Below are 108,537 nucleotides of genomic sequence, written 5' to 3' on the forward strand. Positions count from 1 at the left end.
AGCACTTGAGGCAGCGTTTTCTATTACCATCAACAGAACACCAAATACAGGAATTTCTCATGGACGAATGGTGTCGCATCTCTCCAGGAGAGTTCCAGACACTTATAGAATCTATGCCAAGGCACATTGAATCTGTTCTGGTGACTCCTGGTGTCCCACACCCTATTAAGTCACTCTGTGTTGCTCTTTCCTTTATTTTGGCAGTTACCTGTACACGGACACCTTTCTTTTTATGCTCAGTATAACTTTTCAAGTGTATTTTCAAAAGCAGTGCTGTCTTGTGTTACCTTTATGACAAGTAAGCCAAATCAGAACTAAAAAGATATTCTCCTAAACAATCATATTACCATTGGCAGGATTTATGACTGACCTCCAGTAGAGCAGATACGTTTGTGCCATCTTTTTTATTTGTTTTATTGTTCATGAATATTTCACTATTTCATTATTCCTACATTTTCCACTCAACTCCCACCAAATGATGTATGACCCATCCTTCACACTGTTGACTGTGTAATAAAAATCCTATAGCATGCTGTTAGGGCATGCTGAGACCCTCCAGCGCAAGAGACTTTGATCAAGGCCCAGCTTTGGCACGTGTCACCCTGCTGATGAGCACGAAGGAAATGAAAGATGAAACCCCGGCCTTTTGAGCCATCACAACCCATTACTGCAAAAGGCAAGAGCTCAAATCTCTGCCTTTGTCCTGTATGACACAAATGAACAAAAGCAGGTCAGGATGTGGGACCAAAAGCTTGTAAATTGCTACCATTTTGGCTTGATCAAGCTTGCTACAATACTGACAGCGTAGGTAATAACGTCATGAAAAATAATTCGAACAGGGTGCAGACTCAGCATATGGTAAAAAAAAGGTATTACTACACTAACCACAACCATACCTGAAACATTCCCTCACTGATCTCAGAACACTTCGAATGACACCAGTGTTCTAAGATCAGTGTGGGAATGCTGAGTGAAATCTGCTTAAGACCAGCCTACAAGATTAGACTGAGGTTAGTACACAGGAAAGTGTCAAGAAGTAAACAATCTTAGGAACACTATTTAAATGATATTTGTCTTTTTTTAAAAAGCACTTTACACTGTTTTTATAGCAAAGGTGTCTATTCTTTTAGTAGTACTTGCTTTGTCTCATCCACTGTGCTCTCTGAAATTCAGATGAGATTACAGCCACTGTCTCTATACATTCACAGTGTAGTTCTGATGAGGACAAATACATCAGTCTGTACAATCCTGCAGCAAACTTTCAGCCACTGACATAACAAATCAGCATGAAACATGGTATTATGCATACATATAAGTGATACTGAATGCATATTCTTTGCCTAAACAAAGCTCTTCATTATTTTCCACTTTTGCACTCAGTTTCTCCTCACCCATGATTTTCATGTGCACTTTAGCACAGTGGGGTATTGGGTTACTGCATATCAACTATGCTGAGTTCTGTGACTCACGCTGAGTGCGCTTCTAGACCACTGCTAAGGACCAGTGAGGTCAGCGCACAATAAAAATAATCCCGTGGCAGAAAAAATGTCCTGCTACTGTATATGATCCTTTATTCATTTTTACCCAGTGTTTTCTTACAAGGTGTAAAAGGAGATAAAGTGTAATGCTGCAACATTGTTGACACTTTTTTTCCAGCTTTAAAATGGTTCTCCCAGGCTAATCCATTGTACTTTGACTTTGCACAGCACGGGTAAATGGCGCAAATCATACAGTTTATAGTAGGTATTCTTCATACAATGTACTCCAGAAAGGGACACATTCACAATTACTGCTCTGTGAAATCACACTTTAAACCATGAGATATTCTAAGATCACAATAATATTGCTAAATTTGCAAGATTCACGTTGTTTCTACAATTTCTGTCCTGCACATTCCAAACTAGACCATACACTCAAGACATGCATGTGTAACTATATTCTAAACATTTTCAGATCAATTTTAAATGTCTATGTATAACCTCACTATCACTATGTTGCTTTTCTAAAATTACCTGGGTATTTCAGTGCTACCACATGGAATTTATTGGGGGTGAAATTGTACTAATTTTTGATTGTAAATTCAGTTTCATTTTGCTTTATGTTTAGTACGATTGTAATCAAATGGCAAAAACTTAAAGTACGACTTAAAGACATAATCTATTTTATATGAATAGGAATGCATGGATGTGTGGATTTTGTGACTGACTTGATATACTTTTCTGCACCATATAATTGCACAGCAATTAGCGTTTTTACATAATGATTTAATGTTACAGTTTTACTGGACAATTTGTAAAACACTTGTTGGGTTCAATGAAAAATAAGTGCAGGCAGTCTTATGAATCCTCACGAAAGCTCAGTTCCTCTATTTTGAAATGCTACCTACCACCAAATGCAGTAACAGTTTATGGAAAATGTAAAAGGTTCTGTTTGTATTTGATATGTGTTGCATAAGTTTTAGATTAACATTTACATACTTGTTAAAAACTGCAGGGCCAAACCCACTTTACTCAGCCAAAGAGACCATCATGGTGGAAGGGTTGAAGTCATCCTGCTCTAGAGAATCAGGGTTGCCGCCTTCCTCTTGGAGTTTACATAGAAAGGCAACAACCCAGATTCTGTATAGCAGGATGACTTCAGCCCTTCATCCATGATAGTCTCTTTGGCTGAGTAAAGTGGGATTGGCACTGCAACTACAAGTATGTAAATATTAATGTAAAATGTGAACACATCTAGGCTACAGCTCATCCCATCTTAATTGGACACTATTGAATAGCTTCAGCTATTGGATTCTTTTCTATAATTACTTTGAGACTCTTCCTCGCAATTCTTAAGAATCACAGGTTTATCCCCCCCCCCCCCCCCCCCAAAAAAAAAAAAATGGAAACATGAAATACGTATATGAATATTTATTAACTAATTTGGAATTAACTATTGACTGCTTCAGTTATACAGGTTCTGAGGTGTTTCTAGTGGGATATTCCACCAGCTCCAGGTCTGAGAAATGAAGGGCGTAGAAATCTACTCTACACTCTGTGCTCCAGAACTTCCCATAAAGGTCCACACAAGTTTATGAAACCACCCCTTAAGCTTATTTTGCTGTGCAAATTGGAATGTTATCTTCTTGGAATATGGGAACAATATTTGCACCATAGGGTACACCTGGTCACATAAAATGGTTATGTATTCCTTGGCTGTAATTCTACCATGCATCCAAATGGCTCCCATGAGATGGCAGCCCATACCATATCAGATCTACCACCACTTTTAACAGTTTGGAGCGGGAAATGTGGGTAGAAGGCTTCCTTTTAGTTTCACCAAATATAAACCTGTCCAGATGTAGGGAAAAAAGAGTAAAATACCATATTACTTCCCTCCACTGCTCAGAGGTCCAGGTTTTATGCTCATTACATCAAGGAACGTGTGGTTGAGCATTGGCCTTGGTTTCCGAAAGGCAGCCCTACCATTCATCTCAGCTTTGTGAAGCTTACGACATACAGTCTTTGTTGAGACTTGAGACCATGGTGATAGAGGTGTATATACAGTTTTGTGGTCATTTTGTGTTTTTTAAACTGTTCAACGCCCATCTATCCCTGCAGGTTTACTTCGCCTTGTGATCACTGTTACTCTTTCTTTTGCAATTTTGCCTTGGTTTGCGTATGCCGTCATGATTTCCAACACCGACATTTAATATGACATTTGCCGTTTCTGCGACTGTCGCACCTCAGGTGTGATTCAGGCAACTATTTGACCTCTTTCAAAATCTGTTAAATCTCTTTTGTTGCTTTAGAAAGTCACATATTAAAGCGTTGGTTTTTAAAACGTCTTATATTGCGGAAACGTATTGGTGGTAGCCTAATTAGTATTGACATTAATATCGGACACACGTGTTGACTCCTTTCAATTGCGGTTATCTTCAAAATTGTATTTGGTGTTCATTTTGTCGGCCCCCTGTATAGGCTACATACAAAAGTGGCACATAATGCTCACAATTCTTCTACTGTCTGGATTGACCCAACAAATTTGAGTGTATTTTGAACACCAGGTGGCGACACGTCGATTTCTAACGAGAGATACATGGCTTCTGCTTGTCAGAGAGGGTTCTTGGAAGTGTGGTGAGGGGAAGAAAGTAGAACAGTTCCCAACTTCGAACAGGATCAGAAGTCTTGAGCTGGTTCATTTACATGCTACTTAGGCTGTCCGAACTCGAAAGAGGTGCACAAAGACGGGACGAGGAACAAAAATCCACCACTGAAAACGTTTCTATCAAAATTTGGACGTGTGCTGCCAGTTTAGTGGATGTAAAGATACCACTTCACGTACTAAGGGTGAATAGATTGAAAGGAATGTATCGTATACGGGCATCAGTAAAACAGCGTCTTCGGAGATGTCAGTTCTGCTTTCTTCGAGTCATCGTGTTATTGCAGGTTGCTCTCGGGATGGATATTGCGACTGGTAAGGAACTACCTTTAAACGTCCAAAACGTCAGTTATTCTATCTGTGATGACTGTGGTTAATTTATATGTTGTATGCTTTCTTTACGTTTTAGCTCAGTTAAAAATCCCATTGTATTAGCTGTTAGATTCCACGATATGTTTATCAAACACAAAAATGCGATACACTGTGAATGTTTGTCATTACATGCAAAATGTACTTTCCCCATAATGCTGCAAATTCAGTGACCTTCTGTAGTGTTCACGTCTGAGTGTTTTCATTTTCGTTCATAAAAATTACATCTGCAAATTCATTTGTTAACTAAGATGCACAAGATGCACATGGTAATGGCTGCCGATTTAAAAGAGCAAAATAGATTAACATTGTAGAAGTTTTTGGAGTCCTTAGCTGATCAAGTTATGTGCTAATAGCATGGGATCTTAGCTGACAGTGTTTCACCGCTATCGCGCCTTTTAACCGAACCAAATTTAAGCCGAGATTTAATTTGCAGCTCCATACAGAGACAATGGGACTCTTTAAAGCGATGATAGAGGGGCTCACCATTTCACCCTTCACAGCTGGAAGTCGATTGTCTAGAATGCTTTATGTGGTACAAAGCAAACAGCATTTGATATCATATTATGATAATATACGAGCCACTTCGCTCTGCAGTGGAAACTTCCGACAGTATACTGTTTATTGGGACAAATTTATTTAAAGGACTAAAAACGGACAAATTGAAATGCCACTTTTCTTAAAAAAAAAAAAAAACAGTTCAACGTGATTTGCAAATTATTTTCAATTATTATGCTGTATTTATATATTTATTAATCCTCGTGGTGACGTAACTATTTGATGTTGCTTAAAATGGTTAAATACGCCGACTGTATTTTAACTTTTTTTTCTATGTGCCTAAATAGATAATCTATTAAGGTGCGGGTCAATATGACCGTATAAATTACTCGGCTGCGTTTTAATTTCACTGCACTGTACATTTTACCTGGGCATGTGACAAATAAAACTTTGAACTTTGAACTTTGATTAACATTCTGACACGCTTTTGTGATGAAATTGCTGTGCATTGTAAGTGGAGTAATTCCACTGAAACGAACAAAATTAAGCGTCACAACTAAGCATGTTAAAGAGAAATTTAGATACACAGCGTGACACGCAGGCCTACAGCTTGTTATCATGCGTTACACATAATATGTTCAGAAGACGGCAGCACGAGATGTACACCTGCACCTTCAGACCAGGTCTAACGTACCCTTGACAACGTGGTCATTGCGTGAGTAAGGGCATGAAGTGAAATACCATTTGTTGCATCCCCGAGGATAGGTAATTAAAAAGGCAACGGACAGCAGAGCTCGGTTTATGGACAGCAGAGCCGTTCCTTACGTGTTTTATATTCTCCTAAACCCGCGCTATGTTGATATTAACTCCTGAAATAATTATTGTTGGTTAAACTGTTTTAACACAATTTAAGTAACGTTTTTTTCCAGAGTATTTTAGATAGTTTACACGTCTCTGAGCACAGATATAATATCAGTGCCGTAAAGAATCTTTTTCAGATGATTTAGGCCTCCACCAACTGATCACTGTGAAATGCAAACAGTCGTTGCCTTCCTTCCATTTAACCTGTGAAAATTTAGAGATGTCCGCAGCCTGGCCTCTCATGTTATAAACAAAAGATGAAAGTAGGTACCTGGATTCTTCCCATATGTCATTGTTTTACTGGACTTGTCTCCACTGAGATCTGCAGTATGATGTGGGCTTATTTTTTACCTTTATTCTTTGCATGGCTTCACATCTTGCTGAATAGATTAACGTTGTTCAGTATCTTTATTAGACATTAGGTATGATTGATTGGACGCTGGTCAGTCCTTTAAATGTAATGCTAGCCTCAGCTATCTGGTCACTGGCCATATAATGCAACTACCATGAAGCCCTTAATTTAATCAAAGGTTACCGGAGCAAAACAAAGCTTCTGCCATCTGTTCCCCAGCAGAGTCATGAATTACACTCTTCGTGTTTGATGTCTGGATACTCTTATAAATACATGATATGAATAATAAATCTATGGCTGAATGTTTTATAAATGCTTGAAATATGATTTTATGATAGTGCTGAAAAGGCAACCCCAAATAATGACTTCATGTTATATGCCTAGGTCTTGGGAAAAAAAGAAGTGGAAACAACATTCTGCCATCTCACAGTCTTTTGGTTTAATAACAGCACAGAGACTATAAATCATTGGGGTGGACCCATTTCAGTGCAGATTTCAACAAGACAGAATGTTGACACTAAAGGCACTTTACCTTGCAAAAAAACCCACCCTAGAGGTCTTGTCTGTTGGAGCCTGTCATACATTTTAGCTGAAACTGAACTCATTCTTACAAAATCCATTCCACAGTTACTCCGGCATTAACCTTTACACCTCTAAAAACCTTTGTAAATATTTAGGAATGTAGCTTTACAGAATTAAAGCCTACATTTTGCAATCTGGACAAATGTGAAGGTACATTATCATAAGCTACTCAGTCAAAAAAACGAAATAATCAAGTCTGTTTTATAGACAGGCCACAACTCTCTTTGAATCATGGCATATAAGTGAATACATAATTAAATAAATAAAATTAATTTTTCCCTTCATGCATGGTTTTGCAGTCTACAGTGCACACAGTGCAGAGATGTATTTGAAATAATCGAGAGCAATGATTTACTTATAAGTGATTTAAGTTTTCTTGCTCAGCATAAATAATTTGCAAAGTTATTTATTGGGTATATAGATTTCCTGTGTAAAAAACTAATCATGGACAGGGAATACTGTTACCTTCAAGCTGCCATTTGTTTGGCATTTAGCCTACGGTTTTTGTTGTTGTTGGTTTTGTTTTGACAGCCGTTCATTGTATTAGTTATTGTATGAAATTAAAAATGCACAAAGGTGATGCTTGATATTTGATACTCACAGTTTGATTTGGAATGCATGTGTGTTTTGTTTTTACAACCATAGATTGTTGTAATCATTGTATGAAACTGGAAATGCATTTAGGTAATGCTTCATGTTTAATACTCTAAGTGAAGGGTGCATTGGAATGCAATGGGATTGAGTTGAATCTGGGTCTTAGGAACAAGGAGTATGTTAAATGTGTAGATGCGTATGGTCTTGAATTAAGCAGCCCAAGTATACTGCTCTCCGTTTGTTTGCTCCATATAATTGTGTGTTAGGCACAAAGCTGTTTCTGATGTGTTTCCCTGTTTTGGGTCTGTTATGTAGCGAATGACAACAGTGAGAGTTGATAACTGTCATTACAGACTTAGAAATGCATTACAGAATGCTGTCTGACATTATCATTACAGTCTGTGAAGTAACTCACAGTTTATTGAGTATCTGTTGCCTTGAGATCCTTGATGTAACCGTCGTAATCTTCGAATCGGGGCTGTGAACCCGGGAGGTCCCTGCTCCAAGCTATGTCTCATAAATGGTCCCTCTTGTCAAGGACTGTGTGGAAGCCTTGCTCCAGAGTATGTCATTTTACCATGTTTGTTTCTTTCATTGCCTGTGAGTGGAACAAGCGGCCTGCAAAATGGTAGTATATCTCACTCATTCACGGACTCAGTGGCAGACTGGGCGAGCAAGCAGCACAGTTAGAACATTTTACCACTAGAGGCAGTAACGGTTGAAAAGGCCAGTAGAGGAGTCACCACCGTTATGAATAGGGCGGCCTGTTCAGAGAAGACCAGCTCAGAAACCTGAATTTTGCAAGGATTAATCCCTGTATCACTTAGAATCTCTTAGATGATGAAGGTAGTGGATTTCCATGTTGCTTTTAGATTCTTCTCTCCAGTGTAAAGTGAGTAATTTACCCACACCTTTGCACATACAGGTTTTTAAAACTCTTTCATTCAAAGCAAAAGCAAAGGGGCATTCACATGTTTAAGGGCTGTGATCATCTAATATTGAATTACGTGATGATTTTAAACCTTGATGATTGTAAACAATGTCCCTTTCTCTTCTAACAACTCCCCATTTTGACAATTTGCCCCCTTTGACAATTTGCCCTCTTTTGTCTATGAAACATACCTCATAGGGAACACTTTTAGCTAGAAAAGGGTCTTCATTTTTTTCCACAGTGAATGAGATTAAGTAAATCTAAACATCATTCCTGTGCTTACTGAGTCTGAGTCCAGGAACATTTGATAAATGTTCTTCACTACAGAATGAAGCCAAGCAGAGAGACCCTTTCCTGTAATTACATTCAACATGAGAAGCCATGCAACAGGGGGAGGAGGAGGCAAGGAGGAAGCTCGTTCTGCAGGGGTGCTGAAGCTAATGATGAAATCAGACACTGTAGAGTGTGGAACACTTTCATCCTCCATTTCATTTCTGTTTGATATAATTCAGCATTTTCACAAGAGTGTGTGTGTGTGTGTGTGAGATGGTAAAAATACGGTTTTCTATGGTAAACACAGGGCAGCAGTGTAGCGCGGTGGTAAGGAGCAGTACTCGTAACTGAAAGGTTGCTGACTCGACTCCCTGCAAGGGCACTACTGTTGTACCATTGGGCAATGTACTTATCCCAGAATTGCCTCAGTAAATATCCAGCTGTATAAATGAGTAACATGTAAAAAATTTGTAACCTCTGTAATTTGATCTGGATAAGAGCATCTGCTAAATGCCAGTAATGTAATGCAGTAATATAATGTAAACAAATATTATAACCATAATATCATAATATCTATGATAAAGTCGCTATATGTATATATAGATAGTGATTTTATCCTAGGTAAGTTATATATATTTTTTTCTACTTACTTAATACACACACACATGTCTATTAAAACAGCACTGAAGAGGTATCTAGCTTGTGAGCAGTTATGCAGTGTGTGAGAAATGAGTGTTTTTGCATTGTTCAGTCCTAGGTTAGCATTTTTCACAGTGTGTAATAGGTGTAGACCTATACTGGAAATGCTTGGTGCCAGCGGAGGTTGTTTGCCAACATTCCTCCAATAATTTCAGTTGATGGTTTCAATCTTCAATAGGAGATGAGATACGAATCATCACACACGTGGGGCTACTTTTGGTTAATTTAGAAACAATAATGTACAATTATGATAAATTATGTCTGCATTTATAATAGTTTGTCGAATATCCTAGAATAACAAAATTGCATTGAGCGGCTAGAATGTCTTTTTTTCCATGGCAACATTTACTTAGTACTAAGAAATCATGCTACATTTCACTTTACAGGAGTCAGGATGAAACATGGCTTTTTAAATTCTGCCGTAAATGTGTCAGTGTAAATCTTTAAAGCCTGTTTGCATTGCATTAAGGACTTAAGAAACCCTATTGCATGGAGATTGGCAAATCTTTCACTGGTCACAATTAGGTCTTTGTAAACTGCCACACTCCCTGAGAGCTAATAAATACCTACCCTTTATGGAGTTTTCAGCCAAAGATTAATATTTATTCAAAGATGAAAATATATGTGTCTTATCAGTCAGCACAGCTTTTAGCAGGTTCTCTCATGGATAAGGAGGCGTTTGTGCAGAAGCCTGCATACATTGAAAGTATCTTTCTTAGACATTATATCTTTAAAATTCTTCCTCCACAACCAACCTTACAAAAATAGTTGTGTGTTGTGTTGATCTGTCAATAGTTTGACCATGGATATGCCATATTTGGAAATGACAGACGAGAGTGTTGTCTTCTGAAGAGAGAATACTATAAAAGAGTCTTTGAAAGGGAGGCTTGGGTTCCTCTTTCTGTGTGTGTGTCTTATAAACTCCACTGATGATATCTCCTTCACCAGCATTCTCCTATACCTGCTCCTGGCTTGCAGTTGCAGTTGGCTGCTTTTATAAGAGGTGATTGGCAGGTTAGGCCTGGCGTTCATTTGCTTCTTTGCTCAGGCGCTTTGAAATGAGGAATGAAATGCATAAAAGGACAAGTCTTTGGGGTTTCCCTCAACTTGAACTCTTTCTGTAAAACTTCAGAGTTTTATTCCTGAAACAGATGTGTTTGGGCCAATCGGTATAAAGCACAGTTTTTCACAGACCTAATTAATTAATTAATTTTATAAGTAGTTAATTAAAATATATGCATTTACTCTTGGTGAAAAAGATCAAAGTCATGAACAAAAATAACTTGTTCAACTTAGAAAGTGAAAAACTAATGACGGTCTTTTTTCATCCAGACTGAATCACTGTACACAAGTACAAAGGCCAAAATGTAATTATTGAACCATTTGCCCTGGACCTCACCTTCAGTGAAATAAAACCATTAGAGATGTTGGTCTGGGCTGAAAGAAGTTTTCTTTAATGGGTACAGCTGACCTCAGCTCTCACCACCCACCATGCTAAATAAAGGAACAGGGATCTGGGTTCTGTCTTGCTATGAATTAGAAACGCTTTAATACAGTGTAACACATTGTTGAGCACTGCCCAAATCTCATTCCAAGGCAGGCTCTGTCATGTGTGTAGCAGGGCTAGCGTCTTTATTTGGTTGAATTCACACAGATTGTGTTCAACATGATTTTGACAAGACCTGACGATGACAAGATATGCCTTAATCTGATGTTCTCTTGAGAACTGTCTCGGGTATTTGATTAATTTTGTCCTCAATTCTTCACCTGACTTCTTGTGGAGGCACTAACTAACCCAACCCCTGCTGAAAGGAATTAGCGCCATTCCCGCTACGAGTGGCTCCAGTGGGAAAAGTGCCTTGCTAACTACCTTCCCCAAACCTGCATTCTAAAGCAAGGCAAGCCTGAATTACAGGAAATTAAATTTTACAGGGATCTAATGATTTGTTTCACACAGTGAAATGCTAACTCAGCATTTCCTTATTACTGCCATCGTTGGGGACCTGGGGGTAGGTGGGGGGATTTGGGGGTTAAAGTCCTTTTTGTCCAGGCTGGCTTCATGAATTTTGGGGGAACTGAGTGGTGCAGAAAGAAAAACTCCTGTGCTCCACAGGACTCTGTGCTGAGTGCACACAGCACATCCTCTAGGCTGGGATGTGCTGCTACATTTGATTGGTGGTAAATCGGCTTTTCTTGGACACTAAGCTGTTTGGGAACGCTCCACCTATCTGGTCTTGTTTATTTAACATACAAAAGTGTGTTTTACTTTCTTGTACTTTATTGGTTGGTAATTACTATCAGTAACCATAGAGACTTTAATCCTGTTGTAGTTTGAGGGCAAGGAATTCTTTGGTCTTTGAAGATTAGTTCTCCTAAAGAGGTTTAGTTTAAGCCCAGTAGTTTAACAAGCGGACCTGTGCTACTGAGCACTGTATGCTGCGACCACAGGTCACGTAAACAGATTGCACAGGCTTACTTTCTTATCTCCATTTCATCCGTGTGCATTGTAAGGTAGCTGGCAGCTTTCTGTGCATCAAAGAGCAGCTGAAGCCATGTCATGCACAATCTGCACTGTCAGCAGTGGTGAGCCAGCATTTCTCATAAGCAGCAGAATTCCTGAGAAGAATATTTAACACATGCGGTTTGTGGACAGGAGATCCATTTTAAAAAGGTGACATTTTGTGTACCTCCAGGAATATTTCTGGAGAATTGTTACAAATTTATGAATTGCTGATGTAACAGCAGTTTATTACTTCCAAAAGCATTTTTAATATTTAATGGCTATGTAGCATTTACTTAAATAAGTGAGCGTCATTCATTGTGGGGCTTTCATTGCCTTTTAAAGTTAGGCTAATAATCTGTGACAAAGGCTGCATGGGGGATAATGCCATCCAGAGAGGCCCTGATCTGTTCACAACTTGCATCGTAGAATCGGCTGTTTGTTTAGGCTGATCCTTTGTCCAATTGTCGCTGTCACTGGCTTACAATCAGGCACGCGGCACTGTTTGCTTTGCCACTCTATTGTGGATGAAACCAAGCAGTACTACTGCTGGTAAAGGCTGGAGGGCTGCTAGCCATTCTGACCCTGGCTGCGAGGCTGTCACCTTGGAGTGAGAACGTGCTGGGCTGCAGTGACATGCTTCTGAGCCTTTAGCTCGCTTATTCTCAGTCTGTCTCACACACAAACACACATACACACAGTCTCCATCTCTGTCCTCTCCCACGCACAGATCAGCACACACTACACATGCGTACACTCTCTTGCTCAATCCCTCTCTCACTCGCTCTCACTGCTCTCTCCCTTTCTCTTTGACTGTGTCTATAGTGCTCAAGCACAGGCAGCACCAGCCAGTCACTGATCCACATCTCACCCTGTGGTGAGGTGGAATGACTGCCCCACCACACTGACCATTATATTCAAAAATATAAGGCTCCATTTCCCTAATTCTTTGTGATCATTAGCCAAGCTCACCGACAACCAGCAACGAGGTCTCTTTCCACTTCTGAGCAGACAGAGGGTTAGCACTGTGGATGCGTGGTGCCAGAGCGGAGGCTGCTGTCGGTGAAAGGCCACACCAGGAAAGGCGTTGCGCACCTCAGAGGGAGGCCACGTCTCAGGACACGGCGGGGGGTGGAGGGGGTTGGGTTTGGAGGGTGCTCCACATGTTGGAGTGCAGAGTTGATTCATTAACCATCAAAACTCTGATTTGTACGTATCTGCTTTCTCTGCACTGCCGGATGTTATGGCAGTGCAGAGTTAAACAGAAAGACTCAGCTTTCTCACCCCGGCTTCGCAGCGCTAGTGCTCATACGGAAGCTAACCCCCTGCTGCGTCCTCCAGCTCCTCGACATCGTCCTGTGGGTGCGCTGTGGCCCAGGTCCGAACTGGAAGCGGCACATGGCACATGAACCGGTGCATAGTTCAGCTAAATACGATCCAGCGTGTATGTGGAGGAAAGTAACAGGGCTCCACTCATGTGGGGAAGCAGGGACCTGAAAAAAGGCGGAATGCCCCTGACCTCAATGGAATCTATTAGAGGAGGGTAAAAATCTGCGGAGTGTTGAGGGGAAAATTAAGTTTGCCCGCTGAAGGAGTTTTTCATATTTCCACTTTAACAGTTATTTCATTTCCTTTTGGATGTTTATCAACACTGGCATGGGTTTTACTTTTTTTTTTTTCTTTTTTGCTTTTTTTTTGTGTTTGGACCCAGACCAGCTTCAAGTTCACTTATTGGTACCGTCAACGTCTGCGCTGCTTTCTGTGAGAGCATCGATTTCAGCGGACAGGAAATGAAACCGCATCGCCAGTCGGAGTGCTAAGTTTCAGGCGCAGTGGAGGCCAGGGGAGGAAAAAAAAATTCTCTCTCTGGTGAATTAATGGATTCTCCTTCAGTGCCTTCGCTGGCCCGTAATACCTTTGCAGTGCACAAGCGTGAAAAGATATATTTGCGTACGGAACCGGAAAAAACATATGGCAAGCCAGCAAAATAAATTGGGAAGATCAACTAGATATACACATTTAGATTTCTGTTCAAAAAAAGTTCTCCGCTGGGCATGCCAGGCAAAGTTCAGATGTTAATCTCTAGCTGAAGTACACAGTGAGGCCAGTTAATGAGCAGGTTCTAAGCACAAGTTTTGCTTTCCTCTCCTACTCACTCTGTCTGTCTGTACATGAGCCATCAGTTGAAAGGCTGAAAAATGGGCTTCTCCCATCTATTTGCCATTGGTTTGTAAATGTCTTTGTTGGCTACTAAAACTACAGTTTTTTTGTATGTGCCATGTACTGTGCATAATTACATTTTTGGTATGTCAGGTGGGAATTTGTTGTAGCATGTGCTACAGTGATTTCAGAGAAACTTGACATTTTAGATTGTTTCTGAAATGTAGTTTTTGTCTGCAAAAACCACATGAAAATATGCTTGCTGTGAAACCATTGCCCTCCTCGCGGAAGACATTCAGGATGATTCATTTCTGACTTATTTCACTCTTAAACTCTGAGCCTACGTTTCTGTAGTCATCCCTTTTATCAAATGCATGTGTATAGTCTGCCATTTTTTACTGCCATCAGTGTTTCGTGTTTACCCGTCTCAGGAGCCAGTTCTCATTAATTAAAGTCACCTAATAACTAGATAAATTCTAAATGTTCCTTGGCCTTATTGGGTCCTAGCCCCTCCTATGTTCTTGCGCTCATTACCAGTGACAAGCTGTTCAGTCACACTGGCCTCTGTTTGCACCCGTGCTTGTCGGTCATTTGGCAAATTTGCTCAAACCGGATTTAGGTGTTTTTGCACACAGGAGCCACGCAAGGCGCATTAACCTCCGAGCTGCCCACGTGCAACCTGTAATGAGGAGCCGAGATGCTGGAAGCACTTTTCTAAACAAGCACGTGTGTCCCCCCGCCTGGCCCACTGTCTCCTCAGTTCGCCGCGCTGCTGACAAACAGCCTGACTCCTGCGCTTTGTTTTCTCTTTAAACAAATTAGCGGGCAATCAGGAGGCAGCTCCTCATGGTTAAAACATGCCCGTACCGCTCCACTCTGCCGACGTCCCACTCCCATTTTCACAGGGGAAATGGAGAGTGAAGTCAGATGCTGCCTGGATCAGAAAGTTGATTGCTGCCCTGTGACTTTAAAGAGTGAAACTTGCTGAAATGAATTACGGTCAGACCCGGCAGTCGCATGAAATAGGGGTACCGCTTGCTGCCCGCACAGATTGAGTCTCAGGACTCAAGATCTGTGGCTTTGAAGGTTATTGTTTTCCATCGTCAACTTAAAGCTGTGATTGTGATCAAATCGTCCTTTGATCCTTAATTGATCTGACAGGCAGCTCTGTGCTTTGTAAAAATTTGGCCCTTTTGCTGGTGGGCTTGTTGTAAAGAAAGAGGCACCAAACAATTGGTTGACAGAGTCCTTGCATGCAGAGGTAACACTGCTGCCCACATGATTTTGTTTAGGGTGGAGTGATATTTTGCAGCCAAAACCGAAAAATATTTTGTGCTGTTCTGAATAATCTGATGGAGATTTTTTTTGTCTTTGCTTGAAAAGGAGAGAGTAGCATTGATGACTTGTCTTAAAGGTGGTCCTGGAAAGAAACCAAGAAGAGAAATTGCCTGGTTGCTTTGTAATGTGAAAGCAATTAGTAGTGGTTTTACTGAGCGCAGAGATTTGCGAAATAATACAGGGAATGTAGGTTGCAGGAGTCGACGCTGGGGCTGGTAATACCCTTACCTTCATCTAATGTAGAAAAACACCAGTGCCTTATGCTGCACATGGGCATGTCGCTTTGAAGTCTTCATTCTGTTTTTCTCCCTTTGAAATATTTAAGTACAAGACTTGTACTGGACTCAGAAGTGACCTCCACCATGTCTTCTACCCTTTCATTTTGAGTCTGAGTCTGGTGTATTTATTTTAAGGAGAAGGCAGGGTTTTTTTTTTTCCAGAACACAGAGGACGGTCAAAGCCCAGGTACTCAGTGTCAGTGTTTGGACACCAGGAGGAGGTTTGTGGCCCCACCACATCTGGAAGTCTGTGGTTTTCTGGTGCCTTGGTCTGAAGCAGGCTGAATGACGGTTAAAATATTCCCAGCTGCGCGTTTCACCTGGGCAAGAGTGCGCTCTGCCTCTGTAATTGATCGTACACTTCTTTCCAGCTGCCGAGCCAAAGAGCTTGTGAGTAAACATCGAGGGCACCAGAGGCAGCCAAAATTCTGTGAATACCGCAGGCTCTATTCTGCTCATTAGACTGGCGAGTGCCATTTTTTTGTTTGTGGTCAGTGTGTGTGTTTCCTCTTTGGGTCTGGCCTACCACGAGCAATAATCCAACGAATAATTTAGAAGGGGACAAAAATAACGACACCAAATAGTTTGGCATGATTATTTAGACAGGAGGTATTGTTCAGAAGGTAAAGTCATTTTCACCTTTTGCCCAGAAATGAGAGCCAAAAACAACCTCTATTGGAGCGCAGAAATTACAAAGATCCATGGGAGGCTGAGGATATTTTTGCTTTAGGAAAATGAGAATTGGTCTTTTTTGAAGGCCCTGGAATCTGAATATTAGTAGCTAGAAGAATGTCAAAAACATGGCAAGGCAAGGTAGCTGCTCAGACAGTCCTCCAGTATTTCTTAGGCTATGCAACAAAAATGAAAGGTTTGGTTGCGGTGTGCTTTTCCACAGTGTTGCCCCTGGGCTCTCCTCCGGTCAGAGAGCTGGAGCCTCGACTTTTTGCTCTGGTAAGCAGTGAAGAGTTTCATTAGAGGTGAAAAGGGGGTTAACATGTGCCACAAAGGGGCGACTGTTGAGTGATGTTGGGCGGGGCCATGCGACCCGACGGAGTGGCAGGACGGCTGCGGAAGCCCTTGGCCCAGACCAAAGGAAGTCCAGTGGAGCATCGTAGCGCCCCACTGTGCTGTTTCTTTTGTGCCTCCCCCTGCTCTCTGCTGTAGAGTCAGGAGCCAGGGCCCAGTCCGCCATGCTGCGGCCCCATGCAGGAGCGGCAGCATCACTCCGAGTCACTAAAATAAGCGTGACAGGCCCCACTCAAGGCTTGTTTTCAGACACTCTCTGCTGCTCCGGCCTGTTTTGACTGGTGGCCTTTCAAAGACAGAGCTTTACTCGTTTTTTTTTTTCTTCAGGACAGGAAATAGGCACCTTAGTCCAAGTTATTTTAAGACCTTTTTGTCTATTAAAGCAAGGATCACGGGAAAGATTTGAGGGGATTTCTGCCTTTCCTCTGTCTTTAGCTATAGGATTTCAGTATTTCACACCAATTGCTGATGAATAAACAGAAACATGCAGTGTGGTTGTGGTTGGCAAAGAGAGCATGTCTCAAACCGCAGAAGGGTTGCATGTCCATCAAATTCATCTGCCAGTACACCCCTTGTACTGTAGGTGTTAAATTGTTGCCTTTGGCATGTTCAAGTATGTTGGAAAACATCTTAAAATATGGAGCAAAAGCACATTAAAACACAATGAATCAAGGTCATGGAATGCCTCAACAAGACTGCACCACTGTGTATAATTGCATGTGTCTTTTATATTATATTGTGTATTAGAATACTGTGAGGGATGTGGTTGCCTAGCTCAGCTTAAATGAATATGTTCACTAAACAGGCAAAAGAGATGAACAGTGTAAGAGTTTTGTGAAAGTGAAAAATTGCTCTGGCTGTTTGTGTTTCTGGCTCACCCTATTCAAAATTACTCTTTTGAACCTCTTACAAGTTGGAACCTATTGCAGCGAAGTGACCGAAAGACTCACACATTTATCTGATTATTTTATTTAACTCTTGGAATTCAAAGTAACAGAGTAATTCTTTCCGTCAAGGCCCTCCAATCAGCAAGATCACTCACCGTCCTATTTTTAGAATCATCCTGGACAAAATAAAACAGTTCTGTGACCATGGTTCAGTAGCGCAGCCTTGACTGATTATTTCCGTGAGATGAAAAGTGCTGCCATTTTAAATAGCAGAATGTGGTTGTTTATTATAACGTTCACTTTCAATAATACATCATTTGTCTAGAGTCGAGCAGTTCCTTTAAGCATTGCAGGAGGAAAATTAGACTCACAGAGGAAGAAAGGGGAGAGAGGGAGTGAGGCGGAGAGACCAATGGTATGCGCTCCATTATATCTGTCTAGCCTCCTCTCTGACATCGCATTAAACAGGCCTGTTGCATCTCCCAAACAAGGAGGATCACAACGCTCCGCTAACACAAGCCTCCGCCGTGAAGCATTAGGCCGGGTGAGGGGAGGGGATCCATCATATTTAGGAAGCGATAAATAAGGGGAGGGGTGCACGGGCCGCTGCATGAGCGCCGTGTCCCGTCCGCGGTGAAGGGGCGGCCTTTTATGAGCCGAGTGCAAAGGGGGCCTGCGGTGGGTCCTGAATAGATGCACCCCATGTTCCCTTTAGTGCAATGTGAATAACTCTTGACCTAACAGAGGCGCTTGATTGGCATAACGACCGGTTGGGGCAGGGGAGGGGACATGAATTGAGGACGGTGGGGATGGAAGTTTGGGGAGGGGCGAATTGAGGGTGGGGGGTGGAGGGGTGGGTGGGGGCGAGTTGGCTCTCGGAGACAAAACTGCCTTGTCCCTGCTCTCGCAGAAGCCCCCCAGCTGTCATCTTGTTTGGGAAGCAGAGGGGCCGCTGCCCCGGTGCCGGCGGGACGTCGGGGGGGAAACATTGTGAAGAGAGCCAGTGTGTGAGAAGAAGCCGGGGCCCCGGCTGAAAGAGGCAGCTCAAGCAGAAAGTCTCAGCAGGGTTAAGTGGAGGCAGGTGTTCAGTGGGGACCCCCGAATCATGTAACACCGTCTCACCATCACCAGCCCCGTCGGTGACATCCGTCAATCACTCCCGGGGTCCGTTTCGCGTCAGGGCCCCATGCACGCTCGCCGACGGCCACATGCTGACGTTTGTTTTCCTCATCCCGGGCATAACCCGTCTCAGTTTATGGTGGAGGTGGGACACTCGCCGGTGTTGGTTTTAACAGATGGGATTCTCTCCCCCCGCCCCCCCCGGCTAGGCTGCTAAATTAATTTAGATCAGAGGCGAGGCACCGGCATGCCTGTCGTGTTCAGAACCAAAGCCGATGACCCCATACTGACAGAAACCAGACGGACCAAAGGGCCTGACTCTGAGCATGTTTCATTGCTACTTCCAGTCACATTCCGTGCGTTGGCATGCGTTTAACTCCATATGGCCCGCCATTGTGTTTGGTAGCTGGGGTTAATCATTGGGGCCGGCGTTGGCCGAGCGGGAACGGACGTCGCTCACAGCCGCTTCAGTGGCCGGCGCGGGTTCGAAGAGTAAGAATAACATTATTCCGCGTTCAAACTGTTTGCGGACGGTTGTTTCGGAGGGCCCCTTTGTAGAGAGACCGCGACTGGCACAAAGGCTGCCTTTGTGCCGTCGCTCTCGCGGGCGACTGCAAGCAGATACGGCTGGAATGCATTCCGAGCGACTACCTCCACTGCCGGCATTTGCATATCTGGTCGTGAGGAACAAAAGCCAGCCGGGCCCCAGCTGATGAGCAGTTCCCAACGAGGTGCTGCGGGTGTCGGAGGCCCTCGGCTCTCACGCTGCAGGGTTCGCGGGCTGATAGCGGTCAGGCCTGAGGGTGGCAGAGCAGTAAAACTCGTCTCCCTCCTGGCTTGCCTCCGAGCCCCCCCCCCCCCCCACCTGCCCGGCAGACAGGCTGAGGAGCTGCACTCGAGACACAGACACAGATAAGAGGCTGCTAGTGAGGACGCTTGCACACACATGCAGCCAGGCAGAGGAGGGCTAATCGTACACTTGTGTGTTCACATGGGTCAGGCTGTACTGATACCGCTGGCAAGAGCTTGTACTGAAACGCAACCAGAATAAAACCAAAGGAAAGAAAAGCGCAGTCAGAGTGGTGAAGACCCGATCAATGTTTGCAATTATAACCAACCAGATGTGCGCACCTTCTGCGAGGTTTGAGCTGAAAAGGTCACAAAAGTGATTCCCTAATGAGTGATCCTTTTCAAGCCTGTATCAAGTAAAATGCTGTGTGCACATGTGGGTGTGTGTATCTGTGTGTGGGTTTATATTTTTATGGAATGTATGTGTGTGGGTGCATATTTTTGTGGGTTTGTATAATGTGTGTATGTATATGTGTGGGTGCATATTTATGTGGATGTGTATAATGTGTGTGTATGTGTGTGGGTGCATTTTTATGTGAGTGTGTATAACGTGTGTGTATGTGTGGGTGCATATTAATGTGGGCTTTTATGATGCATGGCTGTGTATGTGTGTGGGTATGTATGCGCATGGATGATTATGATGTGTGTATCAGCTGCCCATATCACCCAGTTGAATGCGCACAGAGTGGAGAGCAAGGTAGTGACAGAGTAGGAGAGAAGAGGAGGGAGTCCTGAGCTCATCGCTGACCCCCTCGGCCTGGATTCCTCACTGAAATAACACACACCAAGTCCGCAAGAGGTTCAGTTACGGTTTTGTCTTGGTCATGTAATTGGGTATTGGGACTGTTTAATGCTTTGTCCCACTGCATTTCATGAAAGGATAAAAGGAGTCTTGAAAAATATATGTTTCCTGTGAAACTCAGAAGAGTGAATTGTTATTGTGAATTGTTATGTACAGCCCATGGAAATGCTGTTTGCAGTGGTGTGTGTGTGCGTTGTACTACTGGGGATATGTGTGCATTTGTGTACATCATATTGTATCCGTGGCAAGGGAATAGTAAACTAATGTTCTGGAGATTTTGCTTTACTCATCATGTGTCTTTGGAAACACAGTGTACCTATACAAAGTCTTTAGGCTTTCATGCTTTGTATGATATTTATTTTAGAGGCCTCATTTTGATGCACAGTAAATTGCTCAGTCGATGTAGTGTGATTTGAGTCACACAACAGGATTTTAGTGTGTAAGATAGCACCCTTAAACATGGAAGGATCTGTTTTCATTCGCATTGAACTCTGACCTTGTAAGTTGTTCCAAAAAATGACAAAACAAATACTTGGATGACTTTTAGTAAAGCTGCATGTGGCCCCAGTAACATGTGGGATAACAATAATATGGCCAATGTGTGCAAGGGTGAACAGGGATTATGAGGACGAAAATGTGCAGGGGGTGAGGGGGCTGGTGGGTGGGGGTGGGGGCGGGAGCACAGAGTTCAGAGGTCACACTCAGAAATGACTTTTCCATGACTACAGGTATCTGAGCGACTGTAAGCCGAGGATGTGCCCTGCTTGCACTGACGGCCTGCGGATTAGGCCGTTTGGCATTCCCTTGATTAAAACGACCTTCTGTATAAACCGTGGGGCCATAACTAGGCTGGCAGAGGACCTCTTGACTTCACTGTATGAATAAGCTTGCAGGGCTAATTAACCCAGCCCTTTGCACAACCTGGTCTGCAGTGTCTGCACAATGCCCAGGCTTCAGGCCAGCGGGGTTTAAAGAGGAGAAAAGAAAAGGGCTCCCAGTGAAATTGAGGTGCTAATAAACTACTTATCTCCGCCCAGCATCAAGGACAACAGGGGTCGGCAGACTGAATTGCTTTTGTCAGGACTAAATTGCATTTGAGGAACCTGGGGAGTCCTCTGACAGAGCCAGGTTGGGGATTTGTAAAGACAGATCCCAGGGAATTACCTGCAGTCTTGGCTGGGATATGAATTTTTCTTTCCTTCATTCCTCTCTCAAACTGCCCTCTGTACCCAAGTCCTCCTTTATTTTTCTACCTGGGTCTCGCACAGCGTTTTTGGTTGCTTTGGTAAGTGTTTTGCGTACGGCTGCTTAAAGTTTCATCATATGTCTATATATTTATATGTGTGTTACAACTTTTGTTGAAATAGAACCATCCATAGTGCAGTTCAATCCATAGTGCAGCGTATGCTTTTCATGCAGTCGAGCATAGAGCCTGTAGTAACTCATTTTTGACATCTGTCACAAGGTGCACTGTGTTATATTACAGCACTTTGGGAGTGGCTTTACCTGGTGTGCTTGTGGGAAGTCTGTCTCTGAGCCAGCCCAATAAATCGAGTGCTGCATACTGAAGAATACAGTATTGTGAGGTTCTGGGAATATTGCAACCAAATGCTATGAATATCCCTGCCTCTTAGGTTTGGAAAGAACCCTCTCTGGAGGAATTTCAGACCTTTTTCTGGCTTTGCATCCTGTATCCTTCAGTTGCAGGACCAGCAGCCCCAGAGACAAGGCAGCAGGAGTGAGTAGGAGCACCCCTGCCCCAGTGTGAGAGAGACTGCTCTCACTCGGACTTTACACTCTGGCAAAAGTGATAAAAATCTCAACCTTTCCCCCTGTGTAAGGTAGTTTTTATCCAGGCCATGGTGTCTGGCCGGCTGGCCCCTGGGGCTTTGGGGAATGTGTGGTTAGGACTGAGGTGGCTGCTGCAGGGAGCTGGGGGGGTGTTTAGTCATTCACTTCATTGATTTCCCTTAAAATGTGTATGTCAGCAATGATGTGCAAGGGCACTGGGGCTGGTGCACTCTCTGTCTCTCTCTCACTCCCTCTCTCTCTCTCATCTACCTGCCCCATACTCCCGCAGTTTTTCTCTTTTGCCCTCATTCTCGCTTGTTCTCTCCTCTCGCCCCTCACTTTTTTCCTACGTGCCCCCTTCCGTGTCTCCCAGCACACCTCTCTCCCTGCCACCACAGTGTTAAATTAGCGGAGGTTTAGTGGATCTGACAGAAGCTGCATTTCGTCTGGTTTGAGTGTCTAACCAGATTTGGAACAGTCCTTGCTGGCCGGGGCAGATGCTGGAAGCAGTTTGAATGTCAAACAAAAAGGTTCATTGAAGGAATGCCGGCTTCCTGCTGGGCTAATCCAAGTAACAATAATTGAGAAATGTGGAGAGGGGAGAGTGGCCTGCGGTGGCCAGCAGCGTAGTGAAAAGGCTGAGGGAGAGACTGGCCTCGCGGGCCTGGACTCCCACTGCCAGGCCAGACAGAGCCCCGCGCGCCTTTCTCTCCGCTCTCCTTTTTTTCTCATTCCAAAGCCTCTGTTTTTGCTCTCAATGTGCCCACTGTGGCTGTCCCCTCACTCCCACGATCACAGTGTGAAATGTGTGCCTGCCCCTCTTGCCGGAGAGAGCAGGGAGTTATCTAATGTTTGACCTAATGCGCTCTGCCTCTCTCTCCTTCTCCCGCCGCCATTTTTGTCTTTACCTGCTCTGCAAGGAAAGTGAAGGTCTGAGATGAGTTTTTCTTTATTTGGGATCAGTTTCTAGATGCGTTAGCTAGTTGTAGTTTGTTTCGTCCCCCTGCTCTCTTCTGTAAGACAGATGTCTTTAATAAGATGTAGCCTATATTTTCAGAACTGTGTTTTTTTCTTCCACACTTCCAAGCTCCTTCCAGTGCCTTGCACAACTGTTTCCAATGCAGAGTAATGAGCTGGCTGGCATACAATCCCCCAGTAGTTTGTTCTTATCTAATCTGGCTGTAATTTTTCCCAAGACAAAGGCAACCGATGTGATAAGGACGGCATTATTCAGGACTGTATCTCAAAAGCTCTCCATTATTTTAACGACAGTTTCAAAGCGGTTCCCCAAATCTTGTGTCTCCACGCTAGCCTCAGATCTGTCAGCAGAAGAGATTGCATTGTTTGCACCTCCAGCGGGGACTTGAAGTGCAGTGGAATATGAAGTATTTCCTGTCGTACTTCCTGAATGTGCCTCCTGGTCATGATGTCTGGACTAACCTTGAAGCAATTACTAAAAGCCTCAGGGAAATCAATCCTCTGAGATATTTATGCTTATTTTCTAAGACAATACTTGCCTGAATAGGTTAACAAAAATGTAAAAAACAACCAACCTATGCTGTCAACAGAATGTTTTACTCAAACTGTCAACTGAAGACTTGATTATGTATAAAAAGTGATCTGTAAATCTAGGATCTCTGAGATCATCAGATTTCTGTGATTTAAGTTCATTGCTTGTTATCAGATTTTTGCAATTTAAAGTAATTAAAGAAATTTGCAAGAACCATGCAACCTGCAGATTTTAAGATTGACTCTGAGTTGCAGTCAACCATAAGGTTTCCAAGCCAGGTGGCTGATGAGTTTGAAATACAGAATTTAAAGAGTACATTTAGAGACCATGCTGAGAAATGTGGCAACAGTTACCTGAATGAGTGAATTCTGACAAAACCTATGCAAGAAATATGTTTGTCAAAAAAACTGAAATTTTGTAGATTTAGACACGACAGTAATTTTTACTAGGCCGAGCGTGGCTGGGTGTGGCCAGGGACCAAAGACTATGAAAACGTGTGCATATATCTAGAAGCATTTCCTGTTATATGTGCCACGTCTGAAAAACGTAGTGAATGCCATCAAAAGTTATTGATGTATGATTCATGATGGCTGTGAATTATGATCTGTTTCTTACAAACATCTAGATTCTCTGAACAATAAATGTGCAACACTCTTGCCCAATGAAGCAGTGATATGGCACATGAAAAAAAAACATCTGGTGTAATTGGGCGGCGTTGATCAACAAGTCCAACCAGCAGTGTGCATTCATGTGCTGTCCGTGAATGATACATGTGCCAAATGTGAGATGAATGAGTGGCAAAGAAAAGCAATTGCACCCATCTGCAGGGTGAAATTTGAGCAAAATTGGGTGAAGATGTTGAGAATATGCATTAAAGAAAAACAAGAAGAAAGGAGGGCAGAAAGAAGAAAGAAACAGGACCAAGATGTCAGGCCAATTAAAGGCAGAACAATCTGCCAGAAGCTGAGGTCCGAATGCATCCTGAATAACGTCAGACCTCGATCTCTGCATTTCGCTAATTTCAGGTCTGCGGATGCAACATAGCCACAATTTGTGATGGCAAAGATTTTGAGGAGACAAAACCAGAAAAAAAAACAATGACTCCCTGTCAGCTAAAGGTCTGATGTCAGTGTTTCCCAACCAAACCAAGCTCTTAAGTATTTTCAGAAAACATTTTGTTTTCCTGTAAACATTCCGATTTGGATACATTTATGGACAGACATTGCTGGAGTCAAATCAAAAAAGGGATTTTCCCTTGAGGTTTTGGGGAAAAAAAATAGTGAAAGGGAATGTTTCTTCAGTCTTTTTTTCGGTCTATACATTTTTCTTACCCTGATGAACTTGGTAAAGAAAAGAAATGGTTCAGCTAGGATCCAATGGGTAAAAAACAAACAGAACTCTTTAAGGGCATGCTTGGAGATGCGAGGGGGGAAAAAGCCGAAGATCTTAACATTCCACGGTCGGGAGACCTGCTTTTCATTAGAGGACCTTCTGAACTTCTTCCTCCTCTGCTGAGCACAGGATGGCTGCTTTGTATCCCCTCTCCCTGCGCACCGAGGGGCCGAGGCTGATTAGGTAGAGCCCTCGCGATGGGACCGCCGCTTTCCGCTGAGGACAAAGGGGCCTTTGGCGCGCTGACAGGCCCGCAGGTCAGGGGCTTCAGTGTGTGTCATTCAGAAGTCAGCCTGATAAATGCGGGCAGCGAAGTGATGACTTGCAGACAAGGGGCAGGGACCAGACAACTGTGGTATGGAGCACGGCCTTATCTGCTCCTCCATCTCCACTGCTCCTCAAGCCTTCAGCCCGGCTTCGTTTTGTTTACAGAGGAGCTGGCGGTGGGAGGAGGAGGCTTTGCGTATATAGGTCAAAAATCTTTCAGATGTGGTATAAAACAGGCAGTTGATTATGAAGGGAACATTGTCTTCCCCTCTCTCTCCATCTCTCTCTCTCACTCTCTCTCTCTGTCACGCATGCTCTCTCTCTCTCTCTGGCTCTTTCTCTCTCTCTCTCTCTCTCTCTCTCTCTTTCTTTCTCCCCCCCCCCCCCCCCCCCCCCTCCTCATAAACCCGCACGGAAATACTCCAGACATTTGCAGATTTTAATTTGCCAGGAAAAATATTAAGAAGGGCCCCTGTCATGTTCCCCGCCGGGCTGAGGATGCTTGTGTGGATTATTAATATAAGATGGAATGTTGGGCGCTCCGTTTTGACAAGGCTCATCTGAGCCTCAGACACTTCCACAGATGTACAGACAAGCGAGGCTCAGCTGGAGCGGGGCGCAAACTGCGCCGCACCAGTTTCCCTGGAAATGAGTGACTCTTAGAGGGCCTTTTTGTTTCAGTGAAAGGAAAGCAATATTCTTTTAATTAGTTTACGGATTAACAAAATACAGAAAGGGAATCCAGCGTCTCCAAAACTGAGCTCAGACCAGCAGCATAGCTGGCAAGTGTCTAGTGTGAGTCTACACAAAGGAATGAAGAGAGTGTCTTCTGTAAACTGACCTTTGAGCAACATTCATCTGACCCAGGCACATGTCCAGTAATGTTGGCCCATGTTGTCTTATCTTTCTTTTCCACACTTGAGCTACACCCCCGGCGATGGCAGGCGGGCATGTATTTGATATGTTACAACTTCACATTCTGCCTGAGTCACAGGATCTGTCTGTGTGCTTATCCATCCCAGAGAGGTGCTGTGGCAGGCCAGGTTTATTTAACGAATCGTTTAAACCGAGAGTTTTCTTTGTCTGTGATAGCAGCAGTTGTCGCATTGTACTTCTCTGCCAGAATCATGTAGAGCACATTATTTTATGCTGGACCTGTGAGTCAATCTTGGAGGCTACTGATTGATTCCTACCCTGGCAGAGTAGACATTACCAAGGTACTGAACACCAGCTGTTTAGTGGAAAAAGTTGCTTAGCTGTGGATAATGACACCATTAAAAATAATGGAGTGGTATTTAAAAAAAAAAGAAAATTACCCGTTGGTGCTGAAGACATGAATTCAATCGTGTATAGAGCTACCATGTGATACCAATCAAAATAATTTTTCCCTCCATAGCAAAGCTCTATGATTGGTTAAATTTATAGGTCCAAGTGTCATGCAGGCTCACTCTCCCACTGTTCTCAGGTGTATTAATCCCCGGCCAGTGCTCTGATAGCCTGTGTGTCACTCACTGTGGTGACTGTTGCTAACTGCCGCCTATGAGGTCACCTTTGCGTGATGCAAGCATCGGTTTTTATAGATAGAATGAAATTAAGAATTGGTTCTGAACGGATTATAAAGCTGTGAACTGGCTCCAGGTTACTTCAGGGTTTCCATAAGCTGTTCTTTCTCTCGCTCATTAATTCTCCACAAGCCGTTGACTAGCCTTTATTTGTAGTCTTTTCAAGCAAACAGCAAGCTATTAAAAATACTGAAGCCAAGTTCAATGTCAGTTTGACTGGAGTCCTTTCTAAACTTCTCCAGTTTTTTAGGAAATCAGATGGAAGCCTTTTCAGAGTTTTGAATCAGACAAAAGATAGGCTTGCTCCCAGCAGTTTTCATCATTTTAAACCTTGCTGTTGCTGCATATCAAGAAATGTCAGGGCAACTCACAACAATGCCTTAAAGATAGGTATGTGTGTTGAATTTAAGATTGTGCAGACTTCTCATGAAGTTTTAGTATTGTTTACCAGAAATGTGATTCAATTTAGCTGGTCTCTTACAGTTCATAGCAACCTTGTTTTTCCTCATTTTCAAGTCAAATATACTTAGGACAATTTCCCTCAAATACATCACCATTTTTGTGCCATTCAGCATTCAGTGAGGACATGGCAGATCCAGTCAGATCAAATCATTTCTACCTTCTGTCACTATATATCCCACTTAATTATATTTGTACATTATTTGTACATTAGCAAGAATTTCTCAGTTTTCTAGGTTTCAGTCTGACAGAAAAGAATACACCAGGGTTTGATGGGGTAACCAGCCTGGTGCTGTTCCGCCACAACTGGCTGAACAGCTACATGTGCCTCCAGATGGTTAGCATGCGATCTTGAGGGCTGACTCCATAAAGGCATGCAAACGATTCAGTGAATAAGACGACTTAATTTGAGGCATGATCGCCGGTAAATTACAATGTATCCGCACTGTGAGGTCAACAGGATGCAGCCACTTGTGCATGCTTACCCGACATGGTCGGGAGTGTGGAATGGCTCGGCAAAAAGCGGAGCGTGAAGCGGAGGGGAAGTGCGGTTGTCTCCTACAGTAAACTGCGAGGGAATGAACAAAGGGAGGGCCAGCGCACAAACAAAAGCAGTCTGGGCAGTGGGCGGCAGCGATCCCGAGGCCATAGGCTGGCTCCAGCTGTGTGCGTCTGCTGCAGAGGGGAGCTGCAATCCGCGTAGTGACAATGCGATTCTCCTGATCTTTATCAGGTTCTACCAGGGGAGAGCATCACATGGACAAAGGCTCTCATTCTCTCTCTCTCTCTCTCTCTCTCTCTCTCTCTCTCTCTCTCTCTCTCTCTCTCTATCTATCTATCTACCATCAACCGTAGATTCTGACCCTTACCACCAAGTCGACATGATTTCTTAGCCAAAGATTTTCCAGTTTGTCGAGCGCTGCCAGGAAGGCCCGTGAAGGCCAAGCCCGCTTTAATGTCTTTCAGGCTTAGTAATACGATGCAACAACAACAAAAGAAAAACACTGGGAAAAAAAGGCATCATCTGCTTTTGTCTTTTGTTTTGTATTATTAAAAGCTGTGCCTAGTTGTAAGCATTGATTTCGATGTGCGCGCCCCACTGTCTTTGGTCCCCCTCTCCCTAAGCCTCCGTGGCAGAGATTCAAACGGATCGCTTTATTGTGTAAGTGAAACTGTCACAGCGGTCCGTGATAAACACGCTACATGTGGGCTGCACATGATTGTTCTGCAGAGGCCTTCAGATTCGAGTCATAATAGCTTATTATGTTTCTCCTCTCGTCCCTTTTCATTCTACGGGGCTTTGGAGATGTTTTCAAAATACGTGTTATTACCATCGTGTTAATGAAACGCAGGCCATACCATAAGTTGAACCATGAGTTTGCCCTCTTGTGTAATGTGCGGGTGACACCCTTAAATGGGGTGTGCTGTTTCACAGCCTCCGTAGGAGAGGCTGTCTTGAGTGAGCTGCCTAATATTACAAAATATAAATGTCACAATATTTTTGCACATTTGAAGCAGGTGTTTGGAGTGTCTGTCCTCCCTGTTTTGGACGCTTGACACCTCACTATCTGGGATACATTGGTTCTTTTTCTTTCATTTCAGAACCCGTGTTTTAGTAACCAATGGCTCTGCAGTTAGCTTTTGGAGGCTAATGAAACTGTGGCTTGCTCATATGACCTGCACAGAGATACTACACAAAAACATAGCCATGACTATGTGAGCTCCATTGTTCCTGTGCTTTGTAGAATTTACCCCTCTGTTTGAAAGGACTTGGTGTTTATAACATGTTGACCAGCACAGTGGCTTGTTCCCAGCCCAAAGGCGACATGGGCTGGAACCCTAGCACAGGGATGGACTGCAGACATTCAGTCCCAGCATATGTGTGTGTGTGTGTGTGTGTGTGTGTGTGTGTGTGTGTGTGTGAGTGTTAGACTGCTTTATGATTCAGAACTGAGACAGAGCTCTTCCTTCCTAGTCACACCGGGGTCTCATTGCTGAAGCGTTATGTCTATTTTCCAACTCATTCCAGCACGGTGACAAGAGGGTGTAGCAGGATTTCTGTCAACTGAAGTCAAATGCAAACACAAAAAAGGAAGCCAGCTAAAATGCTGAATTGATTTTTTCCCCCCAAGTGTAATGCCTTTAAAAGACAGAGAAAAGCCATGCAATCATATCAAGAGACAGATGCACAGATGTGTATTTCTTTTCAATTACCAGCAACATGTTTTAATTAACCTCCTTTTGGACAGCTCCTCCTCTATTTCTTTTTTAAATCATTCCTGTGCGGGTCAGAGTTGAGATTCCTGCCTTTAGTGGTGTGAAATGTCAGTAACGAGAGCATTAGCATGTGAGCGAGTTACGCACATGGACACAGATCTTTGCTCTGAGACAAGCTTTCTCAGAAACCATTACGGCAGTGACAAATTGATCCTGTTCTAGTGAGAGGACATCAGGACTGTAAATGGAAGCCTAATTTGGCTGAACTAATATCTGTGCGTCACCGTTCAGGGGCCAGCACAGCCATGTGAGATTAATGCTAGGCCATTGGGCGGCCTGGAGGGGAGGGGCATTCCGAAACACTGAGGGAAACTTTTATCGCTTCAAGCAATCTCATTACTGGAGTTGTCGGCACTCATTCTCCCAAAATACTTTCTACTTTTTTTAAAGATCAATGGCCAGTACAGGACCAGTGAATACTTTTCCCAGGCTTATTAAATTATTCATTTCAAAGGGTATGAAAACACATTTTGTTGTTTTTGAGCAGTGTGTAGTGTAGTATTTTTTCAGTGCATTGGTTCAGGTTTGTGGGATCCCACCGAGCCAGGGGAGGAAAAGGAAGAATTGTGGTGGCTGTGGCTGATATTATACTGTTTCAAATGCAAGTCTGAAAATGAAATATTAATTAGTATCAGTGCTCTTCTGCCTGTTTTTCTAACAGCGCTTGTTCTGTTATTTGTATTGTAATTCTATTTGCAATTGCACCTTATCTCATGTTGTTTAATTACGTAGTTGTCAACTGCAGGCCAGAAATGCATAATTACTGCATAATCAGATAAAAAGTGAACAGTTTTCCCATTGTGGTGGCTTTTTCTGCTTAGAGAGCGGAACAAATTCTGCATAGCATGTTAATTAAAAAGCAGGGGTGTCACACAAACCAACAGCCAGCCGTCAGTGCAGCGTCCCGGTGTGATGCGGCTCCACCCTTGAGCTTGTTAGCTGCTTGAGGAGGGCATGCCTCCGAGCTCGCTCCCCATGGTCCCAACTGCGGGCTCTACTTCTGGGACCATCAGCACTCCAAATCTGGGCTGTCTCCATGGCTGCACGGGCTCCATACTGGGTTACCGTTGCTAAGGTAGCAAGGAGATCCTCCACAGGGCTGTTCATTGTGACATCAGTTAAAGGGCCAAGGCCAGCTTATGAGAGCTTCCTTTTGCCCCAGGATGAGTGGATATTATAGGAATGGCTTGAGATTTTATCCCTCTCCAAGCTTTAGCTCAATTTCTGGTGGCGATGTCTGAATTTATGACCTTCTGTGACCTTTGGTAGGCCTTTTGGGGAGAGGTGGCTGATACGGTTTATCGCCACTTTTCTTAGAGAGTACATTACACTTTCTTGGGGAAACGTCTGGCAGCAGTACCATGGATATTTGAAAACTTGAAAAAAGTGCCCGCAGAGAATGTAAGGGTTTTATGTGGTTATTTGTTATGGTTTGGTGAAAATATGATCTTCGCAATCAGTGAATCCTGTTAGAAGTACAAATACAGAAAAGGGGAAAAAGTATGTAATTTAAGCATAGCTGGCTTAAAATACGAAATAACAATTATCAGTTAATTCTATTGCTTTTTCATAGATTATGTTACCTATTGAAATCATTGAAGGCCAGCCAAGCTGTGCACGGAGGCTGTGAGTGCCAAGTGCAATGATCGCAGGAGGAAAAAGGATAGTCACACTGGAGTCTTGGGTATGGTAAACCAGGAACAGAAAATAAAAGGCTCATTCTTGCCTCTCAAAGAGTTTCCTCCATTTCCTCTCCCTTGTATGACCAGTTGGTGTGTGTGCTTTTGCGTGTGTGTGTGTGTGTGTGTGTGTGTGTGTGTGTGTGTGTGTGTGTTACATAGCATGTGTACTGTGTCTGTACATGTTCATAACGTGTGAGTGTGTGTGCATACGTGCATATATATGTGTGTGTGTGTGTGTGTGTGTACGTGTATATGTGTGAGGAAGATAGTGCATGTGTGGTTGTGAGTGTGTATACATGCATGCATGTGAATGTGTATTTCATACTTAATATGTGTGTGTGAGTGTTTGAGTGCGTGCGAGCGTGCGTGCATGTGACCATACGTACACTTGCGTGTCTGATTATGCATACCGGGGGGAATAGACTCTCCCTCAGAGTGAAACTCTCCAGAAGGGGAGAGGGGCTTGCATCTCAATCAGTCCGGCATTTCCTCCCTCCGCACGCCAGGAGGAACACCTGTGTTTTTCTTCTGCAAGGCACCAGGGGGGAGCGATCGCTGGCAACGATGTCACTGCCGCTGCCGCGGAGAGAGAGAGAGGGAGAAAGAGAGAGAGCGTTTGTTAGTTTGTTCTTTCTGTCTCCAAAGAGAAATTTAATTAAGCGACATCTGCATGCAGTCTTTCCAAGAACAAAACATTGTTATAGCTGTACAGTACCGTCAAACCCATAAGCGAACAAGATAAAAGGCAGAGATTCAGGACCCTATTGATTGATTGCCTGTGGTGCAGTTCCCTTCAGAGAGTCTTTTATAAGAACGGCCTTGCTACGTGCTGACGACCACCTGGGCTGTGGGACCACCTGTGGGCAAGGGCTGTGTTCAAATCAGCAACAACCTGCTCCACCTTTAGTTCTGTTGTGGCTTACAAGTGTAAGAATGTTTAAGGAGTATTCACTGGTACAGCCACTGTGGGTGGTGTCATGGAGTAAGGTGCTCCTCTTTACATTACTTTTCATTACATTTACATTCATTTAGCAGATGCTCTTATCCAGAGTGACTTCCAGCACAAAAGAACAGAAGTGTGTCCATCCAAGTTGAATGAGCTACAGTGTCAGACCAGGCTAACAACATTCCCAGACCACTGAGTGTGAGCATAACACTATTCAAACCCTATCACAGGTTAACCTGTGGAACCTTACTTGACAAGGGAAGCCAACTATACTACCATACATCAGGCACTAGATCACTCTTCTCTTACCATTAAGGCACTGATAATATATTGGAACATATATGTGCTGGTGGATTGTGAAATAAACTCTTTCTCGTAGCCGTAAAACATAAGAAGAACAGCAGCTATTAGACATTTCTTAATCTGAAAGGAAGAATAACAATGGCAGCCATCCTAATTGATTCCATATCTCTGGTTGGGAGTGACTGTTTTTCAGATACGTAGACAGAGTGAGTTGAAAGATCGGGGTTGGGCCCCTGGACGCTGTGGTCATGAATCACAGCGTTGATGTGGCCTGTCGCTCACTGGCCGGTTCGAGCCGGTTTGGATAGGAGCAGAGAGATCCTACGATGTCCTTTGAGGTATTGCGGCTCAGCCATCCTCTGAGAACCAGTTTATATGGACACGACTACTATTGTCAGCTTGTCAAACAAATCCAGATTTAAGACTGGGATCAGCACAAATGTTTAATTGTAATAGAGGTTGTTTGTATATTTACAGAATTCACTGAAATGAAATGTTGAAAAGCACATGAGATTGGTACCACATTATGTGGCTAAAGCAACTCTTTTTTCATAAAACAACAAATTTTCAGATTTTGAATCTTTTGATTCTAGTCAACTCGGTACAAAAAGAAGAAGAGAATCTGTCTTGTACCTACAGTAGCCCATCAGCTGTTTACTTACATGAGATAAATAGTCATGACCTTTTCACTGACGAATGACAACTTAAACAAACAAACAAAAAAAGCCCCTGAAATTTGTGTACACATCTGTGGGTTTCCCCTCCTATATTTGCTTGTCTTTCCTCGATCCCACAAAGTAGCCATTAAGGTTTGGCTGTGCTGTGTCTGACACAGAGGGGCTCTGTAGGTGACAAACCTCCTGGGAGGACCTGGGACGGGGGCACCCTTCGAACTCGTTCTTTTTCCCAGTGCCCCATGTCCTCTGTAGGCCTGGTGATACTGTAGGCTTTGACAGCGGGTCGGGGCGGACCGGGGGGCCTCACGGCCTCCTCTTCATTTTCGTATGCGTCTCCTGTGCGGCCACGGGGTCTCTTCATATCAGCACATCTCCCTTAGCTGAGTGGACAGCTGCCAGGGGAAGTATCACCGCCGCCCACCGCTGACTGGCCAGAATTAGAATTATTAATGACACATGTCAAACATTCTGCTCGGAGGGAGAGGGGATGGAGCCTCGTTAGCATGCGAGCGCGGAGAGTGCTGAAATACAGGCGACGTTTGACAAGTGCGCGCCGTGAAACCCGAACCCGAACAGTCAAGTGGCCGCGCGGATCGTGTGTGTGCTTGCAAGGCATCGGCTGTGCACGGCATTCCTCTTCTGTTACTTCACATCCAGGCATCGACATTTCAAATGCTAATAGGCTGTAGCATCGCACAGTTAAACAATTTTCGAAGATATGCGTTCAATTAATCAAACTGGTGTGTTTCTCATTATGATCTGACTGAAGCCGTGTCTGACAAAGCGGCATCAGTGTTCGCCAGAGAATCTATCCTGTTTTCCATCTGTCAGAGCACAGGGTGTTGAGTGTTGGGGGGGTTATGAAGGACAGGGAAAAGAGCAAACTTCCAAATCGGCGTTGCAGTGCGCCGAGTGAATGGCTGGCGTGACTGGAGCTTTTGAGGCGGAGGCAGAAAGAAATCCTTGTGTTTCCTTGAAAGACAGGAAGCTGCTCAAAGTGTCCTGCCCTGAGGAGCTCGTTCTGTGAGGGCAAGTATGTGGCTGTGCGGGTTTTCGAACCTGGAACCCCAGGCATTTAATCACCCTGTGCAGCACAGCGGTCACAGACCACTGGAGGCATCGGCTAATGAGTCCTGAGACCCCAAACTCTAAGGTTAGTGCAAGGCAATTACAGGGCCTGCGGTTGCGCGGAGATCAGACGCTCCCACAGTCAGGTGTCCAGAGTCTGCTGACTGAGCGGGGTGACGCTGCGGTCATGAGCACTCAGAGTGTGTTGGTGAGTCAGAGGGACACTCTGAAGTGTCTTATCAAGGCTCGTGTGGTGTGTCAAGCTTGTTGCTGGCAGGTCAGGTGCTGGGATACAGAGTGCCCAGGGCACGGGAATTAGAGATTAGAAGTCACTGTTGACAAAGCTTGGTCTTTCCTGTAAAACTGTATGGTGCCTCATAAAACTAGTGTACGAGGTCCAGATTGAAAAAAGCAAGCTCTCAGACTACACTGAAGAAAAACCAGCAATTTTAAATAGAACTACAGAGATTTGCAATATGTGTAGAAATATTTCTTCCATTAAAAAGTAATTACAAATGATTATTTTATCTAAAAAGGCACACAATGTTATATAAAACTGAAACATAAGATTTCAGCACTGTATTGACCTTGTATGAGGGTGTCAGCCAAAGCAATTGTAGTAAAAATAATCAATGTGCATTACTGAGTCATAATCATCGCATGCTGCAACCAGACAACGGAACAGTCCCAGATGAGCAGTGATGTAACAGAATAAAAACCCCGTCCCATAAGCATTTGTCTGAAATAAAGCACACTTAATTGACACTAATGGTGGTACATGGTGGTCTTGCTCTGAAGGCTTCTATTTCAGACCTCCCTGTGAGCTAGCTCACATGTGTAATGCTGTAAATGGATATAAGGACATTCGGAGGACCTAAAAGGGAGATTTGCTGGGGTCGGAGAGTTAAGTCAGAGAGGTCCTGCTCCGAGGAGTTGCTGACCTGCACTGGCTGTTAAACATGATCCAGAGTTCCAGCGAGGTGTCATAAGGAGAAGAGCATGATGGGAAAAAAGGAGAAGGGCCCAGGCTGAGTCTGGAGATGTAGGAGAAGAATGTGTGGGAGAGGTAATGGAGGAGGAGCATTTATCAGTCACAGCATATAGACGTAGGAGGGCAAATGGCGTGATAGATGAAGAAAAAAGAAAATAAGAGGGTAAGGTTCAAGAGTCGTGACATGCTAAAATGGAGCAAGAGCAGACGCTGTAGGTGAGAGAGGGATGGGGCAAGCTTGCAGTGTAAACTCTTTCTGTTTTCTCAATTCCCCGGTGTCACTCTTGCTGACCTTGTTTTATGGCCCATGTACAGCCTCTGCTCCCTGCTCTGTGCTGTGTTTTCCTTTTTCGTGTCAGCCTCACTTCAGTCAGGGTGCTTTTAGCCCTCAGAAATATGGCGCATGACCAAAATCGATGGTCTGGCTCGGCCTTTTGGAAAATGCTCCAGGGGAGGCTTCAGTAGCGTTTCTGCGTAGATTGTGCGCAAACAAAGTACAGGCAGAAACAATTTATGAGCACTTTTTCAGGAAACTTGCAAGTGCACTGTGGAATAAGTCATTGCAGTCTAGTAACTTGTGATTTAAATCGACTAGTACCTGAACTTTTAATAATCATCTGCATGAATCATCTGCAAATAAAAACAAGCCTTGATTTAAAAAAAACGTAAGTTGTGTGGACCAGAGTGAGATATGGTAGGAAGAATGGATCTTTGGCACCGTCTGTGTGTCAGATAGAACAGGCCCCTGACAAGTAGGCTGGATGCCTCCAGAGAGCCTGCTCCCTCCATTCATCAAATGCTGCAGAGACCAGAATTCCATCTTATGGCCCCAATTAAAGCCAGCACTCTGCGTGTCACACCAGAGAATCACCAGGCCCCTGTGATCAGGAGTGTAAAACAACCCGCAGGACACTGAGGCTGGAAGGAATCAGGGCCTCTTCCACCAGCCTGTCATAGCCCCCGGGTTCACACTCAGCAGTGCCCAGCCTCTTGCACAAGAGTCCATTTGTCTCTGTAAGAAAAAAACCCACAGCTTTTTTCACCAATCAGTGATTCATCATTGCCTTTTACCTCTTAATTTACCCTCAAATTCAAAAACATTTAATGCCAGATGTTGCAGGTGTCTATGCTAGCAGGGCGTATTGTATGAGCAAGCCTTGTGCATGGCCCATGCACCGTGAGGAGACGTTCACTGTTCCTGGTTTAGCTGTTCCTTGTCAGGAATGTTTCCATAGTAAATAAAACTCGGTCAGGCCCCTGCGGTGCCTTAAATAGCGCTAACGAGCGCTAGCCCTGCTCCTCGCAACTCCATCATCGCCACGCTCTTGAGATCAGGGTGAGCACAGGTCTCGCAGTAAACAGGCAGTTTGAGGGGTTCGAGGCAGGGGTCACGGGTCGAGGGGGTGAGCTGGAGAGGGAAAATAACAAACTGCAGGTAAGAGCAAATGACTAGGACCTTCCCGGGAGTGGCCAGGGGTGTATGGGGGTGGGTGCCGGGGCAGAGGCACAGTTTTTGAAGGAGTCTGCGAGGTGTGAGTACTTCATTGTGGGCAAGTCAAATAAATATGGCTTAGAAATCCAAACAAGAGAGCCTTCAGCTCCCTCTGAATCTTCCCACGGCTACTGCCTTCACAGTGTAGTGACAGGGCTGCAAGGTAACATTTCTGCACTTTTTCATTAAGGAACGTACAAATCAGCCTCAGACACTTGTTCTGACTGCAGATGAAGCCCTGCAGCCCAGACTTATGGTTGAGTCTGAGCCATGTCATCTGCCATCGATTCTATGTTTTGCCAGGGTAGGGTGGGTTATGTTGGCCAGGGTACCCTCGTCACAACCGTCTTGGCACCCTGTGACGTGTCCTGATGCACTGTGGGACTTGTAGTGTAGTGCGAGTGTACCATGCTTTGTCATACTTCCGCCTCTTGTGTGGGTGCAAGGAATGCTAGCGTTGAGGTCAGCGTCATGTAAATCATTGATTTCAAATTTAAGCTGATTAAGGGGGTGTCAATCCAAAAGAAATCAGAAAGGACTGTTCTAAGGCCATGTACATAGAGTGCAAATGGGCCCTTCTGCTGTTGGTAGAAACTAGCGGAAGAGAGAGATGGAAAAAGAAGCAGTACAGTACAGAGGGGAAGGGGGAGGGTATAGCCAAAAGGAGAGGCGAATTAGTCATTCTGAAATATAGGGAGTTGTGCTTTTCATCATTTCTGTCTTGCAGAGAACAACTATCCAAGCCCCAGAGTAAGGGCTGCATTATTGTAAGATTCTGAACTGGCTTCTGAGGGAATTTTGAGACACAAGTAAATTCTGCAATGCTAGAAAAGCTCAATACAGATACAATGTGTTTAACATTACATGTGCAGTGTGCAAAGCAAATACAGATGTGTCAGAGGGTTGCAAATGCTGTGGCCTTCGGTGATCAGAGTATCTTTTTTCATTTTGACATATGTCCACGTCAGTCTGTTGAATGGAGCAACATTGATCAAATCTAAGGAAGTCCCCCATGGCTTTCTACTGAAGGGCAACATGATTGCATCTCCACCATGCTAAGATGTTGCCAGATCATAATTGTCGTTGCTCTTGCTTTAGATGGATAAAGACTTCCAGTTACCCTCCTATATGCTCTTGATCTCTCAATGCATTGTGTAAGTGACCTTGTTATTGTAAAAACCTGCATGAAAAAACAAACAACCTACGGCAGTCTCCGGGACCCATGTCTCTCAGTATCAGCCTCTGATGGAAGTAAAAGGGCAGGAGATAAGGACCGCTGCGCCTGTCTGCAGCAGTTTCCAACATGATGGGACTTGCCTCCCATTCACCTGCTCCCCCACTTCCCGCTGACTGGTAGCACAGAGTCACACGCTGGGTCTCAAAGGGCGTTAGCCGTTGCCGCTAATGAGGGCGCCACGTCTGGTGACTGTGGGACAGGACCTTTGTTAAACCTTTATAGAAGTCTTCCCAGACCCCCGAGCTCCTTTCTCGTGTTCACACGCAGTGTTTGGGAAGGGTGAACTGCTGCTGACCTGCGCAGAGGTGATTAATGTCGCTGGTGCAGTACGAGTTCTCATCCCATGAAAAATCCCCCAAGAGGGGGGGCCGGGAGATGTGTTGTTAGGCTCCAGGCCTGTGTGTGGAGAATGAGTCTTTCAGAGAGAGCATGCAAGAGTATCCACAGTGCAAAGTCTGCCTAGATTCTGACAAAGCCCTCTGCTGCAAAGACTCAGACCTTAAGACACGTATTACATATTTCATTGCAACTTCGTGAGACTGACCAGCGCTCCGTACCAGAAGCTTCCCCCACAGTGCTCCCTGCTGCACTATACAATTACATTGATACAGTTAAAACAATGTAGGACACCTGTTGGCAACACATCAGTGAGCATTAAGATGTGGGATTACACGCTTGCAGGAGATCCAGTATCGTTACGTTTACCACACTCCAGTCACAGAAAGCCGAGGGCCAAGAACGCCATAGCAATCTGATTTTCTCGCCTGTTAATGAAACTGCCTTTAAACAAACGTCATTCTGCATAGCAACGGCATGAATAATTTCATATAATACGTCATTGTGATGGGTCATGAGTAAGTGTCATTATACCTCATGTATGCCCATTTGAATGCTTAAACTGTCATAGGAATGGAATGAATGAAACGGTTAATTAACAGTCCAGTGTAACAGAGGTAATGAATATCTGACAAGGACAGTCCCTTACTGGTGCCCACTTGTCCTTTTCTAATCCGCAGAGTCCCACCACATGCCCCCATGTGCACAGAGCGGCCTCTGTCTAGCTTTCTCTCTCTCTTGCTCTCTCTCGCTTTCACTCATGCACAAACACACATGTGCAAACACACACGCTCATACAGAGCTGCTCACTGACACAGCTTAGGAAATGGGTCAGAGACTTTAACAGACTTCCATACTGCTGGTTTGGGCGTAGCACTGCACCCATCCTGAGCAGTGAAGGCACATCTGCTAATCTACCGGCCCGCTTACCGCCACTGACACCCTTTGAAGAGCCGCAGCCGAGCAGATCCAACAGCAGATATTAGCCAGTTTCGTGTTTCATGTTTTTATGTTCAAATACGCAGAGCGTGTGACTGATTTCATAGTTGCTCTTCTATACATGTTGGTGCAAATTCTGAAGGCATTTATAAACATTTTTTGAAATTTGAAATTCACATAGTGGTCTACAGGAGGGTATCCATTTTAAAGGACGGGCTTGGGAAGACAGCATACACAGCATCACCTGACAAATTGCAGGGAAAATTTGTACCCGGCATGTTTTGTGGAATGCTCCCTGTTTGATCAGGCTGTGTTATCTGACGGTTCCATCAGGCCGTTCTGTCCACAGCCATCCTACAAATTACAGTCGTGCTGTTTTGCGTCATGCCTACCCTTGGTGAGTAATGGGACACAGGGGTGAGCAAACCTCTTCAAGCTCCGGCGCTCCCCCTCCCGACCCTCTGACCCTGGCTGGACGGCAGTGTCCGACTTCAGAGGGGCAGGGGCCGTGCCCCCTGGGGCTATACGGCAGCAGCCCCCAGCCCGGGTCCCCAGTGACTTCTCAGGCCATGAGAGAGACCACAGATGAGGGCTTCAGAGGAGAGAGGAGCAGAAGGGCACTTCAAAGGCCGCAGAAACATCCCTTTGTTGTTCTGCGAGAGCAGCTCTGAGTGACAGGGGCCTTGAGCTGTCTGGGAAGAGGGCAGCTCTCTCTGAAGAAGGAGGCCTCACCCAGACTCTGGCAGACCACCGTGAGCTGCACCCACTGTGAACAAATCAACAGACACAACCGTGAACCAACAGCCAGACAAAAGCAGAGAAAGCCCTATTATATTACAACTATTCTTCACAGAGATCAACAAAGAGCTGTGAATTTCTTATTTATATTGGTTATAGAATGAATACAAAGAGGTCCGTTTATGAAAATAATATCTATTGTTCACTGTCATCAAACGTAAGATCGGGTGTGGCTCTTGATAGCTGTGTGGATTATCGTCAAGTTTATCATAATTCACATATGACCCAGTGTGATTCTTAAGGAAGTTCCCTACCCTTGGTTTGCTGTATGTCAGTGCGGTGTGAAAATATTGTCATTAGTTGCTTGTGCATGCTGTCCTCTCGGCCCATGCTCGAGCAGCACTGATTCTATCCCGACCGGGTGGATGGGTGACAGCAATCTGTACAAGTGTGTGGAGAGGACCAGGGCCCTCATCCCCCATGTCTTTCACCATTCTGATGTATTTATCACACGTGTGGCTGAAATGCAGCCTTGAAGAAACCTGTCCCATACCATAGCAGGTTATGTCAGCTTATTTTTCTTTTCTGCAAAAACCCAGAAAGGATTGGTAAATCAAAGAATGCACAACATGTGAAAAGCCAGTAAAATTGCCATGAACTGTTAACTGCCCAAGCGATCCAAATAACCCTCAGTCAGTGTCACTCTGAGTTCACACTCTGGGGAAAGAGGGGAGTTACTCACCTCTTGTCAGTGAGGCATGGATGAGCTCCCATCCTGTGTGTCCGTTTTGCTCTGTTTACGTCTGTTATGAACAGCAAATGCTGAAACCCTGCAGTAAAGCGGTTCAGAGGTAGGCAAGTCCATGCCTATACCAGATGCTGGGTCGATGTTTCTTGATATATGTCACAATGTTGATTTATAAAGGGGAAGAAACTGGAAAAAATGCATGTAGTACAGTGTCTTGTGTGTAATGTCTGAAATCGAGAAGATAAAACTTTCACTGTTGCCAATTAAAGATTCTTGGAATAGTAAAAACCGAACGGAGTGATTAATGTCCCTCTGCCTCACAGTGAAGTTTGCGCACTGCTTGTTTCACTGAGGTCATTATTCAGACACACGCTGTCAAGCTCTAATGACTGAGACTGTATTGGCCTGAAGGTGTGAGAAGCTAGTCTCTCTCTTCCTCTGTGCCTCAGGTACCGCGAGCGAGCACAGGCGGATCGGTTTACACAACCCGCACGGTGCCCCCACCGCAGCTGATAAACTTTGCTGTTTGTTGGAATTTCAAGCATCTTTTGTGTATGGAGGAGAGTGAAAGCATCCTTTTATATGTGAACCATCCCTTTTCTCAGAGTCCAGATTGGACGATAAAGTTTGGCATAATGGCTCTCTGTTCCAGGCACTGGTGCGGGGGGGGTGGGTGGGTAGGCACAGGGCATGCAGCGGGCCGTCAGGTACACGGCAGGCCGGCCGCCATCCGCCCGCCAGGACAAAGCCAATACAGAAGGCCTGCTGTCTCTTTGTGAAGCAAGTCTTCTGTCAGCAGCTGTAAGGTGCCTGAGCCGCGGGGATTGCAGCTCGGGCGTGCTGGTCTGACAGAAGTGCGGTACCCTTATTGAGGCCTCACGCTTCACACTGGCACAGACGGCGTTTGCATTCCTCTGAGGTCTGTTGTATTGACTGGTGGAGTGTATGACTCCTTCTGAACCTCTCATAACCCCCCCCCCCCCCCCAAAAAAAAAAAAAAAAAGCCATTGTTCACAGTATTCATTTTCAGGGCCTGACCCAATCTGATTAATTAACTGTCTACAGACATACCCCGCAAGAATCCTTCTGGTCTTTTTCACATCAAGTCGCACACACACACGATCATAGGGCAGGGAAGCTTGAATCTGAATTTAGAATGGAGAGCAATTTTGTTTAACTGGAATCACATTTATGTAACCCAAAGTGTTTGTGTTATGCTAAGCAAATCCCCCTGGTACACGTGGTGTTGGCAGCATGCTAGATTGCTGTGTGAAAAGCATTCAGAGTTCGACTCGAGGATGCTGTTTAAGAGTGTGTGGAGTGTCTGAGTATAACTTTCAGGTGAAAGTGGAAAAGAAACAGACAGTGGTGAAATAATGTGGAATAATCCCTCAGAGGGATGACTGACCCTCCCCTTGAACCACATCCAAGCGATTTAGAGGTAGAGAATGTACTGAATAGTCAGAGGGATGGCCATTAAACGCAGGTGACCCTTGTTTCCTCAGGGGCTGAAGTCCCTCTGTCTTACTTTGATATACCTTTCCTTTTCCAACCTGCACAATGAGCTCACTATTCCAGCTGTTCTGTGGAATAGGGGCTGCTGTCTGTGGCACAGTGCATTGTGGGTATGTAGTGTTCCGCTGCTGTGGTGGAACTGCTGCGGGTTTTTATATGAATGATACGAGTGATAAGCTGGGCCGTCAGCGGCTGGTTCCAGCTGTTCTTTGATGCTGCTTGTTTTCATTCAGCGCGGCTTTGAAGGCTGCCGTCTGGACCGGATCAGGCAGCGCGAGTATAAAGGCCAGATTCTCGCTGAACTCTCCCTCACTCAGAAGTGATGGATAAGAATTGATCCGGTAGCTGTTTGGCTTTTATTGATGGTGCGTCGCCCCTTTCAGCACTCTTGTCCTCGCACTTTGTGGAGCAGATGCTGATTGTGCAGAGCGAGTTTGCAGGGAAAGGAGAGGGATCTATTAAACCACCCTGTGTGTGCGAGCGATTTCCAAAAACGGCATCTGAATAAACATACCGCGGTAAACAAAAGGCCATCAAACGCAACCGTACATCCTGACACGCCGGGTTCCAAGGCGATTACCACAGAATGGGCAGGCTGTAATTGCAGCCGGCTGCTCGCCGCACTTGTGCCTGTCTGTAGTTATGTGTGCAGGTTTAAGATGACTGAGCTCTTAAAAGAAATAGGTGGAAGGGAAGGGATGGCTCGCGGGTGAATGGATTTGCACGGAGGCTTGCCTCAGACTTAAGTACGGAGGGCTGGCTGTGTTTTACATGTGAAGCGGCCCTCTCTCCTGCATTAGCGCACGTGGCTGGGGGCGCCACTGGGAGCAAATGCTACTGCCGAGTAAATCCAGGTCTTTGCCTGGACCTGCCTCTGTGAGAAGAGATGCAGCCTGACACACGGGTACAGCAACACCAACGCACTCTCTGAGAGCTGCTCTACTTGTCCCTTGTGCCTAACAGAGCTGTGCTGTCAGAAAGGGCTTGAGCAATATGGAACAGCAGTCTGTAAAGTCTTTCTGTGTCCTATAGGGCATTTTTAATGATCCTGCAATACTTACTTGTGTATTAACTACGTCTATCAGCACCGCTTATCTGCAAAACTGGCCACCTCAGGCCATGGGTATCTCCCCAGTAACCGCAGCCTACCAGGATATGCTGTTTTCAAACCACGAGATCCATCAAAACGCTGCTTGAAATTAGGTATGCATTTTATAAAAATCAGTAATTGAACCTGAGCTGAACTATTTGAGTTGGTAGAGCTCAAAGAGAGAGGTTTAAGACCAAGGAAGGCCGACCGCGGGGGTGTGGGTTTGTATAACCCAATCCTCTGTGTGATGGTCGATGACTTGACGCGGACCAGCTCCTCTGCCATTCCTGATGACCTCATGGGTCCATGTCTTCTTATTAAATTATTGAAGTGTTTTAGCTGTTTTTCTTTTGTTAGGACTTGGCTGGGCGCAGCCCTCTGAGCGAGGCCCCTCCCTTGCAGCAGTAACGCACGTCCAGCTCCACGTAATTGATTCTTGGCTTACAGCTGAGCAACAATCTGCAAGCAATTTATCCCAGCACTGGAGAGGGTTTCTACCTCTGCCAGAAAGTTTGAGAGAGAGTGTTTCTCTTGTGGTAAATACAGTATGGCACACAATAACTCTCCTCAAATCGTAATACCTCGAAATACATTACGTAAATATGAAACAACTTTTTTTCGTTATTTTTATTTTCTTTCTTTGGTGTTTTTTTTTCAACCAGCTAATACTCTGAAGGAGCTGTTACTTGAGTGAGATTGACTGTGGTGCTTTCATCCCAGGGATTCCTGAATGCTGATGACATCGGCGAGTCAGATTGATACATAGTTGGCCGTATTGTGTGGGCAGGGACCAGCGGCCTACAGTCACTGTGTTCAGAAGAGTAGACCTTTGCATCACTGTCTACCCCTGAGACCGTCTGTCCGAGGGTGATTTATTAGAGGTGATCTGCCCGGACGGTGCAGTGGGGTATTTTATTAGCAGCTATCATATGTCACTTTTATTAAACATTTGGCCCTAGGTTGAGCACTTCCTTTCAGCGGGCTCCAGTCTGCCTTTATTAAACCCCATTAAGCAAGGAGGTTGAATGGACCTTTTGTGCTGTACCATCTTAAATTGTAATTTAACATTGTAATAATCCACAACATTTTATTCTGGCTACTTTGGGTTTCTCTTTACAGTTCTACAGATGCTACACCTCCATCATTCATTCCGCTGACCCTGTGTAACGTATGGTAGAAGGCACGCTATGGAAATATTACTCAAGATTAGCAGGTTTTGTTTGATGGCTAGATTTGTGCTGGAACGCTGGTCTGCTGCCAGAAATGGAAGACAGATAATGCCTCATAGAGGGGGTTGGCTCAGGTAAAATGATTTTATAATTTTCTTCATTAGTCAGAACGACAATCCAAGGTCCAGAGGCTCACAGCTCACTTTCTTCCTTTAAGTACTGCTTTTGGCAGTGCCAGACACAATTTTGTTCTGCAGTTTGACATTAACACCTCCTTCATGTCTTTTTTTTTTTAACTCGCACCAGCAGATACTGTTTTCTGGTATTTTCTGGGTCTTGTGTTTTTGTTGTTGCATCACTCTGTATTCTGATTGGTCAGTGGTTCTTGTCTGAGCTGAGGGGCTGTGACAGTGCGGTTGCGGCAGAGTGAAGGCCGGGTGTTCCAGGTGATAAGTTTGGTTGAAGTGACAAGAGCAAACCCTCCTCTGTTTCTGCATCAGCATCCCTGCTCCATTGCAGCACATCTGCGTCGAATTGCAGGGCCGTTGTAAAAGTCACAGCGGTGAAAATCAATTGGTTTAGTGACGCAGGAGTAATTAAACTCTTCTTTTTCTGTCTGTTGGCCCCCCAGTCCCCTGAAGCTATTCATCTGTTTATGAGGTGGTGTTTTATGTCAGTATTTCTGGCTCAGGGAGCCAGTGAGAAGCGTTGAGGGTGTATTCTGACATGCAGGGCCGAGCCTCTCACTCTTGTATGCGGTGTAAGGTGTCAGGTGTGATGTGAAAGTGGGGTAGGTTTCATCTTCCGAGCCTGGCCTGGCTGACTAATTACAGGAGCTGTCTTCCCATGTCACAACAGCCTCTTACTGAGCTAGCCCCCAACCTGACATGATTATTATCACATCTCTGTGACCCGGGCTGGCTTAAAGCATCTGACATTGAAATGTAAAAATGGTGTCATCAGAAATTCCAGTATTAATAGATGTCCTAATCTCTGTAATGTCTTCTGTTGTCAATGATCTCCATGATTACAGGAGACTTATCCTAAATCTACAAGGATAGCTCTGGTTTATGCCCAGGTAATTAATTTACTAACGTTGGTTTGTTTTCTGTTAACGGAAGTTGTGTCTCCAAAACTTGCTATTGTGGATTGTCACTTGTAAAGGGAGATTGTAATATCGACAGCTGACGGACAGATAATGATATTAATCAAAATGCCTGTCACAACTTAATTACACTACATTACATTACTTAAACTAATTACAGAATGTGCCAATCAAGAATATTTGGGGGAAAAAAACCTGTGTACCCCCTCCAATAGGCCAGTATCTAAATACTTTTTTAAGCAGTCATTTATTAGTAATTAATTACTTACTTGCTTATTGAGTCAATAAAGCATAAAGCAATAATGTCTGTAAAACATGAGATATGATTGCTGGAGTGCGTCATGGCTATCATCATAAAACATTTCATTAAAACCAAGAGTTTGATGTCATACTGTTGTTGGGAGAAACTTGGTGTCGTCTTTCACTTTGATTAATTGGGGTGTTAGTTTGCCTTTTTATTTGGAAAAAAATTAAAAGGCAAAATTGTTTTATTATGTTTGTCCTCAGATGTTAAATGCTGAAAGGTTTGTTTGAAAGAGTATTTCTGGTGTCCTCAAGCCACAAGAAATCCCACAGAAAGGAATAACAAGAAGCATTGCCAATAAGTGTGTCAGGTTACTTAAATTCTTTATTGTGTGTGCTTTGCAGACGCTCACATAAGAGATGGATTTATTGAGGATTTATTTTACACAGATACATAATTACCCATTAGTGGATTCAGTTGTAAAACAAGCAAGAATTTGCTGGATCTTGTGAGCTTTTTGTCAGGGATGAAGTTAATGAATGAGAACAGAGTTTTCCTAAGGGCACGAGAATCGGAGACATGGGAGATAGTTGAACTCTTGCGGAGTGCGGGAGTGGATTAGGAAAATGAAGATAAAGAGGATATGCAAAAGTTACGCAGATGAGTTCATCATCAGTCAAATGAATGGGGATTTCAGACACAACCGAGAGTAAAGTTACTGCTTCTTTTTATTGGCCTTGATTTGCGAGGTCTGGGTTTCCATGGTAGCCACTGGAATACCAGGAAAGCATTTGTGTAATTCATAACCGTTATGCTGTTGTTGGTTGACTGAGACTTTAAAAAAAAATATTTTTTTTTGCTCCATATCAGTAGGTTACTTATATGTTGGATTTAAATAAAGTGGCACATCTGGGCTTTCATGTTCTTCATAACCTAATGAGACAGTTGTCTTGTGCATCTGCACAGTATCTGTTAGCAACTCTTTATCAGTATGATGGCTTACTGGTGGAATCCATCCTCTTCGTGTCTTCATTTTCTAATCCTTTTTTTCCTTCACCACAGCATTTTTGGGCCAGTGCTGTACGTTGCTGTTGTCAGAGAGACCAGGCAGGAAGACAGTGCTCGTTGTAACCCTGCATTATGAATATGCTGAGGGAAGGCATGGCAAATGCTGCCTTTGTGAGGTGGCCTGCAGATAGCTGTGAGCCTTTAACAGCTGCATGCTGAGGCCCTATATCTTCTACATTGTCTCGTACAGTGGAAAGTAGGCTATCTCCACATCACTCGTCATGCATTTTCACACAGAGTGTAGTTAAGAGCCCAGGTTTTATGCCTGAAAGGCTGGGGTATTTACTGCAAAGTGAAGGCGCTGTCAAAATAGATCACACATGTGGAGATGTGAGATAGGTGGAGAGCGCGAACCCAAATTAGTGAGATGCCAATCAGAGCAGCTGCCCTGGGGCCTGGGAGGGCCGACCTTACAGCTGTTAACATATCATATTTTACACGGCCTGCCACCCCCCTCCTGCACATCCTGAAATTTATAGGCCCTGTATTGCCTATAGGCTTCTTCCACAAATTCAGTTTTTATTCTTCAACGTGCTCGCGGTGCCTCCAGTCTGCGATTTGGGCCAAGTCAGTGCGGGCCAAGCTCTGACTCAGCCTGATTCCACACAGTCTCTGCCCTTCCGCTGGTCCGGTCCCCGTCCTCACACCTCCTCCCCGACGCATGGGCGCGCGGCATATGGACGCCTACTAATTTAAAAAACGTGTTCTTCGCCGAGCATGGAGGGGATCAGCATAAACGAAAAGCTCCATCTTTGCTCTGTCATCAAGTCGTTCGGGGATATACGCGATCCAGGTGTGCGTGGACTGTGTTCCGCGTTCTGATCAGAAACTTCGCTGGCAGGCTCTCGATTCCTCAGCTCCTCTGCGATGATGCTTTGAAAAGCCCAAAACGAAGCTCACACCAGTAGAAGCCCTTCCTTGGTGCTCACGGTGCCTTCTGTTCTGAGGGCTGCCTCAAGGTGTCACTGAGCTCTATGTGTGGCCTTGCTGTGTTTCGCTGTGTTCCTGCTTCGCCCGCATTGTCTATGCTCGGATGACTTCCTTCCCCATCAAAACAAGGCAGAAATGGCACGAAACAGAGAAAAAAAAAAACACATCACGCTGTGCGTCTCTCTTATCTCCCAGTGATTAGTGCCAGTGTATTATTTAAAGAGTCATATCCCTATGCGCTGAGTCAGAGGCTGCGAAGCACTAAATTCCGCTCTTCCGTGTGGTGCGCTGCTCCTCTTGGCGTGCCGAGCTCTGTAAATCAGCGGTAATCCTGTCTCGACACGCACCCGGGTAGGGCACCGCATCCCGAATTTCCCATAGGCAACAGGTATTGACAGGCATTCTGTCTGAGCGCCGTGAAGCCTATCAGCAGCTCCATCAATCCTTGAAGTGCTTACGGCGCGGCGCTCTGGGACTGATAGCCCGCGCGGAGGCCGGGTCTCCCCGTGACCTCTGCTGTAGGCTGCGAACACACGCACACCTGGGCACAGTGCTCAGTCAGTCCAGCGTCTACACATCTCTGCACTCAGTCCACACAGCCCTATGGAGACAACCCGGCTATCCAGTGATTATTATGCAAATTCTCAGTCGGTGTGGTACTGTGGAAGCGATGAGGGGTAAATGGAGGTGACCCGACAGGAAGCAGGCATTGAGGCCAGTGCTATAGAAGACTGAAGAAGCAAAATAGGGCTGAGGCTTTGTTGTACAACTCCGTAAGTGGGGAATATCAGCCATGAACAGGAGGGCAGGTGTAGCCTGCTCCATAAGTAGAGCGCACTGTCAGTGGGCACACACATTACTGTAATGAGCACAGCCGCGTACACACTTCCAAGCGCAGCGACAGCTTGTAAAAAGTCCCCTGGAAGTGTGAAAATAAAGAGGTGGTTGCTGTTTTATGAGCTCCTGTTTTGCAGCAGCTTGAGAGCGTGCTGTGAGTGTGAAGTGGCACGTGTTGGTTCTGTCACCTCTCCTGCATCTGGCCCTTTTCATACGCAGGGGCTCGGGAAACAAAAATCCAGATATCTCAATCCTGTACGCTTCGTTTTCAACAGACTATTAACCAGGATAATTCACACCGCTATATTTTCCCCCACATAATAGTTTTATTTTGACAGCGTTGCACAAATAATAATGTGATTAGTCGGCCATGAATAGGTACCAGCGGGCAGCTTGTCATTTCAACTCACTGGAGCATGTGTTGATCGTGTGGAAAAATCCTGTAACGTAATAACCCTTCGGCCACGTTCTGTAACAGGATTCTGTTCATAAATCAGTTCAAACGATCGGCTATTCCGCGTTATTCGGAAGAATACCAACTTTGAAGCTGTTAACGTATAATGACACGTCGTGCATACTTATACCCTGCAATCCAATACGTTGCAGACAGTTTCTATTAGGAAACCAGTGTAAGTATTGAGTACAGAGTAGAGGGCGGATGAAGCATGTCAAATTGGTTAGTAAGCATGTTTGGAAAAGTCTCAGGCCAGAGGACCTGGTGGTTTCTGCCTTTCCCCCTCTAACTCAAACCCTCGTCAGAGAGTTCCCTCCACCGGTCGGTTTTGTGCCTCCTACCTTGGCTCTTGCACACGTACCATGTGTGAACTGTCCCTCGCAGGAAAGCACAGTGATAGAACACAGCTCCCACGTGTTTACCACATTCCCAACAAAACAGGATATTGGGAGAGCACAGTTAACATGTGCTTACCATGTTCTCTTATAAAGTACGATGGTGAAGAGAGCACAGTTGCTGTAGCATGTGTGCACTCTGTCCCATACAGCACAGTGCCAAAGAGTGTAGATACGGTGCATTTACTGCGTTCCCTGCAGCACAGTGCCGAGGAGCGTAGCTACCAAGCGTTTATTGTGTCCCCCGCAGCAAGCGGGAGGCCCAGAGAGAGCCGGGGATAATTTCAGACTGTAAAACTTTAGGAGCCATTCCTCCAACCTTTATGTGAATCATGGGTGTAGCTACTGCACAGCTGGGACTTCCCCCGGCGCGTTGGGCTGGGCAGCCTCTCTCCCCGCTTGCCCAGGCTGGGCTCTCCAGCAGCTCTGCGTCAGCCAAGGGGCCTGGATCTGCGGAACGAGCCGCGAGACGGAGCGAAGGCGCAGAGTAATCGTCAACACATTCCGCCCGCCGTCTTTTACGGCCCTCGCCTTTCGCGACGGGGGCCTCGTTTCGTTTTTCATCGCCTAACTACCTGTTTTCTCTGCCCGCAACCCGCTTATTACCTGGCCTGAAAACGAAATTAAGGGATTTTAAGACATCGGAACATCTGGCGGTTTGCAGCTGGGAGAAACACAAAGGCCGAGGGGTGTAGGCGGAGTCAGGTTTTCTGTGTGGTGGAAAAGGGCAGAGTAACCAGGCAGCGGATTATAGCCGTGCCCTCTCCACGCTGGTGTCCTGTTACGCCTCCCGCTGTCCTGTGGCGTCGCGGTAGGCCTGCCGTGACAATGTTGTTGTGAAACACAAAGGACGCGGCTGCTCCGTCCTGCAGCGGGGGGACACGTCTCTTTGTGAGGCCGCATTTCTCGCGGTTTGGCAGCGAGGGCAGAGTAGATGTGGGAATTCCTGGTAGCCGTACCGCAACTTGACGAAATTTGAACGGAACATAGGAATTTGGCTTTATTGTGTTTGTGGGGAAAGGGGGGGTGTGGGAGTTGTGTGTGCATGTAGTACTTGGACTGTATTTCCAGTAATTCACTTTTTTCATAGTGAGTATTGCCCTCATCTATTTGTTTTGAACTTTCCTCACAAATTCCTCAGCATATTCTGAACTCCCCCTTCATCATCTTCTTGGTTAATTGACAGTGCAGACTCAATTTATATCAGTACTCTGGATAATAAAGAAAAAATAAACCCTTGCATTGAGCCATGCTAAATTACATTAAAGCTTCAGCAATTAATTTGGGAGATATTCATGAGAAGGGTCAAGTACCTCATGGAAACAAGGAATTCAGATGTTCTTGGCAGGACTTCAGAAAGCGAGTGGTTTGTACGGCCGTAATTGCACAGCTCTTTAAAGGCAATCACTTGATGAGCTTTAATGGTGCAAGCGTTGCTGCTGAAGGCTCTCCAGGAAGGCGTTCCAGCACAGCGCCGAGCAGGAGCTGATGGCCTGCAGAGCCACTGGAGCACAGAAAAAGGCTGCTACGGGACCCGTGACCTCGGCTGTAGCGCTGGCATCAGCAGACGCTCCCTCACCTTCCATTACATTGTCTGATCTTAACAGATTCCATGCCTTAAGCCTGGAGCTGACATGTAACTGAGATTATACTAGCAGCGCAGCGTCCAGCTCCTTCCTCTTAGCCTCGTTATTAAGTGTTGAGGAGGAGGGCAGCTGTACCCTTCCTCTCAGCCCAGGCCCTGTCACCTGCCTGAGCAGAGGCCTGGTGTCCCACCAGAGGAGAGCAGCACCAGTTTCATAGAACTGCAGAAGACATAAACAAACAGACAGTTAATTGCCCAGGAAAAAAGAAGACCGCAGGCTAGCAATGCACAAAATAAGTAATCACTTCTGATTAAAAAAATGTCTCCCCTGAAGAAAAAAACCTCCATGTAGAGGAAAACAGGAAACCTTTCAGCCGGAGAGTAATACAATCCGAGAGCTGTGTATGGCAAAAGCAGAGCAGAAATACAGGATGGAGGTATAAAGTATTATGGCAGAAGAGCATATGTTGTTTTTCTTCCTTCTTTTTATTATTTTTTGCACCAGAAGACCAAAAAACACGATGGAATGTATTCATTTCTCCTTGTAAACTTCTTCACATACAAATGAGAAAGTAGTGTTTCACCTTTAATTACAATATTCAACCATTTGGTTTGAAATTGGTAATCGTTGTTACAACCATAGGAATTCTAGTTTTGATACACTGGGTTCTTCATGGCTGGAGATGGGTGAGATGAACAATTTCTGAATGCACTCAAAAATAAATGTTTTGTTGGCCCACCTAGAGAAATGGATTTATAATTGGCTCAGCTTAAAGCAGTCATAGAATATTATCAAGGTTTTAGCCTGAACCAAGAGAAATCTCTAATTCTAAATTCTATCCACTTCACTGGCCAGCTCTCCAGCGCTGATGGGGAACCTCTCCTTGCATAATGAAGAAATGCCTCCATCCAGTCTCTCCACCTCTGTGTTCAAATGTGTCCATTCCTGCGCTGACTCTGTGTGTCTGAACTGAGATTGATTTGGTTTGTCTAGAGTTCTCAGTGGGTCACAACTTGCCTTCTCACAGCAAGTCATATTTTATGCCTTTTGGTCCCAGTGTAGAAGCCTTTGTTGCTCTGGGGGTCTGCTTGGTGGTCTGTGCCGTTAGGCTGAAACCTGCATATTTGTTTCCAAGCATCAGCTCCGTGATTAAAAAATATTGAGCCGATTTACCACATAATGCTTCTTACAGCATCATCATTGCTGTGTGTAATGTGATCCCCCTGCACGGCTCGTCTCCTCTGACACCATAGACAGTCAAGCCTGTTGTCCTTTGTATTACTTTTCACATGAAACAGGGTCACTAAAAGTTCACTTTGTTTTGTCTCAGTTTTTTTCCCCAAGAATGCTGTTTCGTTAAACTTTCGTAAAGTGAATAAAAGGTGAATCATAGGTTGACATGTGTGGGTTTCTGTTAGTACTATCTGCTACCTACATTTGTGACTGATTAAATGATAGACTTTGGAAACACAAGCTTTGTTTTCACTGCTTTGACCGGCGCTGGAATCCAGCGGATTTACGACTGGCTGGACCCTCAAATCAAGTGATCAGCGACAGATGGAGCCCCTCCCCTTAAGCTCTCCCTGTTTTCCATTTATTTTTTCAACTGATCTCAAGTTGTTCATAGTAGACTGAGGTGACTGAGATGAAAAAAATGCTATATTTAGCTGCTGACTGACTGATCATTTTAGCAGCCGAAAATTCTCTGATCAGTGGAGTTCATTATTAAAGCTGTCTAAGGCGGAGTGAGCTGTGGCGTTGCCTGAACAAACCCCGCTGCTCAAGGTGTCTCTCACCTTAGTGTTACTCTGTTGTGCATATCACACATGGGGCCTCAGCGGTACAGTATGAGGTGCAAGAGGAGACGCTACCAAAAAGTGTTTCAGCCCACATAGCCAGCAGTACAGTATTTCACATAGCATGGGATCAGATATCATGACTAATAACTCATGCTGGTTGCTAGTGTTGCAATCAGCATTTCCTAAAACCGTTCCAGGTCTGGAGTATGCTGGACTTTGATATATGAATTGTATATTTCGTACAAAAAAAACAAGTAAACTAACTATTTCAAGGTCAAGCGAGGGTTTGGTATGTTAGCAAAGCATAAATAAAGCGTGAAGCAAACTCTCATCAAAAACTAAAATGCAGAGCAAAAACTTAAAAGGCAAACAAACAAATATATGTTAAGTGGTAAGTTATAAGAAAAAGGTTATTCCTGTCAATTATGTTTGTGCTCCATGTTCCCGCAGATCAGAGTGAATTTGCCGGGTGCGTCAATGATAGGCCAGTGAGCTAATGAGCATTTCAGTCTTCGGGGTGTGTGATGTGGGCTCTCAAGTTCTAAAGACTTATATATTACACTCACGAAAGATCTCCCACCACAAATGCCGCTTTAATTTTATGGCTGACATAGCTTTTATTTAAAATTTTGACAAGGTAAACTGTTTTTGGATTTTAATTGGCACTGCATGTCTCTGTTAAGTAACATGTTGTCAGAAGCTCTTTTGTCAGTCATCACAGTACAGTCGTTTAACTCAAATGGTCTCAAATAGGGTTGGTACCTTGCACTGGCACAGTAGTTTATATAAAGCTGTAGCTGATAAGTTCTGTTTAATTTTAGTCACAATGTCAGTTTATTGGTTTATGTATGTGTACACATGTTGTGTGGCTGCCAGACCTTGGGCTGATCTTGCAGGGGTCAAGTTCTTGTAATTTTCCGTCAGTGAAAGATAGCTTTTGGTTCAGGTCCCGGTGTTTGAAGAAGTGAGAGCCTTGCAGAGGCAGCGTCAGAGAAGCTGTCATGGCGAGCGTTGTGGCGGACAGCGAGCGGAGGTCATAAAGCCGCGGGGGCCTGCTATTGTGCCGGCGGAGCAAGCCCGCGTCTCACCTCTTTGTTGGGATGAATTGCGGGAGTGTCGGTGAGCAGTCCGAGCAAACAGACTACGCAAGCTGTAAAAGCCATTAGCGTTTTACTGGTCGGCTGTCTGCTTCTCCCAGTCCTCCCCCCCAACCACCGATGCTCAGAAGCCATCATCGGGGTCACCAGGTGCCGCTGTGCGCCTTGACCCCGTCCATTCTGAGGGGACATGACTGCGAAGAGGGCATCCCCATGCCTATTGGAAGCAGTCAGGGTTGAGTAATGGACTGTTTTCAAAGCCCAACCCTGTGAGAAGCTGAGCTTTACCCTCTAAGCGGCTATATTAATCATTTTAATTTGGAATATCAGATCTTATCAATAGAGGGGGGAAAAGTGAAAAAACAATACACCGTATGATTAACGGACATTATAAACTCTGGTAGTTTATTGGTTTTTGAGCTATGTGGAGAGTGCAGCAGGACATTTCGTAATGTACTGCACAGATTTTTTAACGCTTTTTTTGCCATCCTCCTTAAATATTTTCATCGTAAAGTCGTCTGCCAGATGTAATGTATGTACAGTCCGGGGTAGGGAAAGAGGCAAAAAACAAACAAAGAAAAAAGCAGGGGAATTGGGGATGAATCAAAGACACTCACTCCCTCCTCCAGTGATGTGAAACCGCTGTGCAATTATTCCCTCAATAGTGACAGTGTTTCTGGTGAGGACGGGGCAGACAGTCAGACATTCCACTCCTCTAATTTATGAGCTGCTGGGATGAAGCAGAAAGTCTCTGAGCTGACTAATCTTGACTAATACACTTTAAAGGGCAGGAACAGATTGTGGAAAGGCTTCAAGAACCGACACCTTGCCCCCGCTTTCTCTCCATTTCTCCTTCCTCACTCAAGCACGCACACGCGAGTGCACACACACACACACACACACACACACACACACACCCACACACACACACTCACACTTTCATTACTGCTCGCTGGAGACTTGATAAAACATTCTGAGCAGCAGGAGGGGGATTCTGAGAGGAGGGAGGTGGGCCTCTGTGTATTGTCAGCAGTGGCTGCTTATTTCAAAGAGTGCATAATGTAGACAGGATCAACTTCAGAGCTGAAATTCCAGATGTGGAAAATAATATGCATTGAAGTACATGGCAAGTGTTTGAAGCCATGGAGTAGGAAGCAGGTATGGATGACTCTCTGCATATAGTGCAAGGAAGTCATGTAGGGTTAAGATCAGCTTACTTGTTGGATAGTATTTTACACAAAGCACTGCATTTCACATATCGCTGTTTCCCTTTTTTGTTGTCATTGGTTTGTGTTGTGTAAGATACCCAGAAATTGCTATGGAAGTATGAAATCGTTCAATGTTTAGCATCCATAAACATCAAACAACATTTAAACAGTGATAATGATAAGTGATAATATGTTAATCACTATTTGAAACAAATGTGTGTGTAAGTTCAAATCAGTTTCATTTTCATCTTGGTGGCACAGTGCTTCTTTGTACTGTGATGGTCACATATGGTTCAGCTGCACTCAAGGAAAAACAGGTCCTAGTCATTCTACAGTTGTGACCCTCACTTCCTTTTCCTGACCTCTCTTCAATGTGCTGCTGGATGAGAACTTAATATATGAAACAAAAGTTGTTCCATAAACTTGGTAGATATCTAGTTACTTTCTATGCTGACAAAATCTGCCAATATAGTGTTTCATGGACCAAATGCAAACAAGCAAATGACATATTCATTCATCATCTAGAAACCAAGCAAACTAAATCAGGAAAAATGTGAAGTGTTTTGGAAAAGAATTCTGCAGCAGTCTGTTGTAAAAACCACCATAGACGAAATCCATCCTAAATATTCATGATTATCTTGTATCAATCAATTTGAAATAGCACTTTGGAAATTTTACCAGGGAAAGGCAAAATGAACACTGCTGTTTGAATGCTGACTGTGTCTGTTCTGTTTTTTAGGTTATTTTCTTTATTTTGCTAGTCTCTTCAAAAGAAATCCAACAGTCCAATACATAACCAGTAACAACACACAAGAAATGAATGAATTCAAAAAGAAGTCTTGTAGATTGTCCTTATATCCTAGGTTGGGTATAAAGGAAACCAAAAAAGGCCCTCTAATCTGTTTCCATGGAGGCAAATATTTGACCATATTACGGTATATTGTGATGAGAACATCTGAGCCACGAAATAAAGGCACACGATAATATCGGTGAGGCAGAATATTATTGTAAACATGTTCCATATGGGAACGGACGCAGTCCCCAGCCTCCTTTTTTTCCTCCTCTTTTTTGTTTCTTCCTTGTTGTTGTTTTATTAAGGAACAAAACCTTTGGACTCTTGAATGTTTCGATTGAAAGTAGTATTTGATCTTATCGGGCCCTGACAGTCTGTCCCGGGGGGGCCGGGGGCAAACCGGGGCCCACATATGTCCCCAGTTACTGAGATGTAAATGAAACAGCGCAGATTTAGTGCGAGGTGCCTGGCCACAGACAGGAATAAAAGAACTAATCAGGCCCAGATCCTGCTTGCGTCTGAGGAAGCTTCCTCTCGCTGGAGGCCAGTATTGGTTACCTGCATGTTATTAACAATTTAAAACATCAGCGCACAGAATTACCCAGGCCCTGGCATATTGATGAAGAGCGAAGAATGGGAACAATATGTTACCGCACGGCAGCGAAATATTGCATGCGGAATGCATTTTAGCTCGGCAAGCTGGGAGATTTCACTGCAAGCTCTGACGGGAAATGAGCTAATACAATAGAGATCTTTGTGTCTCTCCTCTCTCTCGCTTTCTCCCTCTCTCCTTCTCGTCTGGGTTGGGCGTTGTGAAACGTATATAACAGTTGCGAAGAGTTATGGTGTGTTTGTGTTGTTCAGTGGTGGCGGTGGTATTTGGGGAGGGGGTGTATTTGGACTGCCCGAGCAAGAGTTTATGGGAGGTGAGGGGGAAACCATTTCAGGTCTGATGCAGTGTAGGCTAAGCCCTCAGAAATGCTGAAACACCTGCAGGTATTATGCTGCCATGTCTGAAAATCAGCCTACTGGAATCTTCCATTCACAAACTGTTAAGCCCTCCTGCGCTGTAATGTATACAATCAGCTAACACTGAGCTTTTCAGCAGCCAGCTTCACGGGAGCTGCTGGTGTGTGTTACAGTGTCTCTGGACACCCTCCTCTCATTGAATCCATCTTAGACTAACCAGATCCAGGCCGTTTGCCATCACCTCACACTGTTCTTCCATCACGCACACTCCATGAAAACACCACTGTACAATGTGTTTCCCAAAACCCTCTGCAAGTTCCTGTCCAAGTCTTCCCTTATGGTGTTGTGGATATTTCTGTCATCAGAGAGAAGGCAAAAGGCTGATCAGTTTTCTATATGTATGAAAAGGACCGTTTTTACACAGGAAGCATTGGTAAATTACATGATATTTGAGAGACCATTGAAGTCCATTTTTCTATAGTAAACTGGTCCCCCAGACAGATCATGGCTCTTCATCACACTGTTGTCTTTTGGCTGGCCTTTCCTTTCTAGCAACTGCAGACCATCCACCCTGTCCTCCCAAAGGGCATTCCCTCTTCACACATTTTGGGAGAGTCCAGCGTCAGCTCAACGCTGAGGCAATGAAATGACTGCAGCTGGCTCTGTAACAAAATAGTTCACCGTCCCCTCTTCACGACTCTTCATACGTTGCAAGGAAATGTAATTTTCTTTTACACTAAATACCTTTGCATAAATTCCTTTCACGACGAGGCACAAGGGAATGGTTTTGTTCAGGTTCATCAGGTCCACCTGTGTATTTTACAAATGCCAGTGAGTGTTTTAAAGGTAGAGTTAATGTAGAACACCTATGGTCCTGTCCATTCCAGGCCATGTACGCTAAACACGTCACAGTGCATTGTAAACCAAACCACATGGAAGCATAAATGCAGTATAACTGCACATTCCTCTCGAGAAAGTCTTTGCTCGTAAGTCATTAGTTTCTCAATTTAGCTTGATTCCAGTTTGGCCAAAATATCTAATTCCGGAGCTGCTATTTGAACTAAAAAATATTTTACTTCCAAATAAAAAAATCAACACTTTTTTATGTGTTCCTTGTAAATTGTATTCAAGGCTATGCGACATTAGTTATAAAACTTGCTCACTCTGAAAGTTCTGCAAGCACAAAGTATAACAAGGGTTTTGAAATCTTAGCTGTGCAGTGGTGCACTTATCTGCATGTGGTAGTTCAGTGGTTTGTAACAAGAATGATGCATTGTGGGTCCGTGCATACCTAAGTGGTAGAAATAATGTTATTTTTTAATATAGGAAATCGATCAAAGTCTGATATTTCTCCAGAAAGGGCTTTTGGATTACAGAGATGTCAGGCTATTTATAGTGGACGCAGACGGGCCCTCAAATTCGCAGAACCCTGGCCAGCGTCCTCCAGTCTTTTCTCCTGCCCTGCTTTACTCATTCCGTCCCCAAAATGGTTTCTGGAATGTTGGCGCCTATTCCCCCAACCTTCAGTGGGATTAGCATCAAGAGAGTGTCTGTGTGATTGACAGGGAAGCGTGCTAGATATAGCCAAAACCTCAGGCGTCTCTGGCTCAGCCTCCCCTATTGGCAGAGCAAAGTGTTGGGAGTCTGTGAAGGGATAAAAGAGCAAATTAAAAGCTATATTCTTTCTGGAAACCCGAGGAATCCGGTGTATTCCGTTTCATCTTGCAAACCGTGACAGTCGCTGCGTACCTCAGACACGGGGTCAGGTGACAAACTCATATATCATATTGTCTTTAAAGAGGAATGAAAGAGAGTCAGAATGTGTCCCAGCCGTGCAATCGAGAATCCAGCAATTTGTGTGTTTAGTCCACATGCATAATTCGGTTATTCAGAGCGTTTCATTCAAAACGTAGTGAGCACATGGGAAAAATCTGTATGATGGTATCTCATACTTTCAGTGTATATCGTAAGTGTTCTTTTGTAAGAGACGTTTCAGATGATTGAGAGGACCAGTTCAGGAGGGTCAGTATGGGCCTGTCCATGCTGGTTGGATGAGGCCCGGCTGTTGGCAGCTCAGTGCCAGGCAGGGTGTGCTCTTGGCAAGGTCTGTGACAGCCTGGCTCATGTTGGGCATGTTAAGATGGGATGTGTGAGGTGGGACGAGCTGGAGGCACGCAGAGCGATGATCAGAGAGGAGTCAGCAGCACTGGGGGCCTTGCTGCTCCTCCTGCCAGCAGATTCACTCTCTGGGGGAAGAGAGGGACAGCAGTCGCTGTAATTACTCCATGCCGCATTCACCCAGAGTTCTAATCAGTGTCTAAGTGTCTGACCTCAGATGGCTTCCAGTATTCTGTGTGAAGGACTCCTTGGGGTTTGAACGCTTCATTTGAGAGAAACAAAAAAGAGAAGCGTTGTTACTTTTGAAACTGCAGTTCTCATACAACGGACAAGTTTTGGATTGAAGCCCAGGTCATAAAATGTTTTGAGAAATTCTGTCAGGTGGACCTAAGCTCCCATCTGTGGTCATCTTCTATTAAATATTTCGATAGTGCAGAATCTGGCGATTTGGACACGCTTTTCTGTAAATTGCCGGTTCTAGTGGTGCATGTATTTTTTTTTTTTCACCTGAAGCATGAGCTCAGTGGGAGGGTGAACGTGAGCGGTGTCTGTGTGATGTTAAACAGGATTTCAGCGCTTTGTCAGTGTGGCATGCAGTGATCAGTTTCACTGGCCTGTCAGAGTAATGAATGAGCCCTACAGTAGGTGGTAACATGCCCGAATTTCGGAGTATTCCCCAAATCCTCTGTAATCCCGGCTGCTGAAAGACTGTAAACCGTGAACGCATGGGTCATTAAATGGTAAAACAATATCAAATCTCCGACACACTATATGTCTGAACAAACAGCGTCCCGTGAAAATGGCACCAGGCATAGCAGAAGTGCTTCTCAAATACTGTATGCATGCATGGCTTTGCGAAGTACAAAAACGTCTCCCACATCATTGCTGCGTAGCTTGTCATAACTAATGTATATCAAATTTGATGAGAAACATCAATGTTACGCAGCTGTTTTTGTTCAGGAGACGACATCACATAAAATACAGTATTTAAAAGAGAACTTTGATTGACTAAACAGATTACCAATGGCAATATTTTTTCAGAATTATTTTAAATAGCCATCAGAAGAGCTACAAATGTCAGGCAGCATCGGCTTTTATGCTTTCTGGAGGACAGACTTTAAAATCAAGCGTGTCATATGTTACACAGAAATAAGGGACTAGAAAGAGGCCTGTGTTTTATGACTTGCTTTTCATGTCATCAGAACTGTCTTGCATCGGAGGCCTGTTTCCATTTACGATTCCCTTTCGCACAGTGTGCGGCGTCTTGGGATTTGTTTGCTTCATCTGACCATGGATGTGAAGACATCTGCCGAAGACGTGCGAATGAACAATGATGTAATATTTGCAATGTGAAGTGTTCTAATGAGCTATAGAAGCGTGCACTGTGTGTTCCTAATGGATCCCTCAAAGCGGCTTCTTTGACGCGCATAGAGAAAGACCGTGACCAGCTTGTCGGAGTAGACTGGAGCTGGTGTACTGTGGTAATCTTTAGTCCGCTGTGCATGTACTACTCATTGTTATTGTATGCTTATTCAGAAGAAACCTAGAAGTTCCTATCCGCATGGCTCTTGCTCCTAAGATAGCCCGTCCCATCATAACCTCTTCTCCAGCTGAAGGTTTTGCTCATCTCAGTCTGATGCAGAGAAAGCCCTCTCATTTACCATCAGGCCTGAAGGTTAGTCTGCCGTATGCTGTGTTGATCCAAAAGGTCCCTGTTTGACAGCCTCCAGTGCTCTCCTGGCCCTTTGGTTCACTAAGCAGCCTTGGCCATCTCTCACCACGGCTGCACAAGCCTATCATGTTACCTGTGCACCCGCTGACAAAGGGGGGGTTGTTCTCGTAGGATGGAGGTGCGCTCAGGTGGAAATCAGTGTCCCCCAGATTGTTCCCCTTTCATTCAGGCCTGGCCACCCTACAGCTGAGTGGCCAAGTACAAGCGTGGTCTCTTTCCTGGCCGCTGTCAGCTTCTTTCCTCGGAAGGTGGGAATGTCATGGGGTCTTTTCATATCTTTATTCCATTCACTGGACTTTTCAGTGATTACTCACAGTTGTTCTGGCCTTTACCAGCTTAGTAGTTACTTGCATCAGGGCAATGACAGTGGAGAAAAGGTAGGCCAAGATAAACTCCTTGATGCAAGCTGGGATCCCGGCCGACCACCAAATGCTGAGTTTACGACCAGATTCATCATTCCTGGTTTTTCCCCGTTGCTCCCCACATGAAAAGTTTTCTACACACTCCTTCAGCCAGGATCATAGTTTCCACTTATATCGGGGCGTTTAGGGTAATTATACTAATAATTAATTAAGACAGCTTGCACTGTACTAAGCTGGAGCAAGTCGTGTTGCACGCAATGGACAGACTGCAGCAGTTTTCCTGTGTTTTGTTTTACGAGTTATATTTTTCCACCACAGCATTAAGTCGTCTCCTTCCAATGGGTTCTGCCAATTGTCGATTTCCTTGTCCTCTGGCAATGTTGGAGCAGGAGTCTGGAGGGGGGGAGGGAGGATGTTTGGATCAGCGATGAATAACCTCCTCTTTTAATGTGAATATCTGATGGCCTACTTAGATCATTTTTCCAGGATACCCTTCAATTTGTAAATTCTTCTACAAATATGAAAACAAGGAAAATAGAAATATGCCCTAATAACAGTTTAGTGAATCTTGCATCAATCAAATAAACCACATGAAAGACATACTGTACATCATTTCTAAATCATACAGTCTATTAGGTTCCCATGCGTACCCATTTAAGTGAAAGAAAAATCCATTTTCAATACATGTTGAAGACACATGAGGGACGCGTTTCTGGTTTTTGACATAAGCTGGAATAAAGGCATGAGAATACTGCTAGTATAGCCTGACAATATGGGTGTAATGTCTTGCACATCATTATTTCATTTTATTATGTTATGTCCAGAAATATCTTGGCTGCGTTCAACAAGTAGTTTCTCAAGGTTTTGTTCAAGCTGTGTTGCTTAAATCCTCTGCCTGGAAATGTGACCTGATTGGACATGAACAGATGCTGCCCAAAAGCTGATGTGATCTCCTTCAAGGGTGGTAGGAACCTTCTTTGTGAAAAATGCTGAAGAATCAGTGACCACTGTCAGTATTGTTGGTACACTTTCTTTCAAACTGGTGCATCTGTAATTAGTTTAGCTATTAAAGCAAACCGGCAAATGGTGCCAACCCCCAAATCTGAGTCAGCCCCTTCGTTTCATCCATGGCATGACACTGTGACCGTCCTATTTTTAGGACATCATTAACAAATGGTACTAATAAAACAGGCTTTGTTGTAGGGAAACGTTAGAATGCTAATCTCAAAATTGCCCTGCAATTTTCCAGATAATTCTTGATTGTGTAATGTTGGGCTATCTTGCAGATGTGTGTTAATTGTGGGCAAAATGCTTTTCATCTGTTTTGGTATTCCGCTGGCATACCTCTGCTAAACCTGTCTCGTCCCCTTAGCCCTCTCTGTGCAGAGCCTTTACCTGGACGATCTCCATGCTGCTGTGTTTAAGAGAGGCAGTGGTGCATGACATCCCTTTGCCAATAAATGCACAGATTCTAAGATCCGCTGTAATCCTGCTGGAAATGGTGTGAAACCACAGGTATGCCATGTGGAGAGACTTGCTGGTCCTGCGTCACAGGCAGATCTGCTAAAGCACATGCAGGCGGTGGATTTAAAGGCACGGTCACAGGGGAATGCTCCACAGGCACCTTTTATGGTCATTTTTTTCAGGAAACACGTGGGACTCCAATGAGGTCCTCACATTATTCAAGTTATTAGAAGATATTAAACCGAATACGCTTTGTTCAGGCTAAGATGGGTCCATGGCTACAATTAATCATAACGCTGGAATAACGATTAGTCTGGCCAGCAGTTTTTCCCGGTAGGTTAAATGTTCAACAGGCATTACAGTAAGTGGGTTTTAAAAAAAAAAACACACATCTCAGTATCTCTGGAATTTAATTATGAGGAGGTACAGAGATGATGAGTCAATTTGGCCAGTGGGAGAAGTCATTTCTCTGTTGACCTGTGCTTTCCCTTGTTTCTGTTGGCTCATTTATTTTTCTGAAAGCACATTGTGTTCCAAACGAGGGGCTCGATCTCTCAGTGGAGGGTCTCAAAGAGCTCTGATGCTGCGGGCGCATCACTGAGGGCCCTGGCTCTGGCAGCGGTACGGGGCCAGGGATTTCCACACCGTGCAACGGCCGCCACCGCTTCCCACAGCTGGAGAGTAACCGGGGGCAAACGAGCCGCTCTTTCATCGGGATATTAATGTAATGATGGTTTACACTTAGCTCCGCTCCCCCAGCGGCTCCGGCGAGCGCTCCAGCACCTGTTCGTAAGCAGCTGTGCCACGTTCAGCCAGCTACAGCAGCGTGCCTGGGACCTCCCCCGGCCCAGCCCTGCACACATCAGCAGAGCCAGTCACCGCTGTGTTATAAATCATCTGCAGTAGGGATGGACCAGCATGCTGTCCAGGGCGGATGCTTGGGGCGTCCAGGCTGGATCACATTTCCATCGCGTTAGAGATCGGCTGCACAGCAAGGGACTCCCAGCATGCAGCAGTGCCGTTATGTCATCTCGCTCGAACAGGTGTCAGCCCCTTCACAACTGGTTAGCGTTCCTTGTTTTCTAACACGCAGCCTTTTTTACAGGAGATTAACACCTCATTAACGCAGTCACACCTCTCTGCTGCCCTCTTCCTCTTTAGTGACAGTTTTCAGTTCCCCTGAGCTCCATTCTGCTTCCTCTATGACTGGTAGCCTCTGCCACCCTGCCTTTTTCTCCTATCTGAAGATGTGCCCCTGTTTGCTGTCTTTTTAAGAAGGTCCAGAGTCTAAGGCTCTGCCTGGCTGGCATTTGATTTCTACCCCGCGAGTCATTCTGCCGCCACACAGCAACCACAGTCACCATCTTCATAGGGAGAGTCACATCAGCGTACTGTTGCAGGGCAAGGGCTGTGTTTATGGTGGAAATATTAGATTACTACAGGCAGTTTACATTTTCATAAGGATAACTGCAGCTGGGCACATTAGAGTAGACATCTATTTAAAGTTCTTCCCAGGTCTCAAATCAGTGTATAGTTATGCAATTAGACATGAAGGAAAAAAAAGGGGGGAACAGTATCCTGGTCTCCCGATTTCGCTGCCTTTGAAAATAAACAATCCGTTTAACAAAATCATCTGTGCGTTGCAGCTCCTCCCATGCTCGCAGATGTAAGACGCATTGGGTTTGGCGGTTCCTGTGCGGCCGGCGGGTTCACAGACGTTAATTAGCGTCGGGGGAGAGCGAGAGAGTAGCGAGCGAGCTGCTACGCCAGAGAAAGTCAGCGGCTGTCAGCACGCTGACAATTTATTCCCTAACCGAGCAGAACCTGCGGAGATGCAGCATGATATATTGCTTAGTTCATTTTACGTACGGATGGGGTTTGGGCTTTTTATGGGAGGGAATTAAGAGCTGGTTACACACAGCTCCCAACCAGCCCTGATGCACTGAGCAGACGCACCAGCAGGTAAAGTCACACAGATAAGCGTCGCAGCCCGCTGGTATGCGAGGTCCATGTGATTGCTTCCAGGAGGCCAATGATTGTTTATTGTCTGGTGTTGCGAAGTTTCTGTTGGCCTGAGATAAAAAAAGCTCATTTCAGGCTGTTTTTCACCAGAACCATCCCTTGGAATGAAACCTAAACTGTCAACAGTTATTAATAAGCGGGGGAAGCAGAGGCCTGCTTCAAGGAAATAGTGTTTATAATCAAATAAGCTTTTAGTCCTTTCATGCAAGTCGTTTCATGCAGGTCACACCAATGGGCTGTGTTCTGTCTCTCGCAGGAACAGACTTTCCCCATGACCCCAATGTTGTGGCCACCTCCTCCTGGAACATCTCCAGTGAAGCAGAAAAAGGTAGACATTTTAAACATGTGTTGTTTGTTTTGTTCAGGTCCGCTCCTTATGAGAGACTTCTTAGGGCTACATAATCTGATGGAGGCATGATGATTAATGTGTGTTATGTCTGGAGTGCAAGTTTAATTTTGATTCACAGTTCAGACAGGATTCATCCTACTGAAACAGGCTATGACTATCAGCGTGCGTCCATATCAGGCTGAGATGGTTGATGAACGTAGCTCATTATTTATCATTTTACATTTCTGCTCCTTAGCAACATTTTGTCCAAATGCGTAGCTACACGGGGTGTGTTTTTCCACAGTTTTGGAGTTTGGCAGCGGCATGGCACTCCAGGAAATGATAGTTTTCCAGAAAGTCAGGGTGGTCAAGCCAGTCGTCATACGTAACACAAAACAAACGTTATCTGCAGAGCTCTGTATTCCATGTGTGGCTCCACAGAAAGTCCATGACACACAGCTCATTTTCCAGCACATTACAGAGACACACGGACACACAGGCCCTTGGCAGTCCCACTACTTGCAATGGAAAAAAGGTGTTGGAGTTTCACCTTTTCCACAAAAGAAAATACTTTTTCACTGTTTTGTTAGCTGTGAACCAGGTCAGATTTCTTTCCCTCTCACTTGTTGTGAGATTATTATATCAGCATTAGCTATAATTAACTGCTGACTCATTTTAGCCATTTCATATAGAATAACAATGAAGGTATAACATACAAATGGGTGCAGGTCTGACAAGTTATATTCGTTTTTTTAAGTTAACTTTCCTCTCTTCAACATTGCAGTTTCTCCAAGGGTTGAGTCCAAAATCCATTGGAACAAAAAGAGAAGAACAATTAAGGCTAATTTAGTCATTTGCAATATTAAATAAATACCAGAGGAACAGTGGTTTAAATTTCAGAGGGATTTGGTTGCCTACCGTTAAGGCAGTAAATAGTCCGCATAAGAAAGCAAAGAAAAGAATGGCTGTTTTGTACGAACGTTGGCAGGTCAACAGATATAACTTTTTCCTTCTTTCATTAGCTGATGAATTCAGAAATATTCCCAGAGCACCTCTGTAACTGCAGTTGCCATTATGTGTAATTAGGGGCTGCAGCGGAGCGTGCTTGGATGCTGCTCCCAATGCCATTGTTCCACTTTCATGGCCCGCCCGATAGAGGCGCTTTAGAGGTTACAAGATCAGGAGGTCAGATCAAGTGCCGCATTGTTCCAGCTTCAAACTCTCTGAAAGCAGGCATTGAAGTCCACGCTGAGGGTCTAAAAGAGGACAGGGAGGGAGGTAAATGAAACTTGCTCCTGAACAACAAGTGTGGCCTACAGAAAACACGCATTATTGTTGGTAGTGGTGTTAAACTCGCTGTGTGCCGGAGCCACATTGTGAGAGCTCTGAAGTGCAGGGAGAACTTGAGCGGTTATCCCAGAAGGGCTTTTTCCTGAGGCTGGTCCACTGCAGGCTGGCGGGTAAAGGAATCAGATCATGGACCCACAGGGATCCCCATTCATCTGATTTAATACTCCGACAAGGATCACTGTTGGTTCACTCCGTTGCTGGTGTGAGAAATAGAAGGAATAAAATGCTATAACTTGTGACTTTAAATGGCCATATTGTGCATTTCCAACCCCCCTTGGAGACTATAAAGAGACATTTGAAACATTTTTTTCAGATTTCTAACCTCTATTCTGAATGGCTTTGTATTTCTTTTTTCAGTCCTTATTTCAGTGATATTCTGCTGACAAGCATTGTTTTTATGTCAGCTGTTTAACATTTTGCTTTTCCTTTTAGATTATCGCAGCAGTCGTATTCTTCTTTGTGTATATTAGTAGTTAGCCAAAGAAAAAAAACTTAGTACTGGTTGACAAAAGCCTTTTTCGCCTTCTGCTGTTTCTCACTTTAACATGCATCACTCCAGATAAATTAGACCCTCATTTAGAGTTGAGAACAAAAACCACTAACAGGAGACACTGTTCAGCCTCTACGCGACCAGAGGGAGTCTGGGCACAGTCAATTCCACACATTTTTGCAGGTCTGTGGGGAATTATAACAGCAGGCCATGTGTCCAGTGGGCCCTCAGGCACTCATTAATTCAATGTGATTCAGGCCTTTGACACCTGGACAAATGCAAGAATTAGGTAAAAAAAAAAAAAAAAATAGTAAAGCTATGCGTCTCTCTATAATACTGGTACATCGTCTTGAGAATGTAACATCCAACAATCCATGAGCTCATCTTACTATTTTGCGAGTTACTGTGGTACAGCAAAAACAACAACATTACATCTTTACATGAATCCCCAACAATCTCTAGTCATAGCTTGGTTATCACTCCCATGTCAAAGTGTCCCAGTAATGCTATCATTTCATTATCAAGTTAGTGCTGCAGATCAACTCTGAAGGCTTGTTAAATAAACAGCTGGAGGGCACGATGGGGGAAGGGCATGTCCATCCTAAATTCGTTATTTGGAGAGGGAAGCTGGTGTTTAAATGGTCGAGCCTGTTGAGTGGCCCAAATTCAGCTAATTCAATAATATCCGTTGTTCCTCTTTTTTTTTTAAGAAGCGCTCTGTATATTGTTCCAATGATGTGAGTCACTGTTTGCTTGATGGAGATTAAGGTTCCGGGGAAGTATTAGCTGGGAAAGCAAAGCATCTTTCCCCCCCCGGGTCACTGTTTGACCAGACCTGTCTTGGAGTGATGAGAGAGGAGGAGCCTAGGTAAAGCCTATGTCCATTCTCAGCTCTGCAAGGCCCCATTGAGTCTGCAGTGAGTGTGCACGAGAGGAGGGAACAAACCAAGACAAACACCACGACATGTGCACGGGACCAGATTCATTCCCGAAGGAAAACCCACCATTTATTATCTTTTCATTATTATGAGTTTGGAAATGGGTGCCTAGGGTCAAAGAAGCCAAGGCCCCTAGTAAAACTCAAAGGAACAGTGAAACCAATCATTTATTGAACTCTTTCTCACTGGATGTCAGATATCCAAAAGCAAATAAATTCCAGAATATTTTACGACACAGACAGGATTAGTCTAGTTTGAGAGTGACTTATTTATTTATGTTCTAGCAACTTGTAGGTAATTTAATTACACAAATGTTCCGTAATAGAGGTCCCCAAGTGTTCACTGAAGTATTATTTTACACTGTGATTAAAGCAGTATTGTTCAGTCCTGGAATTAGAAAGGAACTGTTAGCACACCTTAGGTAGTAATGCTAGGTATGGACAGAAGCATCTAATGACAGTCTTTATCGTAAATGCCATAAACGCTGTGCATTGCCAATACACAAAAAGGGTTTTACTGGGCTAATCCTACTGTTTCCTATAATACATCATGCCATCATAGTTCATTTTCTACCTCTGTAAAATGCATGAAAACAAAAGCTTGAAAATTGAAATGTTTCAATGTAAATGAAGGGTAAAGCTAACGATCAGATAACATGTTATTCCACGGATTGTGTTTCCGAGGTTGATCAGTTCTGGTTAAAGCAGTGGAGCTTGGCAGTCTCCTTCTGAGAAAAGACTGTGGAATTCTGTTTCTGTGGGTGTCCTACTCACAGCTGTGAAGACTGGACCTCTGAAAGCTTCTCTTAATATGTTTTCTCTCATTTTCTTTTTAGAGTCACATTCCTCACATTTCAATATCCTGTCACATGCTGGCTTCTTTCAAATGAAATACCTTTGGACATGTCAGAATTAGACTGAGGGAAAACATGGGTCATATTTTTTTCTTTCAGATCCTAAGATATTCTTTTAGAAATGTCAAAAAAATATGTAGTATCATTTTAGCTTTTAAAATACACTATATGGACTTGTGATGTGAGGCTTGCATGCGGCTGCTCGGCCATGGAAACCCATTCCATGAAGCTCCCGCTGCACAGTTTTTGTGCTTACATTAATGCCAGTGGAAGTTTGGAACTCTTCAGCTATGGAATCAGCAGAGCGTTGGCGACTTATACGCACCATGCGTCTTAGCAGTCATTGACCCCGCTCTGTGATTTTACGTGGTCTTCCGCTTCGTGGCTGAATTGCTGTTGTTCCTAAATGCTTCCACTTTCTAATAATATCACTTGCATTTGACCGTGGAATATCCAGCAAGGATGAAATTTCACGAACTGTCTTATTGCAAAGGTGGCATCCTATCACAGTACCACGCTTGAAGTCACTGAGCTCTTCAGAACGACCTATTTTGTATCACAAATGTTTGCAAATGGAGACTGCATGGCTAGGTGCTTGATTTTATACATCTGTGGCAATGGGTCTGATTGAAAAACCTGAATACAATAATTAACAGGTGTGGCCAAATACTTCTGTCCATATAGTGTATCAGATTCGTCCAGGGTCAGCTGTTACGAAATATTATGAAGAACACATTGGATGGCAGAATTATGGAAGAGAAGGTTTCTCCTGCAGAAAGAAACTTCACAGTTTTTAGTTCCCACAGTCTCTCGTGGGAGTGGGCGACCTTGATGCCAACACTGTGCAGAGCACAGGAAACACTGGCCGGAAGGCCCAGGCTGGATCACATGACCCACCAGATAGCCTCACAGAACTCTGGGGGACCAGGTGACCCCCACAGGTACACACATCAGCACGATGCTGCCCTCAACACCCCCTGCGGCAGTGACCAATAGGAGAAGAATGCACAAGGGTTGCTTTCCATCATGTGAGGCTGATGGCGCTGTGTCAGTTCCCATGGATGGAAATGAGTCCCGGTTTCTGCCCGGCTCCAGTCTCCTGGAGACACCGCAAACCCTGTTTGCTCTTCCAGCAGTTCTGCAACTGTGGAGATGTTATGTGTGTTTTGGCAAGCCCTCAAAACCGGGAACATGTCTGGCAAGACAGGTTTTTTGGGGGTGAAATTTCCGAGGTTTTTTTTTAAATACGTGACTTAAGTGTTTTTAAACCCCTCTAGCAAAGATGTGGTGTTCATGAAAATAATTATTTGTTACCACAGTGGGAACCTCAAAATATATTTACCAATAAGGATTCTTAACCAACAGTCAAAGACTTTTCATTTTCCCTGCCTCCCTCCTTCTCTCTCTCTCTCTGTCTCTCTCCAACACACACACACATCTGTACATATACATAAGGAAAGACCACTGTGTCACAAGGGAAGTGTCTGTGTCCTTGTCTAAGTTTTAGGAGAGAGTGCAGCTGAACGGTAAGAGAGGTGGAGTTTTGTTTGATGTGGGCTGGGGTAATTAAACCCAAAGTCAGAGCAGACCACACCAGTGTGTTGGAAAGGAGTAGAACTAAAGCAAAACATTTTGAAATGATCATTTGTCCTTTCAGGGCATTCTTTTTGTGGATGTGTTTATTGCTATAAAGTCTTAAAATTTCACATTATGAAAAAGCAGGAGAATTCCCACATGAATATAAGGGAGTCAGTTAAACATGGTCTTGAGAAATGGTTATGGACTGCACATGGATATCTCATAGCAGGCTTTATTCCCCTCCAAACCCCTCTGGATGTTGTCCCAATCTAAATGAGAAATCCTCTATGTTAGCATTGGCAGTAATGGTAAATTTTGAGTTCAGGATTTTGTTCAGGACAACCTTCAATTTAATATATATACAATTAAATCCAAATGTTGCTGGCGTGTTACAAGTCGCAATTCTTCCTGTGCCCTTGATTGAATTTCTTTATCAAGATGGTCAGATCATACATCAGCAGTAAAACTGTAGACATTTTAATGATATCGTAAAATTGGATTATTACCTTATATTGTCCAAAGCTTAACTGATGGTCTTGTTAATGCTATGATATACAGACATTCAGCAGTACATTTATATGTTTTTGAGTGGAGCAGTTGTAACAAAGAGTTTGCAATGTAGTCATGGTTACAGCGGCATAGCTCTTTCTGGGAGTCAAGCCCATAACCCTCACGGTGCATGACTAGCACCTGAACCACTGCTGTCCTAAAGACCGCTCTGACATTGACACGTGTGACTCTGTCTCCATCTCAGACCACTTCCTGAAGCTGGAGGCCCCGATGAACAACATCACCACCTCGCTGGGCCAGACGGCCGAGCTTCACTGCCGCGTGTCGGGGAACCCCGCCCCCACTATCCGCTGGCTGAAGAATGACGCGCCCGTGGTCCAGGAGCCGCGCCGCATATCCTACCGGCCCACCACCTATGGCTCCCGCCTACGCATACGCAACCTGGACACCACCGACACGGGCTACTTCCAGTGTGTGGCCACCAACAGCTTCGGCACCGTGTCCACCACCGGGGTGCTCTTCGTCAAGTTCGGTGAGTCCCGCTGTGCCCACCTTAACCAGGATGGATGCACGTATTAGATCATTTCAAATGTGATTATTCCTTTACCTTACAGAGCTCCCTTTCTGGGCAAATTATGAAGTTTGCAGTTTTTGAATATGACCCATTTTACACAGCTAACATTTACTGAATGAGTTTGGGGTGAGTGCCTTTCTTAAGGGTACAACAGCTATGGTCCACATGGGATTTTAATCTAAAATGTTACATTACAAGTCCTGTAACTAAACCTTTCTGCCATAAGTCTGCTACTTTTGGGAAGCTTGGGTATGTTTTGAATTGCAGAAAACATGAATGACAGAGAAATTAGTCTTTTAGCCCATTGAGTGGAAGATAGAGGAAATGGAATGGCTTCTAAATGCCCTTAAAATAAAGAACTGCAGTCCCTTTGTGGGACCAGAATCATGACTGCAGTGACCTCACCCCTAGAAGAACAATGTAGTTATTGTCAAATCAGGGGCTCACAGAGCAGGACACATGTCAGTGGGCCATTTTGACAGACTTAAGGTCAGCAATACAATTAAGTCATTTCATGTGTTAGAGAATGTCAGACAAAAATAGTCCTAAATACATATGATTAACTGGGGGCACACAGATCAAAGCTAACCCTCCACACAGAGAAAGTGAGCTAAGTAGAGTTGTCTTTTAACCTGTCTGTGGTATGTTCTGAAAACATGTGCAAGTTGGTCTGCGAGCAATTGTTCCCCATTATAAATCCTAGTTTTCTCTTCCAGATCCGCTCCCCACCCCCATGGCAGGAAGGCCCTCTCCGTAAGTCAGTTCTCCTTTATCCATGCCTAAGCACCACCATTAAAAACACAAAGGCACAGAAGAGAGAGAGAAAACCGCTGCCAAAGAAAACGATGAGTTAATAGCCTTATCATAAGTCAGCCAAAGGCAGTGGCTTCTATTGTCTGTCTGCCGGTGGTTCACTCGACAGGCAGCGTAATGCTGTAGAAGGGGGGACATGCATTAAAGAGCGATCCTAATGTTTCACATTGTGCTGTTAAATAGCTCCTTTTCACCGCTGTCGTGTTCACGTCTCGCATTTTCTGACTGTGGTCGTGCACGTCTCATTTCAAACATTTCAACAGCCTAATTGCATTCTCTTATGCCCTGTATCCAGGATCACCTTCCAGTGCTGAGTGAGCTCATTAATTATATTTTTTTCCTACTCACCTATGGGTTAGAATCATTGGATCTTTGAATATTGACTGAAGCCTTTGAGTCCTTAAAATGGATATCTTGCACAGAGAGAGAGAGAGAGAGAGAGAGACTCAGTTTGAAAAACAGTTGTCAGGATCCCTTCAACAAGTGTGAACTGAAAGGGATGTTCCTCAATGGGGTTAGTTACGGTGCACGGCCAGTTCAGCGTAAGATTAAAAGGGAAGAATGGTCTGCGCACTGAGCACTTACATCTGTCCGCTTTATACCTCGGTCCCGGGTGGGACAGGAAGAGCAGAAGCGGCCAGCTGATGGTCCTAAATCATGCGTCTGCTGCCCTGGCAGCTGGAGATGGGACGGAATCGTCCCCCTGCTGTACTCCAGGCGCTCCCAGCATGCTCTGCTGTGAGAGGAGGGAACGGGGCTGGAGATGAGCACATTTTAGCATTCCGACGCAAAACTCCCCCATGCTTTTTCACTTGCCTTAAGAGCCACCATTAGTTCCATTTGCTCAAAGCTCTCGGTGCCAGCTGAGCTGGAGAAGAGGGGGGTTCCGTAACCGCTGGCGCTCCTGCGACCCTGCGGCGCGTTTTTAAGTAGCTTTCCCCGTAAGAGGTTCTGCCCTCACGGTCTTTATTTAGCGGGTATATGCAGTAAGTGAAGCCGTGGTGATGTTTTTGGCAGTTTCGAGAGTTTGTAGGTTACCCGCGCGCTCAGGGGGCCAGGCCTGGTGCGCAGCAGTCGCACATTTTTCGGGAATGATGTAGTCAAGGCGCTGTGCCATTTTCCAGAGCAACACAGAACGCAGAAGATCAGTAAGCCTGGCACCACTGGAGGACCAGACACTCTGTAAACTCCACGGCCATCTTCTCTGTGGCCCTGAGGGCAGAGCTGCTTCATGTCTTCAGAGCCCCAAGGCAGTATACAACAGTGGTTTAGCTGATCGCTTGGTCTAAAAATGTTTTGTTTGTTTATTTGTTTGCCTTTGTTCACTCGTTTATGTTTTTATGAAATCCTCATAAATGCGGTTGTTTGTTGAGATCACGGAACCCCACAGAAATAGCGGGACTCCTGTTTTCTGTCTTGTACTTGAGTCCTGGCAAACACAAGCTTATCGTATTGCTGTGTAGTGTTTGGCTTTTCATCATTGTAGCCTTTTGGTAGATAACAAGAAGAGTGACGTGTGTTTTTTTCCTGAAAAGGTTTTCTTCTGAGATACTGAAAGCCTTATTTTTTTGTCCGCCTGCCAGCCCATGTTAATATTGATTAAAGTCTACAAAACCCGCCTCTGTACTTAACCCACAATCAGACAACAGTGCACCTCATTTCAGCTAAATACGGTCATTACATGGTTTCATTAAGGAGGACAGGGGTCTCTTTGACTGGACCATGACTTCATTTTCACTGTTGGTCATCATTAATGTCATCATCTCTAGATTACAAAGAGGCCTGCTCTGCCGATGCACGTCAATCAGACAGGATCACCTGATCGGGGCCTTTTTTTTTGCTGTCAAAATGTCAATCACGCATGATCACCCCCCCCCCCCCCACTGCAAGTGCTGTGTGAGCCGCCACCTGGCACGTCAATTCCCCAGCGTGCTTCAGGGTCTGACAGTAATGAATATGTTGCCTGGGTCAGTCTGAGGCACAGGCCAGCGACAGACCCAGTGCCCGGTGTCCATGCGTACACTGTGGGCTACTTTCACACAGCCTCCTCTCCACAGCTGGATCCAACATAAGGGGGGGGCAGTCTAGGGTACAGGCTCTGAGTGTATCAAAGACGACCCACTACTGCTGGCTTCGTGCCCACACGCACAAGAACAGGGCGTACATTCACAGAGAGAGGGCGAGAGAGAGAGAGAGAGAGAGAGAGAAGGAGAGAGAAATACTAGCTGAGTGTTCTAAAGAATCTCTGCCTACCTGTTTGAACTCTCTGGATTATTTTATGATTTTAACAAATTGAAGAGTTGTATTGGGCAGAAACTATATGAACAGTACCACAGTGTACCTTTTCATAAATCCATATGCATGTTTTTTTAGCATTGGTTAAATATGGTGCTTGGTGGTTCTTGAAATATGATGATTAAAAGTTGGTATGTAGTAAAGCCAATGCCAACATTTAAAATTAGTTGTAAAAAAACTCCCAAACATTAGACAGTGAACAATACATTGTATTTGTAATGAGACAGCATGATAGCATCTGGTTTGCCTGGCCTTTCCTTAGCTGTGTGGAAGGAGGACAGTTAGGTGAAGGTGAAGTGCTGGAGTACTTCCTGTGTCTCTGCTGCCTTTCTGATGATCCAGAGGTGCTGGATCACCTTTATCTGTGTTAAAGCCACACATCCACAGGCTTTAATAAATGCAATTTGCTTTCTCTTCGTCCTCGGTGCTTTATGGAGACTGCCTGGAAACGCGGTAACAGAGAGTCCGGAGGATGAGGAACGATCCGCGTTTGAGCGGAATAATGGCTCCCGTTGTTGCAGGGAGATGTCAGTCACCCTCTCTGACGGAGTGCCTCATCTCGCAGTTCTCTCCTCCTCAGACCTGTGCCGTTGTTCCTTCCCCTTGCGAGAAATGTTTTCACTGGCCAGAACAAACATTCGGGGGGAAAAATGGCTCCCCTTCCAAAATTAGCTCTTTCAGCTGCAGTCACCCTCCTGAAGAAGGCAGAAGTAACTGAGGGGGATAGTACCATTAATATGGAGGCTGTGGGCTCTTTAATCCGGTTTTGGGCAGCCATATTCACCTAACATTTGTGGTCTGGCACATTACGTTTTACTCCGAGAGGAATGCTGTTGATTTGCAAAACAGCCCTGGCAGCTGTAAGGATTAATTCAGCTTCTGAGTTTCCGACATGTCATACAATTACAAGCCACAGAAAATGAATTTCTTTCATGTCACATTGGAGCAAAATTAATAATGCGTGAAATTGAATCCATAATTTTTCCTTACCAGTCATATCCATATGATATAAACGGGTAAGATCTTTGTATAAAACTGGGAAGTTGTATCTTTTTCATGTAAAATGCTGCACTGTTTTCTGCAGTTTGCTTCAATGAAAAAAAGCAGTCAGAAGGATGTTAGTGATTTTCCCTCTCCTTTCTGCACCCTGAATCAGGATGAGGGTTGGATTTGCGGTTGGCCAACGTCACTGTATCATATGGGCTCCATTCACATGGCAAACAGGACAGAATCTACAGCATGAAGCTCATAAGCTTTTGTGTCGTTCGAGTATAAATAAAGTTATGCCAGATTGGGCCTGGGGTTGAAATTAATGCTTCTATTGTCTTTCTGAAAGGGGCGGATGAAAAAGTATTGAACTGGAAGTATTGAGGGGACCTGTTAGCAATCCACCATCAAAGTCCAGCACAGAAACTTAGCAAGTATGCATATGCTTACCCAGCTATGCAGCTACATTTCACCTCTAAAGTGGAATACCAATACCTATTATTAAAGGCAAATCAGACATTGCTGATAGATACCTGGATTAGTATGAAATAACACTCATAGTTATTGTTTGATAGTTGATACATTGAAATGGCATATATATCAGTGCTTATGAAGTGATGGTACAGTCTTGTAAGTGGAGACTGATCTCATTCAGTCTGTATTCACAACAAAACCATTGTGCTGTTAAACAGGTCAGTGACAAAGATAAAAGTGCTCTGAATTGGTATATTTGTATGGTGTCTTATTAGAGTGGTATCAATGCAGCGTGCTTATTGAGACAGACCATTTGAGGAAAAAAAGAAATGAAAATGACTTTTGAGCAAGAGTTTCTTGTTTTACAGTATTGCACCTGTATGTGATATTGCACATACATGTTATTTTTTCAGAGCAAATGAGAAGAAACTAGGGAGGCTTTGCAGAATGCTTCCCCTATTTACCCTCAAACACCCCCTGCTGACACATTTGGTCCAGTGTGCCTGATGCCATTTATATTCATAAAGCTCAGAAAAGCTCATTCAGTGCCTTGTTACGGGTTTGTTTAACCATGTGTTGATTGATTCAGGACTCAACCCTTCATATTATCCACTGGGGGGAGGCCCTTTGACACAGACCGGTCAGTGGCTGGGGCGTTGTGTGAAACATGAGCCTCCTTAGTGCACTCGGCTCCTCCGCTAACTGCTTTCCCAGTTTGGGAACAAGGCGGGTCGCCCCCATATTCCAGACAGGCCCGGATTGTTCAGATCGGGGGAGCCTGTCTGGACTTGGGGGACCCCAGCGTCAGGTAACTGTGGAATCCAGATCAGCAGCTGTGGGGACCTGGGTAGTTCACATCCCCTGCTGGCTGAGGCCCCTCCCACGTTTGCCTGGGCCTGATAAATCTGTTTACTCCCGGCCTCTGTAAATCACTACCTAACCTACCCATGCTGGGACCAGGGGTTTGGCCTGTGGCTTTAATCCCGCCTGGAGGATTGAAGGTCCCCCCCCCTCAGATTTGAGGATTTCTGTTCCCCATCATCGTTCGGGGTGGGTGTGGGTCACTCCGCAGGGAGCGCATTTGCTTTTGGCCCCTTGTGCGGATTTACATGAGAAACGCTGGGAAACAGAGGGGGCCATTGGAGGCTGGTAACCTTGCCACACCGGCAGCCTCAGGGCAGCTTCCCCCTCATGAATGATCCCACTGTTTTTTGGATGCTACGAGCTAATTCACTAAACCAGCCTGCATTTGTCTTGCTCCAAAATTGAAAAGAAAAGCTTTTATCTTGCTTTGACCTCACTTTTTTTCATTCCACCTCAATGCCTGTTCTGTTCAGGGCCAGTACTTGTAACTTGACTGAAAATAGCATGTACTTCAAGATGTTATAAACCTTAGCTACAATAAATCCTGGGTGTTTTTTTTTTCACAGACTTGGAAACAGTTTTTATGTCATAAGTCTGCTGCCTATAGTAAAAGTTCAGTCTTGATACAGTCTCTGACCCACAATAAATTACATCCCAGCACACACTCTGTAAGTGTGGATTGAGAACCAGAACAGTCTGACAGACATGATTACAAATTCTATCATAGAACTGCATGGAGGTACCTTCTGAGTTTCATGAAGCCAACACCTGGGTCACCTAGTGTTTGCAACGAGCCATTGAAACCCCAATAGGCCAGTTAACTCTTCTGTCTAATGAGTCTGCTAGTACTAGCAAGGTGAGAATTGCAGGCTAATGGTTGGGAGCCTCAGGACGCAAACAAGCCCACATCTGGTTTTCATATATATGTGTAATTTATAAAGAAGTGACAGAAGTGACAACTGCGAACCCATACTCTGAACACCTTAGTGTCTGCCCTCTGTAATTTTGATTCTGCACTATTCTGATGCTTTTCTGTGTAGTGGTGGAGCAACACTTGCTCCAGTGTAGGCTAAATGCAGGAGATTAATGGTTTTGTTTTATCTTTGGGGAGAGGAAGAGTACACTCCAGTGTGAATACAGGACACACAAAGGGCTTAACAAACAGGGTCCAGCCATGAGAGGTTTATCCGTGGGTGGGCTCCAAGGCTAAATAAGTAAGACCACAAAGCCGCAGTACCTGTTGTCAGCTTTATTGAGAGCTCATATCGTATTTCAGCCCTGATCTGCATTGGGGAGAGGAAGTCTGGGTGATCTATATGTAAGAGAGTACAGGCAAAGTACTGTATATGTGAGAGTACAGGAAACGGGCCAGACTGGATGGATGAGTCTAGTGCAGCCAAGAGCAGCAGAAATTAAAAGGGAAGCAGAACCCGAAATGGATCAGAGAATTGCAAGGAAACCCCCGCTTTGTCCCTGCTGGCATTCTAGGAGGGACACAGCACTCATTAAAAGAGCCCTGACTGATCCACACAGCACCCATTTCGCACTGTGGAGAAAGCCGTCCCGGAGCAAATGGTCAGCTCACTCTCCCCCATGCCCCTCCACTCCACCAGCCTCAGTGCCTCGTGCTCTCCTCTCCCGACGTTTTTCCATGAACAAAGACAGCCTGCCAAACCCTCAAACATTTTTCCATGTGAACTGCACAGAAGGGCACACATTTGGAAGTAAAACTGTAAATATGAATGAAAGGTCTAAAAGTCTCTCATTTCTCTTTTTTTTCTGAATAAATTATATCCAATTCCCATTAGCTCGAGGGGGACTGTGGCCCATAAATTTGTTTTTATTGGGAGATCACGAACTTTATTCTCCAGGTTCCTGTTAAACAGATGCCACAATACCTACAAACGTATGCTTGTGTCCGCTGAAATCGGTATGTAGTGCTTCTGGCATTTCTAATGATTTTAGGCTTTTTTTTCTTTAATAAAGATAATAAGTTAACTCTCTTGGCATAATATCCTGTCTTCAGATGTATCAAAACTGCAGGAGCACTGCAGGCCACTGCTGTTGATCACAGACAGCTTGATAATAGAAGACAGCAATGATTTATACAGATGTTCCATGGTTGACAGAGGGCTGCAGTGTTCCCCTTCTGTGATGTTAGCCTGGAGTGTGTCGTAATTACATTTTTTCCAGGTTTTCTCCACTCCCCAGGAAGCGGTGGCAATGTCAAACGTGCATGCTCTTGTTCCAGAAACACCAGCAGTTGTGCGCTTTGATTGTGATCTACAACAACAGGTATAAATCACAAGGCAGGCTGCGGGGGTGGGTTGGCACATCATCTCCATTTCGCACTGACAGACCACTCGTGGTAGCCCTGCTCTTTTATGTCGTTACACGCGAGCGCTCCGAGATGTTTCAAAAAGAGCGTGCCGCCATATGTGTCACGTTCAGCCTCTTCAAGTGGCTTTCATCGTATACGTTTAAGGATCGGATGGCAGACGATCAAGCCGGGTTCCTTCTTTTATTACATACTCCCAACGCGTTTCAAGCCCCACGTCTATGGAAATGGAGACCGGCAGAAGCATGTCACCTGATGAAAATAAAGAAGCGTCTTGCCCTCAGATGGCAACTGACTTGTAAAAGCTTGACACTGGAGGTTCATTGTTTTTTAAGTCAGATTGCTGGGACAGATTTTTCCAGACAGTGCAAAAGAGCTCAGCTTGCCATTCAGGGCCTGTGTGCTCATGCCCATATTTCTCTGCTCCCGATCGCCCGGCCTTAGGGACGAGCTCGCTCTCTGCTCCCTCCAGTTGTGATGTCATCAGGGCAGTGGCGCACGTGAGGAGTGATGGGCTGTAGGGGGAGTTTGCTCTCCACATGTAAATCCCTTCTCGCCGCTGGGGGTCCCCCCAGCTCAAACACAGAGACAGGAAGAGGCCGACATCTGCACCTCTCTAATCTGATCTGATACGTGGGCCGGAGCGAAGCAGATGGATGGGTTCTTCAAGCCTCACGCAGCTGTCAGGAAGTCCAGATTCCAGTTGGAACATGGAGGCCCTTTCATCATTGTGCACTGATAGGAGCCCCAGTGTTCTCTCCTGTCTGACTGCACTCAGGGATCCCCTGGGCACCCATTGTCCAGCATGATTGAAGCCCATTTGCTGCTGTCCCCATTGTGGAGGAAATGTCAGTAGAGAGGTGCTTACACTAATAGCTCAAATGTCTTCATGATGTCTACGAAAGCTTTGAAACCTGGAAAATACAGTATAAAGGGGCCCCATCTACAACAGTTTCTTGGGGCAGATGAGATTTGGAATTTTTTTGTTGTTGTGGGAGTCAAGAGGATATAAATGAACTTGTTGTACTAAAGAGACACAAAATAGTTCAGAGTAATGACAAACAGACTTGTTTTTGCTTCGCTATATGCAGAAACTATAAAAATGTAGATGGAATTTAAAATTAAACATGAATACATGAATAGCTTGGCTATGGTTGCCCATTCTTCAAGATCAGCATGTGTTTCATTACCAGCTGGGGTTGCTTTCCTGTGGAAAGATCTCCCTCCATAGGAAGCAGACACCCTGTTGAGAAGGCAGAGGAAACTCCAAACAGGAAATGAACAGATAGCTGTATACTGGAGGGGCAGCACCATTGTGTTGACTCAGAGCTATGGAAGAAATGTGGCATGGCGGTAAGGTCTTGTGTAATTTTGAGCAGTCCTTCTAAGGTTGTATATGCCTTGTTTGTTCAGTTGTCTATCTTTGTGTGAAATGTTGACAGCTGGAACAAGGAAGATAAATTTCCTTGTCTGAAGGAGAACAACATAATTTTATTTTAAAGTCAGTTTAAAGGTTTTTTTTTCAGTTTTGCTTGTCTGCCATCCTTATCAACACAAAGCCAATTACCACACATTATCAGTTTCCCACAATTCTACATCACATAGTCTACTGTATAACCATTCTATAACAATCTCAGTTATAAATGTATGTATCTAGTTTGAGCACTTTGCTTTAGTGCAGATTCTGCAGTAATGGCTGTGTGAATAGTTGATCAGGAATTGAGAAGTCAGAACGAACAGAGGAGGTTTTTGAACAGAATAGAACACATCCCCACATCGGGGATTGGGGGATTTTTATTAGACCCCAGAGGCTATCTGTAAGCTTTGTTGAGCTTAATCCATTTTCTCTGCTGTATGAGCGCTTAACATTGACATCTCCATAGGACAACCCTCCAGCCAGAGTTTTTGTTGTAGGTGTGGGAAGCATTTTGCAAGGCATACAAGTGTGTAGTTTCAGTGAGGTGTGTGCAGAACTGCCTGTAAAACAAGGGAATTTCCCTGCTGAGTCCAGCAAAGAGTTTATGGTGGACAAACTTGTGACCCCTAAAACTTACAGGGTTCTGTATTATTAAATACCATGCTTAGGAATCAAAGTAAATTAATAGAAGAATGACAATGACATAGTGCCTCTTCTGGGGTTTACAATTTAATATTTAGACAGCTTGAACGTTATTTAAGTTTTTTTTAATGAACAGAAAGGTAATACCTCAGCAATGCCAATAAAAATAACTGCGATATAGTGCTGTTTGCTTTCTTTATGATGAAATACTGTGCAGCCAACCAACATAACCAGAAGAAGCAGAAAAAAGACCTGAAGCAGAAGTTCATGCCAACGTTATGATTCTCATCCAGACGTGTTACTATTTATCTCTCTCTGTCATCATTACTGTTTCAGTCTCCTTTCTGAAACAAAGTCTGGGTTTGGCTTTGATGAATATGCCTGGGTGAGCAGTGTGACAGTAGAATAGAGTACCCCTTTTGTCTTCATGTGCTCCACTGACCTCGCTTCCTTCATCCAGTCCTTCTGGCATCTCCTAAAAGCTTTCAAGTGGTGGAGTGGATCCCCCCGGTGCCCTAGTGCCATGAGAACAGTGTTGGGTGTGGAAACCCCTCCCCCCCAACACACACACGCACATTTCCCCCCACCCCCCACTGCTTGAATGTAATGCTAAGCATATGAGACACATTTCTCCTGAATGACGGGCCAATAAATCTGCAGAGGTTTATCTTCAGTCCATTAACGTGGGCTGGGCCCTAAGTGCTCACAGCTGCCGTTTTTATAGAAGCCCTCCCATGCCAAGGGCCAAGGTCAGAGAGAGAGGGAGAGAGAGGGAGAGAGAGAGAAAGAGAGAGAGAGAGGCTTCTATTGCTCAGCCAGTGGGGGGCGACAGAGATCCCTGTCTGATCAATGGGGTTATGGAGCATCTTCACCTGATGTGAAAGCTCTGCTTTAAATGGTGCCTATTTATGACTCTGGCTTTTTGGGAATTTCAGGTAGCATCCCATGGAATTGTGCTCGGTAGCAGTGTCCGTGTGTGCTCGTATGTGTGACAGCATGTGGGTGTGTCTCTGATATGGAGGTGAGCTCAGCTGCTAATTCCTTAGTTCCCCTGTGAGTCGGTCTGGCAAAGTTCCATCACTGACTGCCCACCATGGGACTGTTAGAGGAGTTGAGAGGGAAACAGGATAATCAAGGACATACATCCAACCATGGAGACAGGTGCTGTAGGAATCTCTGGCTGTCTGGGCTGAAACGTCTACAGGCCGCAGTCATGGCTTGGCCGCATCACTTTTTGTACTCGATGTGGATGCACAGTGGTTTTTCCCAGAGATGCATAATTTCGGTTTTCAGCAAATTGTTTTAGCAATGTCAACCACGAATGCTCACATTATATACACTGTCAAAGACAGTGCCTTACGTTGATCATTTTAACTCTTCGGCATCTGGGCAAAGGTTTACAAGACAGCATGGTGTCTGACCTTTATGGTAAAAACAGATTGAAAAGTAGAGAGATCCATCTTCTCTGTGTTCACTGCTGTCTGTCCCTCAAGGTTCAGCAGGCAGGCAGGCTCCCTGCAGCACACGCTGGAGGAACATGTGTTTAAATATGCTGCTCCTTCCTGTCGGATCCTTATTGTTTTACCAGGAGCAAGCCTGGGGCTGGTATTTCAGTTCCATCAGAACTCACTACAGTCATTTTTGTGTGTGTGTCTGTGTGTGTGTGTGTGTGTGTGTGTGTGCATGTGTGCTTGCAGGTGGGTGCAGTTTTTGTGTGGGAGTGGTTGAGACAATGTTGCTGTGCATGTCCTTGTGTTGATGTCTTCTTCTTGTGTATGCATTTTGTGTGTGTGTGTGTGTTTTGTTTGTGTGTGAATGTCAGTGTTATTATATTCTTGATTATTCGTACATACAGACAGTGTGTCTCTTGTGGACATTGCGGTGTACCACTGCAGTGTACCATGGTCTTTAGTACTGGACTTCTGGACCCCTCCCTTTAGGTAGAACACTGATTATTTTAGCGTGTACACATTTCAAGAGAAAATTGATTTAGCGTACCTTGTAATTAGCATAAGGGTGAAACACGCAGACACCTCGTTCTCGTGAACCGTGGCGTCCTTGTCGCTGCACTCCAGCGTTCCAGCTACCGATGGGAGCTTCTGCCCTCAGAACGGAGACCGTAGACATTGTGGGGTTTTGGACGGAGGAGAGCTGTAATTTGCCGCTGCTCCTCAGTGCGGATCACGTCTGTGCACTCTGCCTTGTCATTTGCCCTCCTCTCCGCAGAAACGCAGCGTCTGTTACTGAAATACATTCCGCTCTGACGCAGAAGCAGAATGGCTGCAGACCAACTTCAAAGCGCAACTTATCCTCCGGATTCACTGAAGGCTTTTTGTTTTTCAAGGGGTAAATGTTAATGTATGGTGATGATCTAATTGGTCTGTGGTTATTTCTGTTGTTTTTAAATAACAATATATATATATATATATATATATATATATATATATATATATATATATATATATATATATATATGTTTTTGTATGACGCCCTGAAATTACCATGCCTTTCATGATCAATATGTCAGATTACACCGGTCCATGCACATATGGGGATGGCTCATGCATTATACACATTATGCACTTTTAATGGAACTAGCCCTCAGAAATCCAGTTTTAAAGTATTCTATTAATTTTGCTTACACTTTATGTCTTTATTTACTCTATTCCTCCATTTTGCCCCTAATGAGTGTCATATATGTAGTGAATCACAGTACATTGGGTTTTGGTTCTGGTAAAATCCTGCTGTTTAGCATAGGGTAGACAACAGTAAGGGTTTTACCCTCTTAAACTTTCTACCACATTCTGACCCCTTGCACCCCATTGGTCGTTGTTGGTTTTTTTGGAACTTGGGTACGCTGTCGAACATGCTGCCTTGTTGAGGAAGCCTCTCCTGTGAGGGTATGCACAGGATTTTGTCTGCATGAGTTATCTAGGTAAGTTTATCTTTGTGGGGGTATCTTTGCAGGGTTATCTGTGCAAGGGTATCCCTGTGAGGTTATCTATGTGGGGGTATTCTTGTGAGTATGTCTGCATGAGGGTATTCCCGTGAGTTTATCTTTATGAGGGTTTTTGTGTGGGTTTATCTGTGTAAGGGTATTCGTGTAAGTTTATCTGTGTGAGGGTATTCATATTAGTTTATCTGTGTAAGGGTATTTGTGTGTGATTTTCTGTGACAGAGTATCCTTGTGAGTCTATCTGTATCAGGGTATGTCTGTGACAGGGTGGCTCGATGTAAATTTATCTGTGTGAGGGTGTTCATGTGAGTGTATCTGTAACGTGGTATGTATGTGAGTTTATGTGTTCAAGGATATTTGTGTGAGTTTATCCACATGTTTATTATTGTGAGTTTTTCCAATGAGCTTATCTGTATGATCTGGTGCAAGGAATTTGTGTGTAAATTTAATGACGTCTCTGTGCTGGGGTAATGTCTCTGTGAGGTTGTCACTGTGAGTGGTGTCTCTTAAAGAGGGTAATGGGGTATCTGTGAGGGTGTCACTGTGAGGGTGTAGTGGTGTCTGTGAGGGTGTCAGTATGAGGTTGTAATTATGTCTATGGGTATACACATAATTTATGCCCATATTTATATTTATGGGTATGGTGGTGTCTCTGTGCGGTTATCAGTGTGAGTGTGTAATGGTGTAACTGTGAGTAACTATGTCAGTACGAGGGTATAATGGTGTCTCCATGAGTGTGTCAGTGAGGGCCATTGTGGTGTACACCTCCCTTTGGAAAATTTTGCTCTGTAGCAAATTCCACTTTTAGGTGGTTGAGAATTGCTTCAGCGCAGTGAAATGAAATGACCTCATGCAAAAAGCCTGGTTTCTCTCAGTTTTTTGTGAATTTGTAAAGTGACAGGGTGGCTTGGATGAGGTTAGTCAGGTCACTTCCCTCAACATGCTAAATGGCCTCTTTTGAGTGCTCACTCAGATACAAACTTATGTTGCTCAGGGACATCGTTCTTGCGTTTTAAAGTACAGGCTGTGAAATACTTCTTAAAGAAGTGCACATTAATAATAATAATAATAACTGAAGTAGCAAGATGAATTGCACTTGCATTGCCTTATTAAAACCCAATGTTGCTGCACATAAAATACATAAATAAATATAGATCAGAGATGTACAAACAAGTTAACTGTGGACTAAACCAGAATAAATAAAATGAGACAATTACCATGAGTGTAGATGGTGGCAGTGTTCTTACACTCAGAAAATCTGTTGAGGTAGGGAATTCCGAAGTTAGCTGCCAAAGCACTGAAAGTTCTGTCCCCTGTAGAGCATAGTTTTAGGCATAGTGTGTTTGGCTGGTGTCAGAGGAACACAGTCTCCAAGAAAGTACACAGAAGGAGTCACTTAAATTACTTGGTTCAAGGCCACTGAGTGTTTTAACAGCTAATAAAAGTATTATACATGCATGCTAGAATATTCAGAAAGTCTCATAGTGACATTTTCTGATGCTCAGAGAGATATACCTTTTTAAGATGTATGAACTTGAAATGAATGTTCGTAGATAAGAAGATGGACAGCTAGTTTGCTGTCTTTGCCTGTTTTTACTGCTAACATGAGAGAAACGCGCCTGCCATGTGCTTCCATTACAGCAACACAGTCTGCCCCCTAGTGGTAAGTCTTGTGAATTGCATGCCCGGCTCACACTGCTTTTTTTCTGTGTGCCTCTTCCAGAGATGAGTATGACGAGGAAGGCTTCTGCCAGCCCTACAGGGGCATCGCCTGTGCCCGGTTCATCGGAAACCGCAGCATCTTTGTGGACTCGCTGCAGATGCAGGGCGAGATCGAGACCCAGATCACAGGTATCCACCGCTCTGCTTTCTGTTGGTCTCACCGCTACAGTATCCCAATGGATTCCATGTTGCGTACACGTCGTCATCACTTTTTTTTTCCTCAATCAGACTTGAAAGGCGGCTAAATCATTCTGTGCCTGGTTGTGAGGGTCTGTGTGTCTGTCCATGTAATTGCTTCAGACTGCCTCCAGTTCAATGTGTATATTCACATTGATGCCTGTGAAGATGATGTGAGCTCTTCAGAGGGTCAGCAGAAGTTCATGAGATATAGTCACACAGTATGGTCCACATATGGCCCTCTCTGCATCACTGTAATCAGTGGCTAACTTTGTCCAATAACCAATTTGTTCACAAGACGATTGGCGTCAGGCAAAGCCATGCAGCCTCGAAAGTAATTTTTTTATGGTAATATTTCACTACCAATCATATATGAATGATATGTGCAGCACACATAATAAGCTATCGTGAAAGAATGTTGAAAAAAGTGCTGGCCTGTCTGTAAAGTGTGTTTTCATTTTACCATGCATGCATTCAGTAATGTATGTGGACAGGATTTTGGTGTACCCTTCCTTTATGGGTGGGAACGTTGTGCTGAGACACACCCATGTTCTTTTACATTACATTATTACATCATCATCATTTAGCAGATGCTCTTGCCCAGAGTGACTTACATAGGTTACAATTTTGCATGTTATGTCATTTATACAGCTGGATATTTACTGAGGCAATTGTGGGTTAATTATCGTGCCCAAGGGTACAGCAGCAGTGCCCCAGTAGAGAATCGAACCAGCAACCTTTTGGTTATGAGCCCCGCTCCTTACCACTATGCTACACTGCCACCCTACTGACAGATGAAGAGATTGCTGATTGCTCGTTGTTCTCCCCCTGGCAGCCGCGTTCACCATGATCGGCACCTCCAACCACCTGTCAGACCGCTGCTCGCAGTTCGCTATCCCCTCGCTGTGCCATTTCGCCTTCCCGGCCTGCGACCGGAGCTCGGGAGTGGACAAGCCACGCGACCTGTGCAAGGATGAGTGCGAGATCCTGGAGAACGACCTGTGCAAGACGGAGTACATCATCGCCCGCTCCAACCCCATCATCCTCAAGCGCCTCAAACTGCCCAACTGCGACGACCTGGCTGCCTCCGACAGCCCCGAGGCGGCCAACTGCATGAGGATCGGCATCCCCATGGCCGAGCCCATCAACAAGAGTAAGAATTCACCGTTCAGCCTGTCTGTATCTATATATTTACTGTAATTGTTATCATCCTTGTGACTGAGCTTGCCAACAAGAATAAGAACTCACTATATAGTTTGTATGTCTATATGGATATATTTATTATAATTATTAACATACCCATGGCAATCAAATTCAAATCTGATAAGATCAAGGGTTCAATAGTCTGTCTGTCTGTATTGGCCTATATGTTGTCATTATTAACATACTTATGACCGAAGTCATTATCAAAAGTAAGAGTTCACAAAACAGTCAAAACAGTCAGTCTGTCCATATCTATCTGTATGTCTTAATTATTAACAGGCACATGGCTGAGTCCATCAACAAGAGAAAGAGTTCATCATAGTTTGCCTCCCTGCATGTCTGTCTAGCTATAAATCATAAGTATTAACATCCCTATGGAAGAGCCTTTTAACAAGAGCTATGACTCACTGCTCTTCTGTCTCTATTGCTGTTTCCTTCCCCACAACAAAGCTACAAAACTTGGACGTGGCTTAATGAGTGTGAACATTTACATTTACATTTACATTTATTCATTTAGCAGACGCTTTTATCCAAAGCGACTTACATAGGTTACAGTTCTTTACAATGTTATCCAATGTACACACTGCACACTCCTTCACATCCTCTGCATTTATCAGATTCTCTTATCAGATTTTTTCTGCCTAACTCTTTCAGTATCCCTGTCTGCATCTAATGAAGTCCAGTGAAGGAACATTTTATTTGTATTATCCTGTATGTAATTAACGTGTTTTGTGTGTGTGTGTGTGTGATCCCCTTCTCACCCAGATCACAAGTGCTTCAACAGCAGCGGTGCAGACTACCGCGGCACGGTCAGCGTGACCAAGTCCGGCCGGCAGTGCCAGCCCTGGAACTCCCAGTACCCGCACAGCCACACTTACCTGGCCGTGCGCTACCCAGAGCTCAACGGAGGCCACTCTTATTGCCGTAACCCCGGCAACAAGCAGGAGGCCCCCTGGTGCTTCACCCTGGATGAGGGCGTGCGCATGGAGCTGTGTGACATCCCTGTCTGCGGTGAGGGTCGCTGTCACGCATTCACCCACACACTCCGAAGGGCCCAAGACCGGGGTCTTACCCAGTAGCATTACAAATTACTCTGTCAGCCCGACGCTAAATATACTAATCTCATACCATCACACATTCCTGTACTGTATCAGGTTAAATCTAACACTCACCCAGCACAGTCACTCACTCCCATAATGTATCAGATTACATATGACACTCCATACACCACCATCATAAATGACTGCGTCAGTCTGTGTCTAACACTCACTCACCATCAGTATCAGTTGTCACATATGTCTACAAGAATTAGCATTGAAACTTGACACTTAGCTCCTTGTCCAATATAAGACTTGCCATCATGTAGCTAAAAGAAGGTTTCCGTTTTATATGCATTTAAAACAATACATTAATGAAACTGCGGATGTGTGGCCTGTGTGGCAGATTCCAAAGAGAACCGTGGCGGCGGCAACATGGAGATCCTCTACATCCTGGTCCCGAGCGTGGCCATCCCACTCGCCATTGCCCTGCTCTTCTTCTTCATCTGTGTCTGCCGAAACAACCAAAAGGCCTCCCGCCCACCAGCCCCGCGCCAGCCCAAACCCGTCAGGGGTCAGAACGTGGAGATGTCCATGCTCAGCGCCTACAAGCCTAAGGTAACAGCGGTGGGTGGCCCAAATCTGGGGGATTAGATCAGCATCAAATACAAGAACATACAAGACGGGAAGAATATAGCAGGCGTGTAAAACGAACCAGGAAATGTTAAACCTCTGTCTTCACACTCAATAATCATAAAACAGGAGGATTTCAGGTAACCGTTCATGGTTGGTGGGGGGGGTAACACGCATATATGTGGGCTTTATAGTGGTGAGCCTGCAGTATGTCGGGTTTGTGTTTATGACAGACCATCGGCTTATTGCAGACCCGGTGCAGCTGGTGCCCTCATGTAGCGGAAGGCAGCGAGGGGCCTCGGGTCTGCCGGCAGGTGGGGCAGGGTGCTTTAGGTGATCTGTCCATGTGTGTACAGATCTGCAGCCCGACCCAGGGGGCACAGGAAGGGAGCTGTTTGAGCAAGGCTTCGCACCATTTTAATAATGGAAACTCATCCCTCTTTCAGACCATGAGGGTGAGTGAGGTGCGCGTCGATCCCTTTTTAGCCTCACTCTCTGTTTTTAGAGCCTCTGTTTACTTTTTTCGGCAGAGTCAGCTCTTCGGCAGCCCTTGCAGATCCAAGTTCCACCCTGCCCAGAGCTGTGCCATGTGGATGCAATCTGCCAAAAGCTCAGCAATCCTGAAATAGTACCCATGTCATAATTTTAACATTCCTCGTGTGCAGTGTAGCTCTCCTTATATACTGTACAATTCCCCCCTCCTTATATGAGCTGTGGTGTTGATAATCTGACTTTCATTATATGGCAGAATTGTGGTTGTATAGAGGCCTCAGTCAGACACAGTGGAGCAGCAGTGGGCAGCATGTGGAGCTCTCTCTAAGGCTGACTGGTGCTCAACATTCCTGAGCTTCAGATCTCTATCAGCATAGCACAGCAAGGCTAGGCGTGCATGCATTCTCAATAGTTAATGCGTTACTTTAATATATAATGTAATACATCTTTTTCAAATGAAAGTTAGTAAGGCATATCATTTAAGGCTTATTCAGAATAACCTCAAATTTCAGATTTCATATTCTTAAGCGTTTAGTATTCCTCTGAGTGGGGTAGTTGATAATTTCATACCTTTCTCTTTCTTCACATTTTATTCTCTTTTGTGCTCTAGTTCTTTGCATGGTGGCCTTTACAGTGTATTGTGATGATGTTGTGCTGCGCAACAGCTTCAAAGTTTGGTTTTTTTTGCTGTGCAATACATCTGTTTGCACAAATTAAGAGAGTGCATGAGAAGGGCAGGAGTTGGACTGTGTTTTCCAGCACCTCAGGTTTATCTTGGCCGGTAGCAGGGTGCATTCTTCCGCAAGAGAAGAGCAACACTTTCCACAGGGTATTGCACAGGGCTGTCAAACACCCGTTTAGTAGATTTATTGGCGCTCAGGGCGGGAGCATCAGTTTGATTCTTAAATACCTCAGGTCCCCTCTCCGCCCCCCAGAGTGTCACTGTGATCAACCAGGCCCTGCTCTGGGGTCATTCAGGGGTCACTGTTTATGACAACTGTTTGGCCCAGCGAGAGGACGAGTCTGCATTTGGCCCAGGGGAGCGCCTGTAATGCGAAACATCTGTCCCTTTCATAAGAGGCCCGATTTCCAACCGCCTCCCCTGTCGACTGTGGCTTCTGTCAGGAATTTCAATTTTCATTTCAGGGGTTATTAGGATTTCTCATCCTCGCTAACCTTTTATCTCCCTTTCAGAACCTGCCCCGTCTGTCTAGGACAACACAGCGGCCAGATTGCCCCACCAGATTACTGAACCAGCTTGCGTATGTGAAGGAAGTTCACCTGAAGTCTGTTAAAATGATAAGAAAATACACAAGAATATAGAATGTGGAATCTAAAACAGTTCTTTTCGATAGCCCGAGGAATAAATTCCTGCATCTTATTTTCTCATGGCTTTGCACGCACAACAGATGACGGCAACCTCTGCATAAATTCCCTGTTGCACCTGAACAATGGCTTGCAGTTGTAAATTAAAGACAGTACTGTAACTGTAAGCCAAGCGACCATAAGAACTGCATGAGACAAGGTGAACTCAGTGAGAAGCTGTAATTCTTGGATCTGGCTTGTTCTTTTCTTATTTGGTCCTGAGAACCAAAGTGTTCTGGAATTGCGGAGAGCTTATCTGGGGGTCAGAGTTAAAGATGATTAAAAACGACCGACTAGAGTGTGAATCAAACTATGAGCCTGGCAAAAATGTCGGAAGTGCCCAAGGGAGAGTTGTCCAGAGATTTCTCAAGGCAGTAAATTCACACGTTCTTCAGAAATGTAATTACAGCAATGACTTCACCGCAAACACGGGACTCGATCAAGGATGATGTGAGACGGCAGAGCCATTAATAAGTCTTAACTTCACTTTATGACTTTGTGAAGAGAAAATGGACAGAAATGGCGGTGAATTGCTTGTCATACCTTTTGGGGGGGGATCATTGCGTGTTCTCCGTGTTCATGGGAAGAAGAAGGCTTTGGCCTCCTCGTGTTACCGGAGAGTGCAGTCCCAGCTGGGTCAGATTAATTACAATTATCTGTCATCCCGTAAGTGTGAGTTTACCCTTGGCAGTTACCTTCAAGCCATTTTTCACATCACTCTCAGCTAGAATTGAACTGCCTGCAATTCTTCAAATCCACAAACGTCAGTTTATTGTTGCTAGTTTTGCCAGCCCTTTGCTGGACCTTCTGAGGTCAAAGTGAAAACGAAATGTTTTGCCGTTGGCTTTTAGTGATTTATCTGAGGCTGGAGGTGAAATAATGGATACACTATGACTGTAATAAATAACAATAGACTCTCCAGGCAATGTTACAAGTGAACTGAATCACCTTGTTTTAATAGGCCGTTTGCCTATTTCCAATTATCACGACCAGTAATTGTTGGCTGTAACGTTCGTATGTCCAGTTCACCCAACAATGGAAAAATCTGAAAATGTAATGTGCAGCTAAAGCTGCTGTCAGGATTCATTGATGAGCGTATTAATCCAGGAATATATGATGGTACTTAAATATTATTTCTGTAAATGGTCAGGTCTGTTATTTTCCAATTATGACTTATTATTTCCCATTTCTCAACAGCAGCAATCGTGTTTCTGGTGATCAGGTTGTTCGGCCATGTGAAGTGCAGCTGAGCTCAGCTCTTTCAGCGGGAGTTTCAATGTGTGTGTTTGCCCTGGCGGTAACCTCTGTGTCCTTTTCCTCTCTTACAGAGCAAAGCCAAAGAGCTGCCTCTGTCCGCTGTGCGCTTCATGGAAGAGCTAGGAGAGTGCGCCTTCGGGAAGATTTACAAGGGCCACCTCTACCTCCCGGGGATGGAGCACGCCCAGCTGGTGGCCATCAAGACCCTGAAGGACTTCTCCAGCCCCCAGCAGTGGGCGGAGTTCCAACAGGAGGCCTCTCTCATGGCCGAGCTGCACCACCATAACGTGGTGTGCCTGCTGGGCGTGGTCACCCAGGAGCAGCCCGTCTGCATGCTCTTCGAGTTCCTCAACCAGGGCGACCTGCACGAGTTCCTCATCATGCGCTCTCCACACTCCGACGTGGGCTGCAGCAGCGACGAGGACGGCACCGTCAAGTCCAGCCTGGACCACGGCGACTTCCTGCACCTGGCCATCCAGGTGGCGGCGGGGATGGAGTACCTGGCCAGCCACTTCTTCGTGCACAAGGACCTGGCGGCCCGCAACATCCTGGTCGGCGAGCAGCTGCACGTCAAGATCTCCGACCTGGGCCTGTCCCGGGAGATCTACGCCTCCGACTACTACCGCGTGCAGCCCAAGTCCCTGCTGCCCATCCGCTGGATGCCCCCGGAGGCCATCGTCTACGGCAAGTTCACCACCGACTCGGACATCTGGGCCTTCGGCGTGGTGCTGTGGGAGATCTTCAGCTACGGCCTGCAGCCCTACTACGGCTTCAGCAACCAGGAGGTGATGGAGATGGTGCGCAAGCGCCAGCTACTGCCCTGCCCCGAGGACTGCCCGCCCCGCATGTACGGCCTGATGACCGAGTGCTGGCAGGAGGGCCCCGCCCGGCGGCCCCGCTTCAAGGACATCCACGCCCGCCTGCGCGCCTGGGAGGGGCTGTCCTCCCACACCAGCTCCACCACCCCCTCGGGGGGGAACACCACCACCCAGACCACCTCCCTCAGCGCCAGCCCCGTCAGTAACCTCAGCAACCCCCGCTACGCCGGCTACATCTACCCGGCCCAGGGCCTGCCCCCGGGCCAGATCGGCTTCATGGCGGCACCCATGGCCCAGAACCAGAGGTTCATACCCGTCAACGGCTACCCCATCCCCCCGGGCTACGCCGCCTTCCCAGCCGCCCACTTCCAGCCCCAGGGCCCCCCTAGGGTGGTGCAGCACTGTCCCCCGCCCAAAAGCCGCTCCCCGAGCAGCGCCAGCGGCTCCACCAGCACGGGTCACGTGACCAGCATCCCGTCCACAGGCTCCAACCAGGACGCCAACACGCCCCTGCTGTCTCACTGCGTGGCCCTGTCTGGCATGCCCGCCGGGCCCGTTTTCGGACACATGAACCAGAAATCCCTGCAGATGGACCCCACGCAGACTGCCCTGCTCGCGGACTCCAACAGACACATGTACAGTGAATCAGTCATCACTGCCGATTTGTAAATATACCCTTGAATTTTTTTTTTATAATTATTATAATTATTTTATCTTTCTCCTGTAAATATGAAAGCCTGAATGAAATGCAAAGATTTATATTCAGAAATGTTTTATAATTAAAAAAGTTAAAAAAAGGAAGCCTGTCTTACTGAACATTCTGAAAGCCCCAATGCCTTGCTGTGAAACCACAGGATTTTGCCAGGTTTGCCTCCAACGCAGTTCGCTAAGCTTCTCGTGTGTCCATCACGTCTGTCGATACTGTGCGAACATGGAATTTCATTGTGTTTGAAGCCTTGAATGTTCATAGTTTCGAAACAAACAAATGCAAGTCCTCTACAATTCTTTTTTGCAGGAGTAATTTAAAATGGAGTCTTCTGCTCCTCTCAAGATTACTTCTTTTCCTTTGGTCTTTATTTTTCCAGGAGCATAAATCAAATACATCAAATGAGATTTCTTCAAAACAGACCTTACATTTTTGCTTGAGCGCTCCTTGTAGCAGTGTTTACTTGTTAATGGGTGAGGGAATATCACTGCTTTTACGTTTTCATCATTCAAAGTGTCAGTCTTCTGTCGGGGAAGTTTTTTAGGCAGTATTTCATGAAAAATTGCCACAAAAGAAGAGACTAGAGAGAAATGCCTAAATGATGTGCATGCAGCAAGAACATAATTGAATAGCAAATGTCAATCAGCCCTTCATTCTCCTTTTTCTCCTGTCATCCTTTATGTGCCTACTAGCTATGCAATAATCAGCTCTTTCAGAATCACTTTTCAGCCAGCGTTTTGTTCCTATGAAGAAGTGGGTCAAATAAAAAATGTACACTTTACAATATCCTTTTGAAATTATGATTAAAAAGGTAAATGTGTCTGATTATCTTAGGCCTGTACTAAGGCTTCATATATATACAACAGGGATATTGAAGATACTTTGAATCATTTAGAGCAAACTTCTTTTATATATACTAGAGGAGTCATATAAGCAGCTATTTTTCATTGTTTGAATGTGTTTGTTGCTATGCAACTGTTGAGTACAAGGATCCCCTCTTCACCTGTATTGCAGACAATCATTGGCTCACCAGGTATCAGGGTACAATGTAAAATGAAGATTGAAATGTTCCACTTTTTGTCCAGATTAGGGACATTATCATTATTACAATTATGGGACATGTTATGTGATAAAGCCCATGTCAGAGGTACAGACATGTTAGTTCTTCACTTTGATGTGTCTCGTCCAAGTACAGTTTTACCTACCTTGGTATCTGCAGTTCTATACAGGTATCCACCCTCTGTTGCTATATATGTATGTAGTTTGTTTGTATGCCAGTTCAAAAACCACTTTAACACAAGACTGTGAATCTTGGTACTGGATATTTTGTCTTTTGCAAAATATTTTCATTGTGCTGTGTTTTTAAGACAGTTTCTTTCTTAGGACAGCCTTTTCTATGATTTTGTAGAATTCAGTTTACAAAATACAAAAGGTTTACAGCTTCCATATTCTAAGACCAAGAGGCTTTGTTTTTGTATGTGTCAGAGGATTTTTTTGCACAAATGTTTTGTATGGCAAAAAAAAGATTGATTAAATGACATTGTTCAGTCAGTGTCTTCTGTATTCGATTTCTCTAAATGTGAACACACCCCCCCCCCTCTCTTTAGTGTCTATGTGAGCATGTTCTCATTTCAGTTTAATTACGAATAAATCAGTCAGTCACAATAGACATTCACCATCTTTTTGTTAGTGTCTATGCACATTTTTGAGCATAAATAACACTATCACTTAAGAACACACAGACCTCAAGCGTTGCCCCCTCCCACACCTTCACTGTGACACCAGTGCATCCAGGCTCTGTCTTGCAGTCTCACTCTCACCTGAGAGAACAGACTCACCATTTCAGGCCCGCTCTCGCGGCCACTATAAGTTCCGAGTGCTCTTGGCTGCTTTGCCCCGGTTACACGGTGTGAAGGTCTGCTGGTTCAGACCATTTTCACACATCTGCTGACCTTCTCTGTCTCTCGGTCATCACGCAGTGGACCCAAATGATTACACAAACCATCTGTATCCGATAGATTGGTGGATGTTCCCATTTGCAAGCTGGATTTGTATGGCAGGGAAACGAACAGTAAATGTTATGTTCCCACTATGTCCACTCTCCACACCCCTGCCCCATTCTGCATAAGCTGTAGTTATTGAGATCAGGAATGAAAGGACCCATTTTGCATCTTTTAAGACTCATCAGAACAGGTTACAACAGCTATTGCTGATAGTTCTGTTGGTTTAAAGCCTGCACCAACGATTTTTGTTATGTTCTTCTCTGTTCCACCAGTGAAGCTGTAGATGGCCGTGCAGATGTCCAAAGTGGTCGATGAGCTTGTGTCTCGTTTTTTCTTTGGGCTAACAACTGACATAATTTCATTGAATGTGGTCTCCCGACCACATTGTTTGTGTATATCAGGGAATACTTGAACACATCTGCCATTAATTTTTCAATCTCCTTATTGTTCCCATTTGACCCATGAAAGCCGTGCCACAGGGGACAGAAAGAGACAAAATGTGACCAATTAGATTAGAGGTTATTGGAGGTGGGGCAAGGTAATTAGGTGTGACTTGTATTGGTAGTTGAGCCCAAATTTATAATAGAACATAAATGTTCTGTGGCCATCTGCAGTTTGCCCCTTAGAGCTGACTGCTGCAGTAGTCTGCTGTCATGCAATATAGTTTGTGCGCCACACGATGGCAGTATAACTCAATATGTAGCTCTGTTGTGCAAAACCTGAGCAAGTAACACTTGTTGCCAAAAGCCAAGAAAAACTTTTTTCACATTAAAAAATATAAGGTAATGGGATGAAGGCTTGTGTCTGTGTAATCATACTTAATCATTTGTCATCTCCTTACACTTGTTTTCACATAAGGAAATAATAGTGGTGAGAGAATAATGTCAGAAACTATGTAAATGTCAAACACCATCATCCTGCAACCTCAACTGCAAATTCAGACTGGGGGTATTCTTAAAAGGTTCATTTATTTGTAAATCGCCTTTAATATTGATTTCATTGTTCGAAATTCCATCCAGGTCACATTCCCGATCTGCCTTATTTCATCCATAAACTGAATCATTTCAAATGGAAAAATAAAACCTTGTTTCTCTATCTCAGCTGGCATGTGGTGAGTTCTCTTGTGTAAAATGGCTGCCGTGTATCACCCAGGAGGGTGCTAGATGATAGCTGCATTTCCACAGCCAGATCAGGGATTGCCAAGGCATGATGGTGCCAGGGCTGACTGCCCCGTGCCAAAGACTGGGGACAAAAGCTTCTTTAGTTTGCCAATGTTATTTACACAATGAGAATGACAGTTGCTGAGTAGTGTAGGTTCAGGTGAATTACCTAAGGTTGATATGATGATGATGATGATGATGACGATGATGACGATGATGATGATGATGATGATGGTGATTGTTATTATTACACTCTATAGCAGGATTACCGAGTTGCAAGTCAAAATGTAACATGCAAAAAAATTAGGATATTTTCTTACCACAAGGTGGTGTGCTCTGGCTGCTTTTACAGTGTGAGATAATAATTCTAGTCACAAAATGTCTTATGTGACTTTTCATGCAACTTTCAAATTGCAGTCCTATGTGTTTTCCACATTTAAGATCTGATACAGTGTGGGCTTACTGAAGTTGGAAGTACAATTTAAAGAACAAAAATTAGTCATATCCTTTAAAAGCTGGTGAAATTTCACCAGAAGGTGGCAGTACAATATTATTCTAGTTCCTTGCCAGTATTTCTCTCTGGATTTCTGGAATTAGACCTTAGAGAATTACATTGATAAAGTCAAGGCTTATGTTCTGAAAGGGTGGGGCTTTGACCTGATTACACGCTAATAACAGAGGGACCGCAAACACCCTGAGGACAAAAATGGGTGTCTCCACATGACACTGCAGTCAGTGTAAACTATCATCCTAATGCCTAGCATCAAGATTTTCAATGATTCCAGAACAGAAAGACTCGTGTGTGTGTGTGTGTGTGTGTGTGTGTGTGTGCATGTGTGTGTGTGTGTGTGTGTGTGTGTGTGTTTGTGTGTGTGTGCATGTGTGTGTGTGTGCGCCTACATCTGTCTGTCTGTCTGCCTGTCTGTTTGGCTGTAGTTGTACTGGTAGGTGAGTGAGCTGTGGAGTGCTTGTTCCCACATGGTATTTGGCACACCAAACCCAGACGTACCTGGACTAACTTTTCTAATTCCAGGGTTGTCAATAAACAACCTCTTTTTTTCATTAAAAAGCACAAACGTAGCCAAGAAAGGGTAAGGGGGAAGAGATGGTTGTGCACATATGGAGAGATTATTACACAGAGCCACTTTTGGCAGACAGTCATGGAGTTTATTTGCAGGCTGTTCAGTGAACTACGTAAGAAAAAGAGGTTTTGATGTTTGGAATGTTTTTGATCAGTTCTGCGTTTCATTGCCAGTGTTCTTTCTTGGATGATGCCCCATAGCTCTGTATGATCTGGAATGTGAGACAGATGAGTCAGTCAGTCCATAGCGGCACCATTGTGTTCCTGACTGGAATGTATCTGTTAGAAGCACATACACTGAATCCTCAGCTCCTTATATAACCATCACTTTGCCGAATGCACTTTGATTTTCCTAACCGGCTGACTTTAATGAGCAGTATGACTTTTATGTGTGTGTGTGCTGCTTTCACTCAACGATCTCGAGAAGCATTTCATCATTTTGTCTCTGAGCAGAGCACATATCATTTTCAAAAACTGCATTTCATTAGTTTCCACCTGACAAAGCCAGCTGGTAGAAGACTCATCATTTTGCTAATTCGTTTGTAAGGCGACACTATATGATTCATGGCCCATGACTCTGTGTACACAGCTACCTGCCTGCAGCCGAACCAAATTTTTCCCTCTAATCCCAACCTCAATGTGCAACTGGGAGCAGCAAGAGAGGTTTCCCCATTCTCCCAGGCAGGCGGCATTAGGTCTGACATCACTGTGTTTGTGTTTCTCTGTACAGAGGGAGCCCCATGCAGATGCATGTGTGGTCTTCCTGCACTGCATGTGCTCTGGACAGTGAGAGTGTCTGCGATGGACGTCCTCTTTCTCTTGTGCAGGAAGGTGATTCACGGGTGCCGTGAGGCCGCCGGCGCGCCGTGGACAGATCCAGCCCCGGTCCGACAGGTGGCAGGGGAAAGAACCTGACCAGAAATGAAATATTCATAAAGCCTTCAAATTTTTATGGCACTCGGACCGCAAATTGTGAGGCCGTATGCATTCCTGATTCCCTCAGAGGTTTTCTTGGTGGTTTCTGGTTTTAGAGAGGGAAAGGTGACTGTGATACAAACTGTCTCTCCATCCACCGGGGGGAAAATCTCACCGAAAGAGAATGCTAAATCCTCTGTATATTAAAGGCTGAACCATGCGAGAGGTGTCTCATTAGCATAAGGGGAAACAGATGGCGCATGCCGATTAATATCCTGTACAATCACAGACAGGCATTTTGCGTAATTTATCCACATGCTGCAAGACAGTTTACTCCGTTAAGGGTAGAATGGGGCGAGATGGATTTTCTTGGTTTAAACAAATGAAAAAAGAACATTGAGAGAGTCTGTGATGGTCAGGTGCAGACGTTGGCTGGTTTTGTTGTCATGCGGTCACCTCTGAGAGAGAATCGGGGAAATACATCTAATAGGCATATACACCACCATCTCCGAGAACCCTGCAGTGAAGCTGCTTTGATTCGGTGCCTCTGAGGAGAGAGTGTCAGGAGGGCATGTACACTGCAGATCCTGTTTATCCAGTTGGAGTGTTGAGAGCCCTGAGCATTGGAGAGGGACAGGTCACAGTACGGCAACAGGTGAACCTCCTGCCCCAGCCTCTTTGAGCAGAGCTAGGGCGAGGGGTTGCCTGTCTCCTCCCTACCAGCAGAGAAAGATTCCTAACAAGACTGCATCTGAAGGCAAAACTTCACACTCTGCCATTCCAGCTTTTGAGGAGTCCTTCTCAGTGGTAATGAGAGTCCTGTTGAGCTACTCAGAGTGAATGTTTAATTATCACAGTATTCTGCCCTCTCCTGGGATAGACGTGTTGAGTCAGACATGCTAGATTGTCCAGGAAAAAAAAAAGAAAAACGCAACAGTGTTCAGACTGGGATCGGCTCTTATTGCTTCCAGTTGTAGGATCTGGCAGGAGCTGCAGCAGGGGGCTGAGAGAGGAGGGGGAGGGAGGGAGGAGAGGGAGAGAGAGAGAGAGAGAGAGAGAGCAAAACAGACAGAGTGAGACAGGACAGCAATCGAGAGGGGCAGAGAGAGAGAGGAGAATCTATGTGAATGTGCTGCATTCACAAATTGACCAGACTCTCTTTGAAGTAATAAAATATCTCCATCGAAATTTTGTGATGCTCTCAGACATGGAAAAATGAGTCACATCATAAGATGCCACAGACCCCCAGCCACAGCTCTGTGTGTCTCAGCTTGCCATCACCAGAGTGAAACACAGTAACCTCCTGTGTTCCTACACAGTTCATTATTCCAGTAATGAGTATCCGGAAATATTGCTTTTATCCAAATTAATAATTGCTGTTATCATTATCATTTTGATGGGTCTTAGTAATCACGTACTCATCACGATGAATGGCAATAATCTCTTTTACAGTTTTGACTCTGTAAACTGGTCTGCCCTGTATAATCTGTTGCTCTTTGCTATTGCTTTTCATCACATCCATGTTAGCAGGATTTCCAACATCAGCAGGATTTCCACCAACCCATATTGACCAATGATCGATTGAGCGATACCTGAGGTGAACTGGAGATGTTTCTGTAGTCCATTGAATAGAGCCAGCGGCATGTTGTCAATCCAAGGAACAGTATTTTTGCTTCGCACCCTTCCGAGTCAATGCATACTCCTGGCCAGGTAGGCTTTTGATCAATAGTGCATGCAAGAAGACAATCAATCATTTACCTCAAGTATTGTACACCGGATTTGGCTTCATTTTTGCTGTGGTCTCCTTGGGACAGGAATTACAAAAGCACACGCGTCAGTACAAGCTACTGAGTGCAAAGCTGGAGAGTGACCGCACTGGTGTGTTTACAGTTGCAACTCAGCTGGTTGTACCAAAGATGGTTCAACTCTGAAAAGTTTTCGCAAGCGCTCGCGCAGTAGGTGAAACTCGATCTGTTGAAATGCAAACCGCAATATTGGGTCATGCATACAGCTATGGTGGGGCAGTGGCAGCAGTATGTCGACTGTAGCATTGCTTTAGACCATGGCCCCGTTCCGGCTATATTTTGGATGACTTTTGCATTTTTGCTACCGTTCAGTTGGTTTTATTACATGCAGTAATCTGTAAATCACACTGGATTAGAGTGCATGCTAAATGAATGGATGTGAATGCAAAGTGAGGCTACTGCTGTAAGTCACATCACAAAGCATTGTGAAATTAAAAATGGAACAGAAGAGAGAAAGGGGGGATTGGAAGGGTGGCAGATTGAGGGGTCCACAAGGTCAATGTAGAGACAGAGGGGTCCTCAAGGTCAACCTTTCAGAGTACAAATCATTTACTGTCCAGAATGACTCCTGTCTGTGTTCCTTTTCCTGTTAGCTACTGGAGTGAATCAGACCCATGCCCGGTCCCATCCCTTTAATGCGTTAGGCTCCCCTCTAGTTTTTAAATGAACAATGTTATATTTAAAGCTTGCAGACTGTTAGTAAGCAGAGCTAGTGAGCAGACGCATCAATAGAATCACGTTGACGCACGAGACATTTATTTGTGTTCCTGCTGCTTTCATAATTTCAGCTAATATTTGAGATGTTTTGGAGGAGAGGAAAGGCTATTGAGACAGATGAGCTGGAGGTGGGCAGATGAAAGCAGGACTCGAGCGGGTGACAGCTCCTGTATCTTTGTCAGGGGATGAAAGGCTGGACAGAGGAAGGGGGTGAGCGCAGGGAAACAGTCTAAAGTTTCAGGCGGCTTTGCGAGGCCTTGCTCCGCTCCCGACGCCCGTGATGATCCAACAAGAGCCTATTGTCCAGGAACACGAACTGTTATTCATCAGGGGATGACAGCCAGTTGACCTTCAGTTAAAGGACGGCGCTGTCCGGGCTATAGCCCCAGAACCCTGGTGGATAACATGAACAGAAGGTCCTTGAATGCGCTCAAGTGGCCAATCTTGTTCCGCGGGCCACTGGGTCTCTGTGGGTTGATTGTTTCCTTGGTTACATGAACTGCCTCCTGGGTGAGGCGTATGCTGATAACTGGCCCGATTTGTGTCAGATAGTTCCTCTGAAAATCACCATATACCTGTCTGGGCAGTGTAAACATATCCAATTTTCCTGTTTGTTGATCTTCCCTCCACCACTGAAAAACATTCCGGCTCTTGGTTAAACACATTAAGAATAGCAAATATTTTCATTTCTGTTGCATATCTGAGTGATAACCATGCACACAAAGTAAAAATATTAATAGAGCAAATGAGTAAATCAGCTATCAGTTGACTGAGTAAAGAAATCCACTTTCCAGTCTCTGGTCATGCTTCACAGATCAAATGAGCTTGGAATTGTTGCCTTATAATGTAACATGACAAAATAGTGTATGGGCACCATTTGCAGCTCATTAAACACAAGGCAGACAGAGGCATGTTACAGCAAAAAGACTTGATTGCACAGCAATGTTATCATGGAGCTCAATCTGAAAAACCATTTAAAAGTTAACAGATTCATTTTCAAGTGTGTAATTGGATTCTTAATATTTTGAGAGAGTCACTTTGAATTAAACAGGAAAAAATTGATTCCTTTCTGGTGTCTAATTTCATAGCTTGACTTATTATAAATTGCCTCTGTGGCTCAGGGAATCATTTAACAAGGTGTGATTAGCATATATTTTTTGCTCGCAACCTTATCTGAAGAATCAGTTTTGAAGAATACACCAAAGAATCAAAGAGTCAAAGATGGCCAAAATAAAGGCAACACTGCCAAATCTTTCTGTTTCTGCGGATAATATAAATTGTCTGAAATTTCGTCTGCATTGACAAACTCCTATCCAACCCCCTTTGTGTACATGGGTGTAAATAGTGAAGTAAATGCTTTACTTGTACTGTTTCATCACTGGAGGATGAAAGTGATTTGTATAAATGTTTACAGTTGTTTGCAGTGCATTATGGGTCGCTGTGCAGGTTCACATATGCAATCTCACTTGAAAAGAACACAAAACCCTATACTATGCAAGTGTATTAATGAATCAAGTCAGTTGGAGCAACATCTGGCCATACATAAGACTGGATCTGGAACTGGTAACTGCTTTAAGCAATCAAGAAAAGATTAACACAACAAATATTTTACAGTTGCACATCACAAGTATGCCGAATGAGGACTTTCTCAGCACCTGGTTGTTATGATGATGAAAGACATCGCCTTGGCTTTTTAGAACTTTTGTTTGCTTGTTTTAGCATTGAATATGACCAGATTTTGTTGTATTACTTTTATTTACACGCTGAAATAAAGTCAGAATACTAAGCCCAGAGACTGAATGGTTTCAATAGGTTTAAAGCTGTCATGTATAGACCTGCCCACATACTAAAGAAAACTCCTACTACAAAAGATGGAAAGTTGGCAAGAATTCCCCAAATGAGAAGAATTCATTGACTCTGTAGGGCACCAGGTGAGTCTGCAAGGAGCACTGGCAGGTAAGCTGACAGGGACAGTGTTAGTGTTTGGTGTGGGCGGGACAGGGGAGGGCTTGCTGTCAGGGCTCCGGTTACCTCTGGCTGATCCAGCCCAGGGTTCAGCTCGGAGACTAATCCACCTCCAGCTCAGGAATGGCAGCCTAATGCTTTCCATGTGGGAGTTGAAGCAGTGCTCTTTTGTGTTGCACCCCAAGTCTGTTTCCACTCAGTCCATAAAAACCTCATCAGACTGCTGCCCCTGTCCTCGGGGCTAAAGGCGGGACTTTCTTTGCTGCACACAGATCATCGTGCTGTTCTGCATGATTGTGCTCTACAGAGTAAATGACCTGGTCCCCTGGCCTGAAACCGCAACACCGTAACCAATTGAATGAAGGATTAACGCATATCTAATGTTACATGCCAAGCTTTGCTCTTATTGGCGGCCTTCACAGTAACGGATCAAGTCATGCTCCTCTGGGAACAGGAAGTAATGTGTCCAACACTGGCTTTCCATGTCAGGAATGAAAGTATGAAATTTAATTGGCTAGCACAGTGTGTCAGTTGTGTGTGCCTTGTGCTCTATAGACGGCTCTGTAAAATTGTTTTTCCAAAGATCCAATTATTTCAAGTGTGCAAGACAGTTTTGAAAAAAAAGCAAAAAATATATGTTTTATTGTAGCTATGAAATTTGCAACATTGGAGTCTTTTCCATCACAAATATTATGAATAATACATAGCTTAATTACGCGGTAGGTTCCAGCAGGCAAGATGAAAGTACACTTATGGCAGTTTTCCCAGCATGAATATATGAACCTCGCAGTAATCCCTACAACTGTCAGAGCAGGAGCAGTCCACATTCAATATTTTACATGGCACAAGTGTATGTGTGTTTTGTTAAGATGAAAAAACAGACAGATAGATAGATAGATAGATAGATAGATAGATAAATAGATAGATAGATAGATAGATAGATAGAGAGACATTCATGTCTCCTGCCCTGTAAATTTAAATTTCTTTTAAATGCTTTAAGGCAGAGGTCGAGGCTGTAGCCATTGGAAATTATAATTATTTATTGATTTGTTTGATTAAGTATTTATTTACTTTACTTAATATATTTGTGCTGTTGGCTGTCTCCTAGTCAACACATTTTCTCATGGATATCGTACATTAAAATGAGCCCATCTATTGGACTCCTGGCTCTCCAGTGGTGGTAGAAAAAAGGAAATTTCACAGTTTTCTGGGCAGGATTTATGGAAACTGTATCTTCACAGAGTGTGCCCTGTGTCTCTGAAGGCCTCACTCCTGAGGTGAAATGAGTTCTGGTCTCAATCTCCTCATTTTATCTTTGATGATTATTGTTTCATTTCCAGGTAGTTAAGTGTGAAGTGAACAAAGGCTTGCTTGCATAATTCACAGCCTGGGAACAGGGAGTGAAATATTGAATATGGAAAAGAGACACACTCTGTATCTGCACGCCTGTTTAAAGAGGCTGGAGATTCATGAATTAATATTAAATGTTACCTGTTAGCAGCAGGCTGGGGCTGAATGTGTAAAGCATTGCAGACATTGGTAGGGCTCTGAATTCTTTCATGTGGTCCCTTCATTAAATTCTTTGATTCATTAAAAGGAAAGCTCCATTTCCAGAAACATGGAGCATGGAGGAGAAAAACTGCACCCGAATACACAATGGCCATTATCAGCCTACAGCAGGAGGCAAGGCAGGAACCACAATCATCTGGCTGTTATTTGTAGTTTCACACACTTTTAAGTCCAGATGTCAGAACACATTGCGCCTCAGTCTTATACAGAGCTAGAAATAGCAATAGTTTCAATGGAGAATCGGCTTAGCCTTCAAAGCTTGCTGCACTGCAAAATTTTGATGTAGGGAAAAAAAGGGGAAAGCGGATTTGGTAATATTCAGCTATGAAATGCCCAGAAATCATGTTGTCATGGAAACTGCGCATGCCTCAAACTTTTCCCCAAATACACAGACAGTAATTGAACATTTTGGAGGATGTACTTTTGTCTCCAGCACACACACACACACTTTTTTTTTTTTTACCAAGCAGCTGCTTTTGCTGGGCCCATTTTAATGATGCTTGTAGGAGTCATATCCATCTGCTCATTATTTATGGAAAGCTTTGCGGCTATGTCAAATTAGAAACTGATAAAGCGGCAACTCCCAGGACTTCCTGTTTGAGGTGAATGCTGCAGCACTCTCTGATTTAGCGGTAGAGGGTTACTGTCACATATATATTTTTTATTATCACCGTCGTTATATTTCCTCACTTAAGACTGGGTTAAATCAAGCCTTGGACCAGTCCACCAGCCACAAATTACAAAGCTGGTACTGTAATGGTGGGTTTCCATTGGTAAAAAGCAAGCAATCTCCTCCCAGTCAAGCCTGCCATGGGGTGATCAGTGATTACTGGTCAAACGGAGTCTCAGACTCCTGGTCCACCAGCACTGTGCCCCCGCGCCTGTGTACCCTGTTGTGTCATGTGACAGGAAACGTTGTGGCTAGCATGTGGGCCAGTTTCAGGTTAGCGGCCTGGCTTTCCTCCGGACAACTCCGGGATTCCACCACACCCTCACCCGTCACTTCAGCAGGATCGTCTTCCTCAGAGTCACTCAGAAAAATAACAAGGAGTAAAGGGGGTGAGGGGGATGTGAGGCCTTTTTTTCTGAGGAAGAATTATTTCCAAAAGAGGAGCCTGTCATCAATTAAGGGAGGGTGTCTTCGGAGTGCTTCCTGTCTGACGCAGATCCTCAGTCGTGGGAGCTCTGTGAGTAAGCTGAAGCCATGCGCAGACCAGCTGAATGTGATGGTAGTGCTGTCACTCGGGGCTGTGCTGGCAAGCGGTTTCATGGGAACACGCATTAGACAACGTGAGATTCCCTCAATGTCACTCACATGACACATTTGCCTATTAAATGCAAACAGTTTTGTTTGCATTTTCATTGGAGCACGGGACTAGATTTGATCTAACCGCAATGTGCTTCATCCTTAACTTGGAGAACCAATTCAAGGTTGACATGTTTTTTTTTTTTTTTTTGGTTAATTTTTGCACATCAGTTGCCCATTGCATTCAGCCACTGCCAAACTCATAATGCAGTGTAATCACAGGAGAAAAGTAATACTTCCTCACATTTCTTACTCAAAGAGGAGGAAAAACCCCACTGTCACTGAATCACCTCTGGAATCAGCAGGCATATTGCTGAATGGCCGAAGTGAAGCAATCTCCACAATTATCTACAAGGGAGCTTTCCACATCTGCTTTGAGACAGTGTTTTGATGCTGTAATAATACTCTTATGGATCTAAAAGCCAGCTCAGTAATTGTAATGGCAATGGTGAAGATGAAAGCTTACCACTATGGACAGGGGCATTATGGGACACTTGCAAGGTGTTCTCAGTGACCTTTGTTTAAAGCCTGTTGTTGACAGTGCAGCATGCTGTGCCATACTGAATTCCTGCCTTATTTAAACTATTTGGAAGGAAATAACAATTACAGTTGTGATTCAGCCCTCTTCATCTCCTGTTTCTCAGATATCGGGTTAATGTATCCACAATGCAGGATTCTGTCCAATCACGCTCCTTTTTCAACCCATTTATCTCTCCAAACCAGGTGGCTTTGTGGATCGACAGTTTAATTAAAATTATGCAAATGAAATAATCCTGTAAAACAAACCCTGGTCTGCTAACCAGGCCGTTCTCTCATCCTCATGTAATTACATATTTTCCCAAACAAACGAAATGTCCAGCGAGCTGTAAGTGGCCAGGGCAATTTAGTCCTCATCACGGGCAATTTCGACAGGGGACAACGTGAGAATATCTCCAAATCACGATGATATCATGGACTCCACGCGACAAAATCACACAGGCAACGTGCGACACACGAATGTAGCTCTTCAGTTGTCATTGCCTGCAGTGCTAGCTGCAGGCTCTGCTCTCCTGCTCCAGTTTGTGGGGTGGGTGGGGGCTGGACTCAGGCCCGCGTGGGGGGGGGACCGCTGCAGAGAAGGCAGACAGACAGGGCCCTGCATGCGACAGCACGCAGCAGGCCAGGCGGCAACAGCACCGCCGCGCTCCCGTTTGATGTGCCACCGCCTCGGACCGTTCCGCCTGCTAATTGGAGAGGCGGATTTAAAATCAAGGCCATTCTAATGAGGCAGCGAACAGACAGAAATGGCACAGGCGCGGAACCTTGGCCTGAACACCTCCCCAACATGGCAGATTTGGTGGGTTCTTGTAGTTGGGGGGGGGTTGCACACGGTGGGGGGGGGGGGGGGGGGGGTTGCACACAGGAAACGGATCTGGATTGAAAAGAGACAATAAACACAATGGCATTTGGTATGTACGGCTAAGGGGCTAACATGCCTGTGCTGCGTCTCACATGATGAAAAGGAAACCCCGAGTCATGTGTCTCGTTAACAACCCGTGCAATTGCAACATTGTCCCAGTTTCCCCCAGATATTTCACAGCTGCTAATCTACCGCCAGTAAAGGTGGGGACCAGGTGCTCCAGGGCCTGTCCCTGGGCCGACGGCGACAGCCGCTCAGATGTGCAGCACAGCAGGGGCTGGAGGCGGCAGAGAAGCCCCTTTCATGTCCTCTGGCTGCGGATCAAGCTTTATGTGCCGCGGGAGCCCCAGACATCCCATAATACCCCTGCCTACGACACTGCCCTGTCCTGCTTTCCTCGCCTTCTGATCCCACTCGGATAGAGAGCCTGCCGTAGCCCTGATGTGGAGGCGTTGGTGAGCGCAGGAGCCAGCGGGGGAGAGGGGGGCCTGGGGGAGGGCGCGTACAGCTGGACTCCATCATCAGCGCTCACGGGGCCCCTCCTCAGCCCCGTTTCTGCAGGGCCTCTAATCTCATTCATTACAGCAACACTGCCTAATGCGAAGAGTCCGCCAAGTCATTAGGCAATTAAACCAAACCCAAATATAGCCATGCTGCTTTCATCTTTTATTGAGGAGACCCATATATTCAGACAATCACTCATTAAGATTACAAAAAATGGTATTTAATTAGGTTCACATAGTTGTCTGTGTCTATACGTGAAATCCTAGACCCAGAAATACTCTTCAGGGGCTCCACAAAATGGCACACCAATAGGACTGTAGCTCCATGACAAAGAAACTAAGGTAGATGGTAATCTGTTGGTGCGTAAAATTTAATTGCATCCGAGGTATATTTGTTTGCTGAAATTCAGTCGTTTCTTTAGCGCAGTTGATTGTAAAAATAGACTTCAGGCAGGGTATTTCTGCCAGTGCCTTGCACTGATGTGGATGTGGCCAGCAGGATTATCCCACCAGTGAGTGCGAGCCATGTGGCAGTGAGCCTCTCGCACCCTGTCCAGAGCAGCTGCAGATGGGTATGAGCCAGACCCATTGAACAATAGGAGATCATCCCTAAGTTTACGTGGCTCCGCGATGCAGCTGTGTCACCTCACTGCCCTGCGTGATCAGC

General features: G+C 44.7%; 1 protein-coding gene across 1 annotated transcript; it reads left to right on the forward strand.

Moving 5' to 3' along the window:
- The first annotated feature begins 4,151 nt into the window (after positions 1-4,151).
- On the forward strand, positions 4,152-93,410 carry ror1 (receptor tyrosine kinase-like orphan receptor 1). The gene is made up of 9 exons (XM_036521622.1): positions 4,152-4,455; positions 64,887-64,958; positions 70,922-71,209; positions 71,968-72,004; positions 85,761-85,888; positions 86,772-87,089; positions 87,905-88,150; positions 88,583-88,794; positions 91,995-93,410. The coding sequence occupies exons 1-9, from the start codon at positions 4,185-4,187 to the stop codon at positions 93,408-93,410; spliced, it is 2,988 nt and encodes a 995-aa protein (XP_036377515.1). The 5' UTR covers positions 4,152-4,184.
- Positions 93,411-108,537: the final 15,127 nt, after the last annotated feature.

The sequence above is a fragment of the Megalops cyprinoides genome, chromosome 2 (genome assembly GCF_013368585.1).
Source record: "Megalops cyprinoides isolate fMegCyp1 chromosome 2, fMegCyp1.pri, whole genome shotgun sequence".
In the NCBI taxonomy this organism is placed as follows: Eukaryota; Metazoa; Chordata; class Actinopteri; order Elopiformes; family Megalopidae; genus Megalops; species Megalops cyprinoides.

Bases quoted from the DNA above. Each gene is read 5' to 3' on its own strand.
- ror1 (XM_036521622.1), top strand. From the start codon at position 4,185: ATGCTACTTAGGCTGTCCGAACTCGAAAGAGGTGCACAAAGACGGGAC. The intron at 64,959-70,921 runs GTAGACATTTTA...TCTCCATCTCAG, and splicing joins CTCCAGTGAAGCAGAAAAAG to ACCACTTCCTGAAGCTGGAG. The intron at 88,795-91,994 runs GTAACAGCGGTG...CCTCTCTTACAG, and splicing joins TCAGCGCCTACAAGCCTAAG to AGCAAAGCCAAAGAGCTGCC.